General features: G+C 47.5%; 1 protein-coding gene across 1 annotated transcript; it reads right to left on the bottom strand.

Moving 5' to 3' along the window:
- Positions 1-54,785: 54,785 nt before the first annotated feature.
- Positions 54,786-143,597, bottom strand: Foxo3 (forkhead box O3). Its single transcript, XM_085690805.2, has 4 exons — positions 143,417-143,597; positions 141,679-142,408; positions 68,377-69,812; positions 54,786-54,925 (listed from the first exon to the last, which is right to left on the bottom strand). The coding sequence occupies exons 2-3, from the start codon at positions 142,294-142,296 to the stop codon at positions 68,412-68,414; spliced, it is 2,019 nt and encodes a 672-aa protein (XP_085546931.1). The 5' UTR covers positions 142,297-142,408; positions 143,417-143,597; the 3' UTR covers positions 54,786-54,925; positions 68,377-68,411.
- Between the last annotated feature and the right edge of the window lie 582 nt (positions 143,598-144,179).

Raw genomic sequence — 144,179 nt, 5'->3', positions numbered from 1 at the left:
GGATGTGCAGAGAATGTTATTACCCACATTTTACAGTAGAGAAGAGTGGAAGGACCTGGGGGTGCAGAGCTGTTAAAGGAAGAAGGCGCCCTGACCCCAGACTGTGGGGCAAAACCTGCGAGCTTCCCTCCAAACAAAGTCATGCTTCACTGAACAAGAGCACGTGGGAGGAGCCTGGGAATCCAGGCAGATGTCCCTCTGGGCAATGGAACAGGGTCAGGGGGGCAGATGGTTCGTTCTCCATTTTTACATGTCTTTCACAGGTTTCTCCAACACTGCTCCATATGGGTCCTCCCTGGCAAGCCAGAGCAGTAGTGTGCGTTCCACAAGAAGCCATGACAAAGTGCCCCCTCCCCCCCCCCCCCCCCCCCCCCCCCCCCGCCGCGCTGCGCTTCCTGGGTCCCCTGTTGTGTCCTAGGAAACTGTGTGCTGAGTCCAGTGCCAAGTTGGGCTTCCAGGGCTCAAGCTGTGTCTGGGCAGGGCAGATCACTGGACTTAGAGACGTGCTGTGGGGCAAAGACACTTGCCATCTGGGAGAGGCTACTACACCAAGGAGACCATTTTCCTCTCCAGAAAGTCAGGGAAGAAGTGAGCATAGCAGAGCCCCTCACCCGCACCCTGTGTCTCCAACCTCCAAGTGTTTGTTCCTCTGGCAACACCTCCGGCTCTCATCTCTGTGGAGGAGTACCTGGTACAAAGACAAAGCCGCTCCGAATCTGGCGCACTGTGGGGTCTCATGGACAGAGTTAGCACCAGAAGGTGGAGTGGCTTTCCAGGCGCAAAGACGGCTTTTTATGTTCCGCCATCTCCAACTTCTAATGCCAGCGCCAGCTCACGCGGAAGGTAACAAATGGCCACTGTAATATCGCTGCCCGGTTAATTTCCACGCTGAGATTCGGGAGGATGGCTCGAAATGACCTTTTCTTCGGGGGTTTTTAATGACAAAGCATATTTAGACGGACTAAATTTGGCTAAATAAATAAATGTAAGTTCAGAGCCTTCAATTTACCAAAACGCATTTCAAAAGGCAAGGGGAGACATGAAAGGCGGCAGCTCTACCCAGACTCAAATAGTTTCCAAGGAAAGTTCCTGTAATCTTGAAGAATAATAAAAGCTCGCGGATATATTTGGAATTTTTGAATGGTGGAACTGTTTCTGAGAGCATTTTTTCAACGTCCCAAGTGAAAAATGAGAACAAGGCCTAAATTGTTTGGTAAAGAGCAAAGGGCCCTTTGGTTTGAGAAAAGGAGAAGGCAAGTCAGACTGGACAGATCAGAAATGCTGAAGGGGCCGGTCCTGCCCATAAAGTGTGTATAATGGCAGTTAGTGCCAGAAAAGCCACCTCACGCCTCAAACAAAGAATGCATGTTAGAATTGTCTTTATTGTTTTGGTTGGTTGGGTGGGTGGTTGACTAGACGGAGCCTCAGTTAGTCCAGGTTAGCCCCTAACTCATCTGTGTAGCCAGGAACTGTAACATGACGGGGGCCGGCTTGTTGGGGTTTCCGTCCCGCCCGGTACCCCACAACCGTCAAACCCCAAAGAAAAATCACACACAGGACTCCATAAGATTATAAACTGATTGGCCCATTAGGTCAGGCTTCTTGTTAACTCTTATAACTTATATTAACCCATTATTCTCATCTATGTTAGCCATAATGGCTCCGTACCATTCTCAGCTGGGCAAGTTACATCCTGTCTCTTCGGTGGTCTGAGCAGGAGTGGCTGAGGAAGTTTCCTCTTCCCTAGCCTTCTCCTATTCTCATTGCCCCACCTCCACTTCCTGTCTGGTTGACCCACCTATACTTCCTGCCTGGCCAATCAGCGTTTTATTAAAATACATGATTGACAGAATACAGATAATTCTCCCGCAAGGAACAACCTTGAAATCCAGCTCCTTTCTCTATCAGCCTCCCTGGGGCAGGGGTTACAGGTATTTGCCACGGTGACTTGTAATCTTCTTATAGCAATTTCATGCGGTATGGAATCTTGGGAATTTTCTTTTGATTTTCAGTGCTAGTGTCTTGGGCTCTGCTAAGTAGGACCTTCCGGGCACAGACCAACCACACCCCCTTTTCTGGCCCTCAGATCACCCAGATGTGCACTGGGAGAAGAGCTGAGCACAGAGCCCAGGGAGACAACGTGGGAGACTAACACTTTAGAGCCGTTTCTGTATGGACAGTAGAATGAACTTTCTAGAGAAGTTTCTGGATAGGGGATGGGAGAACCCTTTGGGAGCAAAGAAATAATCCTTAATGAGGAAGAGGGACGTGTGAATAGACACGGGAGGCCCCCGGAGCCTCAGAAACTGACCCTAGCCTGTCCTCTTGCAGGCTCTGCAGGGAGAGGGTGGCATGAGGAACCGTCCACAGCTCCCTTGAGTTTCTCAGAAGGTCTTCCTGCCCATGGACTGGGTTCGACGCTCCAGGTGTACCCTCCATTCCAGCTGCCGTCAGCTGCCATCTGCGTCCCAGACACGGGACCCCTGGGATGCTCCCTTCGCTGGACTGGCGTTAACCCTGAACTCAAAGCCCTTCGAGCCTGGAGTGGGGGGTGGGAGGTCAGAGTCTCATCCCCTGCTCTAGGGCCGGATGGTGCTATTGTGGGTTTCCCTGGTACCCAAGGGGGTTGTTTATAGCATGTTTTAATGTCAGATGGATGAAGGGAGAATTGTAGAGCGCCTTCTACAACGTGCTTCACATGTGGGCAGTGCCAGCCCAAAGCGGAAAACTTTCCCAACCTTCTCCAGCTCCTCTGTGGCCTCCGAAGGCTGCTGCCACCCCTTCATCCCCCTCCCTCATCTCCACAGAGTGGAGCTCTGTTCCCGAGTTCAGCCACACCTGCTATGGACTTCTTCAGCCTTTACACGCTTCCTCTCTTCCACAACCCAGGCTGCCAACCTCACCCAAGACCTTTGTTCTAGAGCCCTGCCCAAGCATGGCATGGGCTCTACGTGGCACGTGGCGGTTCTCCCCTGCCACCACTAGCCAATATGGCCACCAGTACTATTGACCCTGGGATAGTAGCCTCCGGGGTTTCAGGCACTGCCAAAGATGAGCCCCCAAAACTGTGGCAGGCAATGGAACGCGTGTGGGATCCCATCCCAATCCCTCTCAAAGACTGGGGCAGGAGGAGCTTCCCAAGTAAGGATTCTGGCACCTTGTGGCTAATTTCAAAAGAGTGGATTGACGACAAGCCCAGCAAAGAGTATTTCTTGTACTCGTGCCATCCTAGCCAGCAAGCTGGCTAAAGCAGGACGCTGAGCCGATTACCTCAACAGCCCTGGGCTTTGTCTGCGGTGCTCTCCACTCTCTGGTGGTCCTTGCCGCTCGACACTGTAGTAGACACTGGCCTGTCTCTCACTGGAAGGCCAGGCAGGCTGCAGGGACCTGAGTCACCCACCTACCCACACACACCACACATAAACACGCACTCCGGTGCTGGGGGCAGCGGGCTCAGGAAGTGAGGCTGTCTAAGAGAGAATTTGCTTGTTCGAATGTTTGTTGAGCTCTGATTAATGACACAAGCCTGCCTCAGGCCTTGAAGAGGGATTATGATAAATAAAGGCCAAGCCTTGCATTCCAGAAGGTTGTCGCCTTGAAAGTGGACACAGTATGACCTAAGACCCTAAACGAAGGAGGAAGTAAACCCAGGAACAAATGGAAATCTCTGCTTTTATTGGCAGGATAAAGCTGCTCACATTACCTGGGACTGAGGACAGAGACTTATTCTATTTACTTCCTCCAAAGGCCAAAGAGAGCTGGCACCTGAGTCCCCAGCAGAAACACCGTGTTCTTGGACACCAGCCTTTGCTTCTCCTACCCCATCTCTGTGGTGATGGCAATTAGGATTCACCCCGAGAGTTATCCCTCAGAATCACAGAGGGGCCTGGCCACTCTAGCATCCTAGGGGCAGGAATTCTGGGAAGAAAAGGGTAGGAAGTTGTCCATTTGTAAGAAAAGGTCAGAGGCAGAATTTGTTTTTTCAGAACTTGTTCAAAGTTAAAGATATGCACACTAACTACCCATCCACTCACCCGCGCCCCCTTGCGCACAGCGGTCTAGCAATTCATGCATCCATTCACACATCTGTTACCACTGGAAACAAAAACAAGCCAACAGAGAGCCAGTATATTATGCCATGGGGTGGAAGGCTTCCTGTTTAAATACGAAATGCAACCAAGCAAGAGCACACATCTCCTACCCCCGGCACAGCCCTTCTTGCCTTTCTTACAAAAGTCCCCAGTTTCATGAGAAAATAGAACAAACCACATTACATGGGGAGGTTGCTCTGATTGAGTTCTGCAGAGGCACAGCCAGCCCTGTGCTCTTCTGCCTGACCCTAACACCCACTCAATACATTCTAATTATAGAGCCAAGACATGGAACTTGACCCAAGGTCTGTTTCCATTTGCCATGAAAGGCGTATTTCTCCATAAACAACTGAGGGCAGGCTTGAAAAACAGGCTTTCCCGACCAGACACGGAGAGATCTGGCCTGAGGAATCTTTGGAAATGTCCGCTATCCCACCAAGAAGCTGGAAATATGGGAATAAATGTGTATTCTGGCTTCTTTCAAATAAAATGATTTAATTTTAAGAGTTTCAATTCATAAAACAGTCTAGCTAATTTTCCGAAGGGGTAAATGGGCATGTTTTGTTTTTCTTCATTCTTCAAAGAATATTCAGGCCATGGAAAGAAATTTACACTCAATTTCCTTAAAGGATGTAAAGGGGGCAGTTGTCTTATGTAAGGCGAGAGAACGGGGGTGGGGAGCAGGCTTGCCGTGAAGTATATAAAGTCTTCATGGCTTAGATTAGACGGCAGAGGCAGGCACAATGGTACAGCCTGCAACCCAGCCTTTGCGAGGCAGAAACAGGTGGACAACGAGAACCAGTCCAGCCGGGTTTACGTAGCAAGTTTTAAGTCAGCTAAGGTTACAGAGAGAGAGACCCTGACTAAAAAAAATAAATAAATAAGTGGGGGGTGGGTTAGAGGGCTGAAGAGATGGCTCAGTGTTTAAGAGCACTGGCTGCTCTTCAGAGGACCTGTGTTCAATTCCCAGCATCCACTTGGTGACTCACTATGGTGGCTAACTCAAGTTCCAAGGGATCTGCCGCCCTCTTCTGGTCTCTGGGGGCACTGCATGTACATGGTGCGCAACCGTACCCGCAGGTAAGTTGATGCTTAAAAGAAAATAAATAAACCTTTTCTAAAACTTAGGTGTCATCTTAGCTTCTATATTCACAAGTCAAAAATAAGATAAAGAACTAAAAAAAAAGCCTTTCTACCGACATATATCCATTTCTTCCAGTTTGGGAAAGTTTTTAGTGGGTATAGTTCAGTTCTATAATTACATAGATTATAGAGTTAGGAACGCTGGGATTTAAGCTTATTAAGGGTGCATCTTATTAATATTAATGCAAAAATTTGGGGAAGAGCCTGGCTGGTCACCCTAGGGTAGCACATATGGCCATACCTGGCCTTTATGTGGGCACCAGGGATTTGAACTCAGGTCCTCTTTCTTTTGAAGCAAGCTCTCCTGCCCATGGAGCCATCTACCCCCAAACAGCTGCTGTAGACTTTAAAGAAAAGAACGGCCATTTATTCCTTTGTGAAATTGGCATTTTCAGACTTTTTTGGTGGTCCTCTTTGCCCGGGTTATATGTTGGGTCCTTGTATTGCACATATATAATTAGATTGTTCGTATTTCCCTCTAAGTATCACCGTGTACGGTGACAAGGCAGGAGACACCCTTGATGAAACCATGCGGGACAACTGTCTGGTCAGCCTGCCTGTATCTTCCTCCTCCTTGCCCACCTCCATCTCTACCATGTGCCCCTCCAGTGAGCCACAGGCACGTGGCCTGCTTCGCCCTCCATCCTAACAATACTATTCCAAACAAGAGCATTTTCCTTTCTTCCTGACCACTCCTGGGCAAAGCATGGTCTCCCCTGGAGGAAGCTCCCTCCTACAGCCCTCACAACAAGCAGATAAGCAACCTGCTCCCTTTCCATTCAAAAGACTGCCCGTCAGGCACTCTGGGAGAACTGACGGTGGCTGACCGAAGTCGCAAGAATGAGGAAGGTATAAAAGTTCATGGACACCTCCCCTAGCTCCCAAGGCGTGCATCTGGTCAGAGCCTGGCTTCTTCCTCCTTATGTGACCTCAAGTGGCTTCTCTTGGCCAGCACTGGATGTGGGGCAAGCTTTGGCAACTGCACATTTGACTTGGTTTACAGCGGAGTACTCAGTCTCAGAATTCTCAGCTATCACCTCAGCCATCTCTGGGACACTTGTAGCTGTCACACACACACACACACCCCATCCTGGGCCTGCAGCAGACCTAGCTAACAGGTCACAGAACTGTCTCCCATTGGGCCTCCTCAATGTTAGCCCAGCCTTAGAAGTTTTCGCCATAAGATGTATTTATTTGCTATGTTACCAGGCCAGTTATCTTGGTGCTTTGCCTGACGTGTATACAGCAACCAGCCAAAAGGTTCCTGTCTTAAGAAGCTTTGCCTAACAGATAGGCACTTGGGTCACTTTTCTAAGCTGTCTGCCAGTGTTAGGACTAAGTTTGACAGGCACCCAGTTTGTGGATTAATTGGCAAGGGGCTTATGGGAAGGGTTTGATCTAAACACAGGAGAGCGAGTTAATGTGAAATAGACTGGAGAGTTTTCCGGTTTATAGAGATGGGGCTGGGGTGAACTTCCTAGGGAATGAACTTCCTAGGGTGAGAACCGGAGACCTGGGAATTCAGGCTCCTGGCGTGTGAGAGGTGGTAGAGAAGGGAGCAAAGACCGCAAGCTTCCTTCCAGGGCGTGCCCTCTACGGTGGCCAGTGTGTAGGGTGCAGGAAGAGCACAGTGCATGGCCAGGGCTTTTGTTGTTGTTATTTTGGTTTTAGTTTTAGTTATTTTTGTAAACATTTTAAACTATTTATTTACTTTTATTTTATGTGAATTGGTGTACGTAAGTAGCCCCTGAGTAAGCGGTACTCAGGGGCTAGAAGAGGGTGTTCGATCCCCGGACCTGGAGTTTCAGATGGTTGGGAACCACCATGTGGATGCTGGCAATCAAACCAAAGTCCTCCACAGTAACAGCAAGTGCCCTTAACTGCTGAGCCATCTCTCCAGGTCCCGACAGTGTATTTTAATGCGATCAAATGGCTAGGCTGTAGAAGCCTAGGGAGTCACTAAGTGGCATCCTCAGACCTAGGTCTTGTTAGGAGGGATGTGATTTGATGAGACTCAGTTATACCTTCTTACTGTGGCTTAAGACACTTGACTGCCCTGAATGGAACAGAGGCTGAATGGGGCCCAGTCATTGGGACCATGGGGAAAGGCGGGCATCCGGCTGCATGCAAGCTAAAGTTTCAAGAGGAAACAGCGAGCGCCTTTCTCTCCCAATCCTAAACTGCCCCTGCGCGTCACAAAATCACAGACCCGAAACACTGTTGAGCTGTTGAGTGGAAATGAAATCACGATTTAAGATGAGAGCCATAGACGAAGGCACATGAATCACATATCAGCTTCTCCAGATGCCTCTGAAGCCTGTGCCTGAGGGTGTGGCTGTCCTTTTCAGTTTCTGTCCCATGAGGGTGACTCGGTCAGTCTCCCTGGGCTGATCACCTGGATGACAAGGCACTTGCTGGAGTATGAATTTCTGTATCGGTATCTCCTTGAGACCTGATAGTTTCTCCAAAGGAACATGGCTGTTAAGGACCTGGTCCCCGGTCAGCACTAATGGGGGACCGGCACAGCCTTGAGGAGAAGGGCAGATCGTTGGGGCTAGGCCTTCCAGGGAATGTGGGCTCTGTCTCTCCATCCCTTGACCATGGACTGTCCTCAACACAGGCCCGCAGAATCAGGGCTAATCAATCATGCACGGGCACCTCCAGAACTGTGAGCAAAACTGAACCTTTTTTGCTTCATAAGCTGATTCATCTCAGCTGTTTGTTATAGTAACACACAGCTAATACAACCGAACTGTCTTTGGCAAGCCAGATTCTGCCTTCTTTATATCACAAATGGGCTGGAACTGAGTCAAAAGTCATCCGTAGTCATAGAAACTCGCATCCAAGATTGAGATGTTCTTGATTTAATCTTAATCCCATAGAGATTGTGGAAGGACAGCCACCACTGCCTGACTAGAGAGGAAGCACGTCGGGATGTATGCTTTCTTCAGGATGGAAGTACGTAGCCTTTATAACCACTGGACTAATGAAATTCATGACCATTCTCTGGGAATCCTGGGTATGAACCTGGGCAGTGTCCATCATCCTGGCCAATATTTAATAATGTTTGCTTCAAATGTGGTTCAAAACTGTGGTGGTGGTCTCATTTCCACCTGGTGGGATTGACAACATCTGGGTCTGGCTCCTCCTGATGCTGGCGGTCATGTCCGCCTTTATTGTTGCTGTTATTTGAGATAGGGTCTCACTATGTAGCCCTGGCTGTCCTGGAACTCACTCTATACCCCAATCCAACTCACAGAGCTCCGCCTGCCTCCACCTCCTGAGTGCTGGGATTAAAGGTGTGCACCACCTTGCCTGACAATGTTCTTTTTAGCACATGATACTTTTAATTTCAGGCCAAATAATTTTCCTCTAAATTCAGTATGTCCTAAGGCCTGGGTTTCTGCTCTCAGTGGGAAAGGTACTTCTAGGTTCAAGCTACCTGACGAAGCAACATGATTGACACATCCTATGACTAATGGCGGCCCAGCCTTTCTCGTCCCAGATCATAGCCCTGCCCCCACCCCTTCAGGGTTTCTGCTGTGATTCACCTGCTCCACTTCTCCCGGGTTGCACACACGCCCTCCCCTCCCCTCCCCACCAGAGATCTTTTGGAATTACCATTTTGATGGGTTAAAAATAGATGGGGGATAAAAGTGAACTCTCTGTTGAAAGTCTTCCCAGTGTGTCCTTAGAAAAGAATACTTTGGAAACCAGGTGTGGTGGCAAAAACCTGCTCTCAGGAACTAGTTTTCAACACCGGCAAAACCTACATAGTGAGACTCTCTCAAAAAATCAAAATTACAAATAACAACAAACACAACCTCCAGCCTTTGTTTGGATGCTGACAAGATGGCTGTGGGCGAGTTCAAGGCGCCAGGCCTTTTCTCCCTGCCACTGTGTTCTTCATCACGTGACAGCGAGACTCCATCTTCCCACATGGCATCCCGGTCTTTTCCCAAATGCCTTGCTCTCCACCAAGGGGACTCCTGAGCCTCCACACACTTGGACACATTTCCCCTTTGTGTACGAGAGGAAAGATGGGAGAAGGAGAACTCTTCTAGAAGAATCCCAGACAACACTTGCAATCCCGGCATTCAGGAGGCAGAAGCAGGTAGATCTCTGTGAGATCGAGGCCAGCCTGATCCACAGAGCAAGTTCTAGGACAGCCAGGGATATACAGTAAGACCCTGTCTCTAAAACAAGCAGACAGATAAAGAAGAGAAAAGAAAAGAACAGAAGGTCCCAGGTAGTAATTCTTGGGTCTGCCATTCACTCCCCGTGTGCCATGAAGAAGGCCATAGCCACTGTCTCTGGTTTCATTTCCTTATCTTTCACAGAAGGGCTGAAACAGAAACCTCCTAGGTCCTGTCCAGCTCCAGTGAGATGGAATCTCCCCTCCCTGGGGAGCTCCGGAATGTGGCCATCACCACCTGACCCCTTGGGCCTTGGGGACCCAGTGGCTGCTGCTAGCCTGTAAACTGGAAGGAAGAGGCAGTAGAGGGGGAGGGTAAAGCTACAGGGCAGCTGACCAGAGGGAAGGGCAAGGAATGTTGGGAGACCCTTCACGGTACAGACGGACCTGCTTATGGTACCTCCTTTGCAGGGCCATGAGCCTGATGCTTACATGCTCTCTTTGCTCTCTAGCGCTGTGGTAGACATCATTACCAAAGTCAGCTGGGGAGGAAAGGGTTGATTTCTGCCTTTGGTTTCTAGCCCATCAGGGAGGGAACCCGGAAAGCAAAGACCCTGAAGGAACACTGCTTACTGGTTCGCTATTTGTGGAGGACCACTGCCCAGGGGTGGCAGAGCCCACTGTAATGGATTAATTAAAATGCTACGAACACTCAGAGGCAGCGGTAGGCAGTAGGCCATATGGTGGCAAGTAGCTAGCAGTGGGTCTCGAGAGCAGCCAATCCTAGGCAGGGACTGGCACAGTTCCCCGAATGGCTGCAGCAGGCCACGGCGGGGGGGGGGGGGACAGATAGGCATGCCACGAGACTACCCCACAGGTCTCTGAAGGCAGATGGTCCCAGGCAGGGAGAGGGAGCCATGTGCCAGGTGAGAGACAGAGACATGGATAGGCAAGCCATACAGGGTGAGATTGGATATTTAATTAGTAGGTTATGGAAGGGAAGGGGAGAAGAGAGAAGAGGAGAGAGAGAGAGAGAAAGAAACAGAAGGGAGGAAGGGGGGGAGAAGTGGGAAGAATGGAGCAAGGCAGAAGCTGCCTCTTCGGGGGAGAGACAGAAAAGGAAGAGACCCTGGCTGCAAGCAGGAAGGAAGATCTCTCTGCCTCAGCAGATGGGGGTGGTGGGGGGGGTGGCTTGTCTCTTAAAGAGACAGGACAGACCATTATACCCACGATGGGCTGAATCCTCCTGCAAAGATCATCAATCAAGAAAATACCCTACAGACTAACTTATGGCACAATTTGATGGAGTCATTTTCTCATTTGAGGTTCCCTCTTCCCTTGACTGTAGCTGATAAGAAACTAATGACAACAGATACTAATTGAGCTCTATAAACCCATGTAAGGTTAGACAAGGGCCGAACAAAGCTTCACACAAGCCATTAAAGCCCTTCCTTCTGATCCAGGACCACTCAGGCCCTCTGTAACCTCAGGATACAAATCCCTGAACAGCAGCCACCCAGAGGGCACTAGGGAGCCTTCACTCTGCCCTGTGGTCACCAACAACTGTCCTTTCTCTATTTCTTCCTCCCTCCCCTTCCTCTCTCTTTCCTTTCTTCATCTCATTTTTAGCACTCAGTTTAACTTTTGAAAGAAAAGTCAGGGTGCTTAGGGGCTGGGAAAGGGTGTTAGTTACTCCATAATAGCCGTTAAGTCCAATCTGGGATGTATATGTATCAGGACTTTAAAGGGGACAACATAGTTAGAGCAACAAATCTCCTTTTTTAAAGGCAAGGTCTTACTATGTAGCCCAGGCTGGCCTCAAATTAGTGTCAACTCGCTGAACTTGGTGGCACACACCTTTAATCCCAGCACTCGAGAGGCAGAGGCAGAGGCAGGTGGATCTCTGTGAGTTCGAGGCCAGCGTGGTCTACACAGAGAGTTCTGAGACAGCCAAGACTCCACAGAGAAACCCCGTCTTAAAAAGGGGAAAGAAAACCCAGTGTCAATACGCAGACCAGCTCTTTAGATGGGATTGATTTGCTTATGTGCTGGGTATGGAGAGGTGCTTGTTTCTACCGCCCTGTGAATGTAGAGGTCACAGTACTTGGACTCTGGTGGGGTGGGGGTGGGGGTGGGAGGTCCAGCACACTGTGGTGACGCCCTGATGTATCCCCCCCACCCCCACCCCCCACCTCCGCCTTTGGGCAGTAGGCAGGGCTTTGCTCTTGCCGGCCACAGACGTGGTTCAAGGACGCTGGTCTAACTTTATTCTTGGCTGATCATTGCAGAAAACTCCGGCCTGCACAGACCTATCCAGAAGAGATGGCACAGGATACAAGTTGTGGGTTGATAACCTAATCATGGGTCACCTGACATTAGTGCCTATCAGTTCCTTGTCTACAAAATGGGAACAATAGCTGGGAGTGGTGGAGCTTTCCTTTGCTGCTAGCAGCCGGGAGTCAGAGGCTGAAGGAGCTCTGGGAATTCGAGGCCAACCTGGTCTACTTAGTGAGTTCCAGGACACCTAGGGCTACATAAGGAGGCATTGTCTCAAAAAAAGGAAAGGCAAGAAGGACCTGAGATTAAGTTTCAAAGAAACGGGAGAATTCCCGGAGTCACGCAGATGTGGCGCCGAGCACCCTGAGCTGTGCTCTGGTTCCTGGAGGTGGTTGTGGTATGTATTCCACATTTGGATGCCTGGAAGATGCCAGCCAACCAGGGGAACAGGTTCCTCTTCCAGGTCCATACTTGGACTCACAGCCCCCTGAAAATGCGCCCAAGAGCGTGGCCCAACAGAAGAGCATCTGGAGGGCGAACGAGGCACGGGGTTCTCCCTTCAGGGGCAGTAATTGCCGCAGTGAGAATCTCCACGGCACACTCCGGATAGCGTGAGACCTCTCAGGGAAGTATCCCTAAGGACAGAGCCCACAAACACCCTCCCTGGGCTGGACCGTGGGCGGGGCAGACAGAAGCCCCAGGAAAGCCATTGTTAAGACTCGCGGTTCCGGCCTGTCCAGATTTCGTCTCTGAGGTGGCTCTGGGCACCTGTCTATCCAGGTTCAGGCCTCCAAGATGGGTCGTGCCAACTTGGCTTTTTTCCCTGACTGACTCAGGGCCTGCTGACTGACAATGGTCTTCAGCTTCCCTCCCACTAATGAGGAGATTTCTTTGATTAGCTAAGGACACTCCCAAAGACTGCCTTTTGTCATCCCTCCAGAGTGGAAATTCCTTAATGAGCAGAGAACCACACCCTCTCCTCAGAACGGGGTGGACACCTGGGCTAGTCAGTTCGTAGGGAAGAGGTCCAGACAGGTTTGGTCTGGACTGTCTGGGAGGCCCAAACACCTCCTGGGCTGGTTTGGTCAATCCTCCACCTCCACACAACATCGGGAAGGAGATGCTACTGTAAGCAACGGGGGCAGAGGGATGGAGGATCCCCACGGTTTATTTGACCAGAAACCAGGAAACCAAAAGAAGTTGTGAAACACAGAGGAACTGTTTGGGGTTCCTGTTCTATCCTTCAGTCCAGTGACCACAACTCCGTGTGGTCTGTTACTATTAAAGGGACTAGGGACATAATCCAGTGACAAAGCCTCTGCTTAGAATGGACACAGCCTGGATTTTTATTCACAGCGCTGTTCATGAGTGCACATACCCGCACAAAGTCAGGGAACGCAGTTCCCTTTGGGGTCAGTGTGAAAAGGAATTATAGGATGGGGGTTCAGGGAGCAGAAGATGTTTGGTTTCTAGAAATGGGTTGGTTCCACAGTAGTGTTCGGTTTGTTAGAAAAACAAGTTTGTGCAAAGTCACTAAAGGCTGGGGATATGGTAGAATGCTTACCTACCATGAAGGAGGCTACGGGTACAACCCCTGGCACCACGGGAACCTAAGTGTGACTCTGGAAGCATCAGGCATTTAATCCCAGCAGTTGGGAGGAAGAGGCAGGTGGGTCACTGTGAGTTTGAGGCCACCCATAAGAGGCAGAGCGACATAGTGAGACAATGTCTTGAACAAACAAACAAACAAACAACCTCCCCCCAAAAACGGAGCTGTAAACCCCAGCACTCTGGAGGTAGAAGTAGGTGAGTCAGAAGTACAAGTTATTTTCAAGTATATGGTGAGTTTGCGGCCAGCCTGGAGCTTGTGAAAGAAGGTATATAAAAAATTAATTAACTAGTTAACTAGTTAGTTAATTAATTTTTTTAAAAAAAGAAGGATCCTGTCTCAAACAAACCAGCCATCTCTGAAGACTGACTGGGATGTGGCTCCGTGGTAGTGTACTTGGCTGGCACACTCCAGACCCTGGGTTCTGTCCCTAACACACAATGAAAGAGCAATGATGGCTGTGCACGTATGGTCAGTGGACTCTCCTGAAGGGATCTGAAGCAAAACCATTTATAATTTTGGTGGAGTCATTTTATTTGGTCACTTATGTGACATAGCGAAGAATTTTTTGGTCTATTCTAAGGTCATGATATTTCCCTATGTGATCTAGTTTTGTTTTACACTTAGTTGTATAGGTGTGCATGTGTGTGTGCGCGTGTGTGTGCGCGCATGTGGGAGTGTGTTGAACCCAGGGCTTTGCCCAAACTAGGCAAGTGTTCCCCTACTGAGCTACACCCCCTAGTCCTTTGAGTTGATGGGGAATAAGCATGAACGTTCATTTTCTCCTTGCTAGTTCCAATTGTTTTGTATCATTTGTTGAAGTTTCTTTTCCTCTACTGGATTACTTTGGTACCTTTATTTTAAAAACAAACAAAACGATACACCTGTGCTGGAGGTGTAACACATTCCTTATGTTCCTTGCCACAATAAAGTAACTGACCAAAGCCATGAAAGCAGAAAAGCGCTGTTTGATTTTAGCAAACGTCTGACGGGGGGGACGAGCTGTCAAGGCGGGGATGGCTGGCTGTGGGAGTTGGAGGCAGCTGGTCCACAGCCAGGAAGCAGGCTCACCAGCTGGCGTCCCCTTAGTTCCCTCCGTGGTCCCCAGCCCTTGAGCTAGTGCTGTTCCCATTAAGAAGTGTCTCCTTCTTTCTAGAGACACCCACACAGACACACTCAGGGGTGTGTCTCCCAGGTGATTCTAAATTAAATCTCGCTGACAATGAAGATCGGCCATTCAAGTACAGCCAAAGTCCGCCTGACGCCGTTGGCCTATATGTGAGCCTGCTGCCAATACAACTTTCCTGAGTGCTGGGGCTCTACAAGAAAGTCTTGAGGTCGGGCAGAAAGAGTCCAAGTTGGATCTTTTGCACGTTAGCTCATATTATATATTTCAGAATCCGTTTTACAAAAGATTGTCTTGGGATTTTAATTGACAATACAATGAATCTAAGGATAAATTCTGGAAAAAATATCATTTTAGTAATACTAAGTCTTCAATCAAGGACTACAGCATGACTTTCTATCTATGTAATGCTTTATTCTCTCAGCAATAACCTATAGTCTCAGTGGGGAAGACTTGGTCATTTTTCATTAGATTTATTTCTACTTTTTTTTTTTAATGAGACAAGGTCTTTCTATTATATAGCTCTGACTGCTCTGTAGACCAGACTGGCTTCAAACTCCCCGAGATTCACCTGCCTTTGCCTCTTAAGTGCTGGGTGGGATTAAACGTGTGAGCTATTATGTCTGGTTGATTTCTACCAAATTTTTTTTATATCTATGAGATTTTTTATATCATTGTAAATGGAATTATGTTTTTAAACTTCATTTTTTAATGGTTTAGTGTGGTGATTTGTATAAGGGATGCAATGATTTTCTTATAATAGACATGTATTCTAGACCTTGCTAGATCCTTGGTTTTATTACTAATTTCACAGAGTCCTTGAGACTGCTTGTGTCTGTGGTTCTGAAGAGGAGCAGTCTTTCATTAAAAGAGTCCCAGCCCGAGATTTTACATGTAAACAACCTCAGCATCTGTAAATAGGGGCAGTTTTATCTGTCACTACTCTATCAAACCGCCTTCTCCTTTGGTTCTTGCCTGATTTCAATGGCTAGGGCCTCCAGAACCCTGTTGAGAAGAAAAGCGGGCGTCCTGGCTCGGTTCTCGGTTTTAGGGAGCATGCTTTCCATCTTTCGCCATTAGACATGGTGTTTGATGTTAGCTTTCTACGGGTGTTGCTTACAAATCTGAGGACATGTATAGTTGATGAGTGTTTAGCTGTGCCTGGGCACTGAGCGTGGCCAGTGCTGCCCTGCTGGCTGATGGAAAAGGGAGACTCTGATCGCTTCAGCCAGGGTGCTGAAAATACGCAAGGGTGCGCATTTTCCTCTCTGCTCTGTGTCTGTGTGCTGAGGGCCCCAAGGACCAGACAGTGGAAGCTTTTGTTTGCTATCTTTGAAAATGTGCAGAATAAAACACATACGAACCCGGGAGACATAGAAGCCATCTTTGGCAAGAAGGCTAGCAATCTAAAGTCTATTCATTTTTTTTTAAGTGTAGCTGATTTTATTAGTAAGAACCAAAAAAATTAATGTTGATATTGTAATATTTAGAGTTTAATATAGGAAATTTTAATTTCAAAATCTTTTCTCTGCTACATTTTTAAACTATTTGTTTAAAAAGTATTTTCTATTTCCCAAACTACCAGTTTCAAATGCTTGCCAAGAATTTTGAAATTGAGATTTACTGTCTCTTCTAACTGTACATTTTTTAATTCCTGTCAGACTTGCCATCCTGCCCTTGAATATTGGAAGTTGATTTTCTTCTTGTTGTTGTTTTGTGGTTGTTTGGTTTCTTTGAGACATGGCCTCATTGTGTAGCCCAAGTTGTCCTCGAACTCACAGAGATCCATCTGCCTCTGCCTCCCAAGAGCTGGGATTAAAGGCCACCACCACCCAGCTTAAACATTTCAAAGCTACTGTCGAGTAAAAGCCTTTCGTGATGACTGAATGCACAGACTCAGAGCAGCTCTAGATTCTCAACTCAGTTCTGAAACTGTCATTTAAATGATCACAGCAACTTGGACCACCAGATATGCCACACTGAATATGCCACACTGGGAACAGAATATTTCTCCAAGTGAGTGACTAGTCTGACAAGGACAAAAGGCCCAGGGTCAGATAACTGTGTCAGCATTTTGTTATTTGTGGGTAAACAGCCTTTTGAGGACACCAGACCTTAAAATAGTAAATGTGAAGATTTTATCTATGTCTCTTTAAACCAGATAGAGGCGTGCGTGCGTGCGTGCGTGCGTGCGTGCGTGTGTGTGTGTGTGTGTGTGTGTGTGTGTGTGTGTGTTTCCTTAGACAGACTCTTACTGTGTACCCTTGGCTGACTTGGAACTTACTATGTAGACCAGGTTGACATCAGACTTATGGAGATCCACCCACCTCTGCCTCTAGAGTGCTGGCTTTAAGCACAACTGGCCAAGTCAGACTTTCCATATTTAGTTACAGCTATTGTTTTGTTTTGAGACCGAGTTTCATTAGGTATCCCAAGCTAACCTTAAATTGACATTGTAGATCTTGCTGGTCTCAGATTTACATTGACCGCCTCCCTCCCATTTCTGCCTCTCACATGTTGGGATGACAGGCATGTGCCACCATACCCAGACAAATAAGACATTACTAGAAAAATTCAGGTCTCCTTCAGACAGCCTCCCACAGACCCAGACTATGCTGGGCTGGTAGTGGGTGAGATTATATTATTGTTATTCCCATTTTACAGGCAAGGAAGGAGATCAGCACAGAACGCTAAACACTTCATGTCTCCCATCTGACGTCAGCGTTGCCATTGCCTCTTGACAGCAGAGACAGAAGGTAAAGTAACTTCTCCAGGATCCCACAGCTGATGCAGGAAACAGAAAGGGTATCCAGGCTTCTGGCACTAGGTTAGAGGTCCATCTTAGTGCTGCCTCCATCCACCTGAGGTGAGCCAGCCACCGGGACACAAGGGGACAGAGACACAGGTGTGTTCTGCAGGTGGCTCACCCCGCCTACCATCTTCAGGGGTGGGGCTGAGAATGAGCTGGTGAGGGTTAAGGAACTCCGAGCTTCCTGAACAATAGGGCTTTGTCTTTTGAGTCACCAGATCTCTTCAGGGGCTGATTGTTGGCTCAGAACTATTATCCTACAGCAGTTTGGAGTGCTGTAAGCCCAGCACCGGCCCTTGTTGGCCAGGTGGTTTAACACGTGACTGTCAGAGTCCTCCATCAGGTGGTCACACACATGTGCTTCCCTGCCACTGAGTGACAGGGGAAGTGGGCCATGAAATCTCAGGAACTCGTGGGTGGAGGTGCACGAGGAAAAGCAAACATTACTTGGACATTCAAAATTAAAAGCCTGCAAGGTGGTTACTGGGTTGTATTAATTGGCAGCTAATTGGCCGGGTGTGGAGAGGAAAAGACCTCACAGAGGAAGTGAAGTTAATTCAATGATCTCCCTAAGACATGAAACAGACGCTGTCTTCAGATGTTTGGAAATTTGGCTTTAAAAGGACTTTGCGAGCGGAGAAGAGAGCACAGTTTGCCTTCTTTCGAAGTTCCTGGACTTTCCCACATGGTTTCCAGGCTTAGGTTAGAACATGGTGAGCCAGGGCAGGGGTGGGTGGGAAAGGATGGTAGAGGAGAGGCTGGCTGGCTTCTCAGACACATGGTGCCCTCTCTTTCTTAGCTACAGTCTGCCAAACCACGCGGCTTCCTTGAGGTCAGTGATGCAGTAACAAAGATTAGCTAAGCCAGTCATGGCGGGACAAACATACAAAACTGCAGAAGTGGTGGCAGGAGGAGCATGTGCTCAAGATCAGCCTGGTCCACACTGGAAGACCTTGTCTCAAAAACAAACCAAGACATCCGAAAGAAAAAAATCAAAACAAAGCAAATACCACCTGAAATAAGGGGATTAAAAAAAGAAAATAAACAATTGCCTACGTTATAGAGGTAGCAGAAAAGATATCAAAGAGGCAGGCTAGTGGTTGTATCGCTTGGAACTCTCAGGAAAATGAACAGAAAAGAACTGAACTCTGTGTAAGACTTGAAAGCATCAGCTGCCCTCTGGGACCTGACCATGGACTTTCGGGATGGGGGGACCTAGATTCAGATGGCTCTGATCTTGGCAGAAACCAAACCAAAACGGGCAAGTGGCATTTGAACTTTCCCATTTAGTTTGGTGATAATTAGCTGAGACAACTTTCCGGAGCTAATTCAGGGACAGTGCCAAGAAACTCCCCCCTCCCCTTCACCCTCCGACCAAGTCTATTAAATGTCTGTCGCTCTGAAAAACTGCCCAGCAGACTGCCAACACCGGTGAGTTACAGAATTGATAGAGACGCTCGCCTGCGGGATGGGCTGCATCCTACCAGCCCCTGCCTGGCTAGGGGATGAGGATGGCCCACGATGGTTATGTTTGGCAAGGTGGGCTTGCCGGTGGGAGCGACAGCGCACCAAGACTCCTAGAGGACTCTTTTGTCCTTGGTGAGGCACACAGCCAGCTCGTTCTGTTTGATAAGCGCTCTCCACCAGAGAACAGATGGTGGGAGGAGGGGGACAGAAGACCCAGCACCCGCTCTTCCACTTCTCCCCCACACCCCAGGCTTGGAAGGTGAGATGAATGAGTTTGACTACTTTACTTGGAGGTGTTTTCTGCCCTTGGATTAATTCAAGGAATGACGGATAGGCAGAAGACAGTGACCAGTGGCAGGGTAGGCATGGCACATGCTCTACCGTATCCGTGTGGCACATCCCGACCCCTGTGGATTCCCTCCTGGAACAATGATTACAACGTATATACTCCTCATTTTTCTCTTTGGCTCCCCCAAGCCAGTCTCATTCCTTTCCCCAAATGGTCCCCCTTCTGCCTTCTCATCTCTTTTTATAAAATCCTGGATTCCACAGATGAGAAAACAAACCTATTTATCTTTCTGAGCCGGATTTAGTTCATTCAGCATGATGACCTCCATTTTCTTGCCGATGACGTAACTTTCTTCTTTTTTAGGGCTGAATAAGGCTCCATTGTCCCACAGTGTTTAATCCGATCACCTGTTGATGCACATCTAGGCTGTCTGCCTATCCTGGCCAGTGAGAGTGCAGCCACGGTCAGCATGGGTGTGCACGGTTCGAGCTGAGTTTGAGTTCTCTGCGGCCCAGCCGGGTCACGCGGCACTTCGATTAGAGGTTGCTGAGGAACTTCCGTCCTGATTTCCACAGTGCTGCACTAATTATCTTCCCCCTGACAGGGTGTAAGGGAGACAAGAGTGTGTTCCATGCTGGAAAGAAGGCTGGGTCCTCCTGATCGGGAGGAGAACAGTGTGTGCCGAGGGTCAGGGAGAGGTCCAGCTGGGGGAGGCTGGAGGCCAAGGGAAGGGACCATATGGCACGCTGGCAGGCCTTGTGGTGCACTTTTGATGGCAGGGCATGGCTGGTTTGTGGCACACCTTCAAGTATTCCTGAGGAAGAGCATAATCAACCAGACCACATCTGGAAGTCTCGAGCTGAGTGGACATAAGTGTGGAGCGATTTCTTTGAGTGATTTTCCAAAGAAAAATTCAAAAAAAAATTTAAATTGTGGAGCCTGACGCCAGGAGCCCAACTCCTCCTTCCCTCCTTCTATTGCCTCCCTCCCAGTGTCCCCTTCCCAGAATAGGGACAAGACAGCTTTCTTCGCCTTGGCAATAAATCGATCCAATTCAGCTTGTGATGGCAGAATGATCCTGGTTTATTATCTCCCTGAAAACCAGTGTTTCTCCGTGCTTTCTATTGTACTTGACTGTTTGAGTTTAGTCATGTCAGTCTGAATGGCAGTCTACGGTGGACTCAGTGAGAAATCTTACTAGCTGGTGTTTCTGGAAGTATTTGAAGTGAGAATTTTAAAATTTCCACTCACTCACAGATCCCTGATAGGAGGTGGCTGTTGGAGGAACTTGGGGGGGCAGGAGCCACCCACATTCCTCCAGTTTTGCCATTGCCTCCACAAATTGTGGTCAAGCAATATCTCCAGAAGGCTGTAAGCCATGTGAGTGACGTCCCATCCCCTTTGCTCTGGCGACAGCAGAAAATAACTTCGCCTCTCTGAAGCCCAGCTGTGTCCCCACATAAATGATTGTTCGATATGGTAATGTTTGTTTGTTTGTTTGTTTGTTTACTTTGAGGCAGGGTCTCACTATGTAGCCCTAGCTGTTCTGGAACTTGCTATGTAGACCAGGCTAGCCTCCAATCAGAGAGATCCACCTGCCTCTGCTTGCAAATCCTGGCCCGAAAGGCATGTGCTGCCACATCTGTTCTGGTCTAAATCTGATCTGGATACTCAAATTGATGGCGTATAAAATCCTGGAAGTGAGAAAAAAAAAATCATGTCTCAACCAGGGGACAGCTGGCGGCCAGAGAGCAGCAAGAGCTTGAAGCCACCACCACTGCCTGAGGCTGGAGAGACAAGGCTGGAGCAGGAGCTTGCCAAGTCCAGGCTCCTGCGGTCGCCAGAAGGAAACTGTAGCTGTGTAGAGCCGCGCAGGCCAAAGGGCCTGCTTGGAGAAGGGGGATGGGCAGGTGCTTCCTCCTGCTTTCCCCCACAATCACTTGTCAAAATGTCCCCTTCGCTGTACCAATGCCAGGCATCTTGGGAAGCACAGTTTTCAGGGCCTAATCCTCGCCATTCAGAGCTGGGAAAGCTAAGAGCAGGCCTGAGGTCAGTTTAAGCCAATGAAACTATCTCTCTCTCTCTCTCTCTCTCTCTCTCTCTCTCTCTCATTTTTACAGCACCTTCCAGTGTAGCCCACACTTGCTAGTACACAAAACCCTTCTGCCTCAACCTCTGCTTTGCTTAGTTTTTGTTTGAGACAAATTCTCCCTATGTGGCCTTGGCTAGGCTGGGATTTATTCTGTAGTGGGTGAAGGCCCTAGCCTTGTCTCTGTGAACTGGAGTGGGTGGGTCTGTATTCTCTCTGGGCATGCTGCAGACTGCCAGTACAGGGCTCCACTTGGAGCCCTCATGCGGGTGGGCAGGCTAGACAGCATCCAGCATCGAGGCATGTGGTCTCCCAAAGGTGCACGGAACTAGAATGGACAATAGTGGGTTCAGGCTCAGGAGCCCCTCTCTAAGCCCCACCTATAATCAACAGGATTCTAAAAACCAAGAAGAACGGAGCCCTCCCCTATACACATGTGCACACTGCTCTGTGTGTCCAAGACCCTCTGCACAGACCTTAGGGGCTGGCGGGCCCCCTCCCTGCTCTGCTCATGTGAACATGGACCATTCTTATGGCATACCTATCCTTAGGCCTGAGGCAACTATGTAGAAGGGAGGGAAGGGAGGCAGTAGCTCACGCTCCAAAGGGGCGGCTGCCACACACCTGTCCAGGAAACCCCTCATGGTGTGCTGTGTGTCTGCACACCTGGGTGGGCTCTGGCTCCCCTGCCTTCCACTGTGTCCAGGAGGCTGGTTTTCTATGTGAACAGCCTTCCAATGCTGCCAAGGTGTCAAATTGTGAAGATAGAAGAGAGTTAACAAGCGTTAGATTTGTAACTATCACGTATGGAAAATCGATGTACCCCTGCCTCAGGCCCCACAACTTTCCCAGTAGGCTGGTTCTTGAAAATGCAGGGGTGAGCTGATATTGGATTCCCCTCTGTATGCTATGAATATGTTTTATTACTATTCTATTGGTCAATAAAGAAGTTGCTTCAGCCTATGGCAGGGCAGAATAAAGCCAGGTGGCAAATCTGAACAGAGATATATAGAGAGAAGCAGAGTCAGAGAGATGCCATGTAGCTGCCGAAGGAGACAGACGCAGGAACCTTACCGGTAGGCCACAGCCTCATGGTGATACATTGATTAATAGAAATAGATTAATTTAAGATAGGAGTCAGTTAATAAGAAGCCTGAGCTAATAGGCCAAGCAGTGTTGTAATTAATATAGTTTCTGTGTGATTATTTGGGTCTGGGTGACCGGGAACGAATGAACAGTCTCCACTTACAGTGGGTTGTGTGTATAGGAGGCTCAGGCAAAACATCAGAGTTCAAGTCTTACCTAGGGTACATGGTGAATTTAGGGCCAGCCTGGGCTACACAGTGAAACCCTATCTCAAAATAAATAAATAAAATTAAAAAAAAACAGTAAATCAAGCCAAGGTGGAATAAAGTCTCTTTCACAATTGTAAAATAAATCACCAATGTTCCCCCCACACACAAAATCATGGTGAGTTTGGGAAAGGTGTGCTGGTTACCCTAATGTATCAGCACACCCTCTACAACACACCCTGCGGATGTCAGGACATCAGATTGTACTGCATCATGTAACTTTTGGGTCTTTGAGGAGATGTGCTGGGGTAGGGATGGGTGAAAGCACACGGCAGAAGCCGGGGCATGGCTCACACGAGGAATCGGAGTGTAGAGAGAGCGCTTCTGCAGGCTTTGGGGACAGCACACACTCAGATGTTTTAAACAAGCATTTGCTGAGTGTGACAGACTTGGCATTAGACACGTCTAAGCAGTGGTACACGTGATCTCTCAATGAGACGGTTGCACTGTTTCTACATCTCACAGGTAAGGAGGCTCTGAGGAAGCCGAGAACAGTCCTACAAAGAGGCACTGCTGAGGTACAGTGTAGAAGTCCAAGTCTAGCAGGGCCATCCATGGGACATGCCTTCCAGGCACTGAAGGCCAACATGGAAGGTGTGTGGCAACGGCTTCATGACCCTCCTAAAGCACCTGGTTCCTCACAACCTCATCTGGGCTCTCCTTTCCTATTTAGCTCTTCCTTCCTTCCTTCCTTCCTTCCTTCCTTCCTTCCTTCCTTCCTTCCTTCCTTCCTTCCTTCTCCCTCCCTCCCTCCCTCTCTTCCTTTCTCCTTCCCTCCCTTCCTTCCTGTAACTCAGGCTGTCTCAGAACTCACTGTAGCTCAGATTGGCCTCAAACTCATGTTTCCCCCTGCCTTTGCCTTCTGAGTGCTGGGATTACGGGTGTGAGCCCCATGCTCAGCTCAGCATCTCTGCTGACAGCGGTCCCTTTCTCACCCTTTCAGGACCACGCTGCCCTTTCACCTTGTCTTGTGCAGTAAGAGCCTAGAACTGAAGCCCACGTTTGAGTTGCCTGCCCTACGCTTCGCTGTGTGATTGGATTAGGGAATGGATTTGTCCACCATTTGTGTCCAGAACAGCCAAGGTCAGAATTAATCAGTAGGGTGGCTGACCCTTTAAGCAGAGAGTGACAGACACTTGCTCAGCGCAGGAGAGAGGAGAGAGCCCTGCTCTACAGGAGAAACTCAGGGCCCTGCCCTACAGGAGGGCCTCCAGCTTTGTAACAAAATGTGCTCAGTGCTACAGGGGAGACCAAGAGGGTGTAGCCCACGGAATAAGTGGCTCCACCCAGGTGGGGCTGCTAAACTGGATCATCTGGAGGAACAGGAGTTCACCAGGCAAGCTGAGGAAAAGGGCGCAGAACACAGTGCAGGTAAGTGGAGAGGTGCGAGCAGATGGGGGATGGGGCGCTCCTGAACCCACCAAGTGGCTGGGGATGTGGATGGGGTGCTCTGGAACCCACCAAGTGGCTGAGGGCGCAAATGGGGCACTCTGGAACCCACCAAGTGGCTGGGGGCGCAGATCACAGTTGGGGCAGGGGGCTGGCACATGGTACTGGGAAGGATCTCACATCCTGAAGGAGAGGGGGTCCATGAACCCTGTGTTGTGGTTTTGACCCTTGTGAGCTCATTTTGTGTTCCCAGCTACAATCCTTAAAGCTGGACTCTGTCAAGGACTTGTCAATTAAAATTAAAATTAAAATTGAGAACTTTCCACGGATCCCACTTACATTTCGCCCCACCTGTTATGTTCGCCTGTCTAGACCGTGCTTGTCACAAACTGCTGATCGAGCCCCCTAATGCTGCAGCGTCTGTCCTTCAAGATATTGACCACCAATAGCTAGCACAAGGTTGGGGCAGAGCTTCGCTCCAAGCCACCAAAGACTTCCACTGAGTTCTGATCAGTCCAGAATCCTTGGGCTGGCGAGCTGTACATAGAGACACCTCTAGCTCACACCTTCCCAGTCTGCTCTCCAGAGTCAGGCACTGCTCACCATCTTGCTGAGACGCAGATGTGCCAAATCACCCAGGTCTGTCAACTGTGACCTACTGGGAGAGGAAATGACTGTCGTGCCCCTCACGGCTCTTCCAAGGAGTGCAGAGCATTTGCTGGGGAGCAGGCCCAGGACCGTGTTGGTATCCCCCTCACGCTCACAAGAGCCAAAGAGTGCTCGCTCTCCCAGACTGGGATTTCTGCCCACTCAGTTCTTTGGGGCTGCCTCCTGCTTGCCGTGGTGTGTGAGAAACGAACAGAGGTGGCTGAGAGAGCTGCCCTGCCTTCTTCCAACTGCCTAGCTACCCTGGCATTGTCATGCCAATGTTGGACACAATGGCCATCTTTCCTTTCCAGGCTGAAGAACATTCCCAAAAGAGCAAATGGGAGCCAGAGCTTGGTACTCTCATCCCCTTTCTGGTGTTTGTACCGCACACTGAGGTGCTTGGTCTTTGAACTACTTCAGTACATGAGTACGTATCTCTTATAAACGTCTAACACCTGCAGTTGTCTTCAGGGGTGAGGGGCAGTGCAATCCCTCAGGTCGGCCATTTTGTCCTTACTGTGAGACCTAAGTTCCAGGAAGACACAGAGATAGACCTGGGGTTTCAGCTCCAGCTTTATCACCTGAAGGCTGAGAACCTAAACAATCCCCTCCACACCTCGGAGTATGTTTCGTCTACAAAATGGAAGTGGTCATTGTACTCACCTGTTATGGTTTGGCTCTTAAAATGTCCCCCACAAGCTCATTTGTTTGAACCCTTGGTGCTCAGATGGTGTGGAACCTCTGACTCGGGCCTTGCTGGTGAACATGGGTGAAGGGCAGGCAGGCCTGTGAGGTCAGTCCTGTTTCTGCTTGACCTCCTGACTGTCATGATGTGGAGATCCCATCCTAAGCTCCAGGCTGCCACAGCCACCATACTCTCGCATCCGGCAGTGACAGGAGATACTCTGTAACACTCTGAAACTCTAAGTCCACATAAACTTCTTCCCCTGAGTTGTCTCTGTTACATTGACAAGAAAAGTAACACATGACCTCCCAGGATAGCCAAGATGGTGGAGATAGTGAAGGGAAGAGGGCCCAAAAACAGAGTGGTTGGCGCTCAGTAGGGACCCAGTTTTCAGAGCGTTGGGTTACCACTGTCACCTTGCAGGATTCCCAAGCCTCCCAACGCTAAGGACCTAACATGAGTGGAGTGGGGCCAGGAGGCTGTGGGCTCTGAGCTCTGGTCTCCATGGGCCTACGCGGTGCCAGCCCGTGAGTGACCTGCAGAGGAGGCTGGTACTGAACTCCCAGAGTCCCACTCACTGTCCCACTCTAATTATTACCACCTGGGTGTGGTGAGTCAGGAAACGGAGGGTTAATAGCTGGAAGAACCAGGCTTAAAAACTGCCTTCAGGAATTGGTCTGGGTGACTCTTCAGAGATTCTTAGAGCATGAATGGGAGACGCCAGGCCCCAGAAATGGCATGTGTCCCAGACGGCTGCAGCTTCCTGCACGTGTGGCCTGTCACCTCCTACACACCTGTGCCGCATCCTCCCACCCAGCCGTGGGTAAGCAGAAGGAAAACACATCATGCCTAGAGGAAATGAGGGGAGGGCGGGGTAGCCTCTGCCCACCTGCCATTCTGCCTGCCCTCTGGGTGGCCTGCCACAGTTCAGCAAATGGAGCTGATATTCCAGAAAGGTTCAGGATAGACCCCCAGAAGAAGCTGCCATCCCACTGTGCCCATCACCACCTACAAACCCTGTTCTTTCACCACGATATGAAGTCATCTGGGTACACACACCACACTCCACCCCATCTGAACTAGCTGGACAGGGGTGGTGCATGTCTTTATCCCAGTACGCAGGAGGCAGAGGCAGGAGGATTTCTATGAGTTTGAAGCCAGCCTGGTCTGCAGAGGAAGTTCTAGGATAGCCAGAGATACACAGAGAAACACTGTCTCGAAAAACCAGAGAAAAAGAGAGAGAGAGAACCCCGAAATTCACGATGCTGATGTAGCATGCTGGGCACACTGCTACAGGTCCAAAAGATAATACATTTGGTTCTCATTGTATGCCTATAGCAGAGGTTCTGACCCCGCCCCCAATTTCTAGATGAAGAAATGGGCAGTTCCATATCTAGTATCTTGCCCGAGGCCCCATACCTAAGCAAATGACAGAGATAAGAGGTGAATTTTGGAAGCTCACGCCACATTTCTATTTTTTCCCCTTATCATAGAAAGTTGGAAACTTAGAAACTTCACAAGGACAATCACCAACCTCTGCCCCACCCCCATCACCTCCTCTGGTATCTCCAAGTAAAAATAACCCTAGGATCACAAGATTAATGACAAGATTGGTTTGTGCTTCAAGGACCCCTGGAGCCTGCTAGAAGCAGAACAGAAGACCGGGAACCTTCCCCTACACATGGGGATCTGTGCACGCATGCACACGGGAATACAACACACCCCTCACTTCTCCTGTGTCTGAGCTGTAACCTTGAGTTCTGGATTGGTAAAGTCACTACTTTATTGTGACAAAAGATATAATGAAGCCCCAAGAGTAGAGGTTATTAGTGTACAGACTGTTTACATTTTATTTTCTTATTTATTTTATATGTATGAGTGTTATGCCTGCATGTGTGTCTGTATACGAGGTGTATGCCATGCACATGGAGGCCAGAAGAAGGTGTCAGATCCTCTGGAGCTGAAGTCACAGATGGTTGTAAGCCGCTATGTGCGTGCTGGAAACAGGACCCCAGTCCTCTGGAAAAGCAGCCAGTGCTCTTAACTGACCCATCTCTCAGCCCCAATAGTGTAAAGTTTAATTGCCGTTTTTGGGTATCCAATCTCCAACTTTTTCATCTTTGCAAATAGAATCATGTAATATTTGTCTTATTTATACTTTCTATCTCTTGAGAACTACTCTGGATTTTGCCATTCTGTCTGGCTCTATAGGAAGAGAGTTCTTAAAGTGTGAGAAGTGACTTCATAGAGGAAAACTGGTGTTAGTAGTGGTGAATTCTCAGCTTTACTTCCAGAGAAAGGTGTGTCTTTTTGTTTATTCTTTACAGGAGAGGTGTTTAAGGATCTCAGTACTTTTCTGTGCAAACAGTGTTCTGCTGCTGTTTGCCGAGGGCACCTCAGACACAAAGGCTCTTCAGGGAGGAACGAGGACGCAGGTTTCAAGTGCTACGAACACAACAAAACTCATTTTCTTCAGTGCTGTCTAAGAAGAAGGAAATAGAATGCGGCCAGCCCAAATGCCACAGTGTGATGCCACAGTCAATAAAAACCCACTGGGAAAATACAGCCTTCCTCGCTCCACTCCAAGTGCTTACCACACACCTGCTCTCCAAGGACGCCTTTACCAGCTCTGGTCTCCCCATCGCTCAGAATTTAAAATGTGGCTCTTACCAGACACATGGTAAAGCTAAGGTCCATTCTGAGGATTTGTTGGGATGAGAGACAGTGGCAGACCTTCAAGTTCAAGGTCTCCCTAAGATTTTAACCTTCCTTCTTCCAGCCTTGACCTCAAGGCTCAGAAAGTGAGGGCCTTGTCTGCTACACTCCCACTTCGGTTCTTCCGTGGACTGCTTCCTTGTCTGCTACACTTCCCCTTCGGTTCTCCCGTGGACTGGCTTGCCAGAAAGCAGACACTGGGGGTGAGTGACTGATGGAGGCCAAACTCCCAGAGCAGAGGCAGAACTAAGAGAAGGAAGCCAAAGATCTTAGCCAGCCTCAGAGGGCACTCTGGACCCACCTGAGTGTCCACACATGAGCCATCCCTGTTGTGGGGAAGGGATCAGGAGGCAAAGGCACCAGAAGGCTGTCAGTGGAGGTGGAGCAATGTGCTCTTGTTGCTCTTAGTGATGTTGCGGGGACATTGTGCTTCTTTGGTCCAGGACTGCAGGTTCTGTGGGTCTGAAAGTATTGATGCCCAGGAGGAGGCACATCCATAAGTCACCAAGCTGCACTGGATCTCAGTCTGTGGTAACCAGATGTAGCTTGGGCAGGGTACAGTGGAGATTCTTTCATCAGCTGACTTCCAGGCCAAGATAGACTTCCCCTGGGTGAGGGCAAAATAGCCCTGAGCAACAGAGGGAGGACAGGGCCCTAATTAGGCCTGGGTCACCTCAGGAGGGAGCCACCTGCAGAGATGCCAGCCAGGTGAAAGGGCGAAAAGGAATGCTATTTTTGCCAGTAGGTGAGCCACAGCAGGTGAACACTGGATTGCTCACTGGCCATCTGTTCTCCACCAACAGAGGCCAGTGTCTAAGAGCGAGAGTGGGTTTGAGTACAAACTGTGAGGGAGAAATATCCGTGCCCCACCCAAGCCCTCTTGGATATCTTTGCTGCCATGTTTGTTCCGGGTTTCAGAGTCCTCGCCTCCCAGCTCGCCCTTCATGCCCACGGTCTTAACTCCAGGCATGAAGACCCACGGGGCTGGGCTGAGAGGTGGGACAGAGCGGAGCAGAGACTCGGGTCAGCATTCCCAGAGAGCAGGTCAGGTGGCTCCAGAAACTCTCCTGAGGGACGAAGAGTCTAGAGACAATTGTGCCCCTCTCTTTGGCTATCAGGTATTGAAACAGCAGACACCAAGACATTGGAACTTCCTCAAGAATCTGATGCCAGGGAAGGAAAAGGCTGAGGCCCTAATGCCAGCCAGAGCAGGACCTCATCCCCCAACAAAACATTTCATACAGCTGTAGCAATCTGTCTAAGCACTTTTCAGGAGAGACTGAAGTCGAGGCGCTGTGGGTCAATGACAGACTGCTCCACACCTTGACCAGCCATACCCTTTAGACACTCTTGCCCTTTAAATCCAAGTCTCACATGAGGACCTCTTTATCTGCACTTCTTCCTAATGTGGTCACTTAAGTAAAACCCCTGTCTCTGCTTTCTGCCTTTACTTTCCTGTTTAGTTGGCTTACTGAGGCCAACAGGCGCAAACACACAAAAAACCCCAAGCAAGCTTAGGCTATATAGAGTGAGCAACAGTATCACATACTGAATCCAGCAGGTCAGTGAAGTGAGTTACAATGTAGCCGGGAGAAGAAATATCCATTTAAGAATCACAGGAGCAGACAAGCAACTGGAAGTTGACAAGAAATGTGAAGGATACCACTGTGTGCATGGGGAGGGAGCAAGAGTCTGTGCCAGGGTCTTGATGTAGGAAGTCCTTTTGTATATGTGTTGCTTTTATTGGTTAATGAATAAAAAAAACTGTTCTGAGCCTATAGCAGGGCAGAACAAAGCTAGGCGGGTAGCGGGGAGAACTAAACTAAATGCTGGGGAAAAGAAGGCAGAGTCAGGGAGACGCCATGTAGCCACTGCCCGAGAAGGATGCACCAAAACTTTACTGGTAGGCCATGAGCCTCGTGGTAAATATAAATTAAGAGAAATGGGTTAAATTAAAATATCAGAGCTAGCCAATAAGAAGCTGGAGCTAATAGGCCAAACAGTGATTTAATTAATACAGTTTTTGAGTGGTTATTTCGGGAGTCTGGGCAGCCAGGAACACACAAGCAACCTTCTACAACAAGGTCTGAGAGGGGAGAAGTCAGTTTCCCCGAGAAATCAGTGTAAGTTAATCAGGCAAAAGGTTGAACCGGGCAGTGGTGGTGCACACCTTTAATCCCAGCACTCGGGAGGCAGAGGCAGGCGGATCTCTGTGAGTTCGAGGCCAGTCTGGTCTACAAGAGCTAGTTCCAGGACAGACTCCAAAGCTACAGGAAAACCCTGTCTCGAAAAACCAAATAAATAAATAAATAAATAAATAATAAAAGGTTGGATGGAGACGGGGTGAAAATATCCTAGGCATTGGGCATAAGCAACACTCTTGCTATAGAAACATCAGAGAAGTTAGAAACTTGGATATGGGCACAGAGAACATAGAGCAAGGGGGCATCGTTAGGCTTCAACTTGTCCTACTCCCTCCTGGAAGATGCACTGAGGCGACCAGAGAGCAAGCATAGCAGTTAGTGAGGAAATGCTCACGAGAGCTTGTGGTAGCCTGCACCAGGGCTGGGCAGTGGGCCTCAGGAGATGTGGCTGGGTTTAAGACGGGCTGAACATATGGGCTGGGCAGACAAAAAGGGGTGTGAGCACTTACAAGGGGGAGGAACTAAAGGATGAGGCTCATAGAGTGCATGGGCACTTGGGGCCATTCATCAGGTTAGGGCCCCCCCAGAGAAGATGCTGACTTGGACTCCAGACAGTTTGCAGAATGGGTTCCGAGGCACTCCATTAGAAACAACTGGTGGACAGGACTGAAACTCAGGCCAGAACCGGAAATGCTGACCTAGGAGCTGGGGAGGTGGCTCAGTTGGTAAAGCACTTTCCTCACATGCACGAGGACCTGAGTTCAGATCCCTGGAACCCATGGAAAAATCTGGGTGCAGTGGTGCACATCGCTAACCCCAGTGATGACAAAATAGGAAACAGAGATGGGGATGCCTGGAAGGTCACTAGTTACTAGCTACTTGGCCAATGAGAGACCCTACCTCAAACAAAATGTTGCGAATGCCTAAGGACCAATACCCGAGGCTGTCCTATGATCTTCAAATGCACGCCATGGATGTACACACTGACTCTCACACGTGTACCACATACACACATACAAAAATAAAAAAGAATGAACAAAGAAATGCCAGTTTGGCGGCCCTGGTGACTGTGAGCCTGGCTCCCGTGGGGAGAGTATGACATGTAACCGTGCAGAGACGGTAGGGGTGTGTCTGTGGGTGAGCATCGACAGAGGCTCCATCAGTCCGGTTGATTTGGGAACCACGGGACAGATATATTCAAAATGATTTCTTCTGTGCAGGACCCCTCAGGGCCTGTCACAGTGTGGGTGGAGGAGAAAGGCAATGAGGCCAAGGGCCTTCCAAAGGCAGTACCACACTCAGAGATTCCTAAGGATCTCTCTTTTTACAAAACCCTCTGGATCAGGACATCCCCTATACCAGACAGCTCTTGTCAATCTCCCTGACAATCTAAGGCAGAACACCCTGTCCCCCATCGGCTGAACATCGGCTGAACTAAGTGCTTTCATATCATCTGAGTCAACGCAGGACAAGCAGCAGAGGAAGCCTTTATACCCTGCCCCTCCACCCATAGGCAAGACACAGAACTCTGTCTCACTGCATGTGTCCTCATTTTTTTTTAATTGTTTTATTTGTAAGTATTGGGTTTTAGAATCCTTCATGCCACCGTCTTCCAGCTGCCTGTTAAAGCCGTTACTTCATTCTTCTTCAGCTTCCATTGTTCTGCTGAAAGTCAGCTGGGTGTCATCTCTGCACACTCTCTGTGGTTGGGTTCCATCACAGCTGTGTTTGCAGTTGTTCTTTGTTCTGTGTGCTGTGCGTGTGAATGTCTATTTGCATGTTTACATATGTATGAGTGCACGTATGTGAGCATGTGTGTCTGTGTGGAGGCCTGAAGCTGATACTGAAGTCTTCCTTGCTAGCTCTGTTGGCTGCGGCAGGGTCTCTTACTCGACCCAGAACTTGCCTTTGGAGGAGTCTGGCTAGACAGCTTGCTCTGAAGACCTCTTGTCACCGCCTTCAGATGCTGGCATTACAGGCAGGCTGTCGTGCCGACGTGGCATTCAGGTGGGGTCTGGGTATCTGACCTCCAGCCTCACATTTATAAGGCAGGCAAGTGTGTTGCTCTCGGAGTTCCAGGCCTGGAGAACTTCTTGAATCTGCGCTCTTGTGTCTTTTCCCGGTTTTAAATCCTTAGCCCTTTTCTCTCCTTCCCTACTAAGACTGCATGCATGTGTGCACTGGGTCTCACTCTTTGCTCAGGCTTCTGTATGTATTTCATAAATTTCATACGCTTTTTAAACGTCCAGGGAAGTCTGGATATTTCCTTCTGACCTATCATCAAGGTTACAAGTTTTTCTCTTCTCATGCAGATAATCTGCTTCTCCTGAGCTTTTAGGTGCTACATTTTCATTTGATTCTTCTTTTAAAAGACTCGACATGGGGACTAGAAAGAGGCTCAGCAGTTAGGAGAGCTTGCTGCTATTGCAGAGGAACTTGGTTTGGTTCCCAGCACCCACATGACAGCTCATAGATGTCTGTAACTCCAGTTCCAGGAGATCGGACAGACACTCTCTTCTGGACTCCTCGCACCAGGCATGCCTGCATGTATACTTATACACATACAAGCAAGCATACATAGAAAATCAAGGCAAATAAGTATTTTTTAAAAATCTACATATTTATTTCATGTGACATAAAACAATGTATATGCATGATGGGGTCTCAAGTGATACTGAAACTGAAAATGTCTTATCACTTAGTGTTTTTACTATATTTTCTGTTTAGACATGTTTAGGCAAATAAATACCTCCCAGTCACACTATAATTGCCTACACTATTCAATGTAGTAGCATGTTACCTGGGTTTGTAGACTAGGCTGTGCCATTAGCCTAGGCTGTACCATTAGCCTAGGGGCATAGCATACCTTGCAGATGAGATCACCTACTAATCCAACAATGATCTCTCTAAAAGTGACCCCATCATCACATGACACATGACTTTGAAGGCTAACATTTTTTTCTTGGCTTTCGTTCCCTTGATCTGAACTCTCAGTGCGTCTTGTAATTGTAAACAAAGTGATCCCACAGACCGAATGAAAGGATGCAGTGATGATTTAAGCTGCCGGTCAATCTTCCTCCAGAGAGGACTCATTTTTGTTTATGACAGGCAGTCCCTGGCAGACAATCCCTTTAATTTAACCTGAGATTAAATTCTCAGCTAGTAGATTGGGGGGTTCACTAGATTTTGGCCCTTTGGCAAGAACTGAATGCTAATTCTTGTCCTCTTAGCCCCGTCATACAGCCCCGCGCCGCTCCTCTGGATGCCCGGTATCTCTGTACCGACTTGAACCAGCAAATGCTTCCTGGGAAGCCAACTTCCCTGTTCACCTGCTTGTCCCTCTGTAGGGTGGCTTAATTTGTCTCATTACTTCTCTGGGTGTTTGCAGCAGATGGATGGGCCTTACTTTTCGCAATTAGGCTCTCATGCCGCTCTTGAAGGGAGGTCTGATTCGAGTTCGTCCATGGTGGCTAAAAGCAGAGGTCTCCCTCTGAAGACGTAGCCTTGTGTGGTCGTCCATGGTGGCTAGAAGCAGAGGTCTCCCTCTGAAGACGTACCCGTGTGTGGCTCTCTTCCAGGCCTTCACTTTCTGCCCCTCAGTGACTTTTATTTTAAGCCTTAGCTCTGGTGGCTATAATGAAAAATCTCAAGGTAACAAAAGTGTATTTTTATATTTCTGAGCCTTATATAATATTACTTTTCAAGATATATATACATACATAGCCTTATATCTTTCTGTTCGAGCCAGGGATTCACTCTGTAGTCCAGGATGGCCTGGAACACACTGCATAGCACAGAAGGCCTGAAGCTCATAGCAGCCCTCCTGAAGGTCATAGAATGATAGGTATGGGCCCCATGCCTGGCTCTGAAAGCTTTTTTCAATTAATTTTTCAAATTAGTGCAAAATAATGGTTTAATTCTGACATTTTTATAAAGGTACACAAATGTACTTTGCTGATATTCAGACTTCTTTGTTGTCCTCCCCAGTCCCCTTCCTCCTCCCAATTAGTTCCATTTATGCATAATCTTTCATCATTCATACACACACACACACACACACACGCACACACTCACACACACGCACGTGCGCACACACAAGCATAATACATTTTAAAATATCTAGGCCTGGGGTCAATCCCCAGTAACCCTATCCTCCCACATACACACAAACATACAAATGACGATTCTGTGTATGAGAAAACACATGCAGCATTTGCCCCACCACCCCTATTACCTTCTCTTATTCCCCTGTCCTCCCATTAAGCCTTGTTTCTACTCCTAAACAACCCCCTTATATTTTCATGACACATGTACACACACACACACAAAATCTAGACTCCACATATGAGAGAAAGCATGGTCTTTTTTAAAGAGTTAAATTCTTAATAAACTGTGCTGGTTTGAATGAGAATGGCCCCCATAGGCTCACAAATTTGAATGTTTTGTCACCAGGGAGAGGCACTATTTGAGAGGATTAGGAGGTGTGATCTTGTTGGTGTGTGTCAATTGACAAGAAGTATCTTATAATATTAATGAGTACTTAGAGCCAGGCATGGTGGTGCACTCCTTTAAACCCAGCGCCTGGGAGGCCCAGCGCCTGGGAGACAGAGACAGGAGGATCTCTGTGAGTTCGAGGCCAGCCTGGTCTACAAAGTGAGCTCCAGGATAGCCAGGGCTATATAGAGACCCTGTCCAAAAAAAACAAAAACAAAAACAAAAAAACAAAAAACAAAAAAAAACATGAGTATTTAGTGAGTGTTTGCTTACTCTGGACCAAGTAACATCTTGATATGCGATATGCAGGCATTAATTCATTTGACGGCATTCATCCAGCAGGCTTTGCTGTTCATACTCATCAGTTACAGAATTTGTTCAAGGATGGGTCATAGATAAGAGATGACCTATATCATTCGGCACACAAAGCCAATACAGCAGACAGCGCTGGGTAGGTTCTCAGATTAGATAGAATGCAGAGGCAAAACGGCCAAGCCCTGAGTACAGCTCACTGGGGTTTTCCAGTGGAGCTACTGGCATGAGCTGTGGACACAAAAGACTAATGGGGAGCGAGATTGCCTTCAGTTGTGTACTTCCTGGAGGCGGGGAGGAACTGTCCAAAGCAGGGAGAAGAAATAGGAGGCTGCAGAGGAAGAGAAAGGGAGGAACACGCAGGAGGTGGAGTCCTTGGGTGTCTTGAAGCTTCATTTGCACTGAGCAGGCATCATATACTTGCAGTTTAGGTCACAGAAACAAGTTGAATGACAGGTATGAGACCAAAAGAGAACACTTGCTGCTTTTCTAGAAGACCCAAGTTTTCAGTTCAAGGCGTCCTTATAGGATGGCTCATAACAACCTGTAACTCTGGTTCCGGGGCACGTGACACTGTCTTCTGGCCTCCACAGACACCCACAAGCATACATTAGTAATTTTCATTTTAAAAAAAAAAGGGGATGAGGATGCTGTGAGTGGATGGCCTAAGGTCCTGCCCAGGGGAAGTGGAGGGTAGGCTAGTGCATAGAAGTGCACTCCTAAGTCAGGTATGGAGCACAGGACACAGTAACCCTACTTCACCTTCAGCTTCCAGCCAGGCACTCAGTGTGACCCGACACTGCCCAGTCTGCAGACTCTTCCAGCCCAGGTCATGAGTGGTGAGCTCTCTAGTCTTGCTATTGAATGAACTCCTATTACACTCGTTTTGTATGCCAGAGAGTTGGTGTTTCCACAATGGGAGCAGCATGAAGTGAGAGGCATAACTCTCCCTCGTGAATGTTGGCTACAGCTGACTTAACTCAGAGTCCTGGGGTACATAGGTAGGTTTTACCTCATCTTCAAAGATTGGTTCTCACGAGTGGTTCCTTGAATATATGGATATCTGGATATATAGATATCTGGATATACGGATATAGAGTATATGGACATATAGACACATGGCTCTGTGAAGGCATATAAATTCAGTCCAACAGAAGTGGTGTTCTATGGCCAGTATCCAAGATGTGGAGGAATGTTGCTGAATACCTGGATGTGGGAGGTCATTAGCCAGGTGTCCTGCTTTCACCCCTCCCTGGGAGGAGCTGGCTCTCTCAAGGTCGTCAGGAGTCTCTCAAGGTCATCAGGAGTCTTGGCTTGCCCAGCCTCTCCTTCCTGAAACGCTGGAGCTGAATGGACGTAGGTTAGTTTTGAACTAGACACCTCTCCACCCTTGTAGGCAGAAGGGCTCCTCCTCGGAGCACAGAGGCCTTGTCCTCCTCAAAACCTTTGCCCAGTAAAGTCATAAAAGCAGTGATGTAGACCATGTTGTAAAATGAACTAACGTGTTAAGTCACCAAGCACACTTACGTCACGGTTCACCTTCCCTCCAGAAGGAAGTCTTGTGCTTGCACGAAAGCCAAGAAGAGACTTAACAGGCAGCCATCTTATGTGTCAAAAGGCTTCAACCCAATTCCAGTTATCACTGCCTGTGTGGCTTTGGGTAGTTCTATTTCTTTTCCCTGGCCTTAAAACGCTCATTAAGAGATCTTCGAAGTCTCGTCTAGACCTAAAATACCATATGATGGTGGTTTTAGTTAGAAAACCCAAAGTTAGCCTAGAAGTTTCTACAAGCAGAGGGAGTGAGCCCACTCATTCTTGACTTAAGCCCCTCTGAGCACGGCACATGGCTCTCACTTGCTCCCCTCCCAGCCCCAGGTAAGGACAGGCTCACCTGAGTCAGGCTGTGAGAGTGTATTTCCCCAGCCCTACTCCAGCTTCACTGTAGAGCCCTCTCTATCCCCCCTCCCAGTTCTTTCCCTGACTTACATGGCAGCTCAGACAGACAAGGACAGTCTGTAAACTTTCCTGCCCTCCTCCTCTTCCTAACTGACTTATTCTAAGTTGGGTCCAGTCCAGGCAGTTCTGTTCTCCACAGCATCTTATATGCAAAAATACTCCCGGCCCCAGCTCTCCTGCTTGCAGCATGGCATCAGCTCCCAAACCACTGGCCTGGTCTTTCCTGGTGGGCGGGAAGAAGGCAGCTCTGCAAAGACTGGAGTCTAATTAAGTATGGGGAAAACTAACCATGGGCTTCAATTTCAAGCTCTGAAAATAGCAAGGGCCCAGGATTCCTGCTGCTGGCCTGAATTGTGAGAGTTGTCTCCCTTTGCCTATGGAGTGGGGAGGAAAAGACCTACAAGGCCTCTGCAACCAGAAGCCAAGAAACAGAGAAGGGCCTCTGCAAAAGAGAGAGAGAGAGAAAAAAAAAGAGAGAGAGAAAGAGAGAGAGAGAGAGAGAGAGAGAGAGAGAGAGAGAGAGAGAGAGACCCAAGCCCTGGGGAAGGCATGACTACTTCCTATGCCCAGCTTGGCATCCCCACCCTGATCCTGGAATGAACTGATACCCAGGAGTCCTGAGCCCTGCTGAATGTTCCTCCTGGGCTGCTGGAGTTGTGAAAGCTAGGCTCTGGTCAAAGCTGAGCAAGTCTCAGGGAAGCTAGCCGCGTACGTCACAGTTCTGTCCACAGCTGGTCCTCCTGAGCGTGAGGACAGCCACCAACAGACAGATGTATAGAGACGAAAGCTCCTGCAAGTCAGTTGAGTGGCTAGCTGGCCCTGGTCCACTCAGATGTTAGCCTTGCTAGCATCTTCCAGTCCCCCTCTTCCCTTGCATGGAAAGCAGTCAACTTGTGGGGAGATCCTGGCATGGAAACAATTCACCATACAAATCCACGTTTGAAGTGGGAAGGCAGTGTAATTAACTATTGGCCACTCGGCCTCTTTGAGTTCTTCCCCTTCCACATGGGCATGACCTCCCGCCGCTCCCATTGGACAACGGGGCGTGAGTCCCACAGCCCAGGGGCTCGGTCAGTAGTATTTCTCCTCTGCTGTGTGTTCACACAGCTTCTGGACTGAGTTAACAGACAATGAGTAAATGAAGGACAAGACAGACACAGACATACATAAACGCTGGGACCTGGTAGACTGGGTTCTCTGACGGCGAAGCTGCAGCACCCCAGAAGCTCAGGATATTCCTTATATACAGCTAAAGAGGGAGGCCGGCAGGAGCAAAAGCAGGGGACCAAACTCCAGACATCTGGGGAGAAGAAAGCGATGGTGGACGGTTTTGGCACACACCGTCGGCATTAGCAGCCGGATTGGTGAAGGTTTTGCCACGTCTCTGAGCCTTACCCAGAGGAGGCCGCTACTTGCATGGGACTGAGGCTTTGGTCTTTAGCATGACCCTGCCCATATCAACAATACCCATCCACTTGGACTTCACTGGCTCCTCCGCTCCCCAATACATGGTGTCTGGCTGATGCACTTTCCAGCATCTGCCTTGCCACGAGCTACTTGCAACATCGTGGGGGAGGGCACAATGCTGGGTGGAGAAACTGGTCCACGCTTCCATGTACACTCCTGAGTATGCAGAGTTGGTGCCGGACCGGGGAAAGGCCCCTCAAGTTCCCAGTGGCTGTGAGGAAAATGTCCTGTGCCCCTACAACCCTGGTGCTCACTGCCTCTGGGGAACTGTTAGAACGAGGAGAAAGTCAGAGGGCATGGGGGTCAGGGCTCTTCCTGTCATGGCTTTGCAAGAACCTATCCAGATTGGCCGGGTTGCCTAGTGGGCAGATTCCTGTCCTAAAGTTTCCTTCCTGGAGACACCAGGCTTCTGACTTTTCTTCAGGTCTGTTAAATTACTCTTTGGCGTGGGCTTGGGTTGCTGCTACAGCTCCCTGCAGTAATGACAGTGAGGTCCCTACCTGTCAAAAGCCTATTAAGGTGCTACTGAAGGCTTGGAGCCAGGGTTGAGAGGTCGGGGATCAGACCAGAAAACCCACAGCTGTTTAGGATAGGGTACTTCAAAGAGAGACTTTTGGCCTGGGGTGAGGGGGCTCCCTCTCCCTTCTGCTCCCTTCTTCCTCGCAGCTCCAGCTGCCCTAGTGGTGCTGTGGGGGACAGAGGCTGTGGGGACACTAGTCACTCCCTACAGTGTCTGGAGCACCTGGCCTCCGTTATCCTCCACTTGCTCTCTGGAGCTTCCTACCTGATCCTAACTAGATTCCATCCCGTGAGTCTTAGCTTGAGCTTGTGCCCCTCCTGCCTCAGTCTCCTGAGTAGCTGGGGTCACGGTGTGAAGGCTACTGCGGCACCCAGAACAAAGTCTGGGGCCAGAATATAAGCCGCAATGGACCCGCAGTATAGAGCGACAGCACACACCTGCGCAAATTCAAGCCACTGAGTCCCACACACAGACCTGCGCAAATTCAAGCCACCGAGTCCCACACACAGACCTGCGCAAATTCAAGCCACCGAGTCCCACACGCAGACCTGCGCAAATTCAAGCCACCGAGTCCCACACGCAGACCTGCGCAAATTCAAGCCACCGAGTCCCACACGCAGACCTGCGCAAATTCAAGCCACCGAGTCCCACACGCAGACCTGCGCAAATTCAAGCCACCGAGTCCCATACACAGACCTGCGCAAATTCAAGCTACCGAGTCCCATACGCAGACCTGCGCAAATTCAAGCCGAGTCCCATACACAGACCTGCGCAAATTCAAGCCACCAAGTCCCAGCACAGAGAAGGGGAGGTGGCCCACAAAGTCTAACACTGACCAAAAAGCTATGTGCAAAGGGGACCTGCTGGGATGGGGAAATCCATTTCTGTCAACCACTCGGGCAGGTCTCAGCTCAAGAATACTTAGCACACAACAGACACCATGATTTTGGTTTCTGTTATTGTTGTTTTGGGTGTATGTGTGGCGGGGGGGCTTGTTATGGTTTGGTGACTTTTGTCTTTTTCAGTCTTAGTTTTTTGTTTCTTTTTGAGAATGAGAGAGAAAGAGTATGATGTGGCGGGGGTAGGGCACTGGGGGAGGATCTGGGAGAACTTGGGAGAGGGCAAGGGATATGATAAAAATATATTGTATGAAAAGACTGTTAAATAGTTTTAAAATGTAATTGGAAAAAAAAATAGTGCCTGTAGACGAAGAGGCGGTGGCTGCGGGAAGAGCCGCACCCTTGAGCCCTGCCCTGTGGGTGACTGTCCCAGGCCTGGCTCTCCTGTGGGGACGAAGCTCAGTGTGGCCAAACCCAACCACAGAGTCCTCATTTGGAAGATCCCGTTCTCTGACCACCCTGGCCCAACATCAATAGCAATATTGCCCCACCAGCGGCAAGCCACTGCCTGTGGGAACACCAGTACCGGGTTCTCAAACCAAATTCACAGACCAGGAACTTCCCCTGGGGAGGAAAGTCACCATGGTTTGGGGGTTGGAGGGGGGGAGACAGAAAACAATATTTAAAGCCCAAGTTTCCTCCAAGGGAAGGCTCTGGGCAGCCTTCCTCCTCACAGCTGGGAGGGTTCCTCCCTCCTGGGCTGGACCACTCATTAGAAGCTAATGATCCCCAGCTGTGCCAGCTACTGCTGGCATTGTTAACCCCTTGTTTTCCTCTGGGTCACCAAATTCTGCGAAGGGCTCACCCACCATCCAGTCAATGGGGTGCATTAAACAGCTTCTGGGAATAGTCGGAAATGATCCACTGTGTTCTCTAGATCAGCGCACAACCTCTCCTGAACACCAGGAGTATGAAATTCCATCCTCGCAGGCCATGCAGCAGCAAGGGAAGGCAGGATTTAAACTTGGACCTGGGCTCTCTCTTTTTGGCCACCCTATCACTTATTTGGGTAAAATTAGATTTTCAATGTGTTACCGAGGTCAACACCCTTGCACCACGCACTTATCAATGTCTGTCAACTTGAAAAACAGAATCTTGGTTGAAAATAGGAAGAATATATTTCTATATATTATATATATTCCTATATATATATATATATATATATATATAGGAAGAATATAGTCTCTAAAGGAGACTAATTGACTTTGAACCTATACCACTCTCTTTGAACTCTGGCCACCTTAATTGTCAAGACCAAGTACCTGCTTCTCCTGTGGAGATGTAGCTCAGCAGTAAATGCTTGCCCTAGCATTCATGGCCCCAAGTTCCATGCCCAAGATAGATAGGAAGGAAGGAAAGAGGGAAGGAAGGAAGGGAGAGAGGGAGGAAGGAAGGGAGAGGGGGAAGGAGGAAGGAAGGGAGAGAGGGAGAGAGGGAGGTAGGAAGGAAGGAAGGGAGGGAGGGAGAAGACAGGCTTTTTGGTTTTTTTTTTTCTCTTGAAGTTATTTGAAAGCTAAAGAGATTCTACTAGGGAAAGCATTGTAACATGGCATGTCCTCAAGAAGGCAACAGTATTCCACGACCAGTGATAGATTTAAGCAGAGAGTTGGTATGACCTTGGAAGTCTTTCATTTCCTTTGTAAGAAGCAGGCTCTAAGACCTTCTGTGAACTCATGCTTTTTTTTTTTATGATTTCAGGGTTGGTTCATCATAACTGCATCCTTTATGCCAACTGAGAGAAACCAGGTCCAAAATGGAATATACAGTATGACTCTAAGCACGTGGCCTTGCCTGGGCCACGCTTCCCTGGGAGGAGGTATGGGCCTGCTCTGTGTGTTCCTTCCTATCTGGCATGGGTTTTGGGGCACATCCTGTTCTAGTGGGAAGGCTCCTGGAAGAGCCCTTTCCCCTTACCTGGGTTTCTGGAAGGAGCCAAGTGGACCAGACCCACGGGATAAACGTGATAGAGATCCTTCGAACATCAGGCTGTGGTTCACAGATCTCTGAATGCCCGATGCCCAGAATTCTCACTCAATGGTTGTCTGAGCCCCAGACTGAATAAAGAGACAAATGATACAGGGAGGACAGACCACGGCCACACTAGACTCCATGACCAGTATAAACATGTGGACACAGGAGGCACCCACATCTAGTGACATGGGTCCAGGTTAGGAAAGAGAACATGAGTTTCCTTTTGCTACCTGTACAAATTACCACCACCATAGCAACTTAAGCCCACACAGGTTTGTCATCTTATGGTTTTGGATATCTGAAGACCAGGGCTGCTCTCGCTGAACTGAGAGCACAGAGGTGGTGGCAGCCCCCTTTCTGGTCGTCTTCATCCTGCATTTGGCATCTTCGGTACCAACATGGCTGGCAAGTCCTTCTTCCACTGCCTTTTTTATGGCTTCAACTCCTGTTCCTCTCCTTTGTTTCAGAACCTTTATGATGACAGAGGGCCCACCAAGATGACCTTATTTTTAATAAGGCTGTGTGGTTAACCCTTAATCTCCCCTTGCTGCTCGAACAAACACTTATAGGATCCAGGTTTAAGACGCGAACATTTTTCCTACAGAAGCCTAAAATGAGCGGGCATTTTCACCTTTGACTGAGATCTCTACACTTCAGGGTTTATTGGAATTGTGGGAGGCAATATCCTTAGATGTTGGCATTGGCTTCTGCCGGGTTCTGCTTTATTCCTCAAGGCCCAAGTTTGCTGTCTTCTTAGCCAACCCCCTCACGCCCTCCCTGGCACGCACCATCTAGACACCCCACGCTGAAGACTCTGCTTTCTTTTGTCGCTGGGGTAGGGAGAGTGAATACATTTTAGATGCCCGAAGCCATGGTCTGTGATGAGGGGCTGACTGAGAAGTCCCACTGGACTCACAAATAGTGCTGATTTTACTAAGCCCCTACTACGTGCCAAGCTCGAAGGCCTCCCTTGCAATGTCTCTTGTAATCCTTACAATAACGTGAGACAGGATAAGATGCCTACCTCTATGTTTCAGATAATGGAAGCTCAGGGTTTAAGTAACCTGCCTGAGAGCACACAGCATCTGTTGCTCATCTGTTGCCTTTCTTTTCTTTTCTCAGAGTTCGGACCCTTTAAAAAAACAACAAACAAACCGCTTAAGCTCTCCTCACTGACTCTACTACCGGCACACAGTAGGTCCTCAGGAACCCACGTGGACTGACAGGGTCAGTAGTTACAGAGGTGAGCTGTACACACTAGCCCTCACTCTTGTCAGACTCCTCAAGCGAGGCATTGTGCTCTTCCCTCAGGAGACAGACAAGGGCCTTCAACTCGAAGGAGCGAAAGCTCCACGACCGCAGCTCTGAAGTCCCCTTGCTTCTCGCAGTAGCCCGGACCCCCAGGCTGCAGGCCACACGTCCTCTCCAAGGGCTGGCTGCTTTTCCATCACAGACTGATCACCAGCATACCGCGTCCTTTGGTTGGGATTCTCTCGTTAGCAGATGCTTGCACCGTGAAGAACCGACTCGTACTAAACCAGGCAGGATGACTTGCAGCACTCGGGAAGATGTCTGTCTTCCTCCAGAGGTGGAGCCAGCCTTGGGCATAGCCAGGCCTCAGGGAGGAGGCCTGAACCCTTTGCTCAGGGAGGCATAAACATAGCAATTAAAGCTTAAGCTACCCCAGTAGCCCTCTTTAATTACATTCTTCCCTAAACACCAGCAGGGCCAACTGTGCTGTGGGCAGGAAGTGGTCCATCAGGGCCCATCCTGGAGACAGCAACATCAGAGGGACACACACACACACACACACACACACACACACACGAGGACAGTTTCCCTTCATTACATGGGTGTGTTTCAGACTGTGCCCTTCTCTGCCTCCCTCACACTAGTAAACAAATCTCTCTGACTTCATCTCTGCATCAAGCAGATAATCCATTTGGGCCACTGTGATGATTCCTGGATTGTCAACCTGACAGGACCCTGCGTCACCTAGCAGATAAACTCTGTACATGCCTACGAAGGGTTATCTAGATGGGTAAACTGAGGTGGGAAGACCCATCCTAAATGTGGGTGGCCTCAACCCCTGACTAATAAAAGGGAGCTGAGTACCAGCATTCATCTTAATCTGCTTCTGACTGCAGATGGTACCTGACCAGCTGCCTCACGGTCCTGTCACCATGCCTAAACTGGGAGCTGCAATCAACACTTTCCCATTGGGTTGCTTTTGCAAAGTATTTTGTCTCTATGATGAAAAAACAAATACAGCTACCATGGTGCCTTATTTTATTTAACTTCTTTGGAACTGAAACTGGAGAGATTTCATGCAGTGACAAGCACAGAACAGGGCTTGGGATCAGGGCAGAGTGCAGCACCTCTTCAGAAGCAGATGCCATGGACAAGCACTCGCCCATTCTTGACAACACACATGCTCTGCTCACCCCATTTCATCTCTACTCCTGTCCCCATCTCCCCACCTCCATCCCCTCTGTCCTTCCTAGTTCTATCTCTGCTACCCTCGTCTTCATCTTTGTTCCCATCCTCAACTTCATCCTCCTTTCCATCTCTGCCCCAGTTTTCCTTCTGGAAATTTAATATATTGTTGTTCAACAACTTCCTCTCTCAAAGAGTTGAATACAAGTCTGTGTGCACTCCATCTCTGCGTGTGCTCCATTTGTGTGTGTTCCATTTGTGTGTGTGTTCCATTTGTGTGTGTGCTCCATTTGTGTGTGTGTTCCATTTGTGTATGTGTTCCATTTGTGTGTGCTCCATCTCTGTGTGTGTGCTCCATTTGTGTGTGTGCTCATTTGTGTGTGTGTTCCATTTGTGTGTGTGCTCCATTTGTGTGTGTGCTCCACACGTGTGTGCGCGCACTCCATTTGTGTGTGTGCTCCATTTGTGTGTGGTGCTCTACATGTGTGTGCTCCATTTGTGTGTGTGTTCCATTTGTGTGTGTGTTCCATTTGTGTGTGTGCTCCATTTGTGTGTGTGTTCCATTTGTGTGTGTGTTCCATTTGTGTGTGTGTTCCATTTGTGTGTGTGCTCCACACGTGTGTGCTCCATTTGTGTGTGTGCTCCATTTGTGTGTGTGCTCCATTTGTCTGTGTGCTCATTTGTGTGTGTGTTCCACACGTGTGTGCTCCATTTGTGTGTGTTCCATTTGTGTGTGTGCTCCACACGTGTGTGCTCCATTTGTGTGTGTGCTCCATCTGTGTGTGTGCTTCATTTGTGTGTGTGCTCCATTTGTGGCTCACCATGATCACCTTACAAAGTGATCATGAAGAGATGCTCATGAAGCGGACTTTGCAGATGGAGAGACTGACTCCTAGGGACGTGGTGTTGGTTTACTCAGTGTCTTAGCAACACTAGTGCTATGATGAAACCCCATGAACACACAACTGGGAGAAAAGGGTTGACTTGGCTTACACTCCCACATCATTGTTCATCATTGAAGGAGGCACGAATTCAAACAGGGCAGGAACCTGCAGCCAGGAGCTGATGCAGAAACCGTGGAGGGGAGCTGCCTACTTGCTTGCTCCTCATGACTTGCTCAGCCTGTTTTCTTATAAAACTCAGGACCACCAGCCTGGAGCGGCACCACCCACAATGGGCTGGGCACTCCCCATCAATTACTAATTAGCAAAATTTTCTACAGCTTGCCTACAGCCTGATCAATTGAGACATTTTCCTCTCCAGTGACTCTAACTTGTGTCAGGTTGACATAAAATTGTCCAGCACATTCAGGGAACATGGTTGTGAAGGCAGAGCCAGGATGAGAAATATATCATTTGATGTTCTTTTCCAGGATGCTTGAGTCTCTTAGATCTTGACTATGATTCGACAGCACACAGTATGGAGGAAGGAGGAAGGAATTCACTACTGTGAATGTGGCTCTCACCAACATCCCAGAGAGCATCACATGAAAGGGGAACGGAGAGATCTTAAAACTGGCCAACTCTCAATCTTTAGTAGCATGTAATCAAATTATTCTAATGGATTCACTAATGTGTGATTCATTTAGCTGTATGGTTTTTGTTTGCTTTTTGTTTTTCGAGACAGGATTTCTCTGTGTAGCTTTGGCTGCCCTGGTACTCGATCTGTAGACCAGGCTGGCCTTGAACTCATAGAGATCTGCCTGCCTCTGCCTTGAATGTTTTTATATGGTTAAAACGATCAGTCACTCATGGAGGATGGGTCTGGAGACTTGGATGAAGTGTTTATTCAGAACTTGCTTGAAGGGTATGTAGACACATCTGGGCACACACATGTCATCTGCATGGCCCTTCAGCCTTGCTTCCATTTCACTAAGGACGTAAATCATCTTTTTGCTGGAGCTTGGTAGGGCAAGGCTGAAGAGGATGTGGTCCTATTTCAAGGCAGACCTCCCTGCTGACTCCAGCTTTGCCATCTGCAGAGGTGTGTGTGGCTTATTCCTACCTCAGCATCTTGTCCCTGTCTGTGTCGCCAACCCACAGGGTAGGCAGTGGGAGGGTGTGAGAATGTCTCCTTTGGATAACAACGCCCCCTCTTCCTGGAAGGAGCAACCAGTGAGCGCCTGAGAACACCTTGCAGAACCTTTGGAAACAGGCTGGCTCAGAGGCTGGCAGGCTGGCCCCCAGCAGCGCTTGTCTCTCAAACACGGCCCGTGCAATTTTCCATCTGCTTGTGTAATCTCACTGCAAATAAGTCTGCGTGCTGTTTGCAGCCAAAGAGACCAGACTTGTTTCTTTTGGGTGATGGCGTCCCTCTGGAATTCTGGGAGATGAGGGAAGCCAGCTGGGAGGTTAGGCTGCTGACCCTGAGGCAATGCAGTCCAAGCTGGTGGCGTGAGGGGAGGAGACTGTGGCCAGACTGGACAGACAGGTTGGCAGCTAGAGACTTCCCGGTGTGGCACAGAAATCAGCTGAGTGCTCAGGACAGCTTCCCTTCCCCTTCCTAGCTGTGGCTCAGGAGTGTCCCTTGAGACGGCCACTCTTATCCTCATGTGTCCCTTGAGACCATTTGACTCTTGCCTTGCCTAGGTGTGGTCTTAAAGAAGTTTCCAGTTGGGGAGCACGACACAGTTCACAACTGTATTTTTAAAATACTAAAATTATGAGTTGGTGAGGAAACAGATTCTCACTGTGTGCTGGGAAATGGCTGGTCCATTGTAGGGTAGTTGGGCCAACTTCTGTCAAAATTACTAGCCATATATCTTTTGGCTCAGAAATTTCACATTTGGGCATTAGTCCTCCAGAATTCCTGGAACATGTGTGACGTAACATATGTATAAAATTATTTGTTGCAATGCTGTTGAGAACAAGGAATGGCTGGGGGCAATTCAGTGTCATGTCTATCCATGGGAGCCTGGTTTAAATCAATTATGGTAATACTACAGCAGAATCCTACTAGGTGCCGTGGCTCACAGAGGAGCCGGGACAGGAATTAATTCTTTTCTGTCCTTCTTTTCTTTTTCCTTTTTCTTTCTTCCTTCCTTCCCTCCCTCCTTTCCTTCCTTCCTTCCTTCCTTCCTTCCTTCCTTCCTTCCTTCCTTCCTTCCTTTCTTTCTTTCTTTCTTTCTTTCTTTCTTTCTTTCTTTCTTTCTTTCTTTCTTTCTTTCTTTCTTTTTGAGACAGGGTTTCTCTGTAGCTTTAAGCATGTCCTGGAACTAGCTCTTGTAGACCTGGTTGGCCTCGAACTCACAGAGATCCGCCTGCCTCTGTCTCCCGGGTGCTAGGATTAAAGGCATGTGCCACCACGGCCCGGCAACAGGAATTATTCCTATTTTTATATTTTACCTTGCATTTTTTTCTCTCCAGTCAGTTTTATATTAGTACATACTACCTGAATTCTGGTTTTTTATTTTTCTTATATAAATATGCAAGGTTACAAACACACATTTCTAAGAGTACTTGATAGGAACATTTTCTGCGTAGATGGAAAGCTTCCATGAGTACTGTTTTAATGGCTGTGTAATGTTCCTTTGTTCTGATCAGGTACTTCCTTATTGTAGTATCTAAGATGTGGGCAGGAGTTAAGGAAACCAGGCAATGAGGACACAGGGTTGCAACTGCACCAGTCACCTGGCAGTCACGGTCACATAGCAGGGAAACAGTGGAGTTATTTTGTTATCTTCACTTCTAGTCCCCAGCACCCTCCACCCACTTATACACCTGCTCCAGTCCTGGAGTCAAAGCCAGCCCACCTCCATGCCTTTGTTGCTATCTTCATATAAGTAATGACACACTCCTCCTTTGATAAGTCACACTAGAATACAAGAGCTACTGAAAGCTGGGCTGAAAGCAGCCGTGGCACGCGCCTTTGATTCCAGCACTTGGGAGGCAGAGGCATGTGGGGCTCTGAGTTCAAGGCCAGCCTGGTCCAGAGTTCCAGGACAGCCAGGGCTGTTACACAGAGAAACCCTGTCTTAAACCACCCCCTTCTCAAAAAGAACTACTGAAAACAAAACCCTTTTTGCACCCCCCCCTTTTTGCATTGAGTCTACTATTCCATCATGGCTGTTCAGCTGGGCTAGGAAGAGGGATGTGAGAGATTGATGCTGCAGTCATTTGAGACCCGAGGTAGTTTTCTCCACTACTCTGATGGATCGCAGAGATAGTTGTCCTGTGGGGGCCATGCTGAAACAGCTCTCCAGTTATTATGGCTTCTCCTTTCTTCACCCTCCTAGACTCTACCAGAGCACACCCTGAGCTCTCTGCCGTTCTAAAGGTCAGCTCTGTTCAGGTCACTGCCCTGCTGGCTCCCGCTCTATTGAAGAGGCGGAGCTCCTTGGTCTGGAATTTCTGGCAGCCTATTTTTCTTGCTGGAGTTCCTGTTTCATTGAGTACACCAAGTCCCAAGTATGCCCACTAGTCCCTCTCACCTGAGCCAGTCTTAACCTTCCCTTGCTGCCTGAGTTCTGATGTCAGAGAGCCCAGTCGTCTGTCTTTCCAGCCATGTCCTTCCTCTGCTGGTCCAGCTCTCAGGCCATTGTGTCCCTCTTTTCTGTATCACTTGTGGAATTCATTCCCTCAGGAACTCAGCCAGGGCGAACATTTCAGCTTGGCCTCTTTAGCCCATCTTACTATGGAAAGCAGGATGCCCAGCACGTAATAGGTGCTGCAGATGAATGAACCACCACAGAGTCTGTGCCAACCCAAGAAAGGCACCGAGATCTTCTCTTCAGGAGCATGAGGGCATGCTTCCTGCACTAAGTCTTCAGAGAACGAGGTAGAAACAGCTGAGCTCTTACCACATGCCAGCCCCTAGGCAGAACCTCATACAGACACAACTTATTCTTCAGGTTTTCGCGCTGACAACAGTAAACTTCTGCACTCTCTTTAAAACGGTTATTTTTGTGTATGGGCGCTTTCCCTGCAGGCCTGTCTGTGTACCATGTATATGTATGTTTGGTACCTCAAGAGGCCAGGTGTTAGAACCCCTGGAATAGGAATTACCATGTGGGTGCTGGGAATAAAAGTAGGTCCCCTGGAAGAGCAGCCAGTGCTCTTAACTCCTGAGCCATCTCTTCAGCCCTCAACTTCTGTTCTTGATAAGGAAAATCTAGAAGAAACTGTTCCTCCAGTCCTGAAAGTGTGCGGGCTTTGGGGCCAGGACCATTGCTCTCTCCAATGGAGCGTGTCCTACGAGTGTTCCCTCTTCACCCCTATGCCTGCTCATGCCCACCACCCCCGGAGTTGAAAGATACCCAGAGCACCGTGGGTATCTCAGACAAGCTGCCTCCCTACTCCCCCTTGCTTCCAGGGGGGGCTGTGTGTTCGCGAGTTTGGTTACTGGCTAGGAATGCTGCTTTTCTCTGCTGCTGTGGAATATGATTTGGATGGTGTGTGTCCACAGAGTCGTTGATGACTGAAAGCCTTGCCAGACTACCCGAGTATGAATCAGATTTATAGGGACTTTTCTTTTACATCAGATGTGGAAGCTGGACCCGTCACCTGGCCCTGGCTCTGATTTGGGGGCACAGCAGGGACACAACACACCTAGTGCATATCACAGGCAAGGCTGGGGCCAGGTCATATAGCTCTCTTGAGGCTGTCACAAGGTTTGGCTACTGCCATACAGAAACTTAGTGATCATTAACGGGATTTTAACTTATTGTTTGGTGGCTGTATTTTCACCTGGCTTTGAGAACCCAAGTCTTGTAGCAACTGGCATTGGCGGTCTCTTTCATGTTTTGGGAACAGAATCAGGGATGCTATGTCAGGTGAAAATGCCTTTCCCACTTGAATGCCAGAGGATACAAGGGCTTTCTTTCCCTTTGCAAAGGTTCAGGGCTTGTCCTGCCTTAGAAGACACAACTTACCCCAAGAGCCCATCTTGCAAACCTTCCACTTCCTTAAACCGAAAGATGAACCAGGCGATGTCTTAATACCTTTAAGCTAGTTCCTGGGGGTTTCTCCAAGTGCAGTCATTTTTATATTATGCATACTAATTAAAGAAAAGATAGAGACAACTAAGGATAGTTTCGCAATGCTCTGTTCCTCCCAGCAGCACTGACAAGGTCAGGAGTGAGCGCAGACACTGTTGGTTCTGCTGCTACCAGTCTGGAGGTTCGCCTCCATGTGCAGGAGGGCCCTGATGATGACCAGTGGTCATCGGACACACGGGAGGAGGACTTCTTCGGTCATTCTGTTAAGGCAGAGTCTGACTCCTGCCTTCACACTTAGCTTCTTTGGGACTTCGTGACTCAGCACACCCCAAGTCCAGCCTTTAGCCAGCGTGAACAACTCTGTAAATGTGCTACACTCAATTGTCTGCTTGTCTGTGGAGGTCAAAAGCGGGAGGGAGAAGTGTCCTGGGTTCACTTAGTGTAATAGGCTCGCAGGTCTCTGCCTCTCCTAGCCTGGGAAGTGACCTCACAGGAAGACTGCCACACAAACCCAACCATTTCACTTCTGGGTTATGGGGGGCACAGGGCAGCGACGACGACAGAGACTGCTGGGCAGGGAGTAGAGTGTCATCAATGCTTTATTTACATGCGTCACCATTGCTTTTACAAACTAGATTATGGGTGTAAATGGAATACACAGGCAATATCTACAGACACCAGGGAAGTAAGCATCTCCATTCCACTGGAAAGGGGGCAGCTTTGCAAATCAAACTGGTTGATCCTCGAGAAGAAAGGCGGTAGGGCTAATTCATGGCAATGTATTAGACAAGGTCCTCAGGACTCAGAATGCAGCACAGTAGTGTTAGCTTTGAGAGAATGGGCCGCTTCAAACCCAAAGACGAACGGCTTCTTAGGTGTTTGAATATGGCCACACACCACACTGAATTCTAGTTTGTGCGGGGCAGAAGCAAGAAATCAAAACAGATAAGCCATTTTTACATAAACTGTATACAGAATTATTTTTTCATTCATGCAACTTTTTTTTTTCTTAAAAAAAAAAGTTAAACATGTGAAGCCCGAATGCATAAGACATTTCACAATTCATCTGGTCTCCTTCACATCTGTGCACACTTCCCACGTACTTGATGTGCTAGGACAAGCATACAAGAGAAGGCTGATTGCCAGGCAAGGAGATAATTTTAGAGAAATAAGTGACCAGACACACACATTTTTTCTTTTTTTTTTACCAGCTGCACAAGTATTCCTGGAGTGTGGCAGAGGCCTTGTCATCATAACTCATGAAAGAAAAAATACCAATGCAAATGCATAAAACTCAACAAGAGCAAATGCTTCATCCATTGAATCTGCCTGTTATACACTGAGGATTTCGTTAAAATGTCACACACTCTTGTCAGCGACCTGGGCAACTGCTCTAAGGTCTTGTTTGACAGACACGATCCCACAAGACATCTCTCCCACCTCATGGCCCGCTCCCTTGCTGTTCCCCGCTTCCACAGCTGGCTTCTCTGTACCCCTATACCTGTGATCGCTTTTCTACAAAAGGTCTGCTTTTAATTGAAAAAAGAACATTATTGTGCCTGATCATATGCTGTCCCCTAGATACATGAAGAAAAAGGAAACCCATTCTGTACCACCTTTGGTTTTTAGAGAGAAAAAGGAACTGTCTCTGTGTCCCCTCAGTCCAAGGGACAGGTGGAAAGATTGCTTTCTCTCCGCTTTACTCTTGAAGGGCTTTTCCAAAAGATTCAAATGTTGCATGTTGGTTCAGTGGCTGGCGCTCCTAGTTAGTGAAAGGCAAGCTTGCTGTCCCTGTGACTCTGAACCTGTACGCGGGTTGTGAAGTAGGTTGAAGTCACACCTGAGAAGGGACATAGCCTCTCCTGGGGAGTGAGCCAAGATATCCTCTCCTCTGGCTGGGACAGCAACACACACAGTGCTGATCGTCAACCTAAAAGTAAGGTTTTGTGCTCCACCTGTGTGCATGACCCTCCATTAGCAGGAGCCTTAGGAACAAAATCCCATGGGCTTCAGCAGCTATTATGTGCAGAGGACACGGTGAAGCCCACCTCAGATGCACTCAGTTAACGAGCCCAGTGCCAGGATGCATGCAGAGGGCTTGCATATGCTCGTCTCTAGGTTTGGTGAAGCCCGAAGAGAACCACGGAGCCCAAGAGCGCTTCAGTCTTCAACAGTCGGCACCCTGCTGTCTACTGCCTGTCACCAGTGAACCAGACTACCCACGAAGGTTCACACAGCCATTCCTCAACAGGAAGCCATCACGGCAGCTGGCCCAGCCTGGCAGGTCATGCGCTCATCTGCTCAGATTCTCTGCAGGGCATTTCTTAAGACACTGAGAGTGCCACTTGGCAATGAAAGCAGGGTTCCCACAGCAGGTCCAGAGGACCCAGGATTCACCTCTGTGGAGTCTGACTGCCACAGAATTGGGCTTCTTAGGGGAGCGTGGCCTGTCTGTGTGAGGCCCCTGAAAAGTGGGTGTGCAAGGGTTCTGGACCTGGAAAGCCTTAGCTCGCCACACATCCCCTGTGTAGACTCTGTATTATTTTATAAAGTATATTATAGCCAAGCATTTCGCCTCTGCTTTTCTGATCTGCTGAGCCCGCCCTGGCCTCGTACTGCCCTTGCTTCAACTTATAATATTCTGTTTCTAGGACATTCTGTGAAACTTGGTGCCTGACATCCAGCGAACACTGGGAAAGAAAATAAATGAGAAGCTATGTGTCTAAAAGGACTTCAACGTCTTCAAACCAGGGGAATACACTGGAGGGTTGCCTCTCTCACTCCCAGCGCCTGTGAACTGCACAGCCAAGCAGCTATCCTGTGAATTAGTCTGCTCGCTTCTTTAGGCTCGGGAGAGAATTCTCAGGGCCCTCCTGTTGGAAGCACTTGGGGTTTTCCCTTGTACCTGAGCTCTCTCCGCTCCCTCAGCTGCCACCCCCCATGCACCCCACCAAGGAAGCAGCACCCTGGGAAGCCAGCTGACCAGCCTTCTGCCTGAAATGACACAGGTCGTGTGGACAGCTGACTCCTGAAGAGTCAGGGAGTGGCTGACATCACCGTAAAGGAATGAAGTAAGCAGGTACGGCCCGCTGGCAAGCAGACCACGTGATTACTACACACGTTCTCAAAATTAGACTTTAAAAATGAAGACTATAAACATGGAGCAGTTTGGAAAAGCAACGCGCTCTAGAGGTCGAGCAGAGCCCCAACTGCATGACAATGTACAGATTCCGGAGAAGGCGGACTGAAGTCGACAGGGCCATCGCTCGGCAGGGCAGGAAAGACAATACCAAATGGAACTCTCATTATGCTAGGAGCTGTGACTGCCACCGGCGTCACCCCCGGAGGAGATATAAAGCGAAGGTGCACAAGGGATGGGGTGGCACGCCTGTGTTGGTGTCCACTGCCACAGTGCGAGCAACAGCGAGAACTCGAGCAGGGAAACCGTGCTGGAACATCAGCCCACATTCCTAACACCATGCACAAAGTTCCATTTTTGTACTGTACATGATAAAATATATTTATACACTTATATGCCTAATGCTTTTTATGCAAGAAAAGAGTCTTCGCATATCACTTTGGAGAAGTACGTGTATGCTGTGCTAACCAGGGCATCACCACACCAGTTTCTTACGTACCAAAGGTGTCATGAGTACACTCACACTTTGCAGGTTAAACAGAAAGCACCTATACAGCACCATAACTTTCTGAAAACAAAACAAAAAATGAGATCCATAGAAGCAGAAAGCTTGAAAAAAAAAAGTTTAAATGGCCGTATCTTGTATTTCCAAGTGTCACCTGTACAATTACAACCTAAGCTTACATATATATATATATATATATATATATATATATATATATATATATATATATCTCACCTTGTATGCTATTGCCTGTCACTCACACACTTCTAGAAAGATCAGAGTCTACACAGCAAGGCTGAAAGTAATCAAAAGATGTGCATGTTTCAAAAACAGTGAAGTCGGACCTGCCTCGGTGTAGACTTGGCTTGCCTAGTTCATACGTTCCCCACTGCACAGCCCAGTGGCTCACCAGCAATCCCCTACCTGCTATGAAGCAACACAGCACACATGCCTTTTTTCCTTTTTTCTCTTCTCCTTGGAACTGAGCCCCTCGTGGCATTTGGCAATGAGCTGTGGCTGAACTCTCCTGAAGAGGCCCTAGTTCCTAAGAGCAGACACTGTCTACTGCGTTAGCTGAGGAGAAGGACGAGGTCCTGGGGTCCCGTCCACAGACCACCCCGCCTCAGAACTGCAAACGCCTGGGTCAGATGCCTGCCTCCGTTTGCTTTGCCGACGCGTAGTTCAGTGCTGGACGGGTGTGCAGAGCAAACAATTGTGCCATTGTTCAGGTTTTTTTTTTTTTTTAAAAAGATAATTTTCTACCAAATAAAAGAAAAAAGAAAGCCCCCTTTAGTTTATGTAATGTGTTAAGTTTGTGGAGTTCTGCGTGCTCAAAAGCTTGTGATGCTCAAAGCCAGTCTGCGAACTGGTTCTAGCGCTTTCCTGCTTTTAAGTGTGCTAGGGGAGGGGTTGTTAGCCTTCTCAACAGAAAAATACTGCAAGTTACCATGTGTAAAAAACTCAGAGGGCCTGAGGGAAACAAACACAAAACAATGCCTAAACTATCTCAGAAACCACCATGGTAGTGAAGCACGGGAGAATGGCCTTTGGGGCGCCCGCTGGGCTCGGAAGGAAAACGGGTGGTGCTGAAAGGTGCTGTCCTCGCTGGCAGGTCACTCAGAGTTAGATTTTGCATACATTATAGAGTTCTGTTCCACGGGTAAGGGCTTCACCCAGGGCCAGGGCTGCTAACAGTCTCTGCTGGGTTAGGAAAATGGCGTGGGATTCACGAAGGTGTCGAGCTGTAAACGGTATCACTGTCCACTTGCTGGGAGCAGATTTGGCAAAGGGTTTTCTCCGTAGGTCTTCTGTCAGTGTGAGGGTCTAGAAGAGAAAAGAAACCCAGAGTTCTTAAGGGCGTTCTGAAGCTGAGAGGACGCAAGCTGCGGGCTGCTGCATCACCCCCTGCTCCCCTGAGCGCCGAGCCCAGGCTCTGTGTGGGGCAAGGCTGTGCCGCTAAGCCTCCCGGGTCTGAAATCAAGGACAACGCAGAGAACTGCTTACCTGAGTTCTTATCACAGCATCCTAAAGCTACAAGCCCAAAGGAGCTGGTATCACATACTCTGGAAAGACCACCCCCCCAACAAAAGCACACAGGAGTGGTTTTTGTGGGTCTTGCTAAGTTAGGGGCAGCCACGGTGTGGCTCAGGCTCTGGCCTAGGTTTTAGACAGGCAAGCTGGTCACCCCGGGCACACAGCAGTGCCTCTGCGGTTCTCCCGATCAGCCCAGGGGTGAGCGCATCTTACTTGGCAGCCATGGCTTAGGAGATCCCATGGTGGAGGACCAAGTCATGTCAAGTGAGCTATCTTAGGAATTACACTTTTTGTTTGTTTTCTCAAGACAGGGTTTCTTTGTGTAGCCTCGGCTGTCCTGGAACTTGCTTTTGTAGGCCAGGCTGGCCTTGAACACACAAAGATCCACTTGCTTCTGCCTCCTAAGGACTACGATTAAGGAAGTGCGCCACCACCGCCTGGCCTCCCACAGACTATCTTGTTAACATAATTATTATTCTGTCTCCACAGTCCTCAGTGGAGGTCTTCCCAGAGCACCGGAGTCCAGGGAACCCACTTAAGAGCACTGGCTGCTCTTCAGAAGGACTGGGGCTCACTTCTCAGCACCCACATGGCAGCTCCCAACTGCCTGTAACTCCAGTTCCAGAGGCTCTGATGCCCTCTTCTGGAACCACACATGTGATAAACCACACACATATGGCCAACACTTCTAAGACATACAATATAAATAAATAAATCTTAAAAAAAGAAAAAGGACCCTCAGAGATGAAGTTAAAGGAAATCAACACGACAGGCCTTGGGCGACAAAAATTCTGTTGTCTGTGGAGACACTGCTGGTCGTCCTGGGAGCAGGGCAGGACACGGCAATAGAAACTTGGCACCAGAGCTCCGTACGGCCATCTTCCCAGCAGGCACGTGACTGAGTAAGAGAATCCCATAAACTCTCACACAGGGCGGGGTATCCACCCCTCCCCCCGTGAGACTGCTCCGTGGCTTCAACCCTTTCGGGACTGTCAGAAGGACAATCTTCCTCTGCCGGAGTTAGCACCCTCGTCATATTTTCCCTGGTGACAGCTCTGAGGAGCAGAAGGAAGGATGTTTTTGTCAGAGGCAAAGGCAGTAACTGAGGAAAAGGAGGACCCTGTCTTTCTGTGGATCCTGGTTTGGCCGAGGACTTTTTCTGGCAGTATTCTGCTTTGTGAGGCCACTGGACACTTTTACTTTGGCCTATAAAATAACGATCTGTTAGTTCCCGAGGGATAAAAAGCTAAAATAAACCCCAGACCCGTTATCTGTGAGGACCATGGCCAGGTAGAGACACTGTTCTATGCCTTCTACGTGGCTCCCGAAAGCGTGATCCAATCCAGCACGAACACACAGATAAGTCCTTTGAAAAGGATTAGGCATTTCCCTTTGCAATGCGAGCTAAAAATCACAGTCTAACATCACTATGACATTAATCATCGGGGGACTAAGTTCCCCAACTCCCAATCCTGACTTTCTGTAAGTGCCTGGGGACAAGTGGCAGGGTATTACCTAATTCAGACCCCTCCCTGGTTCCCTTTGGTGCTAATTATTCTGCTGTGAAAACTAGTGCATGATGGGAAGATGACATACTTCATTCCCCAAGAACAGAGGCTGAGCACGTGGCCTGAACAACTTGGGAGGAAGCATTCAGAGTGTACCTAAGCACCCAGTAGGCCATCATCTAGTTAGGACTGGCCATGGCCCTGAAACTAGGACATGAGCCGCACCATAGCAGTACAGAGTCACAGCTATCGTCCCCAGGCCATCACCCCCCCCCCCCCCCCCCCCCCGCCCAGCTCCCTCAGTAAAGGCCCAGCATCCTCTGGGAATGTCATCATTAAGAAGAAGAGGCACTAATCATCACTCTCCCCTTCCTGCAGAATGGGGCGGGGCCACCTGTGACACTATGCGCTGGAGTTCTCTCCAGGGTCTCAAGCAATGCCTCCTGGGGAGGCCTATGCAGGAAGCTGCCTCTTTGTCTGTGGGCTGAGCCAGGAGGGCCAGAGACAGCTCCTACAGAGGGCATGTCTCACAAAAAACCCTCACTACATCCCACTGGGAGGCCATGGCTCAGTTTAGTTTTTCTTTTCTGTGGTAGAAGGAAAACAGTGTTAAAGAACCAGACACATGCTGAGGAGAAACACAACCATCCTAACAGGGAAGGCCTTGAGGACTCAGGTGAACAAAGGAGTCCTAAGGAGATGGGCACGTGAATGTCAGAAGAGCTTCTGCAGCTCACTGCTGGCACTTGTCCACCAAACAGGAACTGAAAAGGAAGGGGGCAAAGTGACAGGACCACCACTAACTGGGGATTCAAAGACGCTTGGATTGGATTGGTGGGAGTTCCCGCTGATTTAGCTAGCTCTGGGGCTCGTGGACGTGTTGATGCCCCTGTAGCTAAAAACCAAACCCAGACTGTAGAAGGAAGCAGACAGCTGAGAAACTTGACAGCTAATACTCAGCAGTTTCTAAGCAATACGCCAGTTAGCAATTCAGAGACGCTGTCCTGTTTCCCAGGGACTCCCCTGGGGAGGAAGAGGAGGCCTCCTCTCTCCTCACTACCGCCATGTGCCATGTGTGAAATCAGGCTGTTGAGTCAAGGAAAACGAAGCGGTGCATTCTAAAGTGTCTGCCGAGAAGCAGGACCCCTGCAATCCTGGCATCCACGAGGAAGACAGGGTTCTGCCTAACTATCACCACCATGCCGCGCGCACGACGTTCTAAGAAAGGGAGACGCCTCCCAGATGACATCAAACAGAACCACCCAATCAACTTGAAACTGGACACGGAGCATAACTGTCCTCCCACAGCCGACTCCACCATGACAAGCCTGCATTTGTCAGCAGCCTTTTTATCTTGTTGGCAAAGGAGAAAGGAAGACCCCAATAACCAAATACACCATGAGGGAAAGGAGAGTTGGATGAGACAGACTCTCATGTCCACAAACCTATGAAGGGTAGCTAGCAACCATCTCCTGGCTAGAATTCTAACTGTCTGGAAGAATGTCTGCTTGGAAGCAAAGGTGAAGGAAGCTGGGGGCCAAGGATGGAAAACTCAGGACAGAGAAGGACGGGATCCTTTGACTGACAGGGCAGCTGCTCACAGTTCAGGGAGCAGCTGTGGGTTTCCAACTTTCAGTATTTTTGCTGGAGCACAAAGCAAAGAAATGCCTGCCTGGACCACTCATCAGCAATCTGTGACACTCAACAAAGCCTTCCATGCTGGTGCCACCCTAGGCAAACCTTTTTGTGAACCTTTTTGTTTGTCTGTTTGTAGACAGGGTTTCTCTGTGTAACTTTGGAGCCTGTCCTTAACTTGCTCTGTTGAGGCTGGCCTCGAACTCACAGAGATCTGCTTGCCTCTGCTTCCCGAGTGCTGGGATTAAAGGTGTGCCCTACCACTGTCTGGCTGAGTCTTTTAAAAAAAAAATGATTTATTTTTATTTTATGTGCATTGGTGTTTTGCCTGCATGTATGTCTGTGTGAGGGTGTCAGATCCCCTGAAACTGGAGCTACAGACAGTTGTGAGATACTCAGTGGGTGTGAGAATTGATCCTGGGTCCTCTGAAAGAGCAGTCACCATTCTTAACCACTGAGCAATCTCTCCAGCCCATTTTTGTGAGTCTTAAGTGAGGCAGCCACATCATGTAGCCCAGGCTGGCCTTGAACTTATGCTCCCGTCCCCACCTCCCAAGGGCCAGAGTTGTGGGCATCTGTGGCCACACCAAAATGCTGCACCCCCTTTGAAACACTCCTGAGACGCCCCCTGCGAAGGTAGACATACGTACCACAGGGAAAAGGGGAACCTTGCTGATTTTTCTTTACCTTCTAGGTCGGAACAGGTGAGGGAGTCTAAAAGTAGGTAGTGGTACCAGCACTTTGCCTGTGCACATCTGCTGCTGGGCCTACGGCTGGCTACACAGTGTTGTCCAGAGACGGGGTGGGGAGTAGCCATCTGAATAAAACCCACCTAGGCAACTGCTGTTTGGAGCTGTGGTAGGCACTGGAGACTTTATGAGAGACAGACAGGTAAGAACTTCTAATCGCACAAGTTTCTATTTGGTGGCAAAGCCTTCCAGAGGGAAACCTGAATTTTGTGTAACCAACCCGGCTGGAGGAATGAGTGTGTTCTAAAGAGAGGTTTGTGCTCTACCTAAAGAATGGACCCCAAGAAGTAACGATCTCCCCAGGAATCTTCTGCAGAAGAGGAAGGCTGATGTCATCAAGGTCGGTCAGGGGAGGAACTTACCTCCAGGAGAAATATTTACAACTAGCCAGACAACCTGGCAGGGGGCACTTGGCAGTGAGCCAGTGGTGGGCAGGGACCACTATTACCCAGGCTGCCCAGCAAAGCACCTCTTCCTATTTGAACCCTGCCACCACAGGCCAGGATTCCTGATGCCAGTCCTGGGTCCCTCTGCCCAACATGGCCACGGAAAACAAATCTCCCTTTCTGCTTCTTACTCTTGTCTCCTTTAACTGGTGATTGCGGACAGGTGGCTGAACCAGGTTGCGGCCCCTCCATCTGCTAACACGAGCTCTTCCTACCAGGTCAGCAAACACGGGAAGAGAGAACACTTGGGGTAGCGTGGAAAGGGAGCAACCTGCACACATTACTTAAAACCGAAAAGCTCAGCTTGCAGAAAAGCGGGTGAGCCTGTGACAGGCGGGGCTGAGCCACGACTGCTGTCTCCTCAGGAGCACGCGGGAGCCTCTCAGGTGTCAGGGAAAGCCTCCAGGGCCTGGCTGGAGGGCTGGAGACAGCATCCTCAAGAGCCTTTGGCTTTCAGGACATTTTGACGCCTGGACTTGTCTGTCTGCCCTCTTGGCCAGCCTTTGTGCTGTGCTGACAAAATGCAGGGAGACCGAGAGAAGGGACAACCTTCGAACTTCACAGCTGAGGGCAAAGAGTGGTGCCAAGGATACTGACGGCTAAGGACAGCAGACAACAGCCTGTCGCCGCCTTGAAGGAAGGCGAGGAACTCCATGTTCTCTTGCACATGCGCTGGAGTCTTCTGAGTCACAGAATATACAAAGTTTGGGATTTGATTTTTTTCAAAAGAACCACTTTTGCCAAGTGTGGTGACACATGCCTTTGATCCCAACACTAGGGAGCGAGTGGAATACAGATTACGGTGAGTTCAAAGCCAGCCTGGTCTACAAAGCAAGTTCCAGGCCATCCAGGGCTATGTAATAAGATCCTGTCTCACAAAACAAAACGAAGAAGCAACCAACCAAACAAACAAAAAAACCCCAAATCAACCAATCAAAAAAACCCAAAAACCAAACCAACCAGACAAAAAGAACCACTTTTATGGGTGTGTGTGTGTGTGTGTGTGTGTGTGTGTGTGTGTGTGTGGCGGTTAAGATCCTCTCCTGATTGTGGCTAATTACCCTTAACTATAATACCCCAAAGTTTCACTAGCACAGCCCTGTGGGATCAAGCCTCACCATCCTCCACGCCTCCCACCTGGGTGCTGAGATGAGCCACACACTCACCTGCCAGTCATCTCGGGGACACTTGGCCCAGCCTGCTCTCCTCCTACCCAGGTGAATCACCAGCAGGCTTCACTCTGCCTTCCCCGGATGCTCGTCATTTCTCCGCTCTGCCTGGCATCTGGCACTTCAGTACTCAGTGTCCAGCATGCCTCCCCACACCCCTAGCTCCCAATACACTGAATTCCTTGAAAGCGGGCCACAGTCTTTACAATGACTCAAGCGCCAGGGAACACCTGCTATTCTAAGAGCGCCATCTTAGACACAGCATTTGCCCTCAAGCAGCAGCAGTTCCTGTGAGTGGAATAAATCGTCCTGATGTCCCAAGCAGCCTGGAAAGCTTCTGAGTAGGCTGGAGTGGCCCTTCCTTCCTGCCCACTGCCCCCCAGTGTCCTTTGACTCTGCTGCTTTTGGGACCTCTTCAGACAGGCCACGAGCGAGGCTCGCTGGCATGCAGGCAGAATCTACTGCTTGAAGAACAGAATCCAAGATTTGTAATGCTTCCCGGGGAGGAGGGTTTTTATGAAGTTTCTAAAATTCCTGTTTCGGGTAAAGTTGAAATTCAAGGCATATTTTAACATTCAATGGATTCTCAACTATGTAATAATTAGTCTTCCTTGGGTTCTGTACACCCCACCATATAAAGTCCTCAAATTTCTACATGAAGAGTCTCGCTACTTTGTCTGAAGCTGCTGTCACAATGAAGTGATCCACCATTTACAGAAGGGAACAGGAGCCCTGAAGAAATGCTTACAGACATAAACCATGACCTGAAGAGTCCCATTGACCTCCACTGGGTGTGACCCTAGGGTGAGGTGGGGTGAATTACGGCAGTATCCAGGTTGGGGGTGCTCGAGATTTCCTGAGGGTGGGTGGACCTGAGGGTCCAGTTGCCAGACACAGAAGACAGGGTTCACCAAAGTCATCTTCCTATGTCAGACAAAAGCAATAACAAACCAGCTTCCGCAGAATTCAAACTATACATCCACCTGTAAGGTTCGACCAGGACTCACAGGTGACACAGACAGTGGCCATGAACCAACAGAGGGAAACCAAGAGGGAGCAGAAGAGGGGAGTTGATGCCAAGTCTGCAGGAGACAGGTGGGCAGCCGGGCCAGGTGTGCTGATTCCAGTAGGAGGCGAGTCTTGAACGTACGTTCTCATCTCGGCACCACACTGTCCACCTGCACCACACAGGGCAGCCTGACGGGAGACGGGAACTCAGCTGCCTCTGGCAAGGTATGCTTTGGTTGAGGCACTCAGCGGCAGGCAGCGTTTAAGCTCCACCGTCCAACAGGTTCATCACCACATTTTTGATTATTTATAATTTGGTCTGTATGGCTTTCTGATCATTCCCTGAACACACAAATGACCAACAGATGTTCCATTGAGCCATTGGGCCATGTTTACAATTGGAGGACCAACAGAAAGGGTAAGGACTTTGACTTTGAACATAAGAAGGCTAAGAAAGCACCTGGCTGGGGTCTCCTTGGCTATTAACTTCCCTAAGGAACTAAATCAAACATTCCACAGGGACACAAATATTTCGCTGAAAAAAGAAAACAAGGCCTGGGCTGCTTTCACCAGAGAGAAGAGGGTGAAAGACTAGCACAGGAGAAAAGGGAGGAGGGAAAGAGGGGACATGGCAGCACACAGACCTTCAATCAAATCAAGACTGACAAGTAGAGCCTGTCCTTTGGAAACACTGCAATCACCATGCGACTTCATGACCAAAGACTCTCATCCTTTAACAAATGAACATCATGGGCTTAAAGGTCACTAAGCAAACAGAAAATCTAGAACCACAGAGTAAGAGCCACATCTCTTACTGGGAGAGAAGGAAATAAAAGCAGACCAGATAGATTCATGCAGTCCAGTTCCCCAAGACCTGGAGCAGCCTAGAAGACAGCCTTGCCTCTCAGATGGTCACCCAGCAGAGACTTGCAGCCTAAAGTACTGTGACTGATTTTCTGACCCCCAAACCATGTGGTGGCCAACCGGTAACTACCAGCTTTTAGAGGCCAGACCAGTGTGAGCATCTGCCCATCTGAATATTTCTTTCTGCGTCCACAAAAGCCCCAGGAGGCTGGGAGAACCTCTGCATCCCTACCTAGTGCTCAGAGATGCCTGACAGTGAGGATGAGGATGGGAGATCCAGGTTCCCGACAAGCTGTGGACTAGTTCAGGTGGATCTGAGCAAAGGAAGCCAAGGTTTTTCCCAAGTGGCCTGGTCCTGGCTCCACTGAAGACCCACAGCAGCCCAGGGAAAGGTGGGGCTCTCCTTCGGAGATGCTAATGGGATGCTGGGGGAAGGTCTGAAACCTGGCAAACAGCAGCCTCTCTAACTTGTGGCCCCAAAGGGGCAAGCGGACTTGGAAGGCTCAGCTCAAGTCTCACCAAACCTAAACTAGCTTTAGCTGTCGAGGAAGACAGCTGCGTTTTGCCAACAGCGTAAGACTGGCTCAGTTGCTTCCTACAGTCTGAGAAATTACGGGATCACTTAAAATCACAATCAACATCAAATAACTCCTTAATAAAATGACAAAACACAGTATCCCACAAGTTAGTTTTTTACAAAAGCTAGCTCTGTACAGGAAGTATAAACGCTGCCCCACTGTCTAAGTAAGCCTGGTGAGACTGGATGCTGCACAGCCACGAAAACGCAGACACCTGCGAAGGTTGGCCTCTCTGCCAACGACCTCAAGCCTGAGTGGGCTGCAGAGAGGGGGTTTAAACCCGCAGCTCCCCTAAGAGCAAGGCGGAGGTGGGGGTGATGTGCTGCAGAGGGTGCTCATGTCCAATCCGAGAAACTGGCCTAGAAACCAAGCACTCAGGAAAGGAAAGGGAGGTCCTGCTGAGTTTCTAACAAGAAGCCAGCCCCTGGGCTCAACCTGCACTTTGACCTACCTGCATGGAGCGCCTGTAGAAATAGGGCCTTTATTTTTATGCTCACAGGAGAATAAGTGGGAAATATGTAACAATGGAATCGTCTGCAGGGGTGGCCGAGAAACGCCAGCATGTTAAGGCAGTCATACTGCATAGGTCTGTGGCTCGGATTCCCAGGGAAGGCAAACAGTTGCCGCTACTGCCACCTCTTCCCATCTAGGCCATGCAGCCCTGATTCACCGTTCTCTCCCATGCCAGAAGGTACTCAGACAAACTTCATTCACCGAATCCTGGCTGTTCTTGAGCATTTCCACCCACATGGGGCCTGCCACACGGCAGGGCTGTGAAGGGCTCGCTAAGTGCCCAGGGAAGTTCACAGTCATTCAGAGAGCTGCTGACTATCAGAAACACCCGGGGCAGGGTTTCTGGTGCTGTGGGTTTCTCAAGGAAAAAAGATTTGATTCAAGATATTAAAGATGTTTATCAATTTTCCTTTACTGACATCAACATTATAAAGATTCAGTCAGAGCCGGACGGTGGCTCACGCCTTTAGTCCGAGCACTCTAGGAGGAGAAGCAGGCGGATCCCCGAGTTACCAGACCAACCTGATCTACAGAGCAAGTTCCAGGACAGCCAAGGGCTACACAGAGAAACTCTGTCTCAAAACAAAACAAAACAAAAACAAACCAAAACAAGAAAAAAGAAAAAAAAAAGAGCCAGCTGATCTCACCACGGATGACAGAGCAGCTTTGCAGGAAACCGAGAGGCAGACGTCTGTGTGTGGGTGCTGCTGTGACCACAGGGGCCAGCAGGGTTCATTCTCCACACAGCACAGTACAATCTGTGTTCACATTCCCTCAGATGAAGTGATCGATATCAAGAAAGATGTAACACTGATAGCCACTATTACCTGTATTTTGTTAGAATTATCTCCTAACATAAACATTAAAGACATGCTAGAAATACAATAATCAAACATTAGTCAAACTGGCATCGCAGATTCGCCTCTTTGGGCAAGTAGTCTAGACATCAATCCTAAGTTCTAATTCTACACACGCATACTGCCAGATCTTTCCAGTTCTGCCCCTCACTGTTCATCCCAGCGGGACTGGTTAGGTTTCAAGTTTAAGCCACGCATATTACACACATTTAAAAGGCTCCGATTCTGTTTCCCATTGACAGATAGAAGACCAGTATCCTCAGACTTATCACTCACATAGCTAACAACAGGAAAGGGAGCAATTCCTCCCATCTCCATCTAGCTTCCCCTAGTGGATGTTTTCCAGTTGTGTTTTTTAAATCACAAAGTAGTTTACATATAAAACTACATTCTGAATTCTCCCCAGAGGGGTCTCCAAATACTAAAGGAAGAAGAATAGCAAAAGATCTTGTTAATTTGGAAGTCGATTTTAAGACAACGGTGAGATTTAAGCAGATTTCTTGTGGAGAAGATGCTTGTCAGACTCCAAGGAGAGCCACCACACCACCTTCTCATGCACGTATGCCAAGTCCGCAAGCACCTGGAAGAGGCCGCTCTACCCACCCAGGGGCAGCACTCAGAACACAGCTGTGTTTCTTTGCAGACCACTAGGAGATGGAAGGCTTTTCTCCAAGCCCTAAAACAAATGCTACATGGGAGACTCAAGCTCTCCAGAGATTCCTGTCACAGAGGTTCTCCAGTAAGATGTCACCTAGCCAGAGCCGCTCCATTAGCCCAGCGGGGGCCACGTAACCTGGTGTGGGCACACTGCACACCAGTTTGGAGAAGTAACAAAGCAGAGGCAAGCCAGGAAGAAGGGGGCTTGGGATGACTTGGGGGAAGTGAAGCTGAGTGCCTGCCTTTAGGCCTGCTTCCAAAATTCAAGAGAAACCTTTAAGAAAGTGGAAACAAACTTAAAAGTTAAAGAACAAAGCAAAAATCAACTCCCAGTACTTTTGGGGTCACACCATGCTCCTGATGACTGACAGAATTCTTTCTAAAACAGGATGGAAATTCTCTCCCAAAAAAGCAGACTCCCCCAAGTCCTTTCCCTTTATCCCCCACTTAGGGTATTTCTTCTCTTGTCCTATGGACATCCCAAGATAGACTGTTTTCAGGAGAACTGAGCAATTTTTTCCTACGGTTTGTTTTGTTCTGTTTTTAGAAAGGGTCTCGTATGTACATCCCATGCTGACTTTAAACTCTTGATCTTCCTTGCCTTAGCCTCTCCAGTGCCGAGATTACTGGTGTGTGCACAGCTGTGAGTGCACAGTTGTGGCCTTTCCTTTATTAGTGAGTGTATAATGTGTGCAGGTGTGGGCATGCGCATGCCACTGTAGGTGTGGAAGTCAGAGAACAACTTTCAGGAGTTGGTTCTCTCCTTCTGTGGGTTTGGGGGCTCCAGCTCAGGTCCCAGCTTATTTGGCAAGGCCCCTTTGCCAGCTAAGCCATATTGCCAGCCCTCACTTTATTTTTAACAGGGAAAAAAACAAATCAAAACAAAACCCTCAAATGTACCTCCTTAAAATGTTCTAAAAAGTTAAATAACAACTTGAAGTTTCACTGGGGTATAATGATGAAATGTACTGTCTCCAAAATAGAAATTATCACTAATCAAAGTTCATCATATATTTAAATCTCCCTTAACAGATTTTCAGACAATTTTTTATAAACACACACAGCATGCTATTCAACTAGAAGGGAAATCTACACTGGAAACAGACAAAAACTGAAAGCACATTTTCTGATAAACTCTTTCTAGTAAAGCTAGGAAGTAACCTTCTTAATGATGGACAAATTAAATTTTCTTATGTCTTCAGAAACCACAATCGCATTCTTTTTCAAGGAAGACAAACCATTTATTCTTCCAAAATCTGAATATCTACATTTCTAAAGCCCAGCTCAGGTCTGGTGGCAACGGGCTGGCAATGTCCTTCCCTCAGCTTCCATCACAATATTCCTACCAGCGCAAGGCTATTAAATGGCCACAGCAGATGTCTGGGTTTCTATCAGGAGCCTGCTTGTGCCTGGGAAAACTGAGCCGCTTTAGACTCAGAATGCTCCACATCCCCCTTGACAGCTACCCGGGGAGGGTTTCAGTGAGCTCACCATGGGAGACCCTTGTAATTCCTGCCCCAGGGAGGAGGGTTAACAAGACTGGGGTTAGGGATTTGAGCTTCTTTTCTCTTTTGTACTGTTTGAAGGAGGTGTTAAGTAGCTTGCTGAGATTGAAATTTAAAAAAAAAAAAAAAGAAGAAGAAGACAGGGAGCTGAGGATACAGAGCCCTTTACCACTGGGCATCTGAGGCACAGAGGGAAACAAGCCAGTTGGCAGAAATAGCCAGATGCCCCTCCCTAATCCAGGAGAAGAGCTGCAGGGAAAGTCTGTCCATTATTCACACTCTGGCCCAGTCTAGCGTTTCTTTGTTCCTTTTTCTTTTCTTTTTTTTTCTTTTTTAACCATTTACAAACACTAAGAACTATTATGGATCTATGAACTATGGATTAACTCTATGACCTGAGCAAAGTAATTAAGCCCTGTGGCTCCCTGCCTGCTCACTTGTCAGTCAGCATGCTGCACCGAGCACAACATGTCAACCTGGGGCGGTTCCACAATCGCACTCTTCTGTGCGTTCCATTCTGGCAGCAGCCCTGTGGAACAGCAGGACCCTACCTTCCTTGTCTAAACTGCGAGAGTGAGGCTCAGGAGCTAAACGACAAGTCCATCAATGTAGCCTGGGCTGGACCCTCATGGCCTCATGATGCAGCCTGGGCAAGCTTCAAATGCACTCCTCCCTTCTCTGCCTCCCAAGGGCTGGGCTGCAGGTGTGTCCCACCTGCCCAAGTCCATTGCTCTTCTCCTAGTCAGAGTCTGCTGCTTCTATTACAACAGCATTATAACACGGCCATTTAAGGGAAACGGCCATACTCCTCCCTGTGAGGTGTGTGACCTAAGAACACACCATTAACACTCCCAAGTGCATCCATGCAGTGAGAGGGCTGCATCAAGTGACCCCTGGGCAGTCAAACAAAGACAGAAACGTGCCATGAAGGAGACGGGGCTCCAGATGTGAGCCCCGATAGACACCAGCTCAACAAAACTGACTGAGCCAGAGGGACATCTTATCTGTGTACGTTGCAGCATGTGCTTTGTGGTAACGTGTATCTCTGTTAACGATATTAAAAATTTGTAGACAGTCAATGCTGATGAGAACTAACTGCTGAGTGTCAAATACGTTGAACAAAAAAAAATATTAAGAACCTGAAAAAATAAAATAATGAAAAAAGTTGCCACTATCCACAACTAGGTCATTCAGTAAGTACCTGCTATCATGTATAGGTTCAGAAACAAAAAGATATATAAAATACCTCTATAAAACCATGTATTTTTCCAACCTAATTTGCTTTTTAAAATGATTTAATTCTGAGCAATAATGAGGCCTTGCACTGTGAAGACTAATCTAACAGATCCAGCTCCATATGCCGCCGAGTCCACACCTATAGTTAATCGGCAGTCATGCGAAACATGACTTTTCTAGGGCGTGAAGACCCATCACGCAGAAGAAAACACTGAAACTCCCTGGGCTGGTATGCTTAACCTTGACCTATGACATATGTGTCTCCTTTCCTGACCTCTCATCCCCCACCCACAGAGGACGGGAAGCCTGTCTTGGCTCTGAAGGCAGAGGATATACAGAGTGAGCTCTCTGTATGGTTGTTCTTTAACCGAGGACAGTTGTGCACCCTGTCTGGTCTGCTGTTAAGACTGCTGATGTCACAGCCGCTTCAGCTTTTCCTGGGCTGCTGAGACAACAGCAGACAGTCACCCTTGCCGCCCCCACCTGCTGCTCCTATGCATGGCACTAGGCACTGACCTGCTTTGCCCACTTCCCCTTTCCTCAGTGATCCTTCAGCCTGGCACCCAGCTCTGAGATGAGGCCTGCTTAGCACCAGTGAAGTTCCCCACGTTCAAACCAACAACGCTCTGTGTGGAGATGAGGGAGTCAAAGTTAAAATCCAACCCATCAGCGTCCATGAGTTCACTACGGATAATGGACTCCATGTCACATTCCAAGCTCCCATTGAACATGTCCAGGTCCAAGTCACTGGGGAACTTATCATGGCCCATTACAGGAAGGTTTGCATTCGCTGAGTACAGTGAGGAGCCTGAGAGAGAGTCCGAGAGGGTTTGCATAGACTGGCTGACGTGAGACGGCTGCTGGTGTTTGGCTGACCCGAGGCTGCTGGAGTCACTCAAGCCCAGGTTGCTGACAGAACTTGACAAGGCACGGCTGCCACCAAGAGCGCCCTGGGTTTGGTGCTGGTGGTGGAGCAAGTTCTGATTGACCAAACTCCCCTGGGTAGGCTGGGCAGCAAAGGACATCATCGGGTCATTGCGAAGCATCACATTCCGGCGGGCGTTCTGGGCAGACACAGCAGTGCTGGCCTGAGACATCAAGGGGTCTGACTGGGTCATCATGACATCGCTGTGGCTGAGTGAGTCCGAAGTGAGCAGGTCTTGGAGTGTCTGGTTGCCATAGTGTGACATGGAAGAAAAGGTGGCTGCCTTGTTCTCTTGGATGGTCTGCATGGGTGACTGGCGCAAGGAGTTCAGGGATGAGGGCCCAAACACGGTGCTGTTGAAGGAGCTGGTGGGGGAGCCTAGGCCAGAGCTCTTAGCGGTGTACGGAAAGCTGGAGCTCCGCTGCATAAGCCCCCCGGGAGGTGACTGCTGGGACGGTGGGAGCGTGATGTTATCGAGTAGGTCATCCATGAGGTTGTCAGCCAGCCCATCGTTCAGATTCATGGTGCCTGCCATGTCAGTCAGCCGCGGGAGCTCCACAGTACACGGCTTGCTCACAGAGGGTGACAGGCTGGCAGAGTTGCTATAGAGCATGGGGGAGAGCGGAGCATCGTCGTCCTGGACATCATCCAACTCTGTGCTTGCCAGGATGGGCGACAGGCGGCCGCTAACTGTGCTGGCGTTCGAATTGGTTCGTGAGCGGAAGTCTGTCCATGCGTCCAGCTCATCGCTGCTGCGGGAAGTGGGGCTGCCGGGCCACTTGGGGAGCTGGGAAGGGCTGTCGTCTGCTGACTCTGGGGCAGCCTGCAGGGCCGCCTTCTTCTTGGCAGCTCGGCCACGGCTCTTGGTGTACTTGTTGCTGTTGTCCATTGAGACAGCCCGTCGGCGGGGGGCCTTCCCACTCTTCCCCCCATCAGGGTTGATAATCCACCACGAGCTCTTGCCGGTCCCTTCATTCTGAACTCGCATGAAGCGGCTGTGCAGTGACAGGTTGTGCCGAATGGAGTTCTGTAGAGAGAGGAGGTAAAATGGAAAATGTGAGCCAGGATGGTCCAGTCCAAAACAGACATCCAAAAAAAAAGATTCTTTAAAAGAAACATCATTTTGGGGGGAAATGGGAGGGCATCATGTATGTACACAGACATCGGAGGACACCTGTGGAGCGGGTGCTTTCCTTCCACCAGGTGAACACTGAGAACCGAATTCAGGTCGTCAGGTTTAACAGGAAAAGCTTTATCCACTAAGCAATCTTGCCAGGTCAGCTTCAATTTTATAGGCCGGCATTTCTAATTTTTTTTTAAAATAACAAACACCTTTGTAACTTTGAAGAAAGCACCAGGTTAAATGGGGAAGGCTCATGTTGGGAAGGCGGGGATGCTGAAAACACCAGAGCTCACTGACACTGCTTTCCCAAATTCCCAAGTTTTGTTGCACTTTCAATAATTATATATTTTTTTTCCTTTCTTTTCTGGAGATGGTGTTTTTCTGTGTAGTCATGGCTGTCCCAGAACTAGCTCTGTAAACCAGGCTGACCTCGAACTCAGAGATCTGCCTGCCTCTGTCGGAATACTGGGATTAAAGGCGTGTGCTATCATGCCCAGCCTGTAATTATATTTCTCATTACTATAGTTCACACTGATAATTTATTACCATGCCACTCCCTCATACTTTGCAATAAACCTCCAGCTCTCTGAGAAAACAAGTCACCTTGGTGGCTATTCTGCTCTCAGTCTTCGGCGTCACAAGTACAGGGCCAGCAGTTCCTTCTTAAACACTGCTATCAGACTGTGAAATTTTACTTGTCCCCTCTAGGGTCCATCCTGCCACAATTTCACAATTCATCATATAACTTCTGCAGCTATGGAAAGGGTGGGGCAGGGTTTTCAGGGACCACGAAGGAGTAAGTCTCTCATCTGGAAGAATTTACATCATTTAGACCTTCTGCACCCTCAGGAACTATGGGCTGGGTAACTTCCTTCCAGAGAGCACAGCGTGAGAGGGGAAGAGTAGTCTGCAGTGCAGGAACCTGACAGACGCTGTGCCAGCTGGGTGGCCAGGGCTACAGCAGCAGGGCCTAGCACACTGCTAGTGCACATCCTAGATAAAATGCACTGAAAAGGACAGCTTCTCCAAAACCTAAACCCCAGACTAATCGTAACAAAAACGTGAATCCCACGTAATGGACAATTACAAAAGCCAGTTTAGTACTCCCAGCACCATTGAAGCCAAGGAGAGATGAAGGGAACATGGTGAAGAGTTAATGTACCCTGGGTGGGATCCCACCACAGAACAAACAAAACAAAGCAGAAAAAAATTGGGAATTCTGAGTAGCATGTACAGACTTTAGCTCATAATACTACATATTGGCTCATCCACTGTGACACTTTTACCAGGACGTAGGATGTTAAGGTGGGGACACTTGATGATAGGTACATGTGGATCTGTTATTTTCACAATTTTTCTATATAACTAAAACAAAAGCCCCCCCCCCCCTTAAAGTAGGGTAAGCCCCTTCAAAGTCCTAATGATTTGAACTTACTGCAAGAACTTCGTCTTGGCTTAGTGGATACACCCAGTTGTCAAGGATAATCAGGCCCAGCCATATCTCTTGTCACTGGCAGACCATGTGATCTCAAACAAATCATTTTATCTGTCTGCAAAAGCAGCAGGTTCCCATCTTCATCACGGCCATGATAACATCCAGCCAGCCCTCCCTCCCTGGATGACATAACCGTGACAGATGATAATGCACTTCAGACACCAGGCACGCCATGCAGTCGGGGTTTTTACTCCTCTTATGAAGTGCAGGTCCATAGTGAAGGGTGTTCAGAGCCTAGGAAAGCCCATTCTAATCTGTAAAATGCCTTATGTACATGCAGCAGGAAAAAGAGTTGAAGGTGTTCCCACATCTGGAATAGCACCTGCCGGCCAGATGAGCTATTATTGGCACGGTAAAGACGAAAGACATTGCCTAATACTGCATATTAAGTATGAACAATTCTAAAAGTCACATTTAAAAAGAATTGGCAACCATCAACTGTATTTATGTAGAAGATACAAATACATGTGTTCTACCAGATTGTTTTTAAAACACAGAAAGTCAACAGGATTTTGTCATAAGTAAATAACTCAAAATACACACGGTTTCTAACGTACATTCCTATCCAAGAAGGGACTGTAGTTCAGGCTGGGCAAAGAAAGAACACCAGCAATTATGGTCATGGCTGCCATTTCCACAACTGCATCAAGATGGGAACGGTAACAAGCAGCACCTTCGGGGCCCAGTGAAGCAGGTGTTGCCCAGGAGACTACATACCCTGCTCTTTTCACATTCAATTTTTTAAAAAGAGTAATGGCATGTGTACTAATGGTTCAGAAATTTTATTTCTTTGAAGCCGGATACTTTCTGAAGAGGGTAACATTCCTGACGCGCACTTGCAGAGAGCAGGGCAGTCCTCTTTCTGAGGACATGGGTAATTCAAAGCATTCAATAAAAGCATCAACACAAACTTCAGGGCGAAAAGAGAGCTGGTCCTGAGGCTTTAGGGGCGCAACGCAGACAGCCCCTAATTCCTCCAACCTGGTAGCCTCCTTTGCTGTAAATTCTGGGAAGAGTTCACGTGAGTACAACAGAGTACAAAAACGAGCAATCTCAGACAGTCAGCGATCCTCTATAATGGTGGACAATATTTGTTTAATGTCTTTTACTGCTACCAACTCTAAAACCTACCAAAAGACCAATGAAACGTTTTATGGATTTTTCTGATAGCCATCTGACTCTAACCCCCTAATGACGTAAATGTATAATTTGCTGCAATCACAAGTATCAAACTTCTGGAAGGGCCTGGAGCCTGGCATAGAAGGCCAGCACCACAGGGTGACAGAGCAGGGATGGATCAGGAAGACTGGTCTCCTGTCCTGGTCCCTAATTACAAAGTGGAGATCTGAAGGGAAGGTATGCCAGATCACAGCACCGCTGGCTACTGAACCTGAGTCTTAGAGTTAGTTACTGCCTCCAATCCTCACCACAGGGCCGAGGCAGTGTAGCAGCGCCCCAATTTTGCACATGGAGGCTCAGCCTCTGAAATATGAACTAATAAAACCCACCAGCCAGTGCGCAGAAACCAAAACAGAAAGCAAGTTTGTCAACCTTCTTGCAAAAATGTAATGCCTTTTCCATGGCCTTTCTCGGGCCTACCAGCAGGTTAATGAGAAGTCACCATTTAATGTGCTTGTGCCAGCAGTTCAAGCAAAGCACCCAAAACAACTCTGCTTGAAGAAAAAAAGAGAAACACAAAAAAATCTAATCTGCGATTTTATTTATGAAATACTTTGAAATTTAGAGGCCTTTCCCTAATCTTTGTAAAAAGGCATTTGGTTGCTCTGGCGTCCTCTTCCTGAGGAGAGGCAGGATGTATGTCCACACTAACAAGCAGGACCACCTGGGTTCCTACACAAAGCCCACCTCAGTTAGACATGGCTTTTGTGGCCAGTCTTCACTGGGCTGTCATTTTAGAGGGTCACTAATGGCGGAACACATTCCCCGAGGGAGGCTCATTATCTAAGTGCCCAGGCAGGTTTTTCCAGCTACTTTATTACTAAGACAACACAAACAAAACTGGGCCACACCGCCCAGATAGGCCAATCCCAGCAGCTTCTCTCCGGTGCAGTCTGGCCACCTTCCATTTATAAAATCCATAATCTGAAGGAGGACACCGACAAAAGCCAATAAACGTAGCTCACCTGTCCATTACTGTTCAAATGCCCTTGCCCTGTTGGCTAGACGCCACAGACATATTTTCCTCAGAGTTCAGAAGTCTGATTAGCTTTCCACCTCAGTTTTATTAAAACAAGAAAGATTAAAACAAACAAACAAACAAAGGCTGGGTAAAAAGCCTCAGGACCAAGATTTTTTTTACACCTTTCTTGGTAACAAAGGTGAAAACCTCAGTTCTGTAAGATTCCCAGTCCCATTTTAATCTCAGGAAAATGATCATTAAAAATATCCTACTGTATAGGGGCAGTGATGATGCACACGCCTTTAATCACTGTACTCAGGAGGCAGAGGCAGGCAAATCTCAAAAATTCAAAGCCGGCCTGGTCTATAGAGTGGTCCAGGACAGCCAGGGCTACACAGAGAAAGCCTGTCTTGAAAAAACAAAACACCCAAACCCAAATCACACCACCACCACCAAACTACGATTTTCCATTAATTTATGTATCCTTATAAGAAATAATTTAAATTCCTAAGGTTTTACCTTAGTGTGGAGAATGGGAGCTGAAGATGATGAATAAAAGGCTTGATGAAAACCCGAGTTCTCTCCAGTATGATTTTTCTAATCCTACTAATCTTCCATATACAATTTGAAGTACACTATGAAGTTGACTTGGCCAGAAAACTAGGGATATGTTTTCCTTGGCCATCCCATCACCACATTTACTAGAGATGCCCAGAAGTGACCCCACACAGAGCCTTGTGAGCAGCTCTAGCTACTGAGAGATAAAGCTTCTGATGAGTTACAAGAAGGCCACGAGTATCTCTAGGAAGAAACTGCTGCTTCATGGGCAAACACGCCAGCTCTTCCTCAGTTTGAACACTGAGATTTATAAAACCTTAAGAGATGTCTACAGTTTGGGAGCAAAGCTAAGAATAACACCCATCTCAGTTTGTGCCAGCCTTCACATCTATGAAATAGCTCACACTGAACAGGCCTACTAGACCTACTAGTAGGTCAGACCCCTGCTAGATGGAGTTACCTAGTCATCGAGCTGGCAAACCAGGTCCCTTGATTGTGGCTGCAATTAGTGGCATACTGTTCCAGAGATGTGTGCAATAGGTGTATGGAGGAGGCACAGTCACGCGGACTGCACTCTGGGGGCTACTGCCTAAAGATCCCTATGCCCGGCCCACCTAAAAGACGTTAGCACAAGATGACTGCACTGAGTAGAATCTGATCATTATTCTCTTGATACAATGAACAGTTTTCTGTTGCAGAATACATTCATTGCTGATGCTAAGGTGTCCATGACCCTTAAATATATGCCAAATCATTATAAGACAGGTGGACGGACTCAAAACAGAATGGGAGCCAGAAAGCAGCCTAGAGCTGCGGAGTATCTACCTCTCCTTTACAGAGTGGGCGGGTAAAACAGCAAGGAGAGGCAGTCGCGGAGGAAGACAGCAATAGCGATGCTGAGACAGGCCCCAGAGCTCCGAGCTCAGCCTGTCTTGCCTGCAATCTGAACCTCAGCTGCCCCTGTGGAGAAGCCAGGATCAGAGGTACTCTCTCTTCCTCCGGGATCCTTGTGAGGATTATAGGAAGCTCAGCATGCAAGACGCCTCAGCCTCTCAACAACTGACAGACGCCACACACAGAACCTTAGCTTACTATTTACGTGTGCTTTAAGTCACAACAGGACAAGGTGGTGTCCTCCAAGAAAGAGTTACAAACTTTTAACGGTTGTTAAGGTGCTGTGCCAGTAACTGGACATTTCTTAACTGCGGCTACTCTGCCTCTGCTTCAGCTCCTTCCATGCCATGTTTACCTTGTGGAGACTCAACTAACCCAGACACCAGCTGCATGCGCTTTCTCTGGAACACAGAGAGGGCTTGTCTGGAAGCAACATGTGGTATCAATTTATCTTTCTCAGCAACAACCAAGAGAAATCTACTTACTTTAAAAATAAAAAGGTTGTGTAATTTAACTCTTAAAAGCCCTGCTTTTTCGCAAAGAAGACAGTTCCTCCTCCTCCCTGTCTCCCTTTTCTAGGCTGCATACAGAGAAAAAGAATGTGCTACAGTTGTCATCTCAGGAGCCCACTGCTCTTTAGGAGGGGCTCAGGAGACATAGCGAATGGCTGGTTTCCAAGAGCGCTCGTCTGCGCCTCGTGTGGAGCATGCGTTTTGTCTCAGGGCCTGTCTTGTGGGCACTGACGATCTAGAACAAACTTGTACAATGTCTGGATTCCAATGCTTGCTCCTGGTGAGCCACAGCAGAGCAGCAGGGTCAGCTACAGGATAAGGTGCCTGGGAAGTGCCCATGGCTAGGCTGAGCGGGCCTCTCAAAGGTAGTTTCGGACAAGACTCTTGGTTTCACTCAGTAGCAACTCTCCACTCTGGCTGCCTATTTGACTCTCCCAAGGAGACCTTCCTCACCCATGGCCCAGAGCTGATTCAGTAGTTGTGGTGAGGCCTGGACATTCCATTCCCCCACCCTCACCCCCATCTATCCCACTTTGTAATCAGGACCAAGACACTGAAACTTCCCCTTTTAGCATTTCACTGACTGATTTAACGCTTCAGCCTAGTGACTGCCAGTGCCCCGGGTCTGGTAACAGTGCAGTGAGATCTTTTGTGTTCACCAAGACCAAGTTACAAGCAAGAACCTGGGTCAGAGAGTAAAGTCGGTTAAGGAATTTATTTGAAAGGTCCAGATCAGCTCTCCGTTACAAGACTGGGTATGGGGAAGGATCTTCGGCCTCACTCCGTGTGGACAGCTTCCCTTCTGCCCAGCACCTGGAAGCACGCAGAAGGAAGCCCCGGACTGTGGCGGCCACTGCTGGGGAGCACCCTTCAGCGACCACTCTCCGGGCTCTGTCTACGGGGCCATGATGAGGAAAAGCAAACCCAAGTCTCAGGACATAAACCTCAAGTGTGGTACCAGGCCTGAAAATAGAAAACTATTATTTCATATGTGCTCTCCACAGCGGCCAAAATAAATAAGCCTTCGGCTTGATAAAGACGTAAATAAACCTTCATTAACAGGGTTGCGCAATCAACTCTGATGTGTAAGACGAGTATGCCTGTTTCTACTCTTGTTCTTGTCTAAGCGTCTTAAAAGTTTAAACCATTAAAGAACCTTAAAAAACAAAGACGTTCTAAAATAAATATTGTTGGGAACTTGGCCGAAGGATTGTATTTCCAGCTAGAAACAAGATTTCCCGTTAAATTTGCTGACAGTAATTCTCCCCCCATAGCTGTCCTCTGGAAACATTTTAAGTCTTCATGCAGTGGGCCAGTGACAGGAGGACTAGAACAGCCATCCAATGAGAAGAGGCACAGCCCATTTCCACTCTCGATACCCCCTGGGCCTTTCTCAGGTGAAGGGCTGGCTGGAGGAAGTGAGCCCTCCTTGGTCTTGTGGAGAGCCGGCACGCCACCGCACAGTGTGGGTGTGTTTCTACTGTAGATTTTATTTTAATATCAGAATAGTATACATTACTTTTTCACTGAGCAACTGTCTTTTCAAGCTATTCCACAGCTGTTTCTGCTCTTGGAGGGCAAGAGGGAACATTCCATTCCTCCCAGCCAAACTTGCACTTCCGGCACACACAGAACCCTGGCAGCCTTGCAACCGCTGCCCACACCCACTCCCTGCATTACTCTCCCCGCCCCCAAGGCCTCCTACTTCCCACTCCACAGTCTAGGCCCCAGATGTAGGAAGCAGCCACAGGTACACACAGCCCACAAGTCCCCACAAAGCAGGTGAAGCGGCAGCATTTGGCCAACTCTTCTCTTCCATGCATCTCTCCCCTGAGATTTTCACACTGTCTCCTTCTCCCACGAGGGACGTGATAAATACAAGCTGCTGAAATTCCCCTTCAAAACCACGCTGAGCTAGCCATATAAAATCAGTGTGTCAAAGAATTAAAAGCCAAAGAATTACAGAACATTCCTGAAATTTATTTTGCAATGTACATCAAAATAATTATCAACCCAATCTTTATCTGAGATTAAAAAAAAAAAAGCTGCATCCTTTTCCAGTTTGGAAACCTATTTCATATAGAAACAGAGGGAAATGGGCATTAGAAATATACACCCTGGATGCAGGAAAATGCCAGAACATGTAGAATCACTTTCGTAATATTAGGCAAGCAGTCAGAATAGGAAGCTTGATATAAAGGGGCATTGGGGGAAATGTGGGGCTGGGAAACAGTAGCCATAACTCTATAGCGAAAGAAAAGGCAGACAAAACCATAGACCATACCTAAATTCAACCAGCCCGTAAGCGGTGACAGGGCTGAGGCAAATTCAGACCTCCTGGCCTTGAGGCATAAAGGTGATGCCACCCAGAAACACAACATCTGGTCAGTGTGTAGATACCCACACCAGCTAAAGGAATAAAGTACAGGGTGTAGGGAACATAAAGCCAGGACAGACAGACAGATAGACATGCACACACGCACACTACACACATACCCTGATACAGGGTCTGGTTTATAGTGAGTGCTAAAACCACTCCCTCTTAATTACTGAATTAGTGGGCAGGGGGCCGGGTGCACTTTAAGATGAGATGTGACAATGACCTCCCAGGGGCTATGAGTAAGTCTCCACTAGCAAGGCTGAAGCAGCACTTAGGCTGCTTTCAGTTTACAAGTCTCAGCCAGGGTATGCAGACATGGTGATGCTTTCAAACATAGACTGAAGGTCTATCTAAATGGATGGAAACACAGCAGAATGACGGTGTGTAGACTGGTCCATGGATCAAGGCCTTGGCAGATGGCGGCTGAGATCCATCTGGGATAAGGGCTGTCTTTTCGTCTATCTTGGGAGGCTATGGGGCCTTCACTCCTCAGAGGCACTCACTCAAAGTCACAAATAACAAACCATGGTTCCAAGACTGCTTCAAGCAACACCCAGGGAATTCAGCACAGTGTCTATTTCACCTGCAATCCGCAGGAAATGAAGTGTTTCCTTGGGCCTGGCCAATCTCATCTCATTTTCTCTTGGTCACACACAGGAAGCAGAGATGGAAAAGGGTGGACCGCTACAAGCCCAGTCTGCTGGCTGACTCCAAAGCTCTTCCAACACATGTCTTCTCAAGGAAGTTCCCAAGCCAGCTGAGGAGGGACCAAGGAACTTGAAGAAGGAACACTTTTCATGTTTGGTAGTTTCTGTGTTGAGAGAAAACTAGCCCCTGACTGAGTCAAGGCAGTGTTACCTGGCTGTCCTTGGGAGGCCTTAAATCAGGTCCTCAAAGAACTGGCACCACGCCACAGATCCTCAAGCCAGACACACCAGGCAAACGTCTGCTAGTACCCAGGACTAAACAGGGACTCCACTTTATACTATCTAAAACATGTAATTAGCCTATTATTAAGCCAGAAAAAGATCAGCCTGCTTTAAAATTATGTGAATCTTAAAATATGATGTCCTTTGCCTGCCAAGTGACAACAGTCAGGACGCTTCTGTTTAACCTCGATCAAAAACTCCGGGAGAAAACTCCATTAGTGTTCAAATGTAACTGCTCCTCTTTTGGCATCAAAACCTGCAGCAGACAGAAAGCCCTGTCAGTGCAAGCATAACAGAGGAATCTGTGGAGGTGTTGTGGGTGGGACCAACCTGACAGCCCAACAGTCTCAGTCCGGGAAGACCGACTTCTGCCCGAGTTCACAGTCACCCCCTCCCATGAAGCATCACACAAACACAACTCTTTCCAGGTCTTTGGAAGCTACAACTCAGAAAACCTGTGCTCTGTTGTCTTGTGATTTCAAGAATAACATGTGCTTTTTGTAGCTCTGAAACATACGCCGTGCGTAGGCACAATCGAACAGTGACGTGTAGTGGAAGACGGGGAAGGGAGAAGACACCTTTCTGAGCTAAAGGAAAACGTTTGGGGAAGTACTCACACAGCAGACAAGTGTGTGCATCTGGAAACAGGCGCGCTTTCAAGTGTCTGTGTTAATCACTCTAACACCATGAGTCAAGGTTAAAGAAGCCATGAAAGGAAACCAGCACCACACACCACAGCATCTATGTTGGCAACTACGAACAAAAGGCTGCTGACTTCTCCTCCACAGGAACGGACTGAACAACCACGTCAGCCCTGCGGAGACTCGGGCCAACACACGCCAGTCTCCACACACCACTGAAGCTCAGCGACCTGGAGCCTCTGGGGAGTGGCCTCCTGCCTGCTGTCTCTCCAGACACCGTCCACACTACAGCCTCACATACACGTGCAACTACACCACACTGTATACGCAAGGCTTCACGACACTGCTTTTACAGGAATTTTTCTTGTTCAAAACCACAGGACACAAAAGCGGCTGATGACCAACACAATGATGTCGCTAAACACTGAAATGAAATAATGATTCCAGGACACTGGCTGGGTACCAATTACACTGACAGATGAGCACCAGGCAGCTCCAAAATCCACATAAAATGACCCAATGAGAAAAGGGTACTTCCATAGACTAAACAACCACACACCAACATTTCAGTTTCTGGAAAAGCTTCCACTGGTCCGCTCATTCAAACTTAAAATCTAGAATATACAATATCAGATCACTCCCTGAGCTATGATGAGGTAAGGAGGTGGAATCCGCACAGGCTAAATCAGCTTCTCTAAAGACTACATACAACAGGAGTGTGTTTTCTTCAGTACCAACATACACTACATTCTGAGCCACTTCACCTACTGCACGGTAAACCCGAAGCTCCCAAAGCAAAATCAGTAGTAGTGAAATACCAATCGCCCAAAGGAACCCAAAGAGAAACCAGGACAGTCATAAGAGAATCTATCAAAGCTAAATATGATCCTGTACATCCTTCTCTAGGATCTACCTGGGTAAGAACGGTTCTCACCCCTCACCAAGGAAATGTCTCTTTGGGACAGATGAAGTCCCTGACAGAAAACCACAACCAAGCAAAATGCGGAGTAGTAAAGCCCAGGCCCAAAGGACAGATCTCCTGCACTCTCACTGCAGAAGAGGCGGCAGAAAGACTCTAAGAGCCAGCAGAACAGGGAGTTCGCTCTCAGGCATTATGCCCATGAAGTCTCGCCAAGATGGCTGCCTAAACATGAACTGAATGTGGCAGGGGAAGCCCACTAGGCCTCAACCATACACAAAGAACTACAGGCAGCTAAGGAATACTGAGAGCAGGAACAGTCTTCTCCAGGAAAGGGCAGACCGACTGATTATCTAATATCAAATGGTCAGCTCTGAAAACATGTATACACGTAACATTATACAGACTGAGCAGATTGTATTTATGTATTTAGGAATTTAATACTCTCCACAGGCACATGAGCAAACATATATGCAATGAAATTTTTTTAAAAAGTCACTATGGATTGGAGGATACATGGGAAGGTTTGGAGGGAGGAAATGGAGGAGGAACGATGTAATATAATCTCAAAAAAATATTCTTTTTAAAGAAAGGTAAACGCGTAGTGGGAATGGAAAATTCCTGTGACTAGGTTCTTGAAAGACTAAAGAGATTTAGGAAGCTTTTCTCAGAGTCCAAGACAAGAGGACAGATCCCAGGAGCTGTGGAATGGATCTACAGCTCAGCCAGCAGGTCTTCCAGTTCGCCAGGGTTCACTGGTCCCACACATGGGCTGACACAGGAGACCCCTGACCACACAACAACTGCCATGGTAGAATCTAACTTGGCAGGTCAGCCGGGAGATTCTTCAACTTCCTTAAAGTCCATCATCCGGGTCACCTGACTTTCCAGCTCTTTCTGGGTCACCTGGCATTCCGGCTCTTTCTGATGAAGTTGCTCACTTGCTAATGGGAAATGCACTGAACTCATAGTTCAACCAAATACTGGTTCTTTACCTAAGATTTTAACAAATTACTGCATGTATGGAAAGGTAAGGTTAATCCCTTTACATCAAAAACAAAGGAAGAAAAACACACAGGAATAGATACTGCTGAGGCATTTGGGGGCTCAATGGTATTTCTTCAAGCAATGCACTTTCAACTCTGAGGCATCATGTGAAACAGTATTATCCCACAGTATGAGCTATTTCTGCAGAAACAAGCCCATCAGGTTCTCCTAAACAGCTAAGTCCTTGGAGTACATATACATCTTCCCAAGTAAGAAAGATGACCAAGCCCTGGCAATAGTAATTTGTGGACAGAAAGATGCAGAAGGGCACCAACTTCTTAAAAATGTAACAACCTAGTCTAGAAGATCCGATGTCGTCCTCCACCTCCCCTCCCCCCGTTGTCTTGTCTCTGTAAGGACTCTGTTTTGGACCATCACCCAAGGAAAACTGTGTCTGCACAGTAAACAGCTTGAGAGATGACTGAGTGAGTCTCCTTCAATAGCAGCAGGACGTGCTTATTGCCTATGACAACAGCCTTAGGAGTTCCACCTCAGAGTTTCTGCACAGCCTACCGAATGTATAGCCATTAACTTGAGCCTGTTGGTTTCAGCAGCACTCTGTACTCCTCCTGCCCCCACTCGGGAAGCAAGGCACAAAGAGGGAACTGGTGCAAAATACACAGTTGCCAGGCAGTAACCACAGCACTTGGGAGTTAAAGCAGAAGGACCAGGAGTTCATGGCTAGGCTGGGTTATGTAATGGATTCCAGAGCAGCCACAGCTAGAAGCAACATCCCATCTAGAAGGGTAGACAAAGGAGAGCGCCTGCTGCTGAGGGAATAGGAGTTCCCGAGCCTCTGATTCCAGAATGAGAAAGCCCCCACCTGAGGTTCCTGCAGTTCTTGACAGTCCACTGTTTCAGATAATAAACTACTTGCAGATCCTTAACTGCAAGAGATGGCACCGGACAGAACGTTTTCCAGCCAGCTTTCCTCTCTACCTTTTCATGAGACAAAATCCCGATAATCAGATGCAGAAGGAGACAGACATGGCTCAAGCACTTTGTGAGGCTCTAGCCCGGCTCTCTTGAGGATACTTCAGGCTCTGTGACAATAAGTTCTGAATAAAGGGCAGGAGAAAGAAGAATCCTCAGATACCATTCTCTTGCTGCACTTACCCCGCACTGCTCACCAGCTCAGTTGACTGCTGCTCCATGCTGTAGTCCTCTGTACAGACGCACCAGCGGAATTCACTCCTTACCTTCTTATCCACTACAGGACACGGGAGCGGCCCACCCGTGTCCCCTACTACAGGACACAGGAGCATCCCACCCTTGTCCAGAATACTGGACACTCCATTTCAGGGAAATTCTCACCCGCCTTAGTCATTGTTCTATTGCTATGAAGAGACACCACGACCAAAGCAACTCTCATAAAGGAAAGCATTTAGCCGGGGCTGGCTTAGTTTCAGAGGGTTAGTCCATTGTCATCATGGCAGGAAGCATGGCAGCACACATGGTGATGATCAGGAGGCTGAGAGAGAGACAGAGAGAGAGACAGAGACAGAGACAGAGAGAGAGAGAGAGAGAGAGAGAGAGAGAGAGAGAGGAGAGAGAGAGAGAGAGAGAGAGAGAGAGAGAGAGAGAGAGAGAGACACACACTCTGGGCTTGGCATGGGCTTTTGAAACCTCAAAGCCACACCCAGCGCATATTTCCTCCAGCAAGGCCACACCTCTTTGCTCTTCTAAAACCTTCTAATCCTTTCAAACAGCACCATTTCCTGTGACTGACTAAACATTCAAGTATATGAGCTTATGAGACCTATTCTTATTTAAACTACCACATCTCCTGAACATTTACCAAGTTTCTGTAGGGTCCAGATGTCCATCCTGCAGCACTGGCCATTCTGAAGGGAATCTTTTATTCCTGATTTGTCCGTGGGCTGCTCTTGACTTAACAGCCACCTTCCCCTCAGGCACGGTGACCAGTTCCTAGGACATGTCATGAATGTGAAAACCTAGGACTCCCTTCTCCTTCCACATCATTACATCTCTCACAAAATTCCTTTTCATTCCTCTGACAGAATTTAGCAGTCTGGGATCCAAAGAAAAATGCAGGAGGAAGTTTCTATAAACCCATAACAAACACATGTAATATACAGTATACACTCAACTGCAAGTTTCTAAAAGATCATTTTCTAGCATAGTAACTATGAACCAGGAGCCTTTGCTACACAAGAGGAAAGCCTCATGAAAACTACTGACTGAAGCCAGACGTGTTCTGGTTCAAGAAAACTGGTATTTTCTCTCCCCTTCCTTTTCCTCCTGAATAGCCTACTTCCACTTGGCAAATGGAAGGGTGCATTTACTATAGTGATTGCTCGCATCTGCTTGTCCAGTGCCTCTGGAATGACACTGGACTGCTGCCAGATAGCCAAATAATGTGCTCTTGGAGAAATAATTATCAACTAAAATGCCATAAAATGGGCCAGTACTTGCACTCCGCTTGTGCTGTGAGATATTTTGGCACCAAGTACAAGCTCCCTTTGGTTACTCCTTACATCAATCAGAAAATTACTTTAATTTGCTGTGATGCTATTTGTGGACATGCATGGAAAAGAAAGCAGGCGTCGAGGAGAAACTAGGCTTAGCCCACTGGACTTCAGCAGCAGGTCAGAGCACAGCATCCAGAGACAACAGCATCCAGAGACCAGCCTAGGCTGGGTGGCAAAAGGCTGCAGATAGAGAATAACCAGCAACTACAAGCAAGCTGTCGATTCCAGCCTAGGTTAAGTACCAAAAGAATGTGGCAACAGCACCACATTAAACCACTATGGGGTAAAGAGCTTTTAGTCCATTTCTGTTTATATGAGATATAAAAATCGGGGGAGGAGGTTAGATACCATTTGAACTTTTATGGAATGCTATGGCTTTTCTATATTCCACTTGCAAACTCTTTTTTTTTTTTACAAGGTACTATGGGAGCTGGGGAGATAGGCTCAGTCAGTAGAGTGCCATTACCCAACCATGAATAAAGCCCTCTGTTTGTTCCTCAGCACCCATGTGAAATCTGGATGCTACAGTGCAGGGGAGATGGAGACAGAAATCCCTGGACCACACTAGCAAGCTACATGTCCAATAGAATTAGGTGATAACAAAAACACAAAACCAAAACCAAAACCACCTAACATAGACCACTGGCCTCTAAACACTTGAAGTATGTGCATGCACCCCCCACCCACACAAACTTGTGGGGAATGTATGAAATATGGATAAGCCATATGAGCTTGTATAACAAGAAAAGAATTGAATAAGAACCACAACTACCTGTCCCCAACCTTCTTGATCCGTTCAAGGCTTGTTACACACCTTCTTTAGGGTCGATGGATTCCTCATTCCCCTTTGAACTAAACTAAGCCAGCAGAGTGAAACATAGAAAAGCTAACACCAATGAAGAAAACACCGTGTCCCCAGATACTCCATTGGCAATGAAACCTACCTTTTGCAAGGGAGTAACAAATAATCAGATTAAATAGTTGGTTATCTTACACTTCAGAAGCATTTACATATTCAACTCAGATACATGAGTTCCCTTACAAGCCATTCTCCTGCTTTAAGCCAACCACACAATCCAAATACAGTGGAAGAAGTGTTTTTAGTTAAGACTGAGAATTTTCTGATAGCTAATAAAGAGAGCACTGGATTGGAGGATGAGAGGGTTAAGTGGCTGCAAATCCTTTGGGGGACCATTTTATCAGAAATATTGAAAAAAAAACAATTGCTTTCCGTAGAACAGACCACTCCATTCTCCTTGATGAAGTGGGATGTTCCTCTGTATGTTGTGAATATGTTTTTTTATTACCATTGGCTAATAAAGAAGCTACTTTAGCCTATGGCAGGACAGAATATAGTCAGGTGGGAAAGTCAAACTGAATACAGGAAGACAACAGCAGCTGCCAGAGAAGGAAGATGTTGAGGTAAGAAGCCTCAAGCCTCAGGTATAAAATAACAGAAATGGGTTAATTTAAGTTGCAAGAGCTAGTTAATAATAAGCCTGAGCTAATAGGCCAAACAGTTTATAATTACTATTAAGACTCAGAGTGGTTATTCGGGAACTGGTAAGTGGGAAATAAACCTCCGGTTACATCTTTTCTTTATTAACAGAATGTTGATTCTATGTTGGGCCCAGAGACCTTGTTCTCCAGCTTTCTCTGAAGTGAGATGTAACTATCTACCTGAATTCTAGATGTGGAAGAGTCTGTGGAACTTGTCAAGAAGGAAGCAGAAGAATCAACTTGTCCTACAGTCAAGTCCCCTTTGACCTACATATCTTCCTCTTTTTGGTCTGTATTTATATGGCCATAGGGAGGAAGCCACTTGCTGAGATGGAAGGGCACTATATGAAGAGTTTCCAATCACTTCTTATTTTTTCAGATGGGATTCGGTTGTGTTGCCCTTGCAGGTTTTGAACTCCTGAGCTCAAGTGAGCCTTTTGCCTCAGCCTTCTGAGTAGCTGAAACTGAAGCTATGTTCTACCACTTTCAATCTAAACTAACCTTTTAGTGTAAGAGGAATTCACTACTATAGTGCAGTAGTCTGGGGCTGCAGAGAGCTCAGTAATGAGTGCTTGCTGTGTGAGCGTCAGGTCTTGAATTTGATCCCCAGCACTATGTAAGAAGACAGTTGTTGGACACACTCTCCTGTAATCCTGGTGCGGAAGGCAGAGGCGGGACCTCTAGGACCCACTGGCCCGCTTGCCTAACCTAATTGGTGAGTCCCAGCTCTCTGATGAGAGACCGTGTCTCAAAAACAAAAGAGTAATTCCTGAAGAATGACATCTAAGGTTGACCTCTGGACTTCACATGCATGAACACATACAAAATAAAATGAAAAAACAAAAGTACCTGCCTAAACCTAATCCTAACTGACAGGTCTAGCAACTCCACTCTTAGGAATTCATCATACTGACATACTTCTGCATGTGACATACATGTATATAATTTCTCTGTGCATATTCTCTTGCAAAAAGCATTACATTTATAATAAAATAGTTTAAAAAGCCTAAGTGTTTAACAGTGATTGGAGGTTTGTGTTCACATTAAGATAACACAATAGAGACACCGAGTAGAAAAGGCTTCTGGCCAAACTCCCACATTCATGCACATTCAGGCACATTCATGGCTCAGTTGACAGCTCGGTAGTGAAGAGCACTTGCTGCTCTTGCAGAAGACCCTGGCTTGGTTCCCAGCACCCACATGCACCATCCTTAAACTCCAGCTCCAGGGGATCAAATGCCCTCCATAGGCATCAGGTACACATGTTGGTGTACACACACACACACACACACACACAAATAAAAAATTTAGATAAACAAACAAAAATGAAAAGTGGCCTTTAAGAAATAATTGCGTAAGTGCTGAACACTGTCATCTTCCAATGCTACAAGCAGAAGAATACGCTGTAATCCTAGAGGTGGCCCAAGAGCTCCACGAGTTCTGACAGGGAAGCCACTAAGACACATCTGGCATATCTGGAGGTCACAAGCAGGGATACAGACAAAAGGCACACAGGAAGCAACACAACGTGACTGGCTTCTTAGGAGCTCGGCTAATCCAGCAGTCTCCCTGGCTTCATGCCAAGCGAAGCACAGTTGTTTGGCATGCTGGAGACTGGGCACTGGCTTTGAGGGGATCTCAAAGCTCCGAAACAAGTGACACCAGTAAACTAAGGACCTGGTCCAGACCATTCTCCCTGTGGCCAGCTGAATTTATATTAAATCTGGAAAGGCCACACTGGCTAGGGAATGAAGAACTTATTGTTTACACAATAACATTGCAAGAATGAGCTAAAACTGTGGAACAGTGCTGTGGAATAAAAACCTGGAGTGGAGCAGAATTCCCAGGGAAAGGTTCCCATTAATAGACAGACTGCCAAAATATTGGGGGAAATGAGAATCTGTCTTGTTTTGAGGGTCTCACTGTGTAGCTTTGGAAACCAATATGCTGAGCATGCAGGTCTAGAACTCATACAGATTAAAGGCGTGCACCACCATACCATGCATGGAAAGAGAATCTAAAAAAATCTGTTGACATCATTATGACTTGGTGTCTTTGGATTCAGAAGGGAAAGGACACAAAAGGATCTTTTTAAAAATCTTTTTTACTATGAACATATTTATTTTCTGTGTTATGGGTGTTTTGCTTGCATTTGCCTGGTGCCTGCAGAGGCAGAAGTCGAGCTGCAGACAGTAGAGAGCCTGGATGGAAGGACAGGGATTGAACCCGGTCCTCTGCAGGAGGAGTCAGTCCTCTTAACCACTGACTTCTCTCTTCAGCCCCGGTGTAGAGGTTCTGAAGGCTAGGAAACAGGGGTGCTTGTTAGACACTGTCAACTTCACATTCTCTCTGGATTCTTCTCACCCAGAAAGAACTATCTCTGCCCATTCTCCACCCTCAACAGAACCGTGCCTCTAAATGAACTTACACTAAGAGTTGCCACCATTCAATTTTTTTTTCCATGTCTCATTACTGCATTATTAACTATTTTACTGAGGAAGAAACTGTGGCTCACCGGAATGACATTGTTCCCCCAAGGTCAAACGGCTAATAAAAAGTAATGTGTTGAGCCTGGGTGTATCTGCTTCAAGTCCCACACAGCAACGTAGCAGCCAGCCCCACTCCAGTGGTACGTAAAAAAGCCACAGGCTTCCTGGTAGTCAGCATTCTCTCACGTGATAAAACTCGGAGGGACCTAGTCAGATGGAAGGCCGTCTACAGTCACTCTGCCCAGCTCCTTCTCAGATCTATGACGTTCAGTTTTTCCTCTTAAGAGGCTGCCACCAAATTGACTCCCCGGTAAGAAAAGCAAAAAATAGCACAAAGGTATAGACAAAAGCCATTCATTAGCCTAATCTCTCCCCTCAACAGCCATTTAAAACTGGAAACAGAGAAAGGATCATGTTCTTAATGTCTGAAAAAAGAAAGAACAACACGTGACTGTCCTCTACATGAGAGCGTGGTGCTCTGTATCAAAGAGCACATTGTGCCGCACGCACAAAAGGGGCAGAGTTAGAGTGATGTAAGTATGTGACCTTCGGGCAGCTAATACATCACTTGTTGCCCTAGTAATTTTTATTACTGATAGTAGAAATTAGTTTTATGGAAAAAAATGAAGTATCTTTCCTTTTAAACAAAATCCAGTTTGCTCAGCATCCCCTACGCTCTGTATATCTTAAGTATTATCTTTTTTACAGTAAGCAATATTTTTTTACAAATCAGCTAATAAGACAAAGTCCTACTCTCTTCTCTCTCCCCGTATCTCTTGCACTAGAGTTGGCTTCTTACAAAGTCAGGCTCGGGATTATTCACTGGGATTCCTTGTCTTACTTCTGCCTCCCAACACTAATAAGCAGCACGGCGATGACTCGTTGCTTCTTCCGTCAGCTTTGTGCGCTCAGAACACAGGCCACAGTCAGCCTGAGCTGCAGCAGTGGACACCGTGCTCAGCAGACGCTGCGTCCATAAAACATGGAGGAATCCCCCCACCCCACCCGGCTGATGACCCCGAGAGACCACTTTCCCTTCTTACGGGAAGAGTTGATTCCCAGGAGATGCTAACTGGGCAGGGAAGAGACACGAGGAAAAAGCCCTACACACTAACGTACCTTTTCAGAAGTGTTTCAAACTACTTTAATAAAGCACCCAACCGCAACCAATTTAAAATTCCAGCTTTGTTCCTGGTAAGATGTGGAATCCTTCTCCAGATCATTACTTCCAAAGAAAACCCAGGAGGCGTCCTGTCGGATGCTCAAGTTCCCTGCCTGCCTGAAGCTACCTGCTTAGAAGGTTGTCAGGAGAACAGGCCATCAGGGCCGGTGGATGTGAATAGGTCACTAGTTCAGGATAGGTTCCAGCTGCCTCTCCTGCCTCAAGCCTCACTCCGGAGACCTGTGCAGGGGCATCCTGACCTAAGGGCACTAACTGGGGCTCGAGTTAGAAGACACCCAGGGGTAAAGAGAGAAGGATTACTCAACAAAGTGCTGCGTGTGATAAAGCCTGGCAGCAGAGCAGCAGCATGCTGTGCTCTGGAAAGTGCACATCCTCACCAACTTTTTCAGACTGAGAGCTTCCCAAGGCTTTTCGGGAAGCCACTCTTGATACCAAGGTCCCCTCACTCCTGCTGAGCCCCTGAGCCCCTGACCCATTCTATCTCGCTGTCCCCTGTCAGGCTGCCCCGCAAAGCAGCCAGGAACATAGCTTGTCTTTGGATCCCGAGTGCTAAGAGTTCAGCAGTCAGGAATATTTGTTACTTTTGTTGAAGTAAACCAAGGAGCTTTTTCCTCCCGCGATACAATGGGTGGCACATTGCACTTGTGATTCAAAGGCTGAACTTGAATGTAATCAGGCTTCCAGAGTGCATTTCCAGTTTCAGGAAATTCAGGTGAGAGAGAAACTTGATACCATAAGAAAACAGATACATCCAGAATGTGGGGCAGTCTGCAGGACAACTCACCTGGTTTCTGAAACTAGTCAATGATGTGTCAAAAGAAGGGGGGACTGTTCTTGATTAGAAGATGTACAATATCCCACAACAAAACTAGCCTTTGATTAATCCTTTGTCTTTAAACAGTTGTGATTTTAAAAATTTTAGAGTATTTCTAGGCCAGGTACAGTGGTACGGGCCTTTTATCCCAGCACTTGGGAGGCAGAGGGAGGTCAATCTCTGAGTTTGAGGCCAACCTGGCCTAATGACTTCCAGGACAGCCAGAGAGCTACATAGTGAGACTGTCTCAAAAACACAAAACAACAACAACAACAAATTATATTACTTCTTGAGACAGGGTCTCACTATCTAGTCCTGGCTGTCCTGGAAGTCACTATGTAGACCACAGACCACGCTGGCCTTGAACTCAGAGATCCACTTGCTCTGCTTCCTGCACACTGGACTAAAGGCACATGTCACCACACCTAGCCCAAATTTGACATTTTAAAATAATTATCATTTTTATCAGTGGGGTAGATTGCAATCAGCAAAGAGCTCATAGCGTGACACCTTGTTTCTGAGACCCGGCAACCACAGAGCCAGGCAGAGGCCGAGGTAGCAAGGGGAGATGGGTGCACTGCTAAAAAAAAAAAAAGTCACTATGAAATGACACAGCGTTTGCTTCAGGGCCGGCTCACTAGACAAACGATAAAAATCAAACTTTCTTTTCTGTCTCTACTACAAATCTTTCACAAGGACGCGCCATTTTACACAATGTCGGGTCAACAGTGACTCCATCAGGCAGTCCTCCACTCTCCAAAAGCCGTCTGCTGTTTCTTCTGCAGAAGTCTGGCAGGAAAGACAGCAATTAGACCCCGGTCCCTTCAGGCAAGCCTAAAACAGAAATGCTGCAGCAACAGCGGAGGAGACCCTGCAGGACAAGAGGGTCAGGACGGTGCTGTACTCTAGGCAGAGCTTCAGGCTTCACAGGCTGATTATCTGAATTCCTCTTAAAGACAAGAGCTACTTAATTGTTTCAAAGCCTGAGGAAACCACATCAAAGGGCTGGCTTCTCACACACCTTAAGCCTTTGGTTGGGGGTGGGGAAAATGCTTCCTTTAAAAGATTATAAAATAAACATTACAAATGTAGAAAAATCCCAGACTAAGACTATCCCATCTTCGTGTTAATCAGTGTGTGCTCTGTTCCTAAGTCTCCTCCTCCTCTGCAACCCACTGAGGAAACAAAACTCCAAACTGCATATGGTTTGTGGGGCTGGGCATTTGTAGGTCAGAAGTGGAAAGCCCTTTAAGGTCCTAAAGAAAGAGATATTCTACCCTAGCCAGCCACAGTCCAAATGGATGGCTGTGAGTAACTGTATCTAAGACTTACCCCTAGCCTTCTGGAAGGCAAATATTTAGAAAATGTTGAAGGCTCATGACACCAAACTTGGATCCAGATTTACTTTAAGGAAGTCACACTATCTATTATAATTTTAGTAAGAATGCCATTAAAATGTCTAAATCAGACATGGTGGTGCATACCTGTAATTCTAGCACTCAGGAGATAGAGGCAGAAGGATTGAAAATTTAAGGGTCTACTTGATGAGATCCTGTAATCAACCAACCAATGTGTGTGTGTGTGTGTGTGTGTGTGTGTGTGTGTGTAACAACAAAACTCCCTGTCTCATGAAAACATAAGAAGATCACACACAAGTCAAGACTGCTTTCTGCTCTCTAGTCAGTGAGCAGTCTTGAGAAAGAATATAATGATTTTGGTGGCAAGGTGAGGAAAAGGAAGCAATGCTTTAGAACAATAATATATAAAACAATTGATCATGTTTGTAAAAATTTAAGATCATCAAAGGACTATGGAGTCCTGCCCCCCCAGAAATCTCAGAGGGGTCTTTGATATAAATACACCTGAATCCAAATTCCCACAGAAATGTTTGTATGAGAAAGCCTTTTTACTGGTTTATTAACTAAATTCCTATCAAAGGTATTTAAAGACAAGTGCGACTTTAATCGTTAAAAAAAAAAGCTGAGCAAACCACACTCAAAAGCGGATACCCACTTATTTAATGCCGCCTGCAAAGAGAAGGGGCGTTTGAAGATTATGAAACAATAATCCTAAAAGAGAAGTTCTGCTCTGAAAAAGTATTACCTAACTAATGCTTCTGCTTCCTCCTAACCCTTCCATAAAGACAGAGTATTTGCTTCTCTCATCATCTCTGACTTATGACTCCAACAACTACAACAGGCTCAAAAAGAAACAAGAGACCAAGAAATGTCCCTGAAACTGAACTCAACTACCAAACCTCTTCCTGTGGCTTATCTTAAACCCATAGGAAGAAAGTACCAGAAAATAATACAGCCCTTTTTCTTAACTGTGTATGACCTCCCCTTAACCCTTAATTCAGACATTACCAGTGATTTCTCACTTTCAGAAAGCACGTAATAGAACATGTTCAAGGTCCTCCTGAAGGGTACCAAGTTCACACTGCAGTTTAGGTCAAAATCCAAAGTCCAAACTCTTCACCACTATCTGACCTCAAGCAAAAGGACCTCTGCAGTCCAAAGGCCACCAGACACCAAAGGGACACTGGAACTCAAGGCTCCTCCCACTCCATCTCCCACTGTCAGTGCCACATGAGGGAGGAAAGAGGTGTCCTTTCTACCTACGCTGGGCAGGGTGCTGTCCCTCCCTCCCTGGCTGTAGTGTGACTTCACTCAACTTCACTGGTCTGCTTAGCATGGTGATGTAGCCTCCTCCTTCATGTCCTAACAGCAGCAGAAGGACTTGAAGGAAGGGTGACTGAACAAAGACCGAACTCAAGAGCAAGACACCAGCTTTCTGTTCCTGGTCCCTTTTCCCCAAACCTCTAGTGACCCAACTTCCATGGACTACCTAGTGTCTGCCCTTGCTTCTTCTGCCCAGGCCACCGGCCGAAACCACAGCAGAGCCACAAGAGAACATGGATCAGTGTGGGCATGCCTGTGTTGGAGTGTGTGAAGACAGACTGTTAGATTGAAAACTGTAGACCAGGAAGCTCAGATTCCTTTGCTCTTTCCAAACCACCAGACAACACTCACAGCAATGAGACTAAGACACACCTTGCTTGCTTCATCTCCTGCCCAGCATCCACAGGCTAGAAGGCCTCCCTGGTCTTGGTTCACGAAGCAACTGAGAAGCCCTCACCAGGCAGCATACAGAAAAACTGACCATCTGCATTCATCCCTGTTTTGCAAAATATGGAACAAACTCTTGGTAACCTCTCCTGGACTGTCTACCTTGGCAGAGACAGGCTCTTCCTCCACTCTTCACTCTCACCTGGGGCTCCTTCTCCTGTCACTTATTTAACAAATACCTGAATTTCATCCAAATCCTGGGCTCTGTTTTAGGGACTAGAAATACAGGGCAAAATAAAGATAAAATCTCTGACCTCATGAAGTCCATCCACCTTCTTCACCTAAAGGTCCTGCAGTTAGGGTTACTATTGCTGCAATGAAACATCATGACTAAAAGCAACTTGGGGAGGAAAGGGTTTATTTGCCTTACCCTTCCACATCACTGTTCACCATAGGAGCAAGTCAGGACAGTAACTCAGACAGGGTAAGAACCTGGAGGCAGGGGTTGATACAGAGGCCATGGAGGGGTGCTGTTTTCTAGTTCACTTCTCAGGGCTTGGGTATACAAACTTGGACTTTGCTCACCAAGTCAGTGAAATAATTTTTCTCCTGTAACATTCTCAAAATATCAGTTGAGTTCATGAAGAACATGGGTCTCCATCACTGGGGTCTTGGAGAACACGGAAGCCCACTGTTGGGTTCACAGAGAACACGGCTGTCCACTGCTCACACTGTTTTACGACCTTCTCCTCGGTCTGTATCTAATCCAGATGCCGGAATCTTGGCACCAGCAATTGCTGCAACTTATCCAACAGCTTTAGTTATTTCCACCCAAGGATATTATTTTTCTCTATCACTTCTAAATCTAGCTAACAGGTTCTTTATTTTTTTAGACTATGGAAAGAAACTCTTATGTCAACTGATGAAGGAAACAACTGAAAATAACTGGCATCAAGCAAAAGAGGAAGACACTTGCTGTAGAGCTCAGCTGGAACCAACGCGTGGCTCAGTCCCTTCCTCCCCCTCCACTCTGACAGCTGAGATGATTTACTTCTTAGGGAAACAGACATATGAATGACAGTTACTTTGAGACAACTTCACATTTCCCACAAAGATCACAGGCCATGTATTTTTTTGTCTCCTCTCCTGAAGGAAGAGTGTGATTTCAGGACAGAAGAAGAACCCCATAAGCAAAGGCCTAAGGACAGAAATGTGATAAAGCTCACTGCAGGGAAAAGGTAAGCTTTTCCAATGGTGGAGGAGCCACGTCAGTGACGCCTGGAGTCACGTCGGGGCTGGTCAGTCTTGAGCCTGGGACAATGTGGGACAGATGGAGAAGGTCAGCAAACCAAGAAGGGGGGCTTGCTCGTGCAAATGGGCACCCCTAAAAGTCTACATGCCAAAGTAATTTCTTACTCACAAAATACCCTGTAGCTCCAACCCAGTCACCAGTGACCCGGAAATCAAGAGAGGAGGCCAGCTCACAAATTCATCAGAGAAGGCTCCAAAGACATGCAGGGCTCTTCCATGTCTGCCCTGCCCCTTCCCAAGGGCTAGCCTAGAGTTCCATCAGAGCCCTCCCAACATCAGATGCTAAAAAGAGATCCTGTGGCTGGCAAGATGGCTCAGTGGGTACAGGCACTGGCCACCAAGCCCGACAACCTCAGATCCCTGGGGCCCAGCGGGACCCACAAGGGAGGAAAAGAGGCAACTGTCCAATTGTCCTCTGACCTTTCAGCACGCACACACGAACACAAAGTAGTGAGGCATATTCTGGTAGGTTTCCAGGCATGCTTCAGTCCTCGGAGACATCCAAGACAGCCAGAGAACTGGGGTAGACAAACCACACCCACCTCAACTTAGACTGCTTGTGCCTCCTGCTGATTCCATTACCACTGCGGGGGGCGGGGGGGCACTTCCAATCTTGTTAAAGGGATCTTATGTTCAAGCTTCTAAAGAATGCCCAAGTGAGAGCGACAGCTCACAGGTGTCCCCGACATTGAATCTGTGCCTGCTGCTGCTGCTGCTGCCACTCTTGCTCAGAGAAAGCAAGTAAGACACATGGATCCACATGAGATCTGAGGTAAATGGGTGTGTTAAGATTCTCTCAGCAACAGGAAGGGAGACAAGGAGCCTCTTAGGCTTCCCCTTAGTGTGTGGGAGCACGTAGGGAGTGAGAGGGGCAAGGGGAGCAGCGGACTAATGTAAAATCAAACGACGCGGAGATGTTAAAAGGAAAAAAACTGGTGGGGTTAAAGCTCAGCTCAATCAAACCCACATAACGATTCTCTGGGGGACAGGCTCCTTCCTCTGGTGCGATCCCTAGGGACACCGCTGTGGAGGAGCTTCATCTCCCTTCCCTACCCACTCGGGCACAAAGCAGTCTTCACAGGACAGCCTCCTCTCCAACAGAAGACTACTGCTGATCTCTAGCATCTATCTGCAAGGCCAACGCAGAGCAGGTGATTTACTCCTAAACTGCATCAGGTGTCCCCTCCCCCCAGCAAAGACAGGCCTGTGTGAAGCCTGTGGTGAGATTCTGCGGACCTCTTCCCATTGTGCCCTGGGCACTGCCCGCCTGAAAGCACTGAGAGGTAAGGCAGGAGTCACCACCAGAGTCACAACCCCCCACCTCCATCTTCCTCTCCTACAGACTGTGAAACTGCTCATAAGGTTGCCGCTATTTGTCTATGTACTTTTGAGGCAGTCTTGTTCTGTAGCCTTGGCTGGTCTGGAACCTCATGTGCAGACCGCTGAGTCCGGTACCTCTGCTGTTAAGACTATCGCTATTAGCAGAACCCCAGCCTCCCCACACTGCGCTTTACTGACTTCTCCTCTTCTCATTTGTTTCTGTGGCCAACAAAGTGCCCAGCGTCCCCTGGGGGCAAAGCTACAGCCCAAGAGTCACTGGCTTCTGACTCCAAATAGCCTCTCTGACAGAAGGAAGACCTGTACCTCTAACCAGCCAGTCTTTGGTGTGAATAAACGAACTTCAGAAACATGAGTAAACTGAGGTTGCTGTCTGGGCAGGGCTGTGGTGGTAGAGGAGAATGGAGAGCCGGGACAGGAGAAAACTCGGCGGATCTCATTCAGATCTGATGGGGAAGAATGGACTCCAAGACTGTCTGAATCAGACTAGAAACTTGACACTCACAGCTAACAGAGCCTCCAAATGCCATACCTACAGAACACCTGAAGCCAGCTCAAACTGCACCCTAGAAACGAGACGAAGCTGTGAACCCCAGCATTTCTGCTGAGGCAGGTCCTTAGGGCACCCGGGGAAGCAGCTTGATGCCTCACACAGAAAGACCAAGCTTGCAGTACCCCCTGAGGTGAAGAGACTCTGCATCACATCTACAAAGCACCCATCAATTATTAGTCAAGATCTGACTGATACACAAAGGGTTAAGACATCCCTGCCCTCGGCTGCTGCCCATCAAGCTGAAGGAGAAAAGGTCAATGACACACTCATCACCTAATAGTAGCAGCTGAAGTTTATGAGAAGGTTATAATTTGCCAGGCTTTATGCCACGCACTTTATAACCACGATCTTCCTTTAACCCTCCCATCAACCTTCTAATGTAGGAGTTAGCTCTACCCCTGTGCTATTTAGAGGGGGTAGGGTGTCAAAGCGACTGACTTGTCCAAGGTCACAGCTGATAAGCCACACTTTAATTCCGTGCCAATGGTCACTGTGCAGCGTTACATAAGAGACATCAAAGCTGACACGGTGCAAATGACCGGGAGCTGAGGCTGAACCTCAAAGCAAAACTAAAGATTAGGATTGGCAGAGAAATAAATGTGTTTCTATGAAGCCGGGTCTCCACTCATGCCTTTGGTCTCCACTCCTGGGAGGCAGAGACAGGTGGGTCTCTGTGAAGTTTGAGGCCAACCTGGTCCACACCTCCTGGGGACTTCCACATTTTATGAGGTCAGGCCCATGTGAACCCCAGCTTCGGCCCTAGGTTTGGGTTTTACTTTGCCCAGGATTTTGACTCCACCATTTACTTCTAAGAGGGCTGTACTGGAGCTGCAGGAGCTGATGTACACCCTGTACTGTACGGATAATCAATCGATGACGCCTTGTGAATTGTATTTTGAACTATGCCTTCTGTCACGGCCTTAAGAATGACCAAAGAAGTCCTTGGTTTGACCTGATGACATCTGACGCCTCTGTGACACAAAGCAGCAGGCAGCCAGCAAGGCAACCCATGAGCAAGGAGCTCCCCAGTCAAGGAATGACGAGCATCCAGATGAACTGCGGTTTCTCACAGGCAACTCCAGTTTTTCAGGCAGGGCAAGGGCACACAGCCTAGCTTCCAAAGTACTAATGGCCGCTACACCAGTTTGGTGGTTCATTAAGCAGTACAGGATGTGCCCAATTATATACTCTATTTTTTTTCCAATCCAATTTCATAAACCCAATTTCACAAGAACATAGATTCTCTATCCAAACAAAACAATCCAACTTCAACAATTAAAACACTGGTTATTCTCAAAACTCCTTTTGGAAGTGAAAATACGAATAAAACTTATCACGAGGCATTTTAATCTTTTTGGTTGTCATTCATCTGAACATCCAAAGAAGTGCCTGCATTTTAGACGCTGGGGAAGACTGCAGGCACAGAGTACTGAGGGTCACCACATGATAAGGGTATCCAAGTAGGCCTGCTTCAAATAAAACTACTGTGTCAACTAAAAACATTTACAACATTGACTTGGCTCTCCTTTACTCCCGCCCAGAATAAAAACTACAACTTGAAGTCTTTTAGCAGTAAGCCGCCTGTAGCAGCTGCTATCGACTGAGAAGAAGAAAAATGTTATTACTAGAAACCAATTATGTGTTCTTTCCACAATAAATAACGCCTTGATGTTCTCATCCTCAGAAACAGAGAGAAATATGGCTTCCTACCATAAATGACCCCAGCTCACCAAAAAAATCCACACTTTGATGTGACTCCTCGTGTCCAGGCCCTGCCCACACAAGAGAAATATCTTGCACAAAGCGGGTAACTTTAGTTTTGTTTTGTTTTTTGAAAATCTCTGTAACCTGCACAGAGTAAAATGATGTCATTACCAACATATTTTCCTTATGAAGAAATTCTCCTTCTTAAGGAAAAAGGTAAAAAAAAAAACCCAACTACTACTACCTTAACAAACACTCCATATATAAAAATAAATAAAAAATACACAGTGAAACCCAGGCCTTTAAGGCAGGCATACATAGTGACCAGCATATTTCTGAGTTTCCAAATTCAAGAGTGGCCTGTTTTTCTGACCCAAAAATTATAATCAAAGGCTTTATTAACTTAAAGGTCTAACAGAGTTCCGTGTAAAATGATTCCCAGGCAGCATGCATTATTTAACTAGACACGAAGAAAGACCCGTGGAGGTTCCCCTTTGACACGAGGCAAGCTAGCCCCACCCTGTAGATCTAGTCTGTAAGATCCTGGGCAAGCTTAGAAAACGAAGCCTGAAGAAGGCAGTCTGAGCCTGATCCACAGAAGACTCTTTGTTAGGCTTTGAAACTAAGCTTAGGGGAAACCTAAGAGTAAGACACGCCAAATCAAAACTCCTAGGGACTATTAATCACACCCTCATGACTTCAGACATGGCAATACAGCGTGTGCTTATTTATGTAGGTCTCGTTCTTCATTCTTAATCAGGGTATTAGCTTCCTACTGTAACAGACGACAGGAAGATTTGTCTCAAAAATGGGGCAAGTATGTTTCTGCCCATTAATTATTTTTAGTAATCAGAAGAAAAAAAACTGGTCTGGCAAGATGGCTCAGCAGATACAGGCAGCTGTTGTCATGAGTGCTGACCTGAACTCAGTCGCTAGGACTCGGCAGTAGAAGACCCGACTCATGCAGGCTGTCTTCAGAAGTTACATGCACACTATGGCACACACACCCACACACATACACGCAAAAATTCATCTTAAATTTTAACTTTTCAATACAAACAACTGAAAGTTTTGTTACTCTTGAACACAGATAAACAGACGGCCAGCGACGGAAATGAGCTCAACTTCTATTCTGCTCTCTATTTTCCATTTGTGAATGTGGAAGAATCTAAGAATCCAACCTTGTAACCAGAAAAGTAAAACTGTTTTTATTGTATTTGTTTAGCATATTCCAATTGCTAAAAAATAGTAATAAAGAGAAGTGCTGTCTGCCCAGACATAAAGCACTAGAGAATATTTAATAAACATTTCTTGGATGACTAAACAAATGGGATGGAGCAATTAATCAATACTGAAAATTCAGGTGTCGTTTCTTCAGATCACAAACACCCTCAGTCAGAAGGCAAACCGACCATGATGCTATGCAGGCAGACTTTCCTGCTGTGAAGAATTAGTACAGTCACAAAATTTAATGCTGGCCTCACACTTAGAACGGGTTTTACCTATCATGGACTAAGAATAGAAAAATGAGACAAAAACACATAAAACAACTGTTTTTACATTGTACATCAATTGGGCAATGCAGAACCTGATTCCTAGAAGACAGGTGATAAATGAAGCAAGTCCTCTGTTGGCCAGAACTTACTGCAAGAAGAGGGACACACAGTGTTCTCATATCAACCAGCGATTCCGCGTACAGCCTCAGAACCTCAGCCATGTACAGAGTTGTAGCCAATGTTGACAGCAGCAATGTTCACAACAATATTCATTCACAGTCAAAAAACGTGGAAACAGTGCAAATATCCACCAACTATAAAATGGATTTTTAAGGAAATGTGTTTGTATGCCTGTGCACTCACTGACAGCAGGCCTGGTACTCGAAGAGGTGAGAGGAGGGCATCAGAAACCCCTGGAACTGGAGTCATAGGTGGTTGTGAGCCACAACCACAAGGGTGCTGGGAACTGGACCCAGGTCTCTGCAAGAGCTACATGGACTCTTAACTGCTGAGCCATTGTTCCAGTCCCCAAATGGTTTTTAAATATGCCTACATTTTAAAATTTTGCAAAAACTATACATGTTCAGATCCAGGAAAAGTCAGTAATTCCCAGATTAAACAAATAAGGAAAGTTATAGATACCTATCACAGAAGCATCAGAAAACAAACAAACTAGCTGAGTGTGTAAGCTGAAAGAACAACAGAAGGACATCCCTAAAGCTATCAAACTAGATATGTATATGAAGCAAAAATGAAGATAACCGTGCATGTAATCCCCATGCTCAGGGGCACAGGGAGGAGGAACAGAGTGGGCCTGAGGCCAGCCTGTTTTGTCAAGCAGGAAACTGATAACTCAGCACCAGGGCTATAAACATAACACTCTGCAAGTAGAGGCACAAGAATCAGTAGGATTGGTGTGGGAGAATTGTCTGTATTCTGTCAATCATGTTTTAAATAACCACTGACTGGCCAGACAGGAAGTATAGACAGGTCAACCAGACAGGAAGTAGAGGCGGGGCAATGAGAACAGGAGAATTCTGGGAAGGAGGAAGCCCATTCCTCCTGAGTCCTGCCCAGATCACTGAAGAAGCGGGATGTGACCTGCCCTGCTGAAAAGGTACTGAGCCATGTGGCTAACACAGATAAGAATAATGGGTTAATATAAACTACAAGAGCTAGTAAGAAGCCTGAGCTAATGGGCCAATCAGTTCATAATCTTATGGAGACCTCTGTGTGATTTTCTTTGGGACTTGCTGGCTGTGGGAACTATACAGGACAGAACCCCCCCCCCCCCCCGGACAAGCAGGCCCTCATGTTACAGTAGGATGCATGCCAGACTTAGCCACAGGGCACATTTAAGGCCAGCATGGCTATAGGAGACCTCGTCTTGAAGAGACCAAAGGAAAAAATCCTTATCAAGTAGACAGAAAATACTATAACACAAAATTTAAACAAAGGAATGAAGAACTAGAAACATTCTATATAAGGGTAGTGAAACCTTTCCCCATTTTTAATCTTTTGAAGATATAATGACTATTTAAAATAAAAATAATATAGTGACATAAGCTATAAAGCCACATAGAAAAAAAGGGAGAGAGCCACAGATATGGTCTCAGGGATCTCACACTCAGTTATCTGAAGCTTGTTAAAGACATGTAAACTTTGGAATAACCATTATAAAAAATCAGAAATGTATCAAAAGCTGGGGCTTGGGGGTGGATAGCATGAACTCACTAAAATTAAATAAAACAAAAATAATTCAAAAGAAAGCAGGAAAGGGGGAAAGAGCACAGGAACAGACAGGAAGAGCAGCAAACCAGTGGCGAGATAAAGGGGCCCAGACAAACTCCAACTACAGGGTACAAAGTATTGAACATGCAGCACCTCCAAGGAAGGCAGAGACTGTCACTGCATAAACGGCAACAATAAAAACAAGCAGACTCACTCATCACCTACTCTGACTACAGAGACACAAACAGATAAAGTCTAAGAGATAAAATAGCAGTATCTGCAGTTAATGATAAATGTACTCAGCAATGAACCTGGACACCCCAACATGACAGGCCACGTCCTAATCCACCAAACAAATCTCTATAAATTTAAAAACACTGAAATACCATATAAATAGGCTCTTTGACCACAGAAGAATTAACGTAGGAAACATAAACAAAAGGTATTAAAAAATCCTCCAAATAGAAATTTAATAATTCACTTCTGAGAAAAATTCATGAATTAAAGAAACAAAATCACAGTAAGTCAGAAGTTGTTTTGAACTGATGCAAAAAATTGCTGAGGGTGTGGCTTGGTGACAAAGGAGCTGGCTCAGCATTTACAAGGGCTGAGTTGGATCCTCTGGCATTTCAAGCCTAGGACAGAAAGCAGGTGTGGTGCAGACCTGAAATACTAGCACCTAGGAGGCTGAGGCAAGAGACTGAGAGTTTGAGGCCAGTCTGAACCACAAAGTAAGGTCCAATCTGACAATAGTGGTATTAATGGTGATGGCTATAATAGTTTGAATAAGAATGGCCCCACAGACTCAAGTATTTGAATGTTTGGGGAGTATGGCACCAGGAAGTATGGGCCTTCCTGGGGTCTTCTGAAAGAAATAAGTCACTGTGGGTGGGTTTTGGGGTTTCAAATGCTCAAGCCAAGCCCAGTGTCTCTTCCTGCTGCCTAGGAGCAGTTAAATAACTGGAAACTATAATTCTCAAATAACATGTACAACAGCCTGAAAATGTAAACGAATTTCTGGGCCAGTGAGATGGTACTACTCCGCAGACCTACATGGTGGAATGCTGTGGGATAATGCTCTTGTACACAGTGAAGATTTGTCACTAGTACTGGTTTAATAAAGCACTAATTGGTCAATAGCCAAGCAGGAAGTATAGGCAGAGCAAGCAGACTAAGAAAACTCTGGAAAGAGAAAAGGCAGAGAGTCAGTCACAAGTCAGATGTAGAAGCAAGTTGAGAATGCCTTTCTGAGAAAAGGTACCAAGCCATGTGGCTAAGCATAGACAAGAATTGTGCTTAATTTAAGTTGTAAGAGCTAGTTAGTAATAAGCCTGAGCTAATAGGACAAACAGTTTACAATTAATATAAGCCTCTGTGTATTTCTTTGAACCTGAACAGCTGCAGGACCAAGTAGAACAGAAACTTCCATCTATGGTGGAAAGAGAGAACCAGAACCCAAAAGTTACTCTGACTTTCATCCACAGACCTACATATACACAAACAATAACCAGTACAATAGTCTTTGGACACATCTTAAATATATAAAAGCAAATTTCACTTGATAAGTGAATCTATACTTGTATTCCATACTAAAAATAGCTCCAAAGGGAACAGAGACTTACATTTAAGAGGAAAAAGCAGAGGGAAAAAAAAAAGTTATGATCAAAGATTAGTCAAAGACTTCTGAAACAGAACAAGAAAGCACAAACTGGACAAAACTTAAAATTTGTTCTTCAAAAGAAAGCCCTTCTTAAAATGAATAAGCAGGCCAGGTATGCCAGTATAAGCCTGTAATCCTAGCACCTGGGAAGTGGAGGTTGGGGGCAGAAGGATCAGGAATTCAGGCTGTTCTCTGGATACCTGGGTGACACGACACCCTATTTCAAAATCCATAACAACAAAACAGGCCATCTAGAGGACAAAAACTTACATTTGGCAAAAATAATTTGTGTTCAGAATAAGGAATAAGAATTCCTAATCACCCTAAATCTGTGAACTAATACCATTTTAAAAAGTCTGTATAGAGTTACATAATCTAAGCCATGAGGAATCAAGTTCAATAACAGTCTGAGCCACATAGTGAGACCCTTCCTCATAAAAATAACAACAGGGTTTGGACAGATGGCTTAGGGGTTAAGAGCGCTGGCTACTCTTCCAGAGGACCTGGGTTCGGTCCCCAGTGCCCACATGGCAGCTCACAACTGTCTGACACCCTCACACAGACATACATGCAGACAAAAACACTAATGCACATTAAAAAAGAAGAAGAAGGAGGAGGAGGAGAAAGAAAGAGAAAAAAAACAACAAAAAAGTAAAAAGCCTCAACAAGCTCTTCACTGTAAAGGAGATCCATAAATTTCAAATAAGGATATAAAAAGTGGGGCCATTGAGGTGACTCAGTGGATAAAGGTGCTTGCTGCCAAGGCTGCTCACCTCTGGAACCCACACAGGAGGAGAGAACCAATTCCCACAAATTGTCTTCAGACTTCCATAAATGCACACACAATAAACAAATAAACAAGTAAATTTAAAAGATACTTTAATAGACATTAAGGAAATGCAGACTAAATACAGCAAGGTATCTACCATTTCAAACATGACATTCAACAAAGAACTGTGCTGGGGATGGTAAATGCATAAAAGATCGGAGGGTACACAGAGCTCTGCATTGCTGGTGGAAGTGTAAGACAGAAAGTACATCCACCCTGCAAGCATCTGGGGATAACCTAAGAACACATCCTGTACCTATGGCTCAGCAGACTTACAGTTACAGAGCCTTACCCCCAAGATGAAGAAATACCCTTCAGTACTCATGGCAACTTACTCCTAACAATAAAAAGCTAGGAACCAGTCCAATGTCATCTACCGATGAACAGACACAACACTGTGGTGGGTTATACAATGGACTAGATGGCATACTCCTTAGCCATTAAGAACGATCTACTGATAAAAGGCATGGGTGAGTCTCAAAAGCTCTCTGCTAAGTGAAAGCTGTTACCACAAACAGCTACACAGAGTATGGCTCCATTTGTGTGAGATTCTGGGAAGGGGCCACAGCAGCTTGGCAGTTGCCAGGGTCAGGGAGCAGCAGGAGGAGACCGAAAGTAAATAGCCAGGCAGAGAGAAATGTGCGTGCTGTTTATAACATTATCTGTTCCTAAGTTACAACACTGCCTACTTTTAAATACTCAGATTGTAGCTGTGTGTGATGGCCCAGCACCTGGGAGGCAGAGGCAGCCCGCTCTCTCTGAATTCCACCCTCACCTGGTCTACAGAGTTCCAGGACAGCCAGGGCTACACAGAGAAACTTTGTCTCAAAAAACAAAAACAAAACAACAACAACAACAAAACTCCAACTGTATCCTTGAATTGGTTTCTTTCAAATTATAACTTAATACATTTGATTAAGATTTTTGCCACAGGTGGACTTCCAAACAGACTGCTATCTTTAAACAAGAAAGGCAATTTTATTTCACCATAACATAAGGTGGGGGAGGAGAAGCATCGGCACATCCAGGCACTGGCCACGTGCTGGGGCTGCTCTCGCGGTCCTTTAAAGCGTACCTACAGGCTTCAGAAGCCACTCCACTGATACCTCCTTGCAAAAACAGAGAATGTATTCTTTCTTTCAAACCCCCCACCACACACAGCCCCCATTCTTTGCCCCGACGCAGAGCACAAAGGTGAGGAGGCTCAACTCATTAAGCTGAGAGGACCAGTCTCATGATCGCCTTCACACTCAAGAACACTTCTGATTCCATTGAGCCTCTTGTATGGTAGGTTTACTGGAGTTCCTCACTGAATTCCTGGAATGGAGCAGTTACAATGAAAGCCACTTAACAGGACTCTTGGATTCACCCCTTTTATTGTATCTTATGTATATAGAAACTATGATAATAAAGATTCTTAAAGAATAATAGGATAACCCAATAGGATAACCAATAAAGCACAAATCCATGTAATCCTTGCCCTATCAAAGCAATTAATTAAAAATATCCAGTATTAGCCGGACACTGGTGGTGTCTCACCAGCACTTGGGAGGCAGAAGCAGGCGGATCTCTTGTGAGTTCGAGGCCAGCCTGGTCTACAAGAGCTAGTTCCAGGACAGGTTCCAAAGCTACAGAGAAACCCTGTCTCAAAAAGAAAAAAAAATCCAGTATCGTCTTGTAAGTATCGTCTTGTAAGGGAAGGACACACACAGCAAAGATCAGTTAGCAACAGCTAGCCTGTGTTAACACTAAAAAGTTCCCTGGGGTGATCATGTTAGGTGGTTATCCACATGAAGATAAGCCCAAAAGTTAGAGATGAAGGGCCGGAAACAACATGCCCACAAGAGAAGTGTGACCTGAAGAAGCAAGCAGGTGAAAAAGATCAAACTGCACTCCAGTTCTCAATAAAGGTCACTGTTGGCCATGTAGCTGACCCAGAAACACCAATACCTTTGGGCAGGTGATCCACAGCACTACAGTGATGTGGAAAGATTCGAACCCACTTGCCATCTGGTAAGAGCCGGACCACCTCCCTTCTTACCACCACCTGCAGTCTCTCGGCTTTTTCACCCACACCTTGAAAAGCAACAGCTAAAGCAATTAGTTAGTACTTTGGAACTTGGCCCAGGGACACTACAGAACAGCCCAAACTGGACTAGAACCCATCAGATCCTTGGTGCTTCTCCATCCATGGTAGCCAGTACTCCTGTGGCCACCAACGCCATCTGCACCCTCTGTCATCTCCTAGGAACAATTCCTGAGAGTCTGTTAGTCTCTAAATTGGCACTGGGGGTTGGGGTAAGACAAAGTCTTTTAGAAGTGTTTTGAGGATTCACCATTCACTTTGGGAGGAGTAAGACTAAAAATAGCAAGGCTTAGAGATAATCCATTTACTCTGCTTACCCTTTATCAAGCATAGCGCTATAGAACGTGGATGTCAACCAGCTGATCTTAAAGACATTTAAGAATTATCTCCAGTAACCTCTTCTGCATCACGTAGCTGTCCGTTTGGATTAAGGTGAGACCAACCAAAGAGATTCTCCATAGACTAAAGTCTAGCTCACAAACCTTGGAAGCTGGCCGCAGCCACTACCTATTCCTCAGTCTTCTGCTTCTTGTTTTAGGTTTCATTTTATGTGTGTGAGTGCTTTGTATGTATGATCACCATGCACATCCCTAGTGCCCACAAAGGTCAGAAGGAGGTACTGGATTACGGCAGGTTGTGGGTCACCATGTGGGGTAGGTGCTGGGAACTGAACCTGGGTCCTTTGCAAGAACAATCACTGTCAATGGCTGAGCCGTCTCTCCAACCCCTGGCTACCTCAGTTTTAACAAAAAGCCATGCTCAATACTGTTGTGCATAAACTACTCCAGCAACAAACGAGAGGGGAGGGATTGATTCTATTTCTCATCAAAAAGTTTACTAATAGAAATGCTAACCTATCAAAGCACTGAAGCCCAAAAGAGGCTGTAAGTGTTTCCACTTACAAACAATGTGTTGGGGCTAGCTTGTAGGAAATGGACTTTCCTCTTCCTTTTTTCCTTCCTTCCTTCTCTATTTGGTTTGGGTTTTTTGCTTGTTTGTTTTGAAACTGGGTTTCTCTGTATGGCCCTGGCTGTCCTAGAATTCACTCTTTAAACCAGGCTGGCCTTGAACTCACAGAGATCTGCCTGCCTCTGCTTCCTGAGTGCTGGGATTAAAGGTGTGCACCACCACTGCCTGGCCTAATAGGGGATATTAAGTAAGCAGATTTTTTTAATTGGCTCCTAAGGTGAAGCCCCTAAAGAGAGTGTGCTTATATATATACCACTATTGTCAGATAATAGAAAAATAGAGGCCATAGCCTGCACTTTACAAACTGAGTAGTTTACTCGCAACCATCTAAGCATCCAAATAGAGACCAACTAAGCTAGATGTAGCCTTTCCACTGTCAGAAAACACGGTCCCAAACAGGCAAGCATCTCCAGAAGGGAAGGAAGGCAGACAGCTTAGGAACTCCATAAAAACAGACACATACCCATTCCTGAAGCCCTGTTAGAGACAAAAGACAAAATGTCCATGAATTCTAAGCTCTGTGACTCTGACAACCAACGACAATGCCTCCTGGCTTCTGAAATCCAATAGCCCCCCAGATGCAACTGGTTTGGCTTTGTTTTTAAGCAGAACAAAGCAAATTTTAAAAATCAATAGAGACACCTGCTGGTGAGACCACCTTTGTCTTCTACAGGACTTAAACTTTTTTTAATTCCTGCAGGCCTCTGGGTCCCAAAGGTCCCCTATGTAGCCAAGGATGACCTTGAATTTCTAATCCTTCTGTCTCTGCTACTGTGTGTGACAACACACCCAAATTAATGTTGCGCTGTGGCTCAAACCCAGGGCTTAATGTGTGTTGCTAAGTCCTCTTCTGACGGGGCAACATCCTCAGTCATACCTCTACCCAAGCCCAGCAGAAATGAAAACCGCACACAACTGTCAACTAGCCAGTGTAGACGAGGCTTTTAAACTGTCATGCGCTGAAGGTAGTTAAAATACACTTTTCCACAATTTTCAATTTGCAAGGGGTCACGAAGTCTTAAAGTAGGACAGGCTGGTGAAATTCTAGATGGCTTTCCTCTCCCGAATGCTGCTCTACCAGTGCCAATGCTACTGTGTGTCAAGAATCCAGAGAGTAAGAGGCAGGAATATCACAACTGCAGGGGTCTGATTACTATGAAGAGAACACTATCCTCCCAGACAGCCTTGCCAACGGACAGCCTTTGCGAAGAAGAGCCAGGGCAGCGTGCAACAGTGGACACAGAGGGGAGGAGGTGTGGAGAGAGGTGTGCAGCAGCGAACACAGATGTGAGGCCGTGTGCAGAGCGTTTCAAAGGCAACTCCTCATGTCCAGTGTCTGGGTTTGTAGACAGGAGCAGCAACTGGTCACCACCAAGAACATGAGTGACAGCTGAGAGGTATCTAGCACACAAGTCCAGTCTTCAAACTCAACGACACATTGGCTCATCTGCTCTGTCTTTTTAGATGAATAACGGTTGTGTTTCACAGGGGCTTCTTTGAGGCCCACCATCTTAATTTTCTTTAATTTCTTCAGAAGCTCCCCCTGCTGCCCAACAAACCTTCTGCCAGTAACAACTTGCAATGCAGAAATTAACAGGCATCATACATGTGCAGTACAACCTAGAACATTCCTTCCTGAGAAATGCGCAGCTCACCAGGTGCAGACCACACAGAGCGTCATTCCCAGCCCGTTTTAAGTATAAACAAAAGGATCCTGTAATAAATTACGACCACAAACTTCACTGACTTCAACTAAAAAGTTTACTTTGGCCAAAAACAAGCTAAAAATTAAATAATGAGCAAAGTCAGAGGCCATGTCTTATGGTAGTGGAGCAGGGTAAGGAAGTCAACCAAAAACAGGAACACCTGACTGGAATGTATTTGGCTCTCTTCCACTGTGCCATCATATTCACAGGTAAGCCAGGCACAGCAGGGGAAAGGGCTTATAAACACCGCCCACTCCCGGCATTAAGATCTGGCAAATAAGGGCATCTCCATAGGGATGGACCAAATCTGGTTCAGATCAAACCAGCAGAAACAAGGGAAACAAGACCAACGTTCAAAACCTGAAGGACCTAAGGCAGCCAGAGTAGCTGTTTCTTTGGCTACGGGAACCAAGCTGCTGCTCAACTTTTGTTCTAGTACAGACTCTAAAACTGCAGCATTTAATGCAGTCGTCTATCAGTTATGAGACCCCCACCCCTAGGCAAATAAAACTGCAGATACTCGAGCCTCTTACATAAAATAACACACTATACATGTAATCCTGCATACATCCTCCTGGACACATTAATCATCTCTAGATTACTTATTATGTCTAATGTACATGCTATGTAAATAGTTTTTATACTGGCCTGCTTAGGAAATGACAACAAGAAAAAGAAAGTCTATGCATGTTTAGTGTATGACTGCATAGTAGATTACATACCAAGTCATAGGAAGTTTCTACACTTTAACATACTCAAGTCACCTCAGCAAAAAGTATACCCGCTAAATAGCACCCAAACTCAAAAAGAACACAAAGGTATATAGAGTAATCCACAGATGCTTCATTTAGCACAATGCAGAGGGCAAAGAAACAGACTTAGTACTGCCACCGTTGTTTCTCTCTTAAGGCGGTAACCTTAACATCCATCATAATTTTCTATTTTATAGGCAAATCTTTCCTAAATTATGCAACAATTCTTACCTAGAGAAAAAGTATTTTCCTAGCTTTCGTCCTTGTCTCAATAATTCTGCAAGATGCTGACCTGACTCCTAGTAATCACGCAGAAACAGGTGTGATCCAGGGTTTAAGGCTGCTGTCACCTGTGTTTGATCATTGTCTTAATCAGGGTTTCTACAGCTGTAACAAAACACCAGGACCAAGAGCAACTTGGAGAGGAAAAGTTTGTTTTGTTTACACTTCCACATTACAGTCCATCTTAAAAGGAAGCAGGGCAGGAGCTGATGCAGAGGCCTCGGAGGAGGGCAGCTCACTGCCTTGCTCCTCAAGGCTTGTGGAGCACCTGCTTTCTTCCTAGCACCCAGGACCTGCCCTGGGGTGAGCCCACCTATAACAGAATAAGCCCTCCCACATCAATCACTAACTAAGAAAATGCTCCCCAGGCCAATCTTACAGATTTTTCTTTCAGTATGTCTAGGTTCCCTGGGTCTAGTAGACAAAACCCAACCAGACAGCCATCCTCAGTACTACATTCTGCCATCTTCCATAGTAGCTTAAGACCCTAGACCCTCAAGTTCTTGGACTCAGGCATTTCTAAAATTATTGCAAAAATACTTCTTTTTAAATACATAAAAAACAATACTGTATAACGCAGATAATTTTTATTTCAAAATCAAGACTAAATACAAACCTCAAAGTTAATCATGAAAGGCTAATCCATTGCGCTGAAAGAAATGATTGTCAGGTCAGAGAGATACTATGTGGGCCAGGCTCACAGAAAATGCACTTATCTTAAACCGATAAAACAGCCATCCCTCAGCCCATTAGCACCCTCTTTATAGCCAAAGGAACATTTTGGAAATTGGACTCAAGAACAACCATCTTAATATGCAATGCATATTTTCTTTTCTAGGCCAATGTTCTAGACACTGGAATGCTCAAATCAACAGGTGCCGTTATGAAAGTCACGAAGAGATTGAAAAAGATGTCCCTGAGCAAGCGAACAGTTTTTGTGGATGATGTTCACTTCATCTGCCCACGTCACTGCAACCATCAATGGATGTCTGGGCAAACTAAGAGTTTCTGATAAACCTTCAAAGGGAAGCTGGGAATGTAGCTGAGGTGGTCGCATGTGTGCCTGGTATGCCTGAAGCTCTTAGGTTTGATCGCTGACCCTACATAAACTGGGTGTGCTGCTGCATGCCTGCAACCCTGCCACTTGGGAAGTGAAGGCAGGAGGATTGGGGGCATTTTTTATTTTTTTGGCTACATAGGGAGATTGAGGCCAGACTGAACTATGAGATCCTGTCTCAAAAACAAACTTGCAAGAGGAAATGCCAGATTCTGCCAGTTGCTTTAATTTGGAAGAATGACCTTTCTTTGTTATAGGATAGAATGGGTTTAAGCACACTCTCCCCTAAAGTCTCCCATCTTCTGTTAAGAGTGATAACAATTCCCGAAATCAGCTCGATCCCTCTTAATACGGCACCGAAAATAGAGAAGAGAAAAATAGAAAGAGAAGAAGGGCATGCATGAATGGGAATGGGTTTGCTCTTGCCGGCCACCATAACAAGCTGAGTGCATAGCTATCAAGCACGGTAGTGGGGAGAGCGTTTGCCATAGGCTATGTCCTCAACCACTCCATAGACTATAGCATCAGGATAAGACGGTCAACCAGACACACCTCATATATAAATCTAGCTGGGCATTCCTGGAAGCTATGTGCCTGCTGAGTCAACTCCATGAATGGGAGCTTTTCCAAAACACATTTGGAGTCCCTAATTGCTTTCCATAGTGAATTTCTAGTAAGTCAATCACCACAGAATGTGTAGTGCGCACCCCCCAAATCTGTACGGCCCCAAACATTTTAGAATTAAACCTCTAATTCAAGCTATATTAAACTCTGTTCAGGAGAAAACTCAAGGCTGTTTTTACCCCTACTTTCCAGCAACCCTCAGCACAGACAGCGGGTGCGGAGTAATGGGTCCGTGTGCCCCAGTCATCTTTTGTGGGGGGCCTCAGTTGAGTTTATCACTTAGCAAACTGCTTGGTAATCCCCTCTCATCCCCACGCTGCAAACGTCATATCAGCAGAGCTGGGGAGCGATGCCTAGGCAGAATCTGGCCAACCCAGACCTCCCACTGGGTGACTCACACTTCTGAGGTTGTCCTAAGACAGGAAGACAGAGGAATCCTGCCCCACACTGGGGGAGGGGGAACTCCAGAGGGAGTCAGGTGGGGGAAAGCAGGAGCCAGACAGGACTGGCTCCCATAAGAGGAGCACTGCCCCAAACCACAGCACGGGTTTTATTTTTTAAACAAATTCGACTTGCTTCTTTTAGGCTAAATACTCATAAATTTGCTCTAGTGATGATGGGTTTAGGAGAGGTTATTTAATAAATAACTTCTTATTGTTAGCAAAAGAGAAATAACTATTTAAAAACAACTAAGGTATGAATGCTAATTTGGGTCACTCCTTAGTACTCCGGTAGAAGGCATGTGATGGAGTCTGATATATTGAGTTGGGCAGCCCTAAGAGCTTATTAAAAATTAGAGAAACACAAGGTTTGATCCTAAAATAGCTCACTGGCTACCTCACATTGCTGCAGCGGGACTCGCAACACACAGGTCTATAGTGTCGGTCACGAAAGCCTACAGGATATCTGTATTTAAAAAGAAAAAAACCTTCAAATATATGAAAAATTGGGTGCATATCCAAAACACTACTGGGGGCTCAGGAGCCTAGCGACACAAGACATAATGGAACCCAAGCACCCTTTGCCTTGTCTTGCTAGCTTAAGTTTAGCTAGAGAACTCCACAATGGCACACAGCCATCACCAAAAGGGCTATGAGCAACACAAAGCAGCCCCTGGAAACTCACAGACAATTAACAGCAGCACAGCATTTGGTTTAAGGCGGCCCCGTCTCTGAAGGGAGCATCCCTGCCGTAAAAAGTGCGCTCTAAGTTCAGTCTCAGACAGTGGCTTTGGGCCTGCGCCTCTGGATTTAATGGGAGGGAGAAACTGGCGAGGCTTCTATCTGCTAAGGGAACATACTAAGGTTTGGTTCTCTTTGTTTACCTCGGGCACAGAAAGGACACCATTCAGATGTGTCACTTACATAACCCATCGGCACCACTCACACTCCTGCAGCCCTGGGGCTTCTCTCTTCTGGTGTGGGGCATCACCAACACTTCTGGAAGGGTCTTCCAGTTATCTGGCCTGGCATTTCATTTCCCAAAGTGGGTTCTGCTACTTTTCTGCCCTACCCCATCCTCAAATCCCCTGAAGCTGTTTGCAATACGCTATAGTCAATTTTGGAAAAACAGATTTCTTTGCTGCAGGACTTGCCATGGCTTCGGTGTGCTGCCACACATCCCAAAGCGTTATTTTTCAAACGCATACAAACACAGATCACTTTTTAAATAAAATGTGTAATTGGGTTAGCATTCTTCGACATTCCCTCTAAATCCCCATTACTGTACCTACAGAGAGAAGCACATTTATCTTCCTCTTTTCTCTGAATGCCCTTCTTAGCACTCCTTAAAAGCGCCAATCCTCTTCACATTTTTCTTCTCTGCTAACAGAATACACTTGATGGGCTGTTCATTCATCAATTCCTAATTCCTAAGTCATCTGGACATTTTCTATTATAGTTCAGGAGTCCACAGTCCTGCTTTTGCCTTGAACGTTTTTCTTTTAAATTTTGTACTAACCGGGAGTCCTTGGAATCATAGGCAAATCAAATACAAAATGGGCGTGTGGTCACATTGTTTTAAAAAACTGTTTTAAGGCATAGCCAGTACAACTTTCTTAAATGGGTCCATTATTCTTCAAAATCATTGGCAAATAATAGCAAAAAATAGTGTTATAAATACTTCCATGCTGAGGGGTAACAGGACAGAGAGGAGAGATGCAGAGGATAAGGCACTGGCCGTTAGAGCTGAGACAGGACGCACTCAGATTGCAAACTTGGAAGGCATTCTTCAACACATGAAGGAACATCATAGGAAAGACAAACGACGAGGTGGGCTTCAACAAAAAGGAGGAAAGCAGCCTGACACAGGAAAGGACCCAGGACTATCACCACGAAGACTCTTACGTGAATCTTCAAGTGCTTGCCCCATTAATATTAGCAAAACCAATTTCTAGCAAAATTATGATGCTCATCACTAACAATCCAAAACAGCAGGAGGCAGACACCATGTTCCATCCCTAGCACAGTCATCAAAAGCACAGCAGGCTATGGCTATAATCTGGCACTCTGGAGGCAAGAGTTCAAGACTCTGCAGTGGGCATGGCCACATAGAAAGATCTGTCTGCAAGGGTTGGGGGCGGAGACGGAGTGGAGAGGATAAGCCGGGAGGTAGCGTGATGTTTTGCCACTACTAGAAGACCTCTCACAGCCATGTGCAAACGGGCCACTGTGGTGCTGGGATGCGGCTCTGACCGAAGGACATGCTTTGTGTGGACTTACAGACAGGAAGGCACAGGCAGCACAGTTAGTGCTTCTCGCCCAGGGCAAGGTCTCCATCATTAGGACTTGCTAATAAACTGCCCTTCCTCTAGGAAAACAGGCTTCTGTGAGAAGGACAGCAAACCAAATGGAGAGAGTCGGGAGAACTACAAAAATCATACTTAAATCACTTCAGTAAAGGGTATGAGAGTCTTTGACACCTACTGGTTTTCACTGGGTGCTTAGAAAACAAAATCTTAGGTTGTGTTCATGAGAAACAATGGGCGTGCTTGGGGGAAAAAAGCAAAGCAATGTGATGAACACCAACTTTTTAAATAGGATTATTTAAATTTAGCTCAAGTTCAAGAGTTCTCTCTCCGTTAGAAATACTTCCAGTGTTCCTGAAAACCAGCCCGCACTGCACAGCACTACCTAAAACATTACCCTGCTCACACTTCGCATGAATTGAGCAGAAATGGGCCGACAGCTTTGGACTCATCAACTTGTGGCTTGACAAAGATCTGTAAATCCCAGCTGCTTGGGGGAGAGTGGACGGGAATGGCAGAGGTGTGGCCCAGGAAAAAGACATCTACCCTTGAGCACAGCCTTAAACCATCAAAGGAATAGGCTGCTCTTGCTAGTGCTGTCTGGAGAAACACCATGCAAACACCTAAGGTTACAAGTGTCTGTAACAAACACGCATTTCTGACACAGAGTCCACACATGTGCTTTGAAGGTTTTATAAGGACATAAAGGAACAGAATCGGAAAGAACCGGCCCTACAAAACTTGGCTCAGGTATAGCCAACCCTTATCACACAGCATAGGGCTGGCAGCAATCGTGTTTGGAAAGAGCTAGCGTCCTGCCAGATTCAACAAAGGCTGACGTGGGGACAAACAGGCATGCTAGTGCCTAGCTGTCCTGCCCTAGCCCTTCCCCAATTTAGTCAACCAAGACACACCAGACCCACAGGATCATGAGACGCATGGGCATGGAAGACCAAGGCCACTGCTGCCACACAGTAAGGATTCTCCATCTATAGATTTCGAGTTCAGAAAGCAGTACGATGGAAACAATATAGCCTACACCCAAAGAACTAAAATCAGGGAGAGACTAAGGCAAGTGCCTGTGGCTGGGGGGCTCCTTCTGCGACCTCCCCTATTGTAACTGGAAGGAGGGACCCTAGCATCTTGACAGCTTGTTTCCATACACTTAGCTTCTAAACCTTGGAAACATGGGAGGTTTCCCACATTCCACAGCTCTCCTGAGGTAGAGGCAGAGATCTCTCCCTTTCTCTCTCTCGGAAGTCTTTTAAAGCGCACCTGTTTTCATCTTTCTGAAAACAAACATTCTACTTAAACTGGAAACCACAAGCTGCTCTCCGGTCGCACTTAGAACCACCTTTCCAACAACTTTGGGGACAGGAAGAAACAAGAAAGAGGAGGGCTGCCATCGCTCCTCGGAGCTCTCACGGCTGAAGAAATGTGACAGCAAGGAAAAGCTGTTGACTTTTCCAACTCCAGCCAATATTTAACTTTCCTTAAGGCCAGTTAACCTCCTCCCAAGCTCCTCTTGCACGCCTCTATCTAAAAACCAGCAAGATCTAAATTATCCACACACCCGATTTCACAATCAACATCTTTTGATAAACTAGGAAATAAAAGAACATCTTGTGACTGTAATGTATAATCCTCTCTTCTGAGAAAAAGCACTGCTCTGAGCCCTGCTAGCACGTCCCATTAGGAGCAAGCTAGTTCTTTGCTGACTGGACACAGCAGACCCGAACTTTAAACTGAACACTCAGTGGTAATAGTCCCAATACCTAGATGTTCAAAGCGGCCGCTAAATTATACACTCCTAAGCACACATCCATTTCTCTGTGGATGCACTAAAGAAACTCTTAAATTCTAATGGTATGAAGATGGAGTCTAAACACTGGCGAGTCTTGTACACGAGCATTCCTCCTCCTCCCGATCTCTCTGATACTGCCACGCCAGTCCGACTCAACGCCTCTCAACAACTGGCTTCTCAAAGACCGAGACCCCAGCTGGGGTACACAGGTGCCAGCAGCGAAACTCATGGCACTTTCTTTCAATACGCACAGTTGCTTAGACAGGTGTGTGACCACAGCACAGCGGTCTGAAGAACACACTCTTCCCACTACTTGTCCCTCCCCAATACATCCCCAACACTATCAGAACCCTGTCCTTAGAAGGGGGGGGGTGTCAGTTTACAAAAGGCTACGTTCTTGCTTATTATTAAGGACTGCAAATGTATGCAGCGAAGAGCTTCCACTCTTTAAACCATGGAGTGAAGGCGGAAGGAGAGACGGAAAGAGTGTCTCACGACAACAATAAAGAATAACGCTGGGCACGAGCGAGCTGACCCTGCAGGACAGTGCTGAGTGTCTCGCTGCAAAAACAGTTCACACGAACTACTTCTGAAGTTACGCAAAGAAGCTCCAGCCATTTCTAAACTTTTTGCTTTTCATTTTAAATGGGCGTTATTAGGTCCAACTCACAGGAACAGAAAGTGAAGGCCCTGTGGACCTGTAGTTAGACCACGGCAGCTAGTGCACACATGACAGTAACACTAGACTCTCATTTCTCCCCGCAAACGCCTTTTCTGCAACCAGCCCCCTCCCACCCCAACCCCTGCAGTCCCTGAGATCTGCTCTCACCATAGTTGGTGTTGCCCTTCTAGACTCTCATAGAAACAGAGCCAGGAGCATGTATTCCACTGTACCAGGCGTGTCTCTCAGCACATTTCTGAGATCTGTCCACGCTCCGCACCAGTGGCTTGTTCCCTTATTACTCTGCTGAGAACTGCTCTCTTTATATTAGCATACCATAATTACCCCAACTGCTTTTTTTTTCCTTAAGAAAATGAAAACAGTGCTTCAGAGGGTGTACATACAAGTTTCTAGTGTACCATTATGTTTTTCTTTCAAGGTCCCTGAAGCCAAAAGGAACTCTGCATAACCGCCAAATCCGACCTGGGCTTCGGGAACAGAGCTTGATTCTGCTTTGCCTCCCTAAAGAATAATCTGCTCAATCATGGGAAAAATCTCGATAACCTGAAAGTTTCATTTACTGCCAACTCAAGACGCTATTTCAAGCTGCCGAAGAACTAGGAGGAAACTGTAGCCAAGTAATTTTCATGGGCTGCTCCTGAATGCCTGACCGAAGAGTGAACCTGGGGATTTCAGTTTAGTGTGGGCTCTGCCTCCCACTCTTCCTGGCTCCTCAGGATTGGATTTCACTGCATTACCAACAGAAGGAAGTGATGGACTTTCTTTTGAGTCAGGACTGTCCTGAGAAGTCCTGTTTAATAAAGAAAATAAACAACTATGTAAAGTCTGTTTAATCCAGCTGCCGTATCATGCAGGGCCCGAGATTTCCAAGGAGACAAGACACTCCATACACCTCACAATACTTAGTGTGAGGGTGGCTGTCTGGACACATAGGCATCACGACCCTCAAGGGAGAGGGACCACCTTTAACTTAATGTGACACTTCCTTTTTCTCTTCCAAACACTTTTTATAATTTATATTTTATTTGTAATAATTACAACGTCAATAAGATAATAAATTTTAGTTGAAAGAGCCCTACTGACTCTAAACATGAGTCCCAAATACACTGAGGTTTTTAAATAGACAATCTAATTCTCCCAGGCTCCAAAGAGGACTGAATGCCCTATGCCCATGCCCTAACCTTTACCAAACAGGCCTTCCTTTCTAACAGTTATGTGGGGGACCAGCCTACCATTCTGAGCCCACCACCAGCTTCTGTCAATGAAAACTGAGTTAGAATGAGTTCCAAGGTTCCCGGCAGACTAACCACTGCAACATGATAGTCATAAATGAGCCGCAGTTCCAGTACCAAACTGAGAAAGGCTGTAGGGTATTTAAAGCATGTTTGAATCTGTGAGCAACACATCTAAAATTCTGACAAAATATGTCTTGATTCTTCACTCATAACTCTTGGTTGTTGCATTCACTAAATACATTTACTTCTCTCCCCCACCCAATATAATTACTATTCCTCAAAAAGAATTTAAATCCTGATCACGAATCTCAGCCTTCATAGTAACTTTATGCATCTATGTACTCATTCTGTACGAATGCAAATATCTGAGGTTTATGACACTGTATAGAACATGATAGCCTTTGATTAAGAATAAAACTCAAAATGCCAATAACACAATAGAGAATGAAAGTTTCAAAAACAAACAAACAAACAAACAAAAAAGCAACCCTGCTTGCTTTTGCAACAGCATCCTGGCAACAACCACCGCTAATTATGAAATGGCAAAGAATCCCTCTGAAATCCCACCAGCACCAGCCTCTGGGAGAGACTGTGTGGAGCAGGCAGCACTGGACAGCCCAAGGGCACTTTAAGTTTCTCAGCAGTAGGTGAGGAAAGCCCTGACTCACAGAAGCCCACACTGAGGAGCAGCGCTCTGCCTGAATTCTCCCCAGCTCTTGGAGGTTCCAGCCTGGACTGGGGGCGGGGAGAAGCTTGCAAGCCTGCGCTGGACTCCTGGAACAGAGCGCTGCAGGAGCGGAGCGAGGCATGCACTCTAAGAGCAAAGGCCTGCCTCAGGGATGTGGCGCTTTCCAAGACAGGCAGGAACCAAGGCCTAAGCGGCGCTGGCAGGAGCACTTGTGCACGCACATGGTCCTTCTTAGAACTGAATGTCCCCGGCACTCAGAAAGGAAGTAAACAAAGATCCAGGTCATGCCTGTGTCTAGCAGCCCAGGGCAGCCAAGGCCTGGCCTGGACAAGACTTCCAGCACCCAGGCAAGGAGAGCCTGCTTACATCACTAAGTTCTCAACTGTGGGCTGCCTGCGACCAAGAAAAATTACAAAAAGTATAGCCTATATTTCTCTCTGCCATTTAGTTGGCTTTTTTTAAAAAAAAAAATTAAAAGCAACCATTTTCTGAAATAAAGCTGCATCAGAGAAGAGTTTCGTGTGGAATGGGGCCACAGCGGACTCAAGTCATCTACTTCTCCTCAGATCAGAGCTGTAGTGAACCCTCCAGTCTCCCCAAACTCAAAGCAGGCTCAGGAAAGGTCCTGGGGAACACGCACTGCACGTGCCAAAGCCCACAGTGATCTGATTACCTAATAAACCTTAAGGGACTGAGGTACCTTCCTCAGGGTCCACCCAGACGTTAAGTACCCTACACTCTCTCCCACACCCACACCAGAACAAACTACAGCGAGCAGTGAAGTAGCCTCCCCCCCCCCCCCCCCGGGCCCAGAACAGCAGAAATCCCGCTAAAGCCCTGCCATCCTGCTGAGGCTCTGGGGTGAGGGTGAGGCCCAGACAAGCTGCCCTGTCTCTCCACCCTACTGTTCCCAGCCAGCACGGTGCTGCAGCACAGTGCCACAGAGGCAGTTTGTCCTGACAGCCAAAGCTTCCTCTTAGCCCCTGCTTTTTTTGTTGTTCTGTTTTGTTTTTAAAGGGGGGCAAAGCAAAGGGGATCTAAATTAGAAGTAGAACTGACCAGAAGAATGGAGAAGACAAGGTCCATGTCTAGGCACACACTTCATTGTGTGTGTGTGTGTGTGTGTGTGTGTGTGTATAACAAATTCACGCTTCTAAAGTTATCTATAATTGAATTTCTGAAAGAGTAAGATAAACCATTCATTAAAAGTTATAAAATGTAACAGCTCATTAAAGACAGCTAATTGTTCAACAACCTCAACTTATCATTTTGTAGATCTTAATTTTTCATATAGTTTAATGAGGAAAAAACATCACCTACATCCAGTTAATGCAAATGAATAAATAAACTAGCAAAAGGAACAAGCCCAGGTAGTTTACAAAGTGAATTTTTTTTCCCTTTGAGGCAAAATCTCACACAGTAGGCCAGACTCACTGGACACTGACTTACATAGCTTAGACTGGCCTTGAACTCACAGACCTTCTGCCTCAGCCTCCTGAGGGTTGGGGTAGAGATACTGGCCACCAGATAGAACATATAATGAATATTAATAGTTTAAAATAATTTGTTTTAAAAGGGATTTGCCTTATTGAATTTATCCATTTAAAAATAACACAACATATTCTTAAATGGGGTCACAGCAATGCAATGGGTGAGCAGACTGTGGCAGAATTTAGAGCCTTTCTCTCTGCTAAAGTAGCTTTGAAATCTTAGATTATGAGACACATCCTTTGCCTCATTGTCAACAGCAGCCCTTAGTGAGAGCAGCGACACTGAGAAAAGGCTGGAGGGGAGAAAAGGAGAGCGGGAGCCTTCTGTGGATTAGGAGTTTAGAAACACTGGTCTGAGTCAAACTTCAGGAATCCTTAAGTTCTCCATAAAAATATCATGAGTGCCCCACGGACAATACAACACAGGTGGGCAAAAGGAAAGATCCAGATTCCAGAACCAAATGTACGATCAGCAAGTCAACTAAGCACAGACAGCCTCAGAGAGAAATGAAACATTTCACCAAGGGTTTCTGATGACAAGGCAGAAGCTGGCGAGCGCACGACTTTAAACAATGCCTTGTCTGTCTGCAGGCACATTCTGGTCTAAAAGAGAGAGCAGGAAAATCACGGCTCGGGCCAAGCATAGCCTTCACTTTAAGAGCAAAAGGACAACTAACTAACACTCTCTCTCTCTCTCTCTCTCTCTCTCTCTCTCTCTGTGTGTGTGTGTGTGTGTGTGTGTGTGTGTGTTCTCCCAAACTCTTCTAGCTCCTCAGTTTTCCCACCTATTAATAGTCTTCTTCCTGAGCCACTGCTGTTAAGACCCAGGCCCTGCCGTCAGGATCCATACACACCCAATCAAATTCCTGGGATGCCAGGAAAGAAATGACAAGGAAAATATGTAAACCACAGAGGAGTGAATGCTCAAATGAGCTGGATCACTACCTTAGAAAACCAAACTTTTAAAACGAGAATTATATCTACTACATCTTCCTCATGATGTCTTAAAGGAAACTCTGCAAGAGAAGGCCATGTTGTCGCTGGGAAACTGTCACTCAAAGCAGACGCTGCTTTCATACTGACAGACGAACCTGCTAGCCTAAGACTCTATAGTCTTTAGCTATCTGATGGTTTTGTCACTTAGCAGCAAATATTTTTCCAAGTTGCCACCACGGCACAAGAAGGGGCACCAGCAAATTAAGTATGAAATCAACACAACCTTGGAAAACTGTCTTTGCTTTTTTCACGGGTTAAGTCCACCCAGGAACGGCAGATCTCTGCTGGTGTTTGAGGCAAGCGGCTAGGAAAATGGGGAGAGGAAGGGATGAAAGCCAGACATCTGTCCCTGTCTTCCTGCTACGCACCCCAGAAAGGACACCTGAGGGCAGCAGCTGCACAGAGGGTGAAGCCTGGGCTAACATGGCCCTGCTCCGCAGCAGCCTCTGGAGCTTAGATGTGGTACCGAGCCCAACGTGTACTTAAAGTGGTTTGGATTTTCATCTGACTAAAACCAGAGAGGCTGCAGGCTAACAGAATAACAATGATAGCTTTCCTTAATGTGGCCTGAGTAGCCACTAAGCACTCTAATAGGGGGTGAAAGACATCTCTGGATGGAGAAATGCATGGGGCACACCTTGAGAGGCTCCCGGCTGTCTCGGGAAAAGCAGTCCGCCTCATTCTGCTCAAGTGCCAAAGAGGGGGCATAGCGTCTCTTGCAGAGTAAAGGGGCCATGACCCTACTGCCACCTGGTTCTAAGCAGCATTGTGTGTGTGTGTGTGTGTGTGTGTGTGTGTGTGTGTGTGTGTGTGTATGCACGCGCGTTCATGCACACAGGTCAAGTGGCCCAAAAGCCCCTGCACTGGGTCATTTCAAAACCTTTGAGGCTTGGGTTGTAAGGTTTTCCAGCAGAATGTAAACCCTGAGAGAAACTTCTGTTCTCCAAAAGCTGGGACAGTAACCTAGCCAAGATTCTTCAGGGTTTGAACATTCTGGCAAAGACAATTGCCAAACAAGAACCACAACACAGATCAAGGGACCCAACTTCTCATTTCAAAAGGGCCTGGCTTAGGAACTCTATCAGAGAATATACTTCAACTTCATCCCTGAGAACCAGAGCAAGATCTGTGCCCTCTGCCTCCCATTAGAGGGCTTCTCCAGTCATCCAGGGTTCCTTGGAAAAGTTACCATTATTCTTCTATTAGTCTACAACCTCTGAGGTTTAGCAGATGAAAATCTAAACCATTGTACGTATGTACTGGACTTGGGATCATCTGAAACTGGCTCAGTATCCTGATAAATGCGAGTTTATCAGATAACAAGACTACAGGCGAAATTCCTAAAGTACTACAATGTTTGGTGTTGTGGTACACCTTCCATTCCTTGATCCACCTAATAAACTGTTAGGAATGAGTCAGTTACCTCTGTTGAAGGAAGCAGACTAGGTATTCCTCTCACAGTTACACAATTTAATAGTAGAGCCAAAGTGAAGGGAGGGCAACACCCACTCCCAGTACCCCAGTCACCACGCAGGTCCGCGCTCTAGTGCCGTTTCCCTGGGAGCTGTGAAGGTTCTGTGGGAACTTTCCGATTACTGTAATGCTCTCATCAACAAAAGAAAAACATTACATTATGTTGTCAGGAGTCGTATTACCAGAGGGGAAAATAATGAATGAAGGTAGCGAAACATGTCACAATGGAAAACACAACACGACTGCCCTTTCTAACTAAGGTGAGGGCAGTCTCCCAAGAAACGCTGCGGAGATCTGCCATTCACAAGACTGCACCAGCTAGAACACAAAGCAGGCTCGATACAGGAGATGCACCTTTAATTCTAGCATTCAAGAAGTGGAGGCAGGCAGAAGACCTCTGAGTATGAGGCTAGCCTGGTCTACATTAGTGAGTTCTGAGCCAGCCAGGGCTACACGGTGAGAGTCTGGATTTTAAAGAGGCAAAGCTGAACAAGGCGGCTCCAGCTACTCAGGAGGCTGAGGTGGGAGCATCCCTCGAATGCAGGAGGTTACGGGCAGCCTGGACTACAGCGAGGCCCATTCCCTAGATCGGAAAAACAAGCAGACAAAAAAGAAGCAATGCCTATTTCTGAGTCTGTATCCATCCCATACCTTACTGCACGTTAGGTCAATGGAGTGAATGCTCATAGCTGTGGTCCCGGTACCCAAATCCTGTCCCCAGCGACCAACTCATGAGAGCCCGGCCAGGCTGCAGAAGTCAATACCAATGCTGCCAGCTACTACTGAGTGAGGAACCAGAACATTCCGCCACCTGTGGATCTAACAAAGTACTCACAGGAATTAAGTCCAACAATTTGAGATATTGTCATCATCTTCAAAGCATGCATAGATTTAATTCATTGCAGCATTAGCCATCTTGTTTGCCACAACCCTCTTAATAGTCAGTGTTGAGACTGAAATTCCCTCCTAAGTGACGAGAAGCGGCAAAGTTGCTCTCAGGCAAAAAGCAAAAGAAGTCCCTCAGTTCAAGAAACACCAAACTCCCCCAGTGTCTAAGAAAAGCTTAGCATTAGCAATCAGACTTAAGTTGTTTCTGGGGGTCAAATTCTTAAAGATACCTAAGCCTTCCCCAAATTTTGCTACACTGGCTACCTAGGACTAAGACCAGAGGAACTGTAAATTTCCTCTGCGGCAAAGCGCTACCACCAGTAAAGGCTACCAATTCGAGTCATTGTGCCCACACCTCAGGTACAGGCACTCTTGCAGACATGGCACTTAGCAATTCTCTCAGTCATAATTCTGAAGATCCAGCCACTTAGAAATACAGGCCCCATCACCCTGGACTACAGACAAGAATTCCTCAGAGTCTAACAGGTCTAAAGCTAGCACGTGGGCTACCAGGACAAAGTCTTCCTTAGTGCTCCACACTGGGCACAGCAAACAGCCTTGTTCTTCCCTAGGGAACAGGATGGTGATGTCTGCAATGAGAATGGTGTCCTGACAGGCACAGTTACGTTACACATCTTCATGAGACAGGCGAACTATCTCCTCAAGACCATGGGATGCACAGTGAGGCACTGTCTTAAAAAGGGCTTAATAGGGCTGATGCCCACTTAATCAATGAATAGGTAAGAGTGGCCTCACTGTGTGGTTTCAAATAAGGTCTTCCCATCTCTGAACTTTGATTTCCTAAATTAAAGGGGGGTGGGTAGCAAGTTGATGACTCCCATACCACAGCTCAGGGTTTCATCATTAATTTAGCATAATTTGCTTTTCAGATCAGCCCTCCCAGAAACCCTCTCAGGACAGGGCCAGGAGGGATGGATGGGATGCCAGGGACACAAGGTGTGAAGAAGCTTGTGTCCTGAGAGTCAGGTCCTGGCCAGCACATTTAACAGTGACTTGTGTGGCCAGCTGAACGACAGGCTGGCCAAATGCGACTTTCTGGGACAGGTTGGGCTTCCCTACCTCCTAGTTGGCTGTAAGGCATCAGAAGAAAGAAAAACACGAAGCTTGCCCTAAAAAACATCTCCTCAAAAACTAAAGAACTCAAGGCTAATGCCCTCTAGAGGGTCACCCACCTCTGAACCAGAGGCAAAGGGATGAAGCTAAGCAGGGTGAACATATTATTTGACAAATGGCTGTTTGCTTTCTCTTAAGTCTTTAGGGCATCCAGTTTTACTTACAAGGAGCACATCATTTTTTATTTTAAAAAGTTCAGCCAGGTGGTGGTGGCGCACGCCTTTAACCCCAGCACTCAGGAGGCAGAGGAAGGAGGATCTCTGTGAGTTCAAGGCCAGCCTAGTCTTCAAGAGCTAGTTCTAGGACAGGCACCAAAGCTACAGAGAATCTTAAAACCCCCCCAAAAAAACTTCAAGCACTTCTAAAACTGCTACAGGTCTGTGACTGAGGAAAAAGACGTTTCTGAAGATCTACAGGAGGGTCCTCACAGAAAACCTGCCTGCCTCCTGCTGCAGGCTTCACCTTCGCCTGCACTCAAGCTTCTGGGGCCAGACTCCCTCAGAAAAGCAAGATGCCAGGACCCTAACATCTGCGGGAGAGGTCGCTGGCAGGCGCCTGCTCCCCTGCTCACCCAAGAGGAAAAGAGGTTGTTTCTCTTTTCTCCCGAGAGGGTTGGCGGGATGCTACAAAATGCACTTGCCCCCACATAAGTGTTCAAACTCTTATTTATGTAACATTCCAAAAACAGTTTGCACTGTGTTAGGGTCTTTCTTTGGACCTATATATTATATTGAGGAAGATTTCTCCTTCACTCTCAGAAAAATAGAGATGCTTATTTTTTTTTTCACCCAGAGGAGAAACACCAGACAACCATGTTCTTTCAACCAAGTGTTGGAAGCGAGCAGTAGTTCATTTTTCACAGGCGATGACTGTGGAGGAAAGATGGCACACACAATTTCCCATTTCCTCCCTCACATCTCGTCATCTACCCAGCACCAAGGACTCTGTGAGATTTAGTTTACAGAAAGAATGCTCTTCCCACCTTGACAAAGAAGAAAGGGCTCACGACTCTGAACTCCTTGGAAGGTAATTCTGAAAACAGACCTCACTGCTATTATTTATTCCCCAAACCACAGAAGAACTCAGCTTCCTCTTCTATCCAGCATGGGGGAAGCGCACTGGTTCACACTCCTCCAGGCTAAATGCTCCCACAACTGAGACTGAAGTTCCACCTGCACTTTAATTACAATGTAGGGTCGTTAATGATAACACCTAACTATGAGTACACGGGGATATACATCTGATAATGAAATCTGAAGAGATTATATAGCAGTTTAACTCTCCTCAACCCAACCATTGCCCCTAATAATTTGTTAAAGTCAAACAGCTCTAACCCTTCAGCCTCTACCCAGGAATTTATTACCCTGGCCCATCTTCCATGCTCCTGGACTTCTGTCCAGCAGGCACCCCGGCCTCTCTCCATCATAGGGCTCACTCTCGTCACCTTTGTAAACCATCACCACCATGTCCTGACCTCCAGTGTGACGGAGAGCCAGATCTAATGGCTCTCAATGTCCCACGGCCTTTTGTGCAGTGTGTCTCCTCATCACACGATGGCACACAGGCCTCTCCCACAGGGAAGAGCAGGGGAAGGTGGGGGAAGGTGGGGGAAGGTGGAGGATGAGGGAAACCAAAGGAGAGAGAATGAGGAAAAACTTCCCAAAGGCAAGTTTTGCTGCAATCCGGAGTGAAAGTATCTCTGTGGCTCATTTCTGAGCCTGCAAAGATGGCCAGGCCACTCTTATATCATTTATGTTTGCACTGCGGCCTCAAGCAAACGGGGGTGTTGAAGAACGCCATGCCTAGGAATAACCGACCACACGTCACCAGGTGACATGTCTGAGAAGCCGTTTGGGCTCCATGCAGACTCTTCTCAGGATGGGTTCTGAAACAGACGGGCGAGGTGAAGCCATCTGTCTACACCCCAGCAGACTCTGCAGACCCCTCCTTCCTCTCCTGTGTAAACCAAGAAGATTATGGTAGAAAAGATCACCCACTGAGGTCTCAGGCAGTGAGCATAAGATCAATATTCAAGACATCAAAATCTCTGAAGCTTGGATCAATTGTTGACTTTGGAGTTTTGTCAAAGCAGGAAGACAACATGCTGACACCCCACCTCCAACCGTCTCTTACCTGCTTCCCTAGTCTTCCCCAGGCCTCATCTGGAAGAGGAGCAGTTAAGTTCTTACCTCTGGCTCCCTATGAGGTGCTGGACAACAGGTCCTTTGAGCTACAGTCATGGAGACGATGGAGGAACCAAAGGCTGCGACTGCGCGTTCACACCCACTCACACCAACCCCAGTTGAAGGTTGATAGTGGTTTTGCCCCCTTCTTATGGGGACCTGTGACTCTCGACAACTTAGAGCATGTAGAAGTAGGGATTCGGAGACAGTCTCAAAACCAAGGTGTGAGTAGAAAATTTCCCTCACTGCCATCTTCAGAGAAGTTCAAGGGAACCAAGGTCTCAGGCTCCCACTGGGATGGAGCCAACCTTCCACACGACTGCTAGGCAGGTGTCCTCTTATGAGCCTGGTGTTTTTGAAGGAATCTAATTCCTCAGTCAATGAATCCTTGGTGCCAGGACCTTTCAAAACACATTGATTTTCTTGTTCTCAAGGCATACCAACAGAGGTCTGTGCTTTGGGAAACCAAACGGAAGCCATGTTCACACATTTCTTCTGTAGCTTTGGAAGGAAAGTGCCATCGTTCTAAGCACTTCAAGTTCCCACTAGCTATGTCCAACTGCCTTCTGATCTTCAGACGTCTCTGGGACCCTCCTGGAGTCAGGTGTAAACACTGCCAGTAGTGTTCATAAGACCTTCTGAAGACTCCTCAAACTCTAGCCCAGGTTAAAGCCTCTCCCGCGCCCTCTCCCTCCTCTCAAGGACCCTGAGGAAATCAGGAGAGTGAAAGTCCAGAGTACTGCCACCTGGAAGGTTAGCATTCAAGGTCAGTATCCTTGGGGCCACGAGACCCGGTACGCTGCGCTCACAGAGGGATTCACATTCTAAGCTATGGGTAAAATTGTTTATGAATGCCACGCAACATTCTGAAGCAGCTGCTAAGAAAGAGATCCTGAAATGAACTTCTCGTCCTGCCCTCCCCACTGTTCACTCACTATTTATACCCCTAAAGTCATCAGCTATGTCTGATACAGCTGATGAGGAGGCCCTGCTTAATGGACTACAAATCCAATGATACTGGCAGGCAGCAATCATTCCATCTACCCTGCCTTCACCTTGTGGTGAAGTAGGCCAGGCACCATTTAGGATCCTGAGCCAAGACAAATGTCACCTGCTCATCCCTGACTTCATCGCCAGAGCGGCCCTACTCTTCCCTCCTCTCCCTGGTTACACCCAACACATTTTAATCTTATCGCTCTCCCACACATCTCGTGGCTGTCTAGGGATGAGTCAGAGGCTACTCCCTGACCTCATGCTGGTCTTCAAACTGGGGACATTCCCCCAAAGGCAAGAAAACAAACAAACAAACAGAGAAGACCATTAACTAACCAGAATCCAAGCTAAAACAAGCCCTTTAACACATTATATATCTATTCTGACAGTGGTTTTCTCTATACAACCTAGTAGGATCTTTTTTTCCCATAACTGTTATCCTGGAAGGAGAGTGGTCCCTGCCTTTTGCAGAAAGCTACGAGGAAAGAAAGACTGGTCTACAATGCTCAAGGGGACCAGGCTGTGCTGCAATCCACAGACTCTATCACACAATATATGCTCATTTTCCCCTACGCTGGGATTCATACACCAAAGTGGCATGAGAATTAAGATTCTGACTTCTTCAATCATCACAAGCATCCCATGCGTTTAGCAAATGACTATAGAAGACTGTTCCTGGGGCTGGAGAAATGGTTCAGCAGTTAACAGAGTTGGCTGCTCCTCCAGAGGACCTAGGTTCGATTCCCAGGATCCACCGGGCAGCTCACAACCATCCGTAGCTGCAGTTCCAGGCGATCTGACAACCCCGCTCACCTGTCAGAAACACGCATGGTGCCCATACACACATGCAAGCAAAACTCACAAATAAAGCTTAAAAAAAAAAATTTTTTTTAAAGCCTAGCTCTGAAACCTCAGCTTACAACAGAACCACCAGAGGGCTTGTTAAAACACAGACCGCTGTGCAGAATTTCTGATTTAGTGGGCCACATCACATGTGCCTACATGATGTCAGCACTTGTCTGAGAACTACACTACATAGGACGGTCAACAGCTCAACATACCATAGTAGGCTTCTCAAAAGAAACAAGTTAAGGTGGCTTGGTTTTCAAGTCTTGTACTATGTCTTCAAACAGTATCGTCTCTCTGAAGTTTCTGAAGGCTTCCAAGTAAGTTAAGTAGGGTCCACAGAGACTAGAACAACAGGCGGGAGGGGGGGGACTGTAAATAACCCACTTACAGTTACACAAAAGAAGGAGAAGAGATTGGCATTCAACACAGCTTGTTGGGGAGCCATGCTTGTCTGAGAGGCTTAGATCAACTCACACATCTCCTCCACTTAGAGCTCCCAGGGGGTGAACTCTACCTGGTAATCTTCCCATGGGGACGTTGGTTGGGGAAAGGGGTCCAAGAAGTCATTACCAAAATAGCCAATGACTTCCACAGACAAAGTCTCTCTCATTTCTCTAAGACAATGGTTCTCAACCTTGGCTATACATCGGAGCCACCTGAGAAGCTTAGTAAACACAGATGCTGAGACCCCGCAGCTGGAGATCCTGACATATCCTAAGTGGGACCCGAGCGAGCGAGCACTGCTTCTAAGGCTCTCCAGCTGATTCTAAACACAGTGAGAGTGTGCCCTCATTTGCCAAAGATTTGGGCACAGTCCAAGAGCCTATCAGGAACCTTCTGTAACAAGGCGTACTTCCCCCAGAAGAGCTAACAGTCACAACTAGAGGCAAAGAGCTGAACTCTGTGTAAATTATCTGGAAGTTCAACCTTGAAACCATGTGCCAGAACAATAAATTTCTCCCTCAGCAGAATAGTTTTGTTTTTTAAGGAGGGACACAGATTTAAAAGCTCTGCAAGCACCTAATCATTCAAATGGTCATCCAGCAATGCCCTGATGAATGGGTTTTCAAAGCTGTAAAACCACGTGATGCAAACACCAAAAATGAACGTATTTTCTTCTTGAGCAATAACCATGGACACAGTAACAAGCAAGGAAACATCTTTTGTCAGTTTTATGATCCTGTCTGAGGCAGAATGATGAGTCTAAAAATAACATTAGTCCAAAAACAAGACACCAGGTCAACTGAAAGAGCAGGACTTTGGGGGCAAGTCACATCCATAGGACAAACCCTGGAAGTCACATCCATAGGACAAACCCTGGAAGCCCACAGGGAAAATTCCAGGGGTAGTCACACCTGTAATCCCACCCTTGGAAAGCTGAGGCAGGAGGACTGCCAGCAAGTTTAAGGCCAGTCCAATAGATTTAGAGCCTGTCTCTTTAAAACCAAAACAAAATTCTAGGTGTATTTTTATATCATGAAAAATTTAAACATGTTAGTCAATTAAAATTTGATTATAGAATATAGACATCTTTAAATGAGATCTTTAAATCTTCATATGAGAATTGCAATGTTTATTTAAAAATACACTTGAGAATCTTTTTAAACCTATTTTAGAAGTCAATGGTTTCCACTAACACATAGAGCCTCCCTAATTGAACACAAGGTGCCTCACTGACACAGGATGGGTACCCACAAGTTTCACATCAGCATCTGCTGCAGGCTGCCTTAATAATCAGGCCCAGGACATTTCCAGTGGTCTATTCAGGCTTGTTTCTCTGAGCTACACAAAAGATACACCTGATCTAATTTTTTTCCCAAAAATATCTAGAAAATTCTTAAACTCATAAATGTATCCCATAATTGGAAGCAGGCTCTGATTTTATGAGATTATTGGAATAAATTTGTTCCCACCTGTCAAAGAACACCTACTATATAACCCTTGCCCAAGTCGAGGTTCAAATATTACCTTTGCAACTGTGCATGATAAAGCCTAAAATACAGACAAAAGTCACGGAGCCTTTCCATCTGGAATAAGGATTGTTCTTGGAAAGGAAGAAGCTAACTAGGACTGACTGAGATAGTTCAGTTCAGCAGAGGACATGCGCTCATTCAAAAAGAAGATGGTAAACTTATCTTTACTGGATGGGGCTAGAGATAGAAGGCCTGATCTAGGACACTAATTTCAAGAAACAGTAGACCAGTTCACCCAGGAAGTTAGCAACCTGAGCTAAGAGTCCCAGTGCACTAAAAAGCGCACCAAGAGCACCTGCAGGAAGACCACTCACAACATCAGGACCAGGATGTTTTCAGTCATCAGGTCCAGGCCTGCTTCTTGGGTTACATAAACAGTACAGCTGGTCTGATCTTTTTGTGTTTCCTAAAGAAATTTAGACGAATGCATGAACTCATAGCTTCAATTTTACTCAAAGGCGACTTGCCTCAAACTGTGTTAGCCTATGGGCTACTATTTATTTGTACAATATATGTATTGGTAAATAGCAAACCAATGCTGTTGATGGGGCTCAGTCAAGAGAGACAGCCCTTCTCCAGTGACCAAAGAACAGATGACTAGGGGAAACAATGAAACAAAAAACAGAACTCAATGAAAATGTATGAAAAGTGAGAGAAACTAAGCAAATCCTTAACTTGGAAAAGAACACTGGCTTGGAGGCCAAGAGCCAGCTAAAGGTAGGAGAACTGAAAGGACCATGCCACACTGACCTTTCTAACTGGGGAGTTTTTACCCTGTGAACGTATTTAAAAGAATGAAAGGAAAAGTACAAACAGAGGTTGGGAGTGGTGGCTATAATCTCAGCAGTCAGGGGGCAGGATTTCAACTCTGGGCCAGATTGAACTACATAGTAAGACCCTGCCTGTCTGCCTGCCTGTCTCTCTCTCACACATACACACACACACACCCCGAAGGTTCAAATGGAAACATTCAGGACAAAGGGTTTTGCTTTGGAAAACTGTTATAACAAGGAAGAAAATAAACACAACTGAATATTAAACTAAAGGAATATTAAATAATATTAAGGAGAACTAAAATGGATAATCAAGAGAGGGTGGCAAGCAGGAGGCTTTAAACATCACTCAGTGTGAGCTTGCTATGACCTACAGAGCCAAGGTAGTTTTCTGAGTAATTTATAATGAAAGAACACCAGTTTTAAGTTTAATAAAACTACTTCCGGAAAAAAGAAGCTCTGAGATCTGAGTGGCCTGAATGAATACCTGCGCTATGCACATTGTTTTGGTCGGCTAGGAAAGCACTCCAGCACGGACGGACCCCAGCCCTCCATTTGATCACAACACCAGTTTCCAACAAACTCAAGCCAATGTAATTTCACGGGACCTTTACACGTCAGGTTTATACCCAGAGTTATACCCTCTTTTAAAAGGCTACTGTGGGCACTGCCACCTGCCATCTCATCTGCCCTCCGCCCTTCACCCCGCCCTGTCTGCATGCTGGCTGCTCAAGTTATCAGGCAGAGGCAACCCGCAAACTGCCGCTATCAAAGGGGCTCAGTGCATCATCTGGAAACTCTCCATCAGCCACCTATCTTCACGGAAAGCCACAGCCCAAGTTTCCCCAGCACACACAGACTAACATGGGATGGTTAGCATTCTGCTTGCCATTCTAGTCTATTAGCACATGGCGAATGCATGTCTGCGGCCAACTGAAACTAGCACTTTGGGACCTGCTCAGCCACAGTACCTTGAAGACAAAAGCAGCCAGCTCCTCAGTAGAGATAAACCTAACCTGGCTGGCAACGTGTCTTATGCAACAGCCCTGTCTGTCTTGGCAGCCTGCCGCTAAACCCACTAATAACTGCACTGCAAAGAGTCAAGCACCTCAGAAAAATATTTTTAATACCTTTAATTATGAAATCTGATTCTGAAGCCAAACTTCTGCCAGGAACTTGTAAATGTTTTTTTTTTTTCTCTCTCTCTCTCTTGAAGCCTATTTTTCACTGGGACTGGGCCATCATGTCTACCTGCTGCAAATACAGGGATGTCCTGTTGTCTGGAAGCAGGAGTACCTCAGAGAAAAAAGAATGGCTACACACTACACATCACCCTATAATTTCTGCACAGTGCCCGCTGCATGTGACCATAGTAAACCATAAGGCAGAACTGCTGAATCTACAGACTTAAAGTAGAAGTCTCAAGTTCCCTTATTTTCCCACTAAAGGCTCAGGCATGTACAGATTTCTTGAGTTTTCAGTCCAAGAAAATATCCAGGGAAAGAGGCTAAATCACAGCCCACCTTTACTCCTCACCAACTGTGGTGACTGGAATGAGGACGGCCCCCACAGGCTCATATATATTGGAATGCTTGGTTCCCAGTCGGTGGAACTGTTTGGAAAGGATTGGGAGGTGTGGCCTTGCTAAGGGTGTGTCACTGAGGTGGGCTTTGAGGCTCCCAAAGTCCATTCCATCCCCATTTAGCTCTCTGTCTTATAGTTACGTCTCGTGATACAAGCTGTCCAGCACCATTCCTTCCTGTCTGCTGCCACGCTTCCTGCCACGCTGGGCATGGACTACTTTCTGAAACTGCAAGTCATTAAAGGCTTTATTCTCTAAGTTGCCTTGGCCACGGCCTCTTTACAGCATTGGAAAAGTCACCCAGACAGCAGCTCACAAAGGCATTAGCTGCTATCAGCCACAGCTCCAAAGAGCCCTGGTCAGGAGGGCTCTGCAGAATTAATCGCAGCAAACAGCATGCAGAAACTTCTAAGTGGTTGCTGCTTAACTTTTAAATTCCTGTGTCCCACAAGCACTCCAGGAGGCAGAAGAGCTTATGAAAGGAAGGGCAAGGGCTGTGCTTTAATCCCACGCTATTTTCACTGATCTTAAACCATTTCCTTCTCCTGGGATTTATTTACCTTAGGATCAATGCTAAACATAAGCAAATAAACAAATAAAATTCCATAGCTGATGGGTAGGGACACAGGAGGAGTGCTCCGCAAGTCACAATTACCTTGTTTCCAATAAGGTCACACTCTTGAGGTTCCAGGTAGATGTGAATTGTGGGAATTCATGACTCAACTCACTACAATCACCAAATTTAAATAAAACTATCATCGCAAGGCGGGCGGGGGGGGGGGGCGACAAAGAGTGACTATAGACTATAGTAGACTATAGCACTACGGTGTTATTGAGAAATTCAGAGTTAACAGTCTCCCCAGGACCACAACTAACAGAACTCAACTAGAGAGACTGTTCAGGCTCACGGGACTCTGGGAAGGCTTGGAAAATATCAAAGGACCACAATGCAAACAACATTAAAACAGAATAGTCTACTGATTTTAACACACTCTATAAAAGATCCATATTAGGTATACATCTCAACGTGTGTGTGTGTGTGTGTGTGTGTGTGTGTGTGTGTGTACACATGCATGTGGTAGCCAGAGCCAACCTAGTTTATTGCTTTTCAGGTTCACTCTACTTGCTTGCTTGACACATGATCTCCAAGTGGTCTGGGGCTGACCCTTAGGGCCAGGCTGCCGAGCCACAGCGCTCTAGGTCTACCTGCCTCTACCTCCCAGGGCTGGGATTACAAGTGCCCACCACACACCAGCGTGCAGTCAGGCGCGTGTGCTCATAAACGCACATCAGAGGCTGGTGGGATGTGGCAGCTATTTTCTACGGTGGCTCTTACCGTCTCAAGACAGGCTCTGACACTGAACCAGACCCTTGCTTCTCGGGGCTAAGCTGGCCAGGGAGCGCTTGGGGTTCTACTTCCTCCTCCCAATTTTAGGGGCACGAGTAGTCATGTCCTGGCCTTTTACTGGGATTTGAACTCAGATCCTCATGCTCTAAGGCAAGCGCTCTCACCCACGCTACCTCCCCAGGCTCCATGCCAGCTTTACGTGGACTCTGGGGGTCAAGCTCAAGTCTTCAAACTTGCATGGTAAACATTTTACCATTTAAGCCATCTCCCTAGTGCCTTGGTATTAGGCATAAATGATTATGCCTACAGATATCAGGATCAGATATGCTAAGGAGCAAAAGGCAGTGAGAGTCCTTTCATTTAAAAGCATACTAGTGGAGAGTAGCAGACAAGCATGTGACCCTAGCCTTCAGTAACTGAGTTAGGAAGACTGCAAGTTCAAGGACAGCCTGGGATACAAAGCAAGACTCTAAGAAAATGAAATAAAAATTCTCATTTAACTATTTTAGATAGAAAGTGATCATGGGTCTTAGAAAACTAAGGCTTTCTTTTCAAAAGTTACTAGGTCTTTCATCTCCACCTCAAATTACCCTTTTCAAATGATGACACTGAGTCATGAAACCACCATACAGTAGAGTTCTTTAAACCAAGACAGAGAAAGATATACTCAGAATCAGCTTGAAGACCTGGGCACTCCCTCTGCTGGCTCTGAATTTAGATTCTCAATGGCTCCAGGAACTAAATTACCATTTTAAGAGACATGTGAACCGCAAGAAATATAATATGGATCCTCCCTACCCAGGCACATACACACAGGCCTTCAAAGAAACAATAAACTTCAAAACAAATGCTAGACACTGACACACACACACCACACACACACACCTGTGGGTTCTGTCACCGGCTCATTTCAGAGGGAAACAGATGTCTGTGCTGCTAACTGGGGTGCAGAGCTCCTGCCTTGGCCTTGCCCCCTCCAACTGTCCATGTGCCTTCTTGGCCCTGTAGGCACTTCCTCACTACTAGACTAGGGTACATCTGACAACTCAGAGGTCTGAGGAGCTCCAAGATAACCCGGCTTCTCTTGGCTTCTTCGCCACGGGCCAAGCATAGCACAACTGCTAGACTGACCACGGCCAACCAGAGAAGTTAGTCTGCTTCCCTGCAGTGTTATCTCAAAACAGTCACTGGGCACTGAGGAGGAAAAAAGAAAAAAAGATCTCAAGATGAGAAGCACAAAGCACCCTTGAGAAGTAGGTCACTTACAGCCTAAAGCAGCCTGCAGGACCCTCCAGCCAGACAGCCGCTCCACCAGGACAGACCGAGCACAGGCACTGTCTGCTCTTTTGGGTTTCCTAAGCAGGGATGGGGAGGAAAATGGTCTGGGTCATGAGTACAATGAGCAAAGTTACTGAGACTCTGGCAGGGACGTAATCAGTATCTGCATCGTCTATCCAAGTCACTTGCCTAACCAACTCAGAAAAGCTACAGGCTGGCCCTGCTGACGTGACTTGTCATGTTGACTGGCTGAGATCCCCTCTTCCTTCACAGGTGACTTATTCCAAGGCTTATGTCCCCAAAATACAGAAGATCACAACAACTTCACTTCACTGACCAGCTGCTGACAACTGTTCAGAGGCTGTTAGGCAGGGCATGCAGATGGTGCTGGGGACCACGGGCACACCTGACTTCAGGCAGGGCATGCAGATGGTGCTGGGGACCACGGGCACACCTGACTTCAGGCAGGGCATGCGGATGGTGCTGGGGACCGTACACACACACCTGACTTCATCTTTTCCTTAATGAAATGTCACCCATCACTCTTCCTCCCATTTCTGGTGTGAACTGTAGTTTTTCAGGGGCTTTAATAGTAAGAAGCAAACAGTACCAGAAACTCCGCCTTCACAGCACATCATGGCAGCATCACAGCCACGGGGACTAGGGCTGCTGACACCCTCACACCTGCAAGTATCCAGGTCACCTCGCCAGCTCAGTCCTGAGTCACAGTTTCAACTTTCAGCAACAAGAATCTCAGAAGAAGGCCACCCTATGGGCTGAGGACACAAGCAACCAAAAGCCATTCCCTAGTGCCAGCACATAGCCTTGCCCGTCTCTGACACTGGGAATAGATGAGCATCAAAGGCAGAAATGAAGAACCAGGCAGGGGTCATGGCATGAGCTGGGCAGGGAAGCCTGAGAGGACTTCTTCAGCAAGGTGAACTAAGAGTGCTGGTGGTGGCGAATGGAAAAAAGAACCAGTCCCTTCTGTGAGTCAGCCCGAGGAAGGGGGAGGAGCCAGGGAGAGCAGCGAATGCAGCAGGAGCTCGCAGAACTGGAAGCAAACTGTACCAGAACTGGAAGCAAACTGTACCGTCAGGAGCAGCTGCGAAGCCACAATGGCTAGCAGCAGACACTACGCGGCAGTGGCGCCCTGAACTCCTGCGAGCACACTTTAACCACACCCCAACAAGCTGTGAAACTCTGACCCGGTCACACATGAGCTCCTGGCCTCATACTTCACCAGAAAAATGAAGCAGATCTCTAAAGAGCCCTTTAGGTTCTGAGTGTAAATGAACAGCACGGGAGGCGAGTCGGCTCTATCAGGTGCCACCCCTCTGAGGGCTGGCACCCGCGCTCCAGGCCTCACCAGCAGGACTGAAGAGCGCACATCCATGCAGTGCTGTAGGTGGGCTCCAATGCAGGTGGACTCTCTCACACAGACTCCAACTCTAGGCCTCATGTTACAGAAGCCTTGCATCTAGATAGCAAGCTCAAAGTCACCTGCAAGAGCCGAAAAGCAGCCACCCAAGGACAATGCCTACTCTGCCATTGGCCATAGACTCTCGGCAGGGGTGAGGCACGGAGAAAAGTCTAGAAATACAGATGTGCAAAATGCCAAGAGTGAACAAGAACAGGTTCACCAAGCACAGACTTCATGTTATCAGCCTGTCTCTCCCCTCTAGGACATAAACACCTGTGAGCTGGAATTTTATCTGCCATACACTACCACAGCATCCCTGGGGCTGGGCAGAATGCCCTGTGTACAGGACGCTTTTAATAAGTATACGCTGAATGAATGAGAACAGATAGGAGTGGGCACAAAGTGTTCTGATCCTGCCACCTTCAATTCACTACCAAGCTGTCAAGTCAATTGATATTAACACACCTTTGGATGCCCGGTCCCCAGCTCCTCCTAAAGTAGCCATAAGGCAACCTGGTCCTAGACTCCTCATTTGTGTGTAAGTCAGGAAAAGGATCAACTTTATCTCCCAAAGGAAAGAGATATTAAAACAAAATAAATTCCATTTTCTCTCCAGCCCTAGAAATCTGGACTCTGGGGCACCAGCAAAAGGTAAGTGGGAAACTCAGCAAAACGCAGGGCCTACGAGGCTGATCCCTGGATTGTCACCGAGGGGCTTGGGTGGCTGATATCTGCCAAGTTTGGTTCCCCCCCCCCCCAGTCCAAGTAAATGATTTTCTTAGTAGACAAAACCTTTTCGTTATCTCCCAGATAAAACTATCTGGTATGTTTAAATACAAAGCAGACGCAGAGCACTAAAGTTTATCTTCAACATGTTCTATGGTATCATTTCCCTAAAATAGAACCCTCCTAAAGTCTCCTAAAAATAAGCCTGCTATAGTTTCATTTTCTGAGGAGATAAACACATGAAAACACACACTTAGCTTTCTTCTGAAGTGTCTTTTCTGTTACATGAGGTTCAAAGATCAAAGTCTAAAAGGTCCAGTTTCTTCACTCAGAGGTCAATGACACAGCTTTGCAAAAGAGGAAAACAGTGCCCAGTGCGGGGCGGCTGAAGAAAGAGGAAGTAGTTATTGAGAATCACTGACAAAGAGCACTGCCAGGGGAAATTACAAAACAGCGAGGGCCAGGCAGAAGACAGATTCTTCTCACACAACCGGCCCTGCGGCATCCAAAAGGGACAACTATCAAAATTATAAACGAACAAGGAATTCTGGCTACGGCAGTTTGAAATCTAAAACAAAATTTTAAAACAAGTTGCAATTAAAATAACTTTTTAAACACACACACACACACACACACACACACACAGAGAGTATACTGAAGTTTCCCCAGGTCTGGGGTTCCTCCTTAGAGGCATTCTGGGCAGGTCAACTCTCATCTTTTTCTTTTTTCTTTTTTTTAACCTTGGCAGCACTTCTCCATGAGAGACTCAGACTGTGAAGACTCGCCCTCTGCACAAAAGCAAAGTCCTCACACAGTAGGTAGCCACAGAACCCAGAGTCCTCACACAGTAGGTAGCCACAGAACCCAGAGTCCTCACACAGTAGGTAGCCACAGAACCCAGGGCTGTTTAGTGGGATCCTGGCTAACCCTAAGAAATGAATGTGTGTGGGGATCTGGAAAAGGGAGTGAGCAGGGGTTCCTGGTGTATCCTTGGGTCCTTGGGGCCTCCCAATTCAAGGGGAACTGAGGAAACTCACTACAGTGCCCTTGAGGCAAACTTAATCTGATAAAGGAACAGTCACCTCTTCCCAGGAGGACCACATCTGGGTGTTCACTACTGTCCCTGCTGAGGAGATAGCCATCACCCTGATAAAGGAACAGTCACCTCTTCCCAGCAGACACATCTGGTTGTTCACTACTGCCCCCGCTGAGGTAAGGGAGCCCAGAGATAGCCATCACCCTCCCGGGCACAGCATGCATTGGGCAAGGGCTTCCTCTTTTGTTAAAATGCTATCTTTCTTGACATTTGTGCTACTTCAGGCTTCCGAAGCAACCACACCGACGGGCGACAGATCATGCAGCTACCCCAACACGACACCTTTGCTTGCCTGCATCCTTCTGATGCTGAAATAACCACCAGTGTCTGTGGAAGGGTCTGGGGGAAGCGGGCAACTGAGCTTCTTGGGAAAGCAAATTTTTAAAAAAGCAATTTAAAGAAAATGGTGCGATAAAGCCCGGCGACCAAGACCTCTAGACCTGTATAGCCACTAATCAGCCGTGGACTCCTTGTGATCTGAGAACAGTTTTCAATCTTTTGAAATACCAGGTTCTTCTCCAATGAAAGGATCGAACTACATCAGCAACTTCATCCTGGCTATACGTTAGGATCACCCGAGGAACCAAAGCAAGAGTGCTGATGCTGCCACACAGGAGACAAACCCCATCAAACCCTCAGAGTGTTAGTAGTTTTCAATTGTTCCCAGGTGATTCTAAAAAGCCACCCAGTGCTGGAAACGACTGGTCTCAATTCCAACTTTCAAGGCCTCTTTCTAATTCTTTAATTTTATCTGTAATTTTCGTTTTTCTGGCTTTTCTTCTTTCTTTCTTTCTTTTTTTTTTTTTTTTTTTTGAGGGAGGAGTGGGGAAAACAATCTTCCTCTTGGAACTTGCCATGTAGAACAGGCTGGTCTCAAACTCATAGAGACTGCCTGCCTCTGCCTCCTGAGTGCTGTGATTAAAGGCATGAACCCTTATGCCCCAGCTTTATTCTGTACTTTTCAAGTGATAATTCTGGTTACAGAGTTACATGATGTTCAGCCCCAAAAGCCACAAGGGAAGTGAGTTTAAGACCCTGTATGCAAATGTCTGCAAGTTAACCTGAATTCTAGACATTTTTAGGAGCTAACCATTCTAAAGAATAATTCCCAAGGAAAGCAGTGTGCTTAAAGTGCAGGTTTCCAAAGTGACTATTCATTACAGGAGGCAGGCCCTAAACTCAGATGCGTGGAAACGGTCACAGTTGGCTGCTGCCCTCTCCCTTCACTCTTCTTCCAGCCCCACTAAACCAAAAACAAAAAAAAGCTGGCTATCAGTCACAGCCAGTACATAAAGCCTGCCTTGCATTAAGAGTCTTCTGTCTCCGTCATTAAAGATATGGACGATCCTGATGGCTGCTTCTTTTGATGAAGGTCAACTTGCAAAAACTTCCTAAATTATATTCCTTCAAGTCTTCAAGGATTACTTGATACGTATACTTAGAATTAAAGTAAAAATAATTATAAAGAATATGCCCTATGCTTTATAACTCCCAGGATACACAAGGTGAGAAAACTGCTCCCAAGAGTTGTCCTCTAGAGGACTTAGACACATACACACACACACACTCACACACATTCTGACACACACTCCTAACTCTTTTATATATACACACATACAGACACTCATCAGGAAAAAACCCTTTCCTATGTTAATTTTTACAGTTAAGTAACCTTCACCTAATAGATTCTCTATAGCTAATTCAAATACATAGGATTTAATTTCAAGTATGAATCTTCTGAGAAATATTCCAACCTCCCAGTGCATTTTGCCTAGTTCTACACACACCTTCCAGACAGTGTCCAGGGATGCAAACCCTTGCCCTCCACTTCAAAGCAGCATTCAGAGCTATCGCACCAGCAAGACTCCGCATCAGAAGCCTAACCCTCTGGAAACAACCCTCGCCCCACACTCATGTCGTTCCTTTGGAAAAGGATAAATCATATCAAACATAAGCCCTGCACCATCACCATTTGAATCACCTGAAATGAGACAGATCTGCGGAACGGTATCCAAACACACATTTTGCTTTTAAACCATCTAAGCAAGGCCTCTCTTCAGTACCTGGCACTTTTTAGACCTTCATCAGCGAGGCTTTTAAAGCTCTACCTCAGTTCTCCACAAAGAGGAACTGTTCTTACTTTATACACCTAAAAACCTAGAAGCCAGAAGTCAGAGATCCACAAGGAAGCCAAGTAGGGAAAGAAGAAAACTGTAAGCAAAAGCAGGGGGCACAGTGACAAGTCCAGTAACTGGGGACTCTGCTGCCACTTTCAGGGGAACGGCGCCCAGAAGAGTATGGCAGCCCAGTGGGGCCCAGGAGTTCTTTGGATGCCCAAGTGCAGGAAGTCATTACAGCATAGCCTTTCCTCTCCTCTCCCTACCACGTGTAGGTGCCCCCAGAGGCTAAAAAGGAAGAGAAGTCTCTCTCTGGCTCATTTATAGGGAGAAGCCATTATGGCCCAACCCTGCTATCAACCCCCCTCCCTCCCACATAGGTAAAGCTCAGCCCTGAGTCCCCAACACGTGACACCAGCCTCAAATACAGCCTGCAGCAGCGTAGGCCTCCACAGGAACGGCAAGTGTAGCCAGTACACTTTGAGGTGACAAACCGGGTCTGTTCCAAGCCCCGGAGCATTTTTCAGAGTCTACCTGCTTTCAGGGTTGCTGGAGTGACATCTCTAAAGAATAAAGATGTGAGCGAGCAGGAAAGGCATGAGCCGGCCAGGACAGTCAGCAATCGTTGCCTTCCTAATGGGATCGATTTGCCTGTTGGTGTCAACACCCACAAGTTGGACCCAAGGACCCACATTCAGTTTGCTAGTATCGGGCTCCTGCCACTGACTTGAACGCAATCCCAAACACTCCCCCACCACACGCCCCGTCTCTCCACCCACACTGTCCTCGCTGCAGCCCACTTACATTCCCTCCATTCCAAAGTTGGCCGCCGACCTACCTCCTCGCCGCAGTCGGGGTAATCCAGCAAATACAAATGTCCCCGTCCTTCCTTCATTAGTGTGTGCCCCTTGCCCACAGCTTCCTCATCTAGACATGCCCAAGGCTTGTTCGGAACCCTCCTTTCCCTCTCTGAGGCCATCCCCAGGCTTTCCTCCTCCAGGGGTGAAAAGGACCCCCCTCCCTCAAAAGCCTCACAACAGAGGCTTCCCTACCAACCCTCTCCGGGCGCCGGCAGAACGCTCGCTTAAGTAAGCGCCTGGCAGGTCCGGCCACCAGCCCCTGGTAGGTACGCACCTTCCAGCCCGCCGAGCTGTTGCTGTCGCCCTTATCCTTGAAGTAGGGCACACAGCGCACCATCCATTCGTAGATCTGGGACAAAGTGAGCCGTTTGTCCGGGGAGCTCTCGATGGCGCGGGTGATCAGGTCGGCGTAGGACAGGTTCCCCCAGGCATTCCGCCGCGAAGAGCATTTCCTCGGCTGCCCGGAGCCCCCAGCCGCCCCCGGCTGCGGCGGTGGCAGTGGCTGCTGGCTCTGCAGCGGCGTTTGCGTGCCCCCGCTCAGGGCGCCTGCCGCGGACGCTGGCCCGGACCCGAGGTCCTGCCCTCCGGGAGTCAGCAGCCTAGTCGAGTCCTCGAGGAGCAACCCTGAGCCCAGCGTGGTACTCAGGCCGCCACCGATCACCATGGCCGAGTTGGCTCGGCCGCCGCTGTCCTCGTCGTCTTCATCGTCGTCCTCCTCGGGGATCATGGAGTCTGCGGCCGTCTCCCCCGAGGGCTTGGCCGGGCTCGCCTGCAGCTCCGGCCTCTGCAGGGGCCACGTACAGGAGCGCGGCCGACTCTGGGGCTCGAACTCTGGGTCCAGCTCCACTTCCAGCGGAGAGAGCGGGACCGGGGAGGCTGATGCCTCTGCCATCTTCGCCGCCTGCCCGCCGCCCGCGGCTCGGGCTCTCGCGCTGTCCTCTCGCGCCCAGGCTGGGTGCGGCGGGAGAAGACCAGGGCGCCGCGAAGGCTCGGGCTCCGACTGCCTAGGGAAGCGCCAAGAGAGAGTTGGTTATCCCGTGCGGGAGCCTAGTCTTCCGAGATTCCTGGCCGGCCACCGCCGCCTCCTCCTCCTAGAACGGGCGGACCTGGGGACGTGCGTCCCGCGAACCTGGCGCAGCAGACGCCGCCCCCTGGCCAGGCCGCCCGGGAGACGCGAGCGAATCGACGGCCGCGCACCGGGCAGCCCCCTCCCCCGCGGCCGTCGCCAGATCCGCAGGTCTCTCCCGGGCTAGGTGGGGGGGGGGGGAGGAGAGTAGAGGGGGAGGGGAGAGGGGCGCCCGTGCCTGTAAGTGGGCAGCCTCCAGACCCCAGCAACACAGCAGCAGTCGGAGGGCGGGCGAGCGTGCGTGCGTTTGTTTATGTTTCGCTCCGACCCGCTCAAGAGCCTCCCGCGGAGGCGCAGCCCAAGTCACAGGAGTCCTGAGCTCTTCTCCCCACCTCCAGGGCCCTGGACTGTTCCCCCCCCCCTCCGCACACCCCTCCCAGACGAGTGGCCCGAGTCTAAGGCTGGCGCAGGCAACTCCCGTCTCTTCCTTTCGACCCGAGGACCAGCAGGGCGAGCGTGGGGGGTCTGGGCGCCAACTGGCCAGGGTCACTTCCAACAAGAGAGGAAGGGCCGACCCCGCAGGAGCGACCACCAAAAGGATCTGAGGTGTCTTTTCTTGGGGACGTGGGGCCCTCCGCCCCCTTCCCGGTCAGAAACGGGAGGGAGGAAGCAAATGGGAACATAAATCTTCCAACAGGTCGGGAAGCGCCAAATCTCTCGGGCTGCCAGAAAACCCGGACCAGCACGTTCATCACCTCCTTGCTCCCGCTGCTGCCATCTTGACAGTTCCCCCCTTCCCTCAAGTCCTTTAAAGACACTAGCGGGAGGGAAGGGGGGGGAATACACCGAGTCACGGGGAGGGAAAGGGAAGCGCCTGGCCCAGCTCGGAAACAGATCCGGAGTCACTGGGAAGGCGGCCGCCCCACTGCACAGCTCCGGCGCCTACCTCGGCTCCTTCCCTTCAGGGACGAGGCGGGAGGACACACGATTCCGAGCGAGCCCAGGGCACGGCGACGAGGGGGCGCTCGGGCCACCGCCGCAGCCCGCCGGAGGAACCTCCTGTCAGCCTGCGCGCCGCCGCCTTCCACATTCCTCCTCCTCCCTTCCCCGAGCAGGGCGGCCGCGGCAGCAGCACAAAGTTATAGACACACGCAGGGAGCCTCAACCTAGGCTGACGGCGGGGCGGGTCCCCGCCCAGGGGGAGGGCTGGGGCGGGGGCCGGGAGTGCTGCCGTGCGTGCGTGGGGGAGTGCGCGTGTGTGCTCTGGCGCGCCTGCGCGGGGCTGCGGGAGTGGGGGGGCGGGCGCGCGTCGCGAGCTGGGGCTCGGCAGGCTTCAGCTGCCCTCCGTCCCGGCGTCGTCCTCGCTCCCAGGAACTTCAGAGGCCGCACGGCACCAGGCCGGCCCGGGACGGATGGGCAAGTTAGAGCGCACCTAGGTGCGCAATGGCGTGCCTTTTCCGCTCCAGGGCCAGCGTTGGGCTCGCGGGTCCCTGGCCTGCGCGTCGGACATCGGGTTCGGAGCCCGCCCTGGTATCGGGTTCCTCCTTAGAACCCGACACCCGGTAACACCCGAGATAAGACTCTAAGCGCAGATGACAAGGGTTACCTTGGCGTGGAAACACTGGCCAGCGAGGACAGCGGCGCCTGGCAATAGGCACCGAAAGGTGTGTGCTGGACTCTCACCTGGGACGTTCAACCACCGTCGCGTT

The sequence above is a fragment of the Myodes glareolus genome, chromosome 1 (genome assembly GCF_982192425.1).
Source record: "Myodes glareolus chromosome 1, mMyoGla1.1, whole genome shotgun sequence".
Lineage (NCBI taxonomy): Eukaryota > Metazoa > Chordata > Mammalia > Rodentia > Cricetidae > Myodes > Myodes glareolus.
The sequence above is the reverse complement of the archived record's forward strand: the minus strand, read 5'-3'. Positions and strand labels throughout refer to the sequence as shown.

Coding starts and splice junctions, on each gene's coding strand:
- Foxo3 (XM_085690805.2), bottom strand. CDS start 142,296: ATGGCAGAGGCATCAGCCTCCCCGGTCCCGCTCTCTCCGCTGGAAGTG. Junction 69,813..141,678: donor ACAGCTCGGCGGGCTGGAAG/GTGCGTACCTAC, acceptor CTCTCTCTACAG/AACTCCATTCGGCACAACCT.